We start from the raw sequence: 144,179 nt of genomic DNA on the forward strand, positions 1-144,179 counted from the left end.
CCTGATGGAATCGGAGGCCCCATGGAGCAGGGACCCTGGGCTGGATGAGCTGCGGACCTAGCATTTCACCATGCTCAAGGAGGCTGGTGGAGAATGTGCTGGGCCCTGCCTGGCCCTGCCCTCCCGAGGGGAGCGGGGACCCTGACGGGGAGCCCTCAGGCAGCCTGCGCCTGCCTGCCTTTTCTGTTCACCCCACCGTGGCCGTTGGTGGCTGAGGCTGTACTTCCTACCCTGGGAGGTCTCCCTGCTCTGGTGGGCATCATTTGCAGCGTTTGATGTCGACTTCTGCAAACCTGCCAGGCGTTCTGGCTGGATGCTGCAGCTCGCACTCTGAATATTTGTTTATCTACCACCCGCTGAACAAATTTACAAAGTAAACATTTTGGGACATCTCAGAGATTAAAAAGAAGAAGAAGAAGAATCACAACACAAAAGGAACACAACTGCGTGTCCCCTTCCGGACCCTTGTTTTGAGCTAGAAAGTCAGGGGATGGAATTAAGGAAGAGGCAAATCCTCCCTCGCACGGCACAGGGTCGGCTCTGAAAGGCCATCCCCACCCAGTTCCCACCTCCAGCCTTTCCCTCACTCTCTATGCTCTGAGAAATAAAAGCCCACGGAGCAGGACTGCTGGGTCAGTGAGACCCGGCTTCTGAGACCAGCTCTGTCTTTCACGAGCTGTGTGATGATGAGGTGGTTATTTAACCTCTCTGGACTTCAGGGGTCTTATAGGAAAGCTATGTCTTTGTAGCACTGAGCTGGGCTTTTCCATGACCAGTGGCTTTCACCCATTTAACCTGCACTGTGGAGTGATAGGCCCTGTGTGGGACAGGGTAGCCAGGTCCAAAGCAAAGGCCTGGAGCTCCTGTGACCAAGTCTCTGATTTTTCTGGGATCTTTCTGGGGGCTCCCTCGATGGTACCCCAATCAGAGGCAATTTTGCTGTCTCTTAGCAAAAGAATATGAAACAAAGCTGGGAAGACGCTTAAAGGTGCTTAAAGGTGCTTAAAGTTTGTTGAAGAAACGCAAGCCCAGTTGTTTCTGACCATTCCTGGTGATCTGAGAGACAGAGACAGACAGAGAGAGACAGAGATAGAGAGAGACAGAGACAGCATACGGGAGTGGATCAGGGATGCCCATACCTCTGTTTAGTAACTGTTGGTACCTCCAGGCCAACGCCCTGCCTCTAGGAGCTGCCTCCATGATCTTTGAATTCTGATCCCGGCAGATATGTGCAATCGTATCTCCCTGCTCCCTGCTCTTCCCCTACTCTGCAGGCCCCGTGCCAGGTTCCGCTCGTGCTTTGATTGCCTTCTCTTAGTCCTCTCCCTCCTCCTGGGACACAGGCCTCCCTACCCTTTCTCCTCGTTCTGAAGTTTGTTTGTTTACTTACATGGCAGATTTTGGTCAAGGACTGTGCCTACAGTGCCAGACAAATACTAGACAATCAACAAACCCTTGTGGCTGAATCATAGAAAGCGCTGCGCCCACCCTAGCTCTCTGGTTCCACTTCTCCCTATGGTGGGTTTGTAGTCTCTTCTTCTCACTCTCTCCTCCCGCCTCTTGTCCCACCACGGTCTCTTCTGTCCCCTAATTGAAGTTTTCTAGCCGCTAAAGATACCGTGCAAAGGGAACACACCATCCTCCTTCTATTTGGGGGAACGCCATTTATCTCTTCTTCCCACACGTCCCACCGTGCGAAGAGGACAATGCTGGTTCCTCTAATTGGGTGGAGTCCAGCACGGACCAAGCGGCCCATGCCTGTCCTCCTGCTCTTCTTACCTCGGCAGGCAGCTCTGGGCAAACAAGTCAGTCTTCATTAAGGCCGTGCACACCTGTTCCCTGGGTGAACTCTGCCCTTCTCCCCGGTGGCAATTAGCCGGGCTCTGGCTGGTGAAAAGGCACTTGCTCCTTCCCATCTCTCTGTGAGCTTTTCTCAGTGTACAGGGCTATCAGAAGCGTGGGCCCAGGGGTCCTGCTGTCTGCTAGCACATCGCGGGCCCTGCCATCCTGCCTTTCCAGCATCCCTGGGAGAGAGAGGAATTTTAATGTGGGCCGAAGAAGACAGAGGCGGGAGCGGGAGGGGGCGAGGGGCCCGAAGCCCGGGTTTCTGGGCAGGTGGAGAGTGCCACTCTTTATTCGAAGAGCCGGTCTCGGGAACCCTGCACTTGCTTACGCCGTGTTTCCAGACAATGGGTGGATGGAGGGACGATGCCCTGTCACTGAGAGCCGGTCCCGCGTGGGTGGCACAGAGCTGCCCACGTGGTGGGGACCGGTGGGAGGCGGGGGGGGGGTGGGGAAGTGCCATGTGGGACACTGTGAGATCATGGGGTCCATCCTCCTGTCTCCCTAGCCCTCCTTTCCCCCACCAAAATCTCCCCCGCCCCCGCCCCATTTAGGAACCATACATACGGGGCCTCACTTAAACCCTCTCCACCAGCCCTAATTCCATTCCTGATGAAGGGAGCACCTTGGCTGCAAATAGTCCCAAGCCTCTGCAAGCCAGTGACACGGCCACGGCCCTCGCTTTCAGTGGGAAACAGGGTTCTGAGGTCACTCTGCATGCCCTGCACAGGGGCAAAGGAGCCTGGGGACGGACAAAAGGCACCCACTGCCCACGAGACCTCTCCCCCCAAGGCCACAGGGCTAGCCTGCTTGCCTGTCTGCTTTGGCCCATCGACAGCTCCTAGAGCTGCAGTTCCTGTGCTCATGAGCAGCTCCCTGGTGTTAATCAGACGCCATGGGGAGCTCCCCACCCCCGCCCCACCCTCCCCGCCCCATGGCACTGGGCTTTCCAGGCTGCCCTTCCCAGCCCAGCTCACGTCTGCTTCCTGTTTTCTTCCCATGCAAGTCCAGACCCAGCTTCCCATTCATGGCTGTCCTTGGTCCTGACTTCTGGATCCCTCTGCCTTCTAGAATGATCCTCCTGGCTCTCAGCCTGCAGGATGACTCTAGCTGTCTTAAGTAAGCTCCGTGGGAGCCAAGTGTTCCGGTTGGAGACACAGTTGGGCTGTGCTAGCAAAACAGGAGGCAGTGGGTTAAGCTGCAGACAGCTGCCCCTCGGGGGCCTGCAGGCGGAGAGGCCCAGGTTGAGGTGCCAGCAGATGTGCTGATGGCCCCAAGACCCGATCCTTGGTGTCGTCAAATAGTGAGGAAGGAGAACACTCTCTGGGAGCCTCCTTCCTCCTTTCATCTCTCCTTCCCTCTCTCCCTCCCTCCTCATCTCTCTCTTTCTTCTTTCTTTCTTTCCTTCTTCCCTCCCTCCTTTCCTTTCTCTCTCCCTCCTACCTTCCTTTCCTTCCTTCCTTCCCTCCCTCCCTCCCTCCTGCTGCAGCCAGGCCATGGGCCTGAGATCCTAGCTCCTGGTCTTCCTCCTCTGCAGGAACAATGAGGGGATGCTGCCCTTTACACATCTCTGTTGGCTGCCTTCTGGTGCCTTTGGTGGCTTTGCTCAGGTTTACTCGTGCCAGGCCTCAGAGACCCTGATTCCAGTTCCTTTCCTTCTTTGCCAGCCTTCATGGAGATCATGGGGCTGCAGCCTCGGGGAGCCATGGGGAGAGCTCGCGTGCCCATCTGAAGGTCCTCCTGGGGTGACAGTAGCAGGGGATGGAAAGGGGGAGCAGAGGCAGCAGGAAAAGAAAGAGAGGAGGAAGAGCCAGGAGATTACAAGGGATTAAGGAGAGGTGTTTAAGCCGCGGTGCCAGGGCTACAGGCTGCTTGGCAGCTGATTTTGAGACGAAACTGTGCTCTGGGAGCCAAAGAGGACAGTTTGTCTTCCAGCAGGAGCCTTGACCACCTCCGGCAACCGTCCATTCTCGAGGGCTGCAGCTGGGGCGGCTGTGAGCCTGAGCCCGGCCCTAGGGGGGACAGGTGTTTATCTGAACGCAACTCTGCATGGGGGCGGATATTAGGCAATGACGCGTGTGCGTGTCCGTGTGCGCGTGCATGCGCGTGCTCACCTCTGGCCTGCAAGCATTCCTCCCTGTGTATTTCTGAATGCATGAGGCTACAAGCTGGACTAACAGGCATGGGGCAGTGTGAAAAGCACATCAGCCACCAGCTCGCGGTGTGTCAGCTGACGTGACCTCTCTCTCAGGGTGGAACTTGCAGGCGGCACACCGGCTCCTCGTGCGAGGCCACCCCCTTGTTCTCTGCAGGGCTGCGTTGCTGATGATGTGTGGCTGGGACCTGGGGGTCCTCACATAGCACGTGTGTGGGGTGCAGGGCAGTTCCTTCCACACACAGAGAGGCTCAGGAGCCCGGGCTGGGGGCTCAGCCGCTCTGCCTTGGGAAGCTGGAGCCAGCACCGTTTCGGCTGTCTGAAGATGTCCTCCAGTGCCATCTCCTCGATTTCCGGACTATCTCCTTTGACACCTCTTCCCTTTCAAGTCCTGTGCATCAGAAGTTGATGGAGTGGGTGTGATTGAGGGCCTGGCTTTCCCCCTCCACAGCTCTGTGGCTGGATTATGTGGCCGGGGTCTAGGGGTGTCACACGTCCAGTGCTTAGCTCTTGAGTAAGATGATCTCCTAAGGCCTTGGGCCCCTAAGCTCCCATCCCCCTAATTTCTATCCTGAGAGAGATTTTAAGATGAGAAGTAGGACACAGGAGGATCATGTTATCAGAACCTGGAATCTACTGAAATGATGCTCGACTATAATCCTAGCTACTCAGGAGGCTGAGATCGGAGGACCAAAGTTCAAAATCAGCCCAGGCAAGAAAGTCTGCGAGACTCTTATCTCCAAGGAACCACCAGAAAAACGTGAGTGGTGCTGTGGCTCAAAGCAGTAGAGCACTAGCCTTCAGCAGGAAAAGCTCAGGGTCAGCACCCAGGCCCTGAGTTCAAGCCCCACAACCTAGACACACACACACACACACACACACACACACAAGCCAGGGCTGTGTATCTCAGTTTCCCCAAGTTGGCTCTGGGCCCAAGCCAAAGACGGAAGTGTTTCCCACGAGACTGGAGAATGGAGGGAGGCATTGGGTAGCCCCAGGAAGTTACCGGGACCCCACATTCCCGCAGAGGAGCCCACAGAACAGGCTGGGGATGCTCTCCTGCTCTCCTTGGTTGCCCTGCTGGCGTCCCACTGCCTGGAATCTTCCTTCAAGGATGAGCTCTGCAAAGGCTTTAGCTGGGTTTCCTTCTATTCATTGTGTAGATTTCATCATGGAGACAGAAGATAATACACAGGACCAGAGTGTAACAAGGAAGGCCTCAGTTAAGAGAGAGTAAGGGGACATGACAGCAGGAAAGGGAAAGGAGTGAAGAATGAGGAAAGGAAGGAAAATAGAAGAGGGAGAGGGGAGAGGAGGAGAGAGCAGGCAAATGAAGGAGACATGGATGATGGATGCCACGGAGGGCGGAGCTTAAAGGCAGCGGTGAGCTGGGGCGCAGCTCAGGTCTTGGCTGAGTCCCGGAGCCAGGCCGGCTGGTGGCCTCAGGCCCCGGAGCTGCCTGCCTGGCTCGTGCCAGCACTGGCCTTGCACACACGGCTCTCGCCGGCAGCTCAACACCCTGAGCTCCTTAAATAGCTTTGAACCGCACTGAGTGGTGGATAAACATTTGTTTCACAGCTCACAAAGCAGAGCTGCTGGCTACCGGCAGGTTTGATGTAATGAGTTCCATTCTGGACCCCAGGGAGCGTTTAGAATGGGCTCTTCTTTGCCCAGGCTGCCAGTCAAGCTGGTACCAGAGGGAAAGGAAAAAAAAACACCCACAAAAGTGTACTAATCCTTCCCCTCCCCCCACCCAGTCCCTGACGGGATCTGAAATCCCTGGAAGCTGCATTTTCCCAGGGTGGGCATGGGCGGCGTGTGCTCCATGAATCTGGGGTGCGGGTGCCAAGAAGGGTGGCGGTGGGGTCACCTCCTTTCTCTGATTCTCCCGGGAAGCCCAGATCCCGCCCTCTTCTCAGGAGCTGGAAGCGGCGCGCACCCTCTCTGTGCCCTTCCACTCTGCCCGCGTCCCAGGGCCTCTGCGGCACTGGGCTGACTCTTAGGGGGGAGGCGGCCATGGGCCAGCCTGGCGCGGGCTGACCTCAGCTACACTATGCAGACCAAGCCTGCCAGCGCCCGGCTCACTGCTGTGCTCAGACAGCCATGGAGTCCTTTGTGCCAGGCTGTACCGTGTCATAGAATCTCACCTGGGTGCCCAGCCCAGCAGAAGAAGGGAGGAGGGAGGGAAGGAAGGAAGGGAGGGAGGGAGGGAGGGAAGGAGGGAGGGAGGGAGTAGGAAGGACGGAGGAAGGAACTAAGGAAGGAAGGAACGAAGGAAGGAAGGAAAGAAGGAAGGAAGGAAGGAAGGAAGGAAGGAAGGAAGGAAGGAAGGAGGAAGGAAGGAAGGAAAGAAGGAACGAAGGAAGGAAGGAAGGAACGAAGGAACGAAGGAACGAAGGAAGGAACGAAGGAACAAAAGAACTAAGGGAGGAAGGAAGGGAGGGAGGGAGGGAGGGAGGGAGGGAGGGAAAGAGGGAGGGAGGGAGGAAGGAAGGAAGGGAGGAAAGAGTTGCAGATTTTCTTCCTTCTTTCCCTTCTCCTCTCCAGTTCTCCCCCATCCAGGACAATCGGACATGCTGTCAGAAGTTGATGAATAGATGGTAATTACGTTGTTGGCCTTCCAGCCCTTCCTCTGTGGATATTAATGGCCATTGATGCCCCCACTGTTTGGCACTGCACCATAGACTGCCAGACAGAACCCCAGGTGGGTGGCTGACTCACCCCTGCTCAGCTCACCTCCCCACCCCCACCCTCCTCAGGACATTGCCCCATTTGCTTTAGAATTCCCGGGGGTACATGGACCAAATGACGGTGGAGAGAGAATTCGTCCAAGGAGGAAGTGATTTAGATGTTTCAGTCAGATTGGTTGTTGAATGGGCATCTTAGACTGTTATGATCAGCTCTCCTAGGGGCCATCTCCGCCCTCCCTCAGCCTCCGGGCAGAAGCCCTGGCGAAAGCATCAAGTCAGGGAGGATGGGAGAAATTGGTAAATAAGTTAGTTCAGAGACAGGCTTGACTTTTCCCACCAAAGCAGGCTGGAAGGCCAGAGCAAATGAGACTCGGGATTTAAATGGCAGTACTTCTAGACCAAAGGCGCACATCCCTGAGTGTTGACTGCCTTCACAGAAGCAGCCTGGTGTCCTGAAAAATCACGAGCCTTGGCATCAGACAGAACCCGAGGGCACCAAGCTGGCTCTATTACTTCTGGCTCTCTATGTCTTGGACTACAGGAGATCATGAAAGGGTGCAACCTTTGGTGAAAAGTGGGTCCAGCTTAAAGTGGTGTGGTCTTGGACACGTGACGTAGCTTCCCCGAGCCTCCATTTCCCCATTCGAAAACGGTTCCTACAAGGACACAATATGTACTGCATGGCATATCCTGGTTATCCTTTAGTCATGTGTCAAAACCTGTTTCAACCAGCTCATGAGAGCAGATGGGGTGGGTCCCTAGCCTCTCCCCCAACAAAATCGTGTTTAGGGACATTGCAAGAGTAGTGGGGAATTGTCATGCTGGAAGTATTTACACCAGAGAAATCGGCAATGCTACAAACAAGGATTTTGTTGTTGTTGTTGTTGTTTTCCTCCTCGGGAGAGAGGGTTGTTCATTTCCGCTGCTGGGAGCAGGAGAGTCTCTGAGTGAGTCCTCAGGCTCCCGCACGCCTCGAGCCGGCCCTTCGGATGATCTATTTGCCTCCCATCCTCCACAACAAACTGCTCACTTCTAACAGGGATTGTCAAAATCTCCTCAAGGCCCTATTAGAAAGCGGCAGCTCCTTGATCTATTTAGCACCAAGAGGCAATTGTGGAGGAAGTTGATTGTAGTCCAAATCCAGGTATCAATTCAAAATGGTTTTCTCCCTCAGACAACCACGTACGATCAATCAGTAATGTAATCCTCTGCTAGTAGAACACAAAAACAAAGCCCCACCTTGCCTCTTAAACACAGCATCATTAGTCTTAGGATAAACTATAAATTGATGCATATAGCAAAAGAGCCAGCGCTGCGTCCCAGGGAATGGGAGCAGATGAAATAGCAGCGCTTTATGGTGAATGACAAATCATTGCTTGTTCCGTCCCCTATCAAGTGGAGTGCCATCCATTACGTGGTGGTGGACTTGTTGGGTTCCAAGACAGATAGGACACCACAAACAGAAATGCCGTATCTGGAACTGCTGGCCTGAGCAAAACTGTGTGATTTTTTTGTTTTTTTCTGGGAGACAGAGACGAGCCTGCGGGGCCACTTATCCAATCAACCATCATGTCCTTGATGATGCCAATCTTTTTTTTTTTTAATTTGTCGGTTGTGGGGCCTGAACTCAAGACCTGGGCACTGTCCCTGAGCTCTTCAGCTCCAGGCTAGTGCTCTATCACTTGAGCCACAACTCCACTTCCGGTTTTCTGGTGGTTAGTTGGAGGTAAGAGTCACAGACTTTCCTGCCTGGGTTGAGTTGGAATTCTGATCCTCAGAGATCAGCTAGGATTACAGGCATGAGCCACAGGCGATCTGGTTGCAAATGGCACTCTTTGTCTTTTCCCTGTTACCCCAAGTCCTGTCTGGATGATAAGATAAGAGCTAGGCTTCCCACCAAGAGAGAAGACATATTACTTCCTTCTGTTATTTCAGGGAGTCATTGGAGACCTTTCCTGTCCCCACCTGGTGACTCACTCTGTGGGCCTGCTCTGACACCTATAATCACCACCCTTTAGGGTGTCCCTCTCTGTGGGAGTCTGATGTCCTGAAGGATCTGTCCCTGCACAGTGAGGCACGAGCCGGGAACACAATACTGCTTACGTATCTGTTTTTCTGAATGGAGAAGTGAAAGATCAGCATGCAGGAGCAGAGTCCTGAGGTCTGGGTGAAGGAGAGGAACGGGGAAGGGATATGAAAGGAACACATGCAAGCAGATGACCTTGTTTTCAGGGACAGGAGACTGGGACGTGTGATTCCTCATGAAGGACTATGGTATGGGAGGGAGAGAAGGGTAAGAAGTCATGGAGATCATCCTATCCCTTTCTAGTTGTTTTCACAGCCATCCAGCGCCTTCGCTGGTGGATAAGCAAAGCATGTGGAGAGCCATGGAAACCAAAGCCTGTCTCCATCTTCATGGGAGCACGAGGCAAGAGGCTCCCATTAGGAGGCTGTAATCGGCCACGGCTCAAGAGGAATCCCACAGGCCCTGCTTCTGGCTCTCTGCCATTCGTGGGGACAAGGCACCAAGGAGTGATGGACTCTTTTCTAACTGCAGGTTTAATTAAATGTGGCGGAGTCTGTGACAGAGACCAACTCGGCATGGCGCCAAAGTAGCAGGTGAGCCAGTCATGTTGGTGATAGGTGAATCAGTCCCGTTTCAGCTAATCACCCATCACTTGGGATAAGTGAAGAGGTGGGGATAGCTATCGATCCCACTAGGGTGTTGATGATTTGGTTAAAGCCCACCAATATGGTGAAGACTAGGCCAGTTATTTTGCACGATCAGATGGGGATAGCTATAACTTCAGTGATACCAAATATTTGACATTGCTCTGTCAATCAATGTTTGATCGCATCGCCCCCTCCCCCTCCCCCCACTGGGTTGTTCCAGTCATTATGCTGGCACAGCTTAGGGGTGGTTTGGGAGCCGTTAGCACACACGTACATTTCCTTTCTGTATCTCCTCGCCTTTGCCGTCGGCAACTAGGAAAGGGATCATCTTCCTGCTGGTTTTCCCTGGCTGAAGTCTACACAACCTTTACCCAGACATCAAGAACAGCTGTCTCAGGCAGAAGGAGGTTGACTCCAGGTGGGCACCCAGCAATAAGGGCAGCTGAGGTAATGGAGCAACAAGGAAGCCCACAACAAGGAACGGGGAGTCTGCTGGAGGGGGTGAGGGGGTGAGCAGATGCCAGGCCTGACGAGGCTCTTCGCACCCGTCCTTCTGTGCAGCTTGTTTCTCAGTGTGGGATCGGATGTGCTCTTCCTCCTCTTCCCACTTCCCTGCTTTCTTTCCTCCTCCCATCAGCTGTGTACAGCATTGCGCTCGATGCCATCAACATGGTGGAGGTGCAGCTCCTCCCCTCGAGGGAGTGGTCACACTCTCCTTACTGGGACAGCAGATAGAAAGCAACCATACTGCAATAATAATAATAATAATAATAATAATAATAATAATCATGAGGAGGAGGAGGAGGTGGAGGAGGAGGAGAAGGAGGAGGAAGAGCTGAAGAAGAAGGAGGAGAAGAAGGAGAAGGAGGAGAAGAAGAAGAAGAAGAAGAAGAAGAAGAAGAAGAAGAAGAAGAAGAAGAAGAAGAAGAAGAAGAAGAAGAAGCAGCTGACATAAGCCAGAAGGGAGTCAGGGGTTTGGACTTCAAGACAGAGGAAGAGGCATTCGCGTTGACTTTGTAGAAGGGTTAAGTAACACATGCATGGGAACCTGGACAGCAGGTGAGAGTAGAATGGTTAAAATGCCCAGGGCAGTGGGGGCCATCTTGAAAATTACAAATGTAAGGAAAAGAGAGGAAAAAAATATATAAATGCAGAAAATAGGGTAAATGGCCAAAGGTCATTCTGCCAAAAAAAAAAAGGAGGGGCTAGGGATATGGCCTAGTGGCAAGAGTGCGTGCCTCCTATACATGAGGCCCTGGGTTCAATTCCCCAGCACCACATATACAGAAAATGGCCAGAAGGGACGCTGAGGCTCAAGTGGCAGAGTGTTAGCCTTGAGCAAAAAGAAGCCAGGGACAGTGCTCAGGCCCTGAGTCCAAGGCCCAGGACTGGCCAAAAAAAAAAAAAAAACAAAACAACCAAGCTAATGGTAGAAGAGTGATATGAATACTACTTGGGCTCAGATGAAATGAGATCAGAGCACCTAAGGCCACAGGTGCTGTTTGGAGACACTAACCTGGTGTTTAACCATTGGAAAGCACTGAAGCTGCCTTAGCAGGTTCATGTTATAAAACTAATCCTTAGGAAGGAGGATCTGGTATCATATGTAAGGGAGCTAGAAAGAGGGAAAGAGTCAAAAGTCTGTAACTCTGGGTGTTCTTGGTTTCTCTGATTTGGGAGAAAGGATGCTGCAGGTGTCTGGCTGTTTTTGAAATGTCTCTGTACCAAGAGCACAGCAGAGAGTTCCGTGGTCTCAAACTCACCCAGCTCATCCTTCTGTGCCCCCCTCCCCTCTCCTCCCCTCCTCTCTCTCCTCCTTCCTTCCCCTCTGCTCTGCTCTCCTCCCCTCCAGGGCTCCCCGTACTTATTCCTTCACTGTGCCTTGTGTAAGTTCTTCTCCGAAACCTAGGCAATTGCTTGGTTCATCTACAAGAGCTGCCAGAATGTCAAGAGGAACTGCCTGGAAACCTTGCATCTGGTGCGGAATGGGATGAACGGGAATGTGCCTTCAGATCTTCAGAAAGCACCCGGAAACCCCTCAGGTCTCAAAAGGCTCCAGTGCCCACAGCCCGGCCTGGATGGGTCGCTTACACCAATGCATTCTGGTTCTTTTCCCTCTGCCCCCTTCTCTCCCTCCTTCCGGGCTCGCCTCCCAGCTACCTGCTCCTGTTCTTTGTCGCAAACGTTTGCTGTTGGAAGGGTCTGAGACGGACACAGAAGGAGCACTCTTTCCTAAGGCAGATGTGAGGCCAAGGGCTTGAGATACGGATTTAGGAATTGTCAGCTTGGCTAAGGTGATAGAAAGCACTTTATCTTAGAGAAGAGAGAGAATGTGGCAAGATGAGGAGGAAACCAGAACGTGTGTGTGTGTGTGTGTGTGTGTGTGTGTGTGTGTGTGTGTGTGTGTGTAAAAATCTCCATTTGCACTGAATGGGAGGAGAATAAGCAGCAGCCAGCGGGGGAGAGAGCAAAAGAATAAGAAGAGGACCAAGGTGAAGATTGTGCCGAATCTGAAGGAATCATGACAGTGGCTACTGGAGAGGATGCCCAGGGAGGCTGTGACATTTCAAAAGACCTTAATGACCTTGGGACCTTGGGACCTTGGTAGAGGCAGTGACAGCGGCTTGCCAGGGCTAAGAAGACGAGGATGTAGGGACCCAGAGAGTCCCTAAACCTGTTTCTTAGGGTGATTGCTAAAAATATCAGTAGTTCACCTAGACAAACTAAATTGGAGCTAATGTCTCCTGTGGGGGGAGGGGTCTTCTACTCTAAATAAATAGAAGGGAGAGGGAGGGAAAGTAAAGGCCTGATATTGAGGGGGGGGAAGAATGCTTCGGGGAGTAGGAAGTCGGTGGGAAGAAGATATTAAAGATGCAAGATAAGGGAATACAATATAGAAAAGGGCTCTGTGGAGGGGAAGGGAGTGAGAACGTATGGAGGGAGGAGGGGTAGGAGTGTGTGTGTGTGTGTGTGTGTGTGTGTGTGTGTATGTGTGTGTGTGTGTCTGTACTGGGCCTGGGTGCTGTCCCTGAGCATTTTTTTTGTTGGAAGCCAGCACCTGACCTCTTGAGCCACAGCTCCACTTCTGGCTTTTTCATTAAAAATATTTTTTTTTGTAGTTCGTTGAAGATAAAAGTCTCACTGACTTTCCTTCCAAGGGCTGGCTTTGAACCTCAATCCTCAGATCTCAGCCTCCTGAGTAGCTAGGATGACAGGAATGAGCTGCTGGCTGGCTCGGCAGGCATTTTTGTTTTAATAAAGAAGATTCCTTCATTCCTTTACTCAACAGGACTAAGCTCCTTTCTGCCGGGGAGCTTGACATAAAAAGAAAGGCAAGGTACTATTATTGCTCCCTTCCTGGAGGTAAGTAGGGAGGGAAATAAAAACTCAACACGGCCTCCAGTTGCGATTCTTCCTTATATCCTGCTGCAGATGCGTTCCTTACAGTTCCTCCATTTCCTGGAAGCCAGGCTCAGCTTAGACATCAAAACACACTGGATTGTCTTCTTGTCTTGAGGTCTATCACGAGGAATTTGGCACTACTAATAAAGCATGAACCAGGGAGGTTCGATTTATAAAATAGAGAATGTTTAAAGGAGTGTCATCATAAACTCTCTCCTCCTTCAGCTGAAATTTTGATTTCCTCCTTGAGTAGGAGAGCAAGAGACAGAACCACAACTGGGTCACCAGGGGCTGTATGTAAGTTGTGCAGCAGGTGTGTTCTGCATTTGTAAGTTTTAGCTAAGCATCCTGACTCAGAGGCAAGAGACAGCTATTACTCGCTCTTGGAGCATTCAGTCCTCGGTATGGAATAGTTGTACGGATTTCTAGATTTCTCCTTGCCAAGCTCATCTTCACAGATCTGCCTAGTGACTGGATGTTCAGCTGGCTCCGATTTTAATTGGTGTGTGGGTCTCTGAGGACCTGCCCCCCATTAGCATCAGAGTGATTCCTGAGTGTTGCTCAACCACAGCAAATGTGGCGGTGTCTTCTCTCTACAGTGCTGAGGACCCCTCAGTCAAGTCTCTGCTTCTGTGTCTCAGTCTCTTTTTTGTCTCTCTCTGTGTCTGTCTGTCTGTCTGTCTCTCAGCCAACGTGGTGATTTTCAAAGCCATCACTAACAAGGTGGCGTTGGGTGCCCAGGGTCACTACGCAATATACATTGTTCCTGTCAATGAACTTCCCTGAATTTTGTGATTCTTAAACTGCAGCGTCGGCAGCTGCTAACACCAGGCAGAGCCAGGCCTTCTGTGATCACAACTGGCCAGCCGGTACTGGCTGGGCAAACCTGACTGTGGGCAGATGGATAGGGCCTGGGGGCAAGTGTGTGTGTGGGGGGGTGGAGGTGGTCTTCAAGGGAGGGGCATCAGCAGAGAAGCCTAGCAGCCCTTGAAAGTCTTAGTGATGGCGTTAGCATGAGAATTGGAAGGGGCAGGCAGGTGGGTGGGTGGGAGTGGGCTTGGAATTAAGGTGCGGGCAGTCATTGGCAGGGATTAGCCAGGGTGTGGCAGGTGTGGGGGTGTAGGATGGTGATTCATATGGGTGATTCTGGGGTGCCTGGCATCAGGGGGTGGCTTCCGAGGCCAGGTATGAGGGGCCTGTTGGCCTTCCTCAGTTCCACATGGACTCTATGCCTTCTCTTGACCTACCAAACGCAAGCCTTCACCTTCTTTTTTTTCTGGATTTCCACCCTCCCTCCCCCATATTTCCTACCTTCCCCTCAAGAGGGTTGGCAGGGGGTGTACAGATTACCCTAGCTCCTGGCGTCAGTCAACTAATTTCTGAGATGGTCACAGAGAATCTATCTACGCAGACACTGGGGGAGACAAAACCAGCACAATGCTAACCCTACAGCTGTGTCCTCATGAGCAACGCAGCTGCTGGCACAGGACTCTGATACCAAAGCTGCCCCGCTCATGGCCTACCCAGCCTGTGGAGAGATACTGTCATTTAGTATTTAGCAGTATGGCCCGAATGACAGAAAGCCTGCCTACTAAGTGCAAAGTCCTGAGTTCAGACTCCAGGATGCCTGTGTATGTGAAGACACAGCAGTGCAACACCCACCCAGATTAGCAAGTGACAGATTCCCAACGCTCTAGTAGTTTCTCTTAGCGATACCCTTCGCCCTTCCTCTCCAAAGCGACCCTGTGACTTGAAATCACCAGAGACGGGTCAGCAACTGGTATTGAAGTGTTTTTTCATTGTTGTGTACTATACTACGTGGAGTGGATCATTCTCTGACTCATAGACAATTGAATCGTGTCTAGCTTTGGGTCATTATTAACCCTGCTTTAATCACTTTGACAGGTCTTTTAGCACATCTACACAGGCGCGTTCTATACTGTGGAGGGGAATTGCTCGACTCACAGAGACTATGTTCAGCCTTAGTAGAAAGTTTAGTTGGGGGGGGGGGACATTGCAATGTAATCGTGCCATGCCTCAGTTCTGATCTTGTGGGACTAGCCCAGCATGCCACTGTGGCCCAGAAGTGCACAGAAAACAAGCACCATCCGTGGTGGCCTGTCTTGCTCATGCCCTGGAAGCAGGGCCCAGCTCCTCGGTTGCAACACCTGGCTCCCTGTGTTTCCTGTTCTCTCTTCTCCCGGTGCTGATGGGTGCTGAGCCCTGGTGACCACCGCAGATCCGCCTTGCGGAGATGACCCGTTGGCTAGGCATCTGTGACAGGATCACCAGTTCTTCTGCCCATTTAAATTCATGAGCACACCCCCACCTCAGCCACAGAGTCATGTGGGAAGTGTCCTGGCTCGGGCTCCATGTTCTCATTCTGGTCACCTCTGCTTCTGGCCTCTCTGTTAGAAAGAGGACAGGACCAGAGGTAGAGCTTGACTTCCTGAGAAGAGAAGCAAGTGAACTGCAAGACAGGAAAATCAATGAAATTGGCATTTTTCTTTATTAATGGGCCCAATTTGTCCTGGGTTACTGGCTACTGATAGAGTTTCAAGGTGTCTGTGAGTTTCTCTGAGTCCCGACTACACTGTTGTGACATTGTGTGTGTGCGTGCGTGTGTGTGCGTGTGTGGTGTGTGTGTGTAGCAAGGAGTGCAGGTGCGTGTGTGCACCTGTGATGGCCCCCAGGCTCTGTTTATTTCTGTGTCTGCAGCACCCAGGGGAGGTGTGACAAAGCACGGCCCAGGGCTGGTGGCTTGCGATGACTCACGACTCACTCGACGTCTCCACTCCCACCTCGCCGAGGGTACAGGGACCAGAAACCGGAGCACTCAGAGACTGGAGCTGTGTCTGCGTGATTGGAAGCAATTTGCAGAGTGAGTCACATCAGTTGAGAAAACAATTAAGTCAGTGGGAAAAGAAAAATCAGTACACTGTTGATTTGGCAGGATGGAGAGGAGGCCGCTCCTTGTTTGGTTACATTTTTCACTTCCCAGCTGGTTACTGCGGCGGCGGCTGGGGCTGGGCTTCCCTGCGTAAACGCTTCCTTAACAGTTTTGACCCGGACTGTGTCTACATGGCTCCAAAACCCATCTGGTCAGTTACTCGGCATGCCATCAAGTGTCTGCCTCTGTGGTAAGTCTGTGGTTGTCGTGATGTTTTATGGGGACCCCTCCCTGCCTCTGTCAAAAACTGCTATTATCATTTCTCAAGAGAATCAAGACTTTGAGAGTATCATTCCATTTCCATTGTGTTTGGGCTGGGAGCTCAACAGCTTCAGGTTCTTCTAAATAATACTGCCACGAGTGTGAGGGGCAGAGACAGGGGTGAGGCTAGTGCAAAACTGTGGAATACAGTGCAAGTTCCCCCAAGGGATGCTGACGAAACGCCTTGCTCATCTTTGAGTGTTGAGCAAATGACCTCAAAGGAAGGAACTTCTAGCCAGGTGCTGGTGGCTCACATCTGTAATCCTAGCTACCCAGGAGGTTGAGATCTGAGCACGGTGGTTCAAAGCCAGCCCAGTCAGCAAAGTCCACGAGACTCTTATCGCCAATTAACCACCAGAAAATCACAAGTAGAGCTCAGTGGCTCATAGTGGTAGAGCTCTGGCTTTTGAGCAAAAGAGACTCAAGAGACAGCCCCCAGGCCCTGATTTCAAGCCCCATGACCAACCAAAAAAGATAAACAAGGAAAGAACTTCTAAATCTAGACTTTAGAAAGCCATTCACCTAACACTCAGATTTTTGCACATGAGGAGGAGGTAGCTCTAGGTGGTAGGAGATACACACAGGATCATGTGGGTAAGAAGTGGATGTTTCCTTTGGCCACATTCAGTGGACTGACTGCTATGATGGTATTCATGGACCAACAGACCCAGCTACAATTTTAACACTTGGGATAGAGATAATTGAGAAGAACCAGACACAACGTGGAATTATCTCCTAACAACTGAGGGCTTCTCCTCACATGTTTCAAAGCATATTCTCCCTCTATCCTGGCTGCTCATTCCCTAGCCCCTGGAGCTCCCATCAACCCCCGAAGGGCAGCCATGTGCAAAGGTAAGGGAACAGGTGTGGTGTGACATTGGCCATGGTGTATGGATGACCTTAAGTGTGCTTTCATTGTGCAGCTCGTCCCATAAATGTTATTTTATTAAGTTAAGCCACCGTAAATCTGTCATTTCCATAAGTAACACCACGGTGAGTCTAAGGGTAGTCTAGGAACGCTGCCACAAGCCACGCTAGGCAATTAGCTTCAGCCCGATGTTGTTATTCTGTGCAGTTACAGCATCTTAGGGGCACAATTTAGGCTCTGGGCTTGCAAGATTTGATTCACTATAGATGCCCTTCGCTCTCAGAAACACCTCACGTGCTTGTCAAAGATGAAGGCAGAAAGACCAGACAAACCTACAGGTTTGTTCCTCTAGTGCATTTGGAAATGTACCGGGCCCAGGTTGAAGACTGTCCATCCAATAGAAAATCACTCAAGGATTCAGGCCTCCCTCCTGCTGCCTCGTGGCATGTAAGGGTGAGGGTGATAGCTCATGCCTGCAGTCGTAGCTGTGTGGGAGGCCTAAGTAGACAGATACCAAGTCCCAAGTTGTCCTGGGCAAAGGAAAATGAGATCATCGGAACAAATAGTAGCAATAATATAAAGTGTAAAGGGTTGGGGGTGTGGCTCGAGTAGCACTTGCCTACCAGGCAATGACTTCAAATCCCATGCCACCAAACCCGGTAACAATAAAAAGTCCTATATACCGAGCTCCACCCTGTTGTAAGCAAAAGTTGTAGATGATAATGCTAGGTGTTGCCACATGGTCTGAGGTCCTCAGACCATTCCAGAAGCGGTAACAAGATGGCCCTTACCTCCTTTTGGAGAGAACCAGGAAAGGAGCTGAGCGCATGTGTCTACCCAAACGAAGTTTACAACAAGTGGATATCCAAACCCATTGTCAGCGAACCAGGATGACTAATTATGTACTCTATGAAAACCAGACTACTGGGAATGCCTTGGCATTCCTCTGTGTGTTAGGAATGCACCAACATGAGATGCAAACGTTTCCCGACGGATTCGGACCCAGGTCCCCTCAGCACTCTCAGAAACAGATCCTGGGCTCTCAATCCCGGAGCAAGGCTGGAACTATTTGGAGAAATAGAACCAAATTACAAAACCCGATTCCCTACCCAGTGAATGTGCAGTCTTTTCAGTGATTCTTTGTGACACACCCTCCCTTTATCAGAATCAACAAGAGAAGAAGAAAAAAAAAACACAAAAACTGAACTGGATTTGGAAAGGGATGTGAAAGTTGACAGACCCAGGGAAAATATTCTTGGAGAATAAGGTCACAAATTAAGGTCAGTAGACATTAAATCACGGACAAGTCCACGATGTGTCCAGATTGGTTAGAGCATGTTTCTTTGTGGCCATAAAAAAACAACAACAAAAAAAAAAAACAAGAGACATTCACAGGCAATGAATGATGTGAGATGGAGTGAACTCACATCCTAACAAGGAAAGGGAAATATTAAGAAGCTTAACCTCCCGTTGCCCAGACTGTTGAGTGAAAATATAAAGCTGGATTTTTCCCTCCACCCTTGCCACCAGTAGGATAGAGGAGTACTAGTGGGCTAGAAGCCGATGTCTGTCATATGCCCTCAGCTGGCCATCCTTTTAGGACCCTCTTGATGGCTTTGGGTGACTAAGTGGCCAGCTGAGTCCAGTCCATTTAGACTGTGAATCTTGCCTCCCTTGGCGGCTCCCCACGCCTCCCTGATGGAGACGACACCATATATCACTGCCTCTCAGCAGGCTCGCCACCCAGATAGCATCCAAAAGATTGTAAACAGGATGATTCACAAACTCCTAGCAGCAGCTAAAAGCAGCGCAGTTCGTGACCCGAAGCCCAGCGCCAAGATTCTAAATGGGATGTTGCAGCAACAAAGCCGCCTGGAGAGTCTAAAACACAATGGTGTCAACGGGACATTCAAGGGGGGAGGGGGGGCTGAAACCTGCAACCCACAAGGCACGGGCCCTTGTCATTTCTCCCGGCACAGCATCCTGGAGCTGTTGCATTGCTGTGCTTTTTATGTATTTGCATCCACAAACAGGAGAGCATGTTATTCGGCAGAAAACAGCCCCAGAAAGGTATCTGATTCCCATAGGCCCTTGCAGCCAGCTAGAACGCCAATGATTTCCAATATTCAGTTACAGAGAATTCGGTCTGTGATATGCAGACCATGGAAGATCTTAATGACAATAATAACATCTCACATTTGGATAGCGTTTAACAGTTTACAAAGTGCTTTCACATACATTATCACTTTTAATCTGAGGGAGGTCGATAGTCCCTTCTCTATTTTATTGGAAGCTTAGGGGAGTGGAAAGAGCTTGGAGTCAGACAGACTTAAGTCCCAATTCTGCCTCCAGCTCTCTGCTGACTATCCAGCCACAGACATCTTGCCTCATTCTTCTGACTCCTTTTTCTTACCTAGAAGATGGGGAATCATTTCTATTTCTGAGCTTTGTGGTAAAAAAAAAAAAATTTAAATAGTATCTGTGAAGAGCATTGGTCCCTTTGCATAGCATTGCTTGGGTAATCGTTGGTTTCCATTGGCTCACAAAGGAAGGAAACAGAGCTTAAGAGGTTAAGGGATTTGCTCAAAGTAACAGCTCTACTAAACGACAGAACTGAGCCTTCATTTATTTTACAAACATTATTGAACACTTACTATACCCCAGTGCCCAGACCGTAAGAAAGTAGATAAAACATAATTCTAACTCTCAAGATGTTCACGATAGAGTGCAGGGTTCTGAAAGGCAAATAATCAATTACAATCTCCTTGTGAACTTGAAGGCAAAAAGTCTTTCGACATTGTCCTCGTGCCATGGGCGCACTGGGGAGAAGGCATGGGACTGGAGTATCATGAAGAGAAATCCTCAAAGGGGGCAGTGGTAGAGTTCTGCCAGAAATAGAATTTAGGTGGAAAAGTGAGGCAGGGGGATTCTCCCAGAGGGCCAGAGGAGCGCCAAGGGAACTTCAGATGGCAGGTGAGGGCCAGGTGGGGAAAGGAAGGGAGGCGGGAGTAATGGAGTGTATTGTGGGTACTGAGGAGCATACCTGTTACCTGGGCCACTCCTAGGATGATCGACATAAAGAACCAACCTGGTTATAGTTGCAACTTTGACATTGCAATGTAGCTGATGGGTACAGGGAGGGAGGGAAGGAAAGAGGGAAGGACAGAGACGGGGTGGGGGGGGCGGGAGGGAGAGGACAAAGGCAGAAGCCCAGGGAGAGATAAGGAGCCAGGAACTAAGAGCAACAGACAATTTTGACAGGTATAGTGGAGGAAGACTTGACAGGAAGTGACAATAGATTAGATATGAGGGCCAGAGGCACTCCAGAGAGTTGGGGGGGGGGTGTCTAGAAGGACTCCCAGGTTATTTGTATAAATGGCAGGGTGGATGGAAGTACCTCTCCCTGACACAAGAAGAGCAAGGGATTTGAAGGGACAATAATGGATTCTGTTGGACTTGTTGGGCATCTAGGAGGAGATTGAAAAGAAATAATAAAGATACGAGTCTGGGTTTTAGAAGACTGGGGGTGATTGGACTCGACCTAGGCATCATTGGCTTGTACACGATGGTGGAAGCAAGGGGATAGAGAAAGGAAGCAAAGGAACCTAGACTATTCTAGGGAATATACACATTCAGGTGCTAGAATAAAAGCTGTTAGGGAGGTAGCCATACTACAACAAAAGGGGCCTCAGAGGGCAAAGGAGACCAGCATTGTGACGACTGGAAATAGAGGAAGGCAGCTCTGATGAGTTTGCATGTCTGCAGACTAGACAACAATGAAGTGACTTTGGTAACTTCCATTTTAAACAAGGTGGTTTCTTTCCTTACCTTTCCCCTAGGACCTACAGAAAGAAAGGAAATATATTACATTGTGACCTGGGACAAATGTTGCACGAAATAATACTTATTCTCTGGCATTTCACGTTTAACCTGTCCTGTCCTGTCTTGTTCTATGTAGAATGCTTCTTGAGGCTCACTGAATTTGTTTTCTGACTAGCTAGGAGGTTTCAAACTCTAGCTTGAAAAAGCACTGGTTTGAAATGAAGATCATCTTGCCACAGGAAAGACTCTGTAGAGAGAACTGAGGGTGGGAAAGAGGAAAGAGCACTGGATGTTGAGCGAAGACCTCTGATTTAGAGCATGACGCAGTTGCCGATTGTGTGTCCTTAGATGTGCCCATTAACCTCTGTGCATCTCCTTCATTATCTGTAAAATCTGGAGACTGTGTCAGCTGCCAAGGGATTTTCTGGGGGATCAAATGAGATAAAATGCGTGAACGTGAAGAACATATGTCTGGAATTGTCCTGGTCAAACTACAATTATCCTACTCCAAAAAAAAAAAAATTCCTCAGCTCCATGGTATGGGGTGTAATGGGTATCCCAGATAGTTCCAATTCTCTTCTCTGAATCCTCGAGCCATGGCTCCCCAGAACTGTAAACAGGACCAAAAATAACCAGGCGAAAACTCCAGGTATCTCTGTTATGCCCATCACCTTTGCCAAATCACTGCCAGAAGCCTTTGTGAAGCCACCCAAGAAGTATTGGGCTCTTCTTCTCATACAAGTGCAGCCATCTTGGCCATCTGGTTTTCTCCACTTAAGAAAGACTCTGGATGTAATGGTATAATACAACTGATTTTTAGGATTCGTTCAACACATGATTGCATTTGACTACCCAATGTGTGTTCTGCCCTAATGCAAGGAAGATAAAAAAGACTGAGGTTTGGTTCCTAACCTTCAAAATGGTACGTGTAGATGGGTGTAGTGGTATGTATAGATGGACAAATCTCTTCCATATCATAGCTATGCAGCCGAACATGGTAAGACATGACTATACAACTGCAGGAACAAAGCAGATAGGTCAAAGTGGAGAAATTGAGGAGTGCTTCTTGAAAATCATCTTGCTTGAGGTAAATCTTCATAGCCCGGGTTAACAAAGAAAGAAGGGGAAAAGGGCGGGTGCTGGTGGTTCACACCTGTAATCCTAGCTACTCAGGAGGCAGAGATCTGAGGATCAGGCTTCAAAGCTAGCCTGGGCAGGAAAATCCATGAGACTTTTATGTCCGATTAAACCAGAAAATTGGAAGCAGAGCTGTTAGGGCCCAGGCCCTGAGTTCAAGCCCCATGACAAAAAAAAAAAAAAAAAAAAAGGTGGGAAAGAAATTTCAGGAAGATTCTGTGCTTCTCTGTCTTTCTGTATTTCTGTAAGAGGTGGGTATAGTCCCTATCTCTGAGAATCGTCTATACAAGGTTGAGGTGTTTAGAGTTTGGCCAGTGGAAGACATGGATCGGGGCTGGTTGCTCTGGATGCTTTACGAGGGAGGAAGTTAAGAGTGAGTCGGGTATACACATAAAGGAACCATTGCTGCGGTCCAGGAGAGACATACTGCAGACCTGAACAACAGCGGTGGTCGTGGGGATGGGGGAGAGGAACTGGATTTGGAAGCATGTGTGGTGTTGCGTCCAGGACAGGTGGAAGTGTGGTGATGGATGTTCTCTTGCGCAGGTGAAATCCCTCGCATTGCCTTATAAGAGGGATCTCCGAGAGTCAAAGACCTAGAGAAATCAAGGCATGTCTGCAAGTGAATATTCATCTATCTATGCTATCAGTTACCAAGTGTTCCTTTAGCTCTTGTGAAGGTGTGGTTGGTCCAATCAATGTCTCTGAGAGGGGACCGTGCACTGAGAAGTCCTAATTGGCTATAATGGAAGGAGGGAGGGAAGGAAAAGAGACTGGAGCTGAAATAAAGATGGACATAGAATGGTGACGGGAAAAGGGGTAAGAGAAGGAAGAAGAAAAGAATGAGAAAGTCATGAGAGAGATTTTTTTTCCCCCTTAATAAAAAGTGGGCGAGGATGTCAACCTCATCAGAGGCAACGAATGGGGAAATGCTTATACCATTCGTAGGACTAGAGTTTACGTAGATCAGAAAGCTGTCAAGAGAAAGTCAATTGATATTCAAAGGAATCTATTTGTGAAGGCAGAGGATTTGGGGATGAAATGTGGAGAATTCAACTTCAACTTAATTCTTTAAAAAAAAAAAAAAAAGGATAAGGCAAAGAGTATATGTAGATCCATTCTGGACATCGAACTTAATTCCTGCTTCTCAAAATTGTGAGTTTGGGCTGGATTTAGTGACTGGCTTCCGAAGATATAATATGGAAAGGGGGAAAAAAAGAAGCAAAAAAAGAAAAACGAGTGAGTGTACAGAAGAGAAGCTTGCTACACACCACCTGCCTTCAGCAAGTGATGAAGGTCACCCTGGCCAGCGGTAAGTCACATGGATGTAATGCACCCCCTGATAGGGAGTGATGAGAAGGGCAATTCCGCTCTGTGGTAGTCTTTCCCAAAGCCCACAACCCCCGTCTCGATAGGAGAAAAACATCAGAAAATCTCAAACTGAGGACATTCTACAAAACACCTGACCAGTACCCTTTAAAACTGTCAAGGTCGTGGAAAGAAGAAACAACAAACGAACAGGGAAAGACAGAGCAACTGTCTCAGACAGCCACAAGGAGATACGGCGACTAAATGCTATGGCATTCTGGGTGGAATTCTGAAGCAAGCAAGCAAGCAAGCAAGCAAACAAAAGAAAACCCGACTGGAGAAACTGGCGAGCTCTGAATAAAACCTGGAGTGTCGTTCGTAGTATTAGATCAATGGTAATTTGACAAATCGGGTAAACTAGATGAAGGATGCACTCTCTGCTCTATCTTTGTAACTTGTATGTAAATCTAAAATGATTCCAGTGTTGTTGTTTTTTTAAAGCTTATCTTAAACAAGTAGAAGTCAAGGGCAGATCCAGGAGATAGTGCCTTTGAGGAAATAGCAAGTTTAGAATAGAGAGTTCTGATTTCCCCACTTTCCTAGCTTTTCCTTCCTCTCTGCCCCCCTCCACCCAAGAAAAATTTTCCATTAATCCATTATTATAGTACAATAGAACGTTCAATTTCACACTGTGTGTGACATTCTATGCCAACTAGAATAGTTAATGCAACTTTACATTTATGACTCTGCTTGGGTGTGAATTATTGTGTTTATGAAAATCTCCATATTAATGTCTGATTGTAAATCATTCTGCCGGCTCCCTTTATTAATAGCTCAATTCCCCTACTCACTGCTTCAAGCCATTCAAATTACTGCAACTGTACAAGAGAGAGGCTGATTTCTATTTGTTTTCCATCTATATCCAACCATCTTGGGCTTTGCGCTAAAGCCTCCATTCTCCCAACTGCTCAAGTGAGTTCAAGCCAGTTATTTTCCACTGGGTTTCCTTATGGTTGAGCCTGGGCAGTTCTTGCTCTCTCTTCCTGTTCCCTAACCTTAAAGAACAGCCAGGGGGACGTGATTTGCACATATTTCTGGAGCCAGAGAGATCTGGGTTCAAATTTGTGGTCTTTGTGGTTGAATCTCTCTGACCCCCATCTTTTCTTCTTCATCTTCATCTTCTTTACATAGTTGTTCAAAGAGGTTCCAGTTCAACCTATCTATGAGTACAGGGCATCTTAATTAGTGTCACTCCTTCCATCTCCCTCCCTCCATCTCTCCTAAGCTTACCCATCCCCTCAAGGAACCTGGTTCCATTTTCACACATATGCATTGGATCCTATGACTGCATTCATTCATCCTTTCTCCATTTGACCCTCAGCTTCTTTGCCTGCTATGGGAATCATAACGTGCTTTGTAGAGTGGTTATGAAAATTAAATGCACTGGTGTATGTAACATTTTAGGACAGTTCCCGGCTCTTAGGCATCTCTCATTGGTCTTTGTGTTATAGTAGTTGTACTAACAACAACAGTAATAATGTTGATGGCGGAAAGAAGGCATTGGAAACTGGTAGGTCTAGGCTGGTACTCTTGTTTGTCACAAATGATGATCTCTGGCCTCTTGTGTTTCCCATCTGCTTCTTGGCCAGATAAGACCATTACTCTGTGTGTCCAAGTTGTCTCACCCAGAGGTGAGAATTTTATTCCTTTTCCCATCCCAGCCCTTCCCGGGGGTGGGGGTGGGGGGCAGGCGTCAAACTGGAACTCTTCTGGAACTCCCAGAAGAATCTTCTAGAAGGTGCCAGCCTTAGTGTTCTCATGCCTCCTCATGCAATGCCTCAGATCTCCCTCCCCCTCCGTCTCACTGGCAGAAGGGGAAATATGAAATCTCAGCAAGTCAGGGTTTTCTTTATGCTTCTGTAAATCATTAAAGTGGCCAATATTTTCCTTTGCTACACTTTTCTCACCTCACAATATTTTTTTCCCCCTGCAGTGAAATCCATTCCCCCAGCTTAGAAATGTGGGCACTTTATAGAAAATCTTTAGCTTGTACCAGCACAAATGGATGGGCCTGATTTCCTGTCTGCAGCTCATGGTGTTGCAAAGGCATTGCCAAAAACTATCGACCCGGACATGAAAGCAAAAAAAAAAAAAAAGAAGAAGAAGAAAGGAGGGATGGAAGGAATGTAGGTACATTCCTATGTTTGCTTACAAACACTCCCGTGTCCGTGTACCCAGTGGCCTAATCCAGCCCAAACTCACAACCCAGTAGGCATGGGTGGAGGGAAGACAACCAGGCCATTCAATGGAGGGCGAGAGACCAGGGATGGCCGGAGGTGCCCAGTACATCCCCTCCAACCTCGGGCCCTAATGCCGGAAATATCCTCCATTATGTAATTCAAAGGCATTAAAAACATACAGTGGGGTCGACTTTGGGGTCCGTAAGTACCGTCATCTATTGCCGCCTTCTGGGTGAAGCTGAGTGGGAGCTAACTATTATTCCTTCCTGACTTGCCCAGTGCCTCCGCCTCTTGTTTCCCACCTCTCCCTCTGCAACCCATCCCATCCTGGTGCCCCAGGCTGGGAGGCTCGTGGCCACTGCTTCCCCACCAGGCCTGCAGGCTATGCCCACGTTCCCTCCGCCGTAGTCCACCCCCCTGCCTACGGAAGGCCCAGCCCTGACCTCTGACTCCAGCAGAATTAACCGTTCCCCACGGATCCGCTACCTCCTGCCTCCTTCCCGCTTCCCAGTCCAGGCTCTAGCGGAGGATGCCCCCGCTGCCCCCACCAGGACGGGCACCATGACAGAGCCCTACCAGAGGCAAAGCCAGAGCCAGATCACCTAGGCCCAGCCAGGTTCTCTCTGTGGGAGGAAGGAAGGGACAGTGCCATGTGGGGCACAGTGACATCCTTCTCAGTCCTGGATGCCGCTTACCCGGCCATCATGCTCTCCCTCCCCACCTGGTGCCAGCCTGGCCCCTGTCCTGTCACACACCTCCCTGAGGTGAGGGCACGGGAGCTGCTTTCTCTTCCTTCCTCCTCAGACGTTCTGTTTGTTGAGAATTGTTTGCTCCCTGGCTCTGAGCGAGGCGGGCTGACTCTGCTCACCCGCGCTAATTAGCTAAGCCAGCTGGTGCGATGGTGAGGCGGTTGGGTTTTTTTTTCTTCTTCTTCTTCCTTTCTTCTTCTGTGCTCCTTGGTGAGTTTCCTTTTTTAAACATGATCAATACCCTCTTGGGCTGAGCTCCTCACACTTTCCCCATTGTTCTCCTGTTTGCATTGTGCGGGAGTCCTGGTCGAGGACTGGGAGCCTCAGAAGACACTGTTCCCCAGGCTGGCGCTGAGCCTGCGGCCGAGGAGGTGCGCAGCAGATGGAGCCCGACCTCAGTCCCCCCCTCCCTCCCCCCCCCCCGTGCTGGCAGCTTACAGGGACTCAGGGGTGGCTGTGGACAATGCTCTGGGAACCCCCCCCCCCAGGGCACCGACGGTTGAGTAAAGCCCAGAAGGAGCTCTGTGAATCACTTTCCCTTACTGGGCCTCTGCCTCCTTGTTTGTCAAAAGAAAGATGTCCATTTCCACATGTGGTGTGAGTTAGTTAGTGAGGTACCCCACTCCCTGGTTCTCAGAGGTATCCAAGGGACAGGCTGAGATGGGGACCCTTTAGGTCCTAAAGACAGATAGACATGCCTGCCTTGGCGGGGCGGGGGTGGGAGGGGGAGGCTTGGGAGACGCTATCACTGAATGGGGCCAGAGAATGTTATCGTCCTCATGTCCAGTGGGGTCTCTGCTCAGGTTCTAAGGAGACACAGAGTCTCAGTTATGCTCACTCACCCCGCAGATACCCAGCTAAAGTGACCGGGCACTCAAGGGGCAGGGTGCAGAGAAAATGTTTTTACCAGTTCAAATATGGTTTTATTGACAATTCATCCTGAAACTTCATTGTTTTGTTTTTTTCTTTTCCTTTCCCTACTGCTTTCTTGGGATGAACAATGTCTTCTGACGATTTCTGATAGACCAGGTACTGGAGAGCCTTTCTTGTGCCCAGCTAGTAATTAGTGTGTCTGTACTCGGAGGGTGTACAGCCGGGCGTGGTAGGGTAGCTCTCTCATCTTAGAGGCAGGAGGACGGAGCATTGGAGGTCGGCCACAGGAAAACCTTGTCTCAAAACAGAACAGAAACCCTGCCCTCAAAAGCCAGAGAGAAAAGGCAGTCACAACAGCATCTCATTTTTATTAAAAATGCATCCGCTAATTGTGCCCAGCACATTATAGACGGTGTTTTATTAATCCTTGTGATGTACGACATTATCCCCATTTTTCAAAGCCCCAGAGAGGTTAGAGGACTAGTTCTAGGTTGCACGGTTGGAGGGAAAGAAGCCTGTAATGAAGCCGTTGGCCTCCTGGCCTCAGATCCTTTCATCTCCTGACTTTCTCCTGGCTTCCCAGTTAGCGTGTGTATAAACCTGAGTGCTAAGATATTTACCCCGGATGGCAATGCAGAAGAGACAGGATGACACCAGTCTCACAGCCAAGTCCACGTTTCCATCCCTGACTTCACACACACACACACACACACACACACACACACACACACACACACACACACACACCACACTCCTGGTTTCTTGTACCCTAGGTCACAAAGTGGCTGTGAAAATTAAAGGGAATGACCGTCATGCAAATGCTTCGCAAACCATGCAACTCTCTAGGAAGATCCGTGCAGAGCTTTGCTCAGACCCTGGACGAGAGAGAGAATTCAGAGCTTCCCTTTTGCATGGAGAACTAGCCTCGGCCTCCTCCCGCAATGCCTGCCTTTCCCCCTGTGGGCTCTGCCGCTTGGCAGGGCTCTCTGCAGCCTTCGCCAGCTGCTGGGCCCCGGAGGCTCCCTCTGGACACAGCCGGGCTGGAATGGCTGAGTCAGCTGCTTTGCCCCCATCTCAGGGCTCCCTTAAACCTGTTACTGAAATTGGCTCTGTGGTACCCGCAGGTTTGCTTGCCATCCGGAGTCCCCTGGGGTGGCCCCGTGAATCGCATTTGCTCGCTCTTCCTTCTCCGATTGGCTCCGAGGACAGCAGGCAGGTGTGTGGAGCCTCTACGTGTATGGGAGGGAGGGGGCGGGGGGGGGTGAGTGTGTCTGTCCCCTGGGAGCAGCTGGGGACTAAGTTCCCTGGCAATAAAGTGAGTTCCTTTGTTTCTTTCCTGATAACCGTAATCCATCCCACTTCTTCCAAAGCGATGACAGGGCCCCGGGGTGACGCATCTTCATGGCTGGGAGAAATCTGCTATTTTAGGCCTTTCTCTCACTCAGAGCAAGGGCTCAGAGCTGTCCTACAGGCAGGCTTCTCTGCTTGTAAAAACACCCCCTTCTAGATGGTTCCCTGGTTCCTACCCAATCTAGGCAGACTTCAGAGTCAGAAACGCGTTGCCTGGCCCTTCAGCAGGGCCAGCTGGGGGGAAGGGACCCAGCAAAGCCTTTCCAGTGCCTCCCTCCCACCCCCCAGAGGAGCCGCTCGGGGGGGGGGGGGCCGGGGGCACCGCCTGAAGCGGCCCACTGCCGCGCAGCATGCCTTTCAAGCCTCACGTTTTATCTCGGGAATGTGCATTTCTGCGTCCCATTCACAACGTGTGTCTGTTTGTTTTAAAATAAGCATTTTTAACCCCAAATCTTCAAGTAAAACGGATGCCCTAGGAAGATACAGCTTGTTTATTCTATGCCTTTATACAGCCCAGCTTGTCATGACATCCCCCCAGGGGTACAAGTGCACTAGTTAGAGACGCATGTGCAATGAGAACAACCACAGAAAAAGTCTGAGCTTCCCATGTGTGCCCTCTCCAGCTTTATGTGAGTGTGTGTGTGTGTGTGTGTGTGTGTGTGTGTACACCCATGCGCTGTGCCCTTGCATTCGAGCTTGGCCTTTTCACTCAAGCCTGGTGCTCTACCACGTGAGCCACGGTTCCACTTCTGGATTTTTGCTGGTTAAGTGCAGATAAGAATCTTTCAGATTTGTCTGCCCAGGCTGGCTGCAAACTGTGGAGCTCATATCTCAGCCGCCTAAGTAGCTAGAATTACAGCTATGAGACACTCTCCACCAACAACTGCTTGTACACATGTCCCCTGTTGGACAGAAGAGAGCTGGAAGCTCTAAAATGTTTGCAAAATGAAGCCTTTCCCTTTCTGCCTTCGCTCAGCATTAGTACCCAGAATCAAATCCTAAGCGGACACAGAAAGCCTTTTTCTGTGGTCCCTAACCTTCTCCAATATGCTACGATGGTAATGGCCCCATCCCCACTGCTGTCTATCTGTCACGATATTGACCTAAAGGATACTATACCAGTGACACATTCACATATCACTCTGGAAGGGTGAAGGGAAGCTGCCTTCTGAGGAAGAAAGGTCTGCATGGACAGGACCCTAAGAAATTCAGGGTGAGAAGAACCACAGTACTGCCTCCAATCCTAGATGTCCCCAGGGAACGGCCAGTTAAGGAGCAAACAACACCATTATTGAGTAGACCAAAGGAAAGAAGACCAGGGACTTTAGAAAGCAGAAGTGGGGAGAACAGATCTGGCTGAGAGGAAGACTTTGGGATGACCAAGGCGATTCCATCTTGGTTATGCAAGTAGAGAAAAATCCCCAAAGGGGAGGCAGCTCTTCTTAGAACAATCTGGAAGCATCTCCTCTGCTGGAATGCAGAGGTCTGGACCAGATGATGCGTGCAACCTCCTCCTGGATCACCTCTTTCCTTCCCCCACCCCCCACCCCACCATGGTCCCTACCAGGTGTAGCCAGTGGTGCGATAAATTATGGGAGTCAAAGGCATAAAACCTGATGCTAATACTTGCAGAAGTTCTTACATGGAAGAAGCATCCAGCCCTGTGATTTCTGCCTGAGACAACAAAGCTGAACCCTTATCATGCAAGCATGGTGGGAAGCCACGTGTAAACACCTCGCAGCTCTGCAGACAGCCCCGTATGGAGACACATTTCAGATGGGGGTGGCGGGGGCGGGGGCGGGGGGGGGGGGCTGAGAGAGGAGGGGATGCCTGCCAAGTCACAGCGCCCTGATTTGCAGGGAGCAGAGCGTGGATATTTCAAATCATTTCCTTTTCGTTAGTACCTAATCTCCCAGCTGTTCTCCGAGCATTGGCTCAAATACTGGGTAACAGTCGGCCTCAAATGTAAAAGCCACGGGGCTCCTCGAAATTATGTTGTCTTGTTACATCGGCGTGTCATGTCAACCCAAACTCCTCTAAGGATTCCGGGATAACAGAATTTTGTCTGGTGATGAATTTAAAGAAAAATGAGTCTCTTTTTTTTAAAAAAAAAATCATGGTCTCTTAAAATTAAAGCTAGGTCAGGTTCTGGTTTCATTTGAAAGGAGCTACTGTGTCCAAGCCCACCTCCACCTCTCGAGGCAGTGGGTCTGAAGCGGAAGAGTCAGTGAGCATCGGGGAAGAGTAGCGGATGTCCAGCACAGAGTCCCAGGTGCCAGCCACAGTCAGTGAATCCATGGCTCCGAGTTGCTGCCTTTGCCTGTTCGTATCTGCAAGCCTCTGTGTGTTCCCCAGTGAGGAAACTGAGGCTCACAGGAGTGTAGAAGCTTTCTCAAGGAGCCATGAAGCGAGGCACTAACTAAGGTTTTCTAACGTCAAGCCCCGGGCTGTGGCTACAGGACCACGTTGGCATGCGTTCATCTTGTTCCGTCACCCATCCACGTAGATGGGACACGTACCGCGTGCCAGGTTCTGCGGACATGAGGGTGACTTGACCCCGCGGTTCCTGCACTCACTCTGAGATGGCAGAATCTAGTGGAACTCGGAGTCGAGCCTTGAAATATTTATTCAACAAATATTTAACATTTCGTAGAACAAACAGCTGGCCTGATGGAGCTCAATTCTCCAGCCGCTGTTTTCTTGTCCCGGAGTTGTGATTGCGGTTGTTTGATGAAGGGGTGTCACCCCCATTATCCATGCTCAACACACAGGGCAAAGCCAGTGCACGCGGGGAGGCCTCGTCTCTGACTCGTTAGGTCTGGAACTTGAGGCCCAGGTGCTGTGTTTTCTTCGAAGCTCTACAGGTGAAACCATCTGAACGCCAGCCGCTGCAACGCAAAGCCCCGAGGGGACTCATTCCTTGAGGGATGCAAGGATGCTTTTGCTTTGACTGGAGACCTAGAAAAAATGGATGCAGAAGGTTCTTTTCCCCTGGCTTAGGTCTTCTTGATTATTATATTAAACAGACCTTCAGTCTTAGGCTAGACATTAGCTGGTAAACGTTGCAAATTTGCCACCTGTGGAAAACTGCTATTATGTTTGGAACTACCGCTGCTGAGCAGGCTAGAGATTTAGCTAAGCCCCTCTCCCATCCCTGACCTTTTGAGAATATGGCCTAGTGGTAGAAGGCTTACCTCGTATACATGAAGCCCTGGGTTCGGTTCTTCAGCACCAAATATATAGAAAAAGCCAGAAGTGGGGCTGTGGCTCAAGTTGGTAGAGTGCTAGCCTTGAGCAAAAAGAAGCCAGGGACAGGGCTCAGGCCCCGGGACTGGCAAAAACACGTACATTCATACATCAATGGCTTTATTCTCCATCTCCTATTGCTTCTGAAGATCTCGTGGGTGCCCTTCCCAGATTCCTCCTCCTACCTTGCCTTCCCGGTTCTGTCAGGCCTCTGCCTCACCTCTGATGCTGGCTCTCCATTCCCTTGCTTAGTTTTTCTCCAGTAACTAATTTGTTAGCTCCTCACCTGTGGGACTCAGGAGGCGCCTTAGTTACCTTTACTGTGCCTTCGTTCCTGGAACCCCAGTTCCATCCTAACTGGGAAGCAGGGGCAACAAGGAGCCAGAGAACGGTCTAAGACAGGAATAATAAAGAAAAAGAGTAAAATGATGCTCCTTCTTTCTGTGCCCACACATGCATTGAGGGGCTTAGGGCTACTAATTCACTCTGAGACCTTTCAGCTTTCTTCTCTCCCTCCTCTTAAAAACAGTTCGACCACCAAACGCTGATGGCCCAAGCCTGTACTCAGGAGGCTGAGATCTGAGAATCATAGTTCAAAGCCAACCCAAGTAGGAAAGTCCTTGCGACCCTTATCTCTAAATAACCACCCCAAAATCCAGAAGCGGAGCCGTAGCTCAGGTGGTAGAGCACCAGCTTTGAGGCCCCGAGTTCAAGCCCCAGTGTCCACACAAAAAGAAAACAAAACAAAAGAAATTCTACGTATCATTTAATACAAAACAGAACAATCTCGGGTCTTGGGGGGTGGAGTGGGGGAATCTACGTTTTATTACTTGTGCAGCCATTTTGTGGACCATCAAAGCAAAGTCTACAAAGGCGAAATGATTGCCCTCCCCCCCCCCCAAGATATACTCAGCCTCCAGTGGAATCCCACTGAGTGCCACAGTCCTCTTTCCAAGTAGAAAATGAGTGCTCCCCCCTTCCCCCTCCCCACCCCACCTCCCTCCTGAACCGACAGCGCGGGAAGGAAGGCCGACGGCGGCGGCGGCTCCCGCTCCCTCTTCTCTCCCCTCAGCCGAGGAGCAGGACAACTTCTGCGGTCCAGTCAAGCCGCAGACAATTTCCAGGGTGGGTCAGGCCTGCGGTGCAGCCAGGCGGCCGACAGGATGTCAGCCGGCCAGCCAGGGGGTCATTAACATTCAGGCAATATGACAAGTCCTGGCTCCCTGTCTTCTGCCATGTACCACACATCATGTTTCCGGACAGGAGTAGCCCTGGCTGCAGAAGGAAGTCAACGACACAGCCATGCCTGAAGCTGCAGGTTAATCGTGGATGAATTACACACTTGGAAAACAGTTTTCCCCTCCTGACGCATTATCCGGACCATTTCAAAGCCCTTTGTCTGGGGCTAAGCCGGCGGTGGGTGGTGCTGCCTGGCTGGGGACTTGCAGAAGAGATGTATTTTCTGACAGGGAGAAGGTCACCCCGGCGGAGGCCGACACAATGCGCGGCGGTGGGGTCGGAATTTCCCGGATCCCCGATCGATGCGGTCTCAGGGCACTACTCGAGCATTGGGATTAGAGCACTGGCCAAGAAAATGCTCTTCAAATTGGCCGGCAAGTCACCCACCATGGCAAAGTCACTCCTTCGCTTACCTTCTGGTCCTTCGGTGCTTCAAGCTGGCCTCCCAGGGGTCAGGAGAATATTGAATTGGGAGCTCCACCGGTGGAAAAGATGAGGGAGTCCCCCCACACACCCGCCCCCATACTCTCCAATAAGCGGTGAATAGGTAGGTCACTCATCAGGCTACTAATAGGTATTTTGGTTCATGCCACATGGCTTTGGACCTTGCAAGTGGTGTCATCTTTAGGACATACCTTTGTCAAGTCTCTTAGAGGTGTGCGGGTATAAGCAGAGCAGCCGGCGGCTGGGAGCCCCCCCCCCCCCCACTTCCTCCAGCAGTCTCACGAAACGGAGTATCAGGACAACCGATCGAAGCTAAGATCAGCGGCTAGTCCCCAGCACTGGGCCAGCCTTGATGGACAGGGTCCACCTTCTCCCTCCCACCTGCTCTGATCTTCAAGCATCTCCTGAAACCTAGCTCTGAGCTTGCATGGCAGTGGACCTGGGCTAAGTGGCGGGTAAGACTTCTTGGTTTCAAATTCTACAGACCCGTGCTTTGGATCGCATGGGTGAACGGCTTGCCCCGTACTGAGAGGCCTGGGATTGCGTCACTCTTCAAATACACCTGGAAACCGAGCATGCCGGGCTCCACCCAGGATTCCTGTCACCAGTGAGCAGTGGGCCATAGGTAAAAAGGTGTTTGGTTTTAGTTTAATATCTATTTGTGCTTTTCATGAAAAAATATTATCTTTAGTTGTACAAAGGAGTTGCCATTGAGCAAAGCAGTTTATGAATACAGCATATCTCGATCGATGTCACCCCTTTCAACATTCTCACCCATCCCTCCCCTCCGCACCTCTTCCCTCGCTCTTCTTAATTTTGTAAGATGAAACATTGGATTCTTGAGTGCATTCCACCCTGCCCCCATTCTCCTCCTCCTTTGTCCACTGGCTCTCAGTTTCTAAGCAAGAACCATGGATTCCACTTGCCCAGTAAGGGAAGCCCACAGTCTTGATGGGTGCAGCCAGCTGCTCTGACACTCCTTACCTTCACCTTCCAGCCCTCCCCGCCCCCATTTTGACACCCCCCGCCCCCCCGCTATCTAGTTCCCATCCAGCCTTTTCTTTCCTGTTAGCCTCTCCAGCTTCAGCTGCTCCTACTTTCCTCCAAGACTTCTGTCTTGAATTCATCCCCGCATTCTTCCTCTGGCAATGAGAGCACAGACTCCATTTCCCACCTCAGCCATGTATCCGCGCAGCCTTCCATTCTGCTTCTGTGTGTCCACACCAGGAGGGAGGACTGTGCTTTTGGCTTTGGAATGTCGCCATGCCAGGGTGGTATGGGATGTCCTACCTGGCAGAGCCTTTAGACCCATCCTCTGATGGCAAGATCTTTTCTTTTAATGAACCAGCATGCAAAACTACAAGCAGTAAATTACTTTTTTTTTTAATCATGTGGAAGTTGGTCGAGGTAGAAGAAGGCTCTTGAGCTCTGTCCACTTCCTCAGTAGCCCCTGAAAGGAAGGATAAGGATATGACACTTCCATTGAGTCCAGTTGGAAATGGATAATAACTCTAAGTCCAAACTTCTGGAGGCACAGAGGAGTCAAGCAATGGTTTTATCACAGAGCTTGTATCGCTCACCTGCCAACTTAGCACATCTCCCTGGCCGCTTCCTTTACCATCACCATCATCATCATCTCCACTCTTCCTTATTTTACAGCCTTTCAGAAACATGTTTATCCAGCTTCTCTTGGTGGCTATTGGTAGAGCCTATGGAGGCGTCTCTTCTGGTAATTCAAGAGGTCAGGATTGAGAGGCAGATCTGAGCCGGCTCCCAGAACTGCTCCTGTTTAATAAATGCATGTTCCAAGCAAGGTCTCTTGCTTTCCCCCATTTTCTGCATCTCTCATTTTCCCCCGTTTGCAAAGTGGGGGTGGGGGGGGAGCTCCATTCACTACAGGGATTTCTACTGAGAGTCACCCAGGTAGGACACCCTAGGACACACTCGGTGGTGGGGCCCATGCATAGTGAGGGGGGAGCGGGAGACACGGAAATGCACCCCGCCGGAAGGAGAGGCCCGGCTGAGGAGTGTCTGCTTTACCAGAGCAAAGCGAGTATTCCACCACAATGAAGTCTTGTGTGTTTTTTTTTCCCTTTCTTCCTTTTCCCTCTGCATTAATGCCATCGTCTTTGGCTGCTTCTGTGGCCTTCGCGGAGAAATAAATAAATAAACACGAGATGGGGTGAGAGGTTGGAGAAGGGATGCAGCAAAAGACAAAGAAAGAAAGAGAAGGAGATTGATTTCCGGGCAGAATTTATATCTTTTTGGCTCTTTCAAAGGTAAATGAATAGATTGTTGTTGTTGTTTTTTTAGTCTGCCGCTGAGAGTGTGCTTCTGCCTCTGTTATGTATAGACCCTTTTAAAGCCTTCTGGAAGCAATCCCTAACATTTTCTATAGGTGCAGACAGATAATTGAATGCTTTCAAAGACCACTGTGCGGCAGGGAAAGTTCAATTTTGCTGTGTGCTGGTGCGGGCATTGACTGTGCATGCTACGTATGTTTTCCCGAGGAACTTGAATTCCTTTTTTTTTTTTTTTTTTTGCTTTTCTTTCCACTCCTGCCCATTCACCCCTTTGCCCCCCCCCGCCCCCGCATCTCTGATGAAGCACTTAGGCACAGGACAAGAAACAATATAGAATCGCCCCCAAAGTCACACCAAATAAACACAGCAAAAGATCCCAGTCACTTCTCTTGGCTGTGAATAAAGAGCAATGCCTCGTCACTCTGGGGCCTGATAGATAGGGGGGCTTTTTTTCTTCTTCTTTTTTTTTTTTTTTTTTTGCTGGGCTATTATTAGAGCTGGCATGGCAGAAGCCAAGGCAGCTCTGGGCAATGGGGGGTTCTTGTTTTAATTTGCTGCCTGTGCAGGCAGAACAAAGTGACCTGGGGAGAGAGGACAGGGCATTTCTTCCTGCTGCTATTTCTCCATATGACAGCCAACTCGATTGTGCATGAGTGAATGCATGTGTGTTGGCATGCACACGTGTGTGTGTGTGTGTGTGTGCATGCAGAGCCAGGACCTGAGAAGAACAACAATGAGCTAAATCTGTAATAGATCAGTAATAGATTCATACCAGGGGCCATGTCTGGAGGGTTGGGGTAAGAAAGTGAAGAACCCCCCTCCCCTCCAGAGTCACCGCAAACTCAGCTGACATTGGCCATCGTTCCATACCAATGACCCCTACTAGAGTCCTTCCATTTTCCTTTCACATATTTCCTGTCTCATTTGATAGAAAAAGAAACCAAGGCTCTGAGATACTGAGCGAGCTACCCTAAGTCTACTTCCACTGGCTCTTATTTCAGCACAATTTCTGCTCCGTTGGGCATGGCTCACTAGGTTATAACATAGAAGAGAGAGAGAGAGAGTCCCTTCTGATTTCAGATACCAGGCACCAGAAACACACAGAGGTGGATGGCAGGCACCGTGCCTTTCCTGGAGGGCTGGGGAAAGAGATTTCCCAGTCATGTCCATTTCTCCACCATGACTCTCACGACTCTCTAGTCCAAGGACTAAACTAAGAGCTCTAGACCCAACGCCTCCTGCCTTGATGCTCTGCATTTGAGAAACGGATTTTGCCTGTTTTGTGGTTGATAGAGACAGCCAGTGTTTTGAATTTGAGCCCTGTAAGAATAAGGTTGCCACAAATACTTTTGCATACACCTTCGGCCACACTTGTTTCCACTGCATCTATGCCTTGCACACATGCAAGTTCAACTTTAGTAGACATTGTCCAAATATTTCCCAAAGGGCACGCATCCTCCGCTCCACGTGGCCCAAGTTTAGTTTCTCAGTCTCTGGACACCTACGGAGGTACTGAGGAGGTGTTGGGAACCCTGGGCGGGGCCTGCACATCTGTAGCCTGCCTTGTTAATAGGATAAATCGCATATACCTGGTAACTGTGTAGTAGCACGAGACCCTGTGGCAGCTGCAGGCTTGGCTTCCCCAAGGCCAGTCCAAGTAAGGAGGGGTCAGGTCTACAGGGGAAAAGTTGCAGAAGCTTCGGGGTGGGGGGGGGGGCCTGTCAAGGTGGAGCCTATGGGTTCTTCCCTGGTCAGACGCCTCTCATAGGGAGCAGCCAGACCCAGGCAGGGCTTATAGGAGAAAATCAGTCAGTGGGCAATGACCGAAAGAAGGTTGAGAAGGTTGAGACGCCATCTTGAATGCGATTCACCAGGGTGGCTTGTCAAAGGGAAAGGATAAATCCCTACACCACCGGGCGCTGGGAGGAGGAACCAGATAGAAGGGTAGCTCACAGGACTACCTCTGTCTGGCTTCAGCAGCATTATGGGGAGTTTCTAGGGAGGAAATCTAGAGGTGTTTTATAGTTAAGGACCCTTCTCTTATGAGATAGGCAACCCCAAATCCACCCCATCTAATCACTCCTTCCCATTTTGGACCCCCACTTCTCTTGCAGGTGTTAGAATCTTTCCAGTCAAAGTGGCTTCTTGACACCAGCCTGGCTGTTTTACGGGTAGCCACCATCTTACAAGACACTACTTTAGCTAAACCACATCTTGCTTCTGTAAGAATTGCTTTCCTAGGAGCTGGAGGCATGGCTCACATGGTAAAGCCCAGCTGAGTAATATATGTGTGTGTGTGTGTGTATGTGTGTGTGTGTGTGTGTGTGTGTGTGTGTGTGTATTAAATTTTCTTTGACAAGCTCCTGCTTGGGCCAGGTGTTCTGGTTTGGGTTATCTGCCTGGATAACCTTTTAACCTCTTTCAAACCAGCCAATGGCACAAGATGGCGAGCCTGAATTCTGACCAATCAGAAAAAAAGGGCGGTAATGCATTAGGAATAAACCTGGCTGGACTGCCCACCCAGCACTTGCTGACTTGGCTACCCTTCGGTAGCACATCCTTCTGCGGAAGTAAGTTATGCCAAGTCCTTCAGGAACCTGGGGACACTGTAATATCTGGCGATGTTTCCAAAGCTCTCGTAGGCACGGAGGGGACTCCACTTTGCCCTTTTCTTCCCCAGCCTGAATCTTGCCACTCCTGAAGCTTGTTGGGTTTTTGTAGGGTTGGTTTTTGGTTTTTTTTTCTGACTCAAATGATTTTCTTTCTGATTGAAGATTTCCGGGTGGGTTTGGAACGCACATCCTCTCCCCCACCACTGAACTTTGCGTGGGACCACCCACGCCCAGAATCCTGAGGCCCAGAGGGGCGGGACTCTGGGAAGTCAATGGGAACAGAATGCAGGAGTGGGAACAGCAGAGCACGTGAGTGAATGAGGGATTTATTTTTTTTTTATGAGTGAAATTTTGCTCACAAGCTTTTTAAAATAATGTTATTCATCTTTCTGTCAAAGTCGTCACATTAATGTAGCAGGGAGGGGATTTAGAGGAGATGAATTAAGACTTAAACACACAAAATGACTTGGGGAATATTTAAATACAATGCATTCTTATTTCTGTGCCGCATCCTTTGTCACCGGTGTTGCTGGTGACGCTTGCCAGGCTCCTACAACCTGGGAATCAGCACACCGCGCCCCTCTGCCCGCTCTCCTCCCCGGCCCTTCCTGTACCCAGCACTGGCGATGCATCTAGTCTGCATAGGTTCGTGCCATCTCAACAGAGCACTTCAACCGTAGCCCAGGGGTCAGGGGACCAGGTGTCCGCTGTGACTTAAACTAGACATGTTTCCTTGAGGAACCTCCGTGTGCCCATGGGAAAACAAAGGTGAGCTTCCCTCTGGCTTTTAATAGAACACAGAGATGTCCTCCTCAGGGGCCGTAGCAGAGGCACAGAGGGTGCTTAGGATGCCGAGTTCCAGGTGCTCTCTCATCCTCCCCCATAGCCGTGGCTGTCTACCTGCACGAGTTGGCAGTCACATACTATTTTGTTTGAAGAAGGGCACTTTGACTTTTAAAAAAAAGAGATGCCCTCTTCCCCCACCCCCACCCCCAAGCCCCGGTTCTCTCTCTCTCTTCTTTACTCCTTTCCTTCCTTCCATGAATGCTTGTTGAGACTCTTCTCTATCAAGTGTATTAAATATCCAGAATGTGCCAGAGGGCAGATCTCCATCCATCTCTCGCAGTGCCTGCTGGGAGAACTCCTCCAGCTAGGATGAAGCTAGAGAGAACTTCCTAGAAGAGCTGGCTCTCCAAGGCCATCTTCCTCTTGTGTTGGCTGTACTCACAGAGCCGATGATTCCCACAGAGGTAGGGAAACTGCTTTGACGACAGGGAGGGGCAAGGGAGGGTATCAGAGTAGAAGACAAAATCAGACGCAAGGAGGAAAGCCCCGACCTCGGCATCTGCTTGGTTCATCTCCCCACTGTCTGCCAGAGCTTAAGCCTGGAGCTGGAGACCTGGGAAGCTCCAGTCTTAGTCTTTTATTCCATCTCCCACCTCCTACTCCATTGCTTTTCATCACTCCCTCTATGAGCTGAGGCTTAGTGTGTGGAGAAGAGAAAAAGTGATCCAATGCCTGCCTAGCAAGGTTAAGGCCCCAAGTTCAAGCCCTAGGACTGCCAAGGCGGGGGGGGGGGGGCGGGCGGTGAGAATATGGATGGCAAGAACACACCCATCAACCTTTGACGTTACCTCAGTATCACCTGTCTCCTGGCTTCTGCCTGTCCACACTCCGACAGCAGGTGAGCCCGACATCATCGCTTGTCACGTGACTGGACCCCAGACAGATGGCAGCCAACTGCCTGGTGACAGGGTAAATTCAAGTGGCTCTTGGAGGCCATCTCAAGCTGCGGGCAGACAATCTATGTGAAAGAATTTTGTAAAATATTTGTTGACACTGAAGCTATTACGGTATTGTTGGTGGTGGTAATAGGATGATGACCTGGCTGCTCTCAGAAAATTGACAGTAGGCATGATCTTCAAAGATTACAGCTCCCTTGAAGCTTAGCCTCCCCCCCCCCCACTTCTAGAAGCATCTACACCAAATTCCAGAAGCACTTCCCTTCAGGGAAGCCCACCCAAATAGGGAGAGTATACCTGAAGGCTGGAAGCTCAATGGTTGTTGTGCGCTTCATCCTAGTGAGGTGCCAGACTTTGAAGTCAGGCCCCACCACGTGAACCCCATTTTAGAATCGAACCCTGAGCCAATCAGATTTGTACCTGTGTTCTAATCTTGCTTGCACAGCTGATTGTTGTAACCTTGTTCTTTGCCTTTATAAGCCCTGTGTAATCACAACTCGGGGCTTCCTCCTAACCTCCGCTGTGTCGGTGGGTAGGACGAGGCCCGAGTTGGCAGCTCGTTAAATAAACCCTTGCCTTGCTTTTGCATTTCGGAGTGTCTGAATCTCGGTGGTCTTCTTGGGGGTGGTCTTGCAACTTGGCACAACATTTGGGGGCTCGTCCGGGATAGCCCCAGAGACCCTGAGATCCCAGACTCCGAAGGTAAGAAAACAGAGCTGTTCATTTGTCCTGTCCTGTAATTTGTCTGTCTGTTTTGCTTTTGCTTATACTTGTAGGGCGCGAGTCAGTTTGGTTTTTGGCCAGAACTGACCAGGAGGGCCTCCTAAACGAGACTCAACCCGCCCACCTTGTACTTGGGTCTGCTCCTTCTGCTTATCTGGCAGGAGGTTGTGGGCCAACTTGGGTCCACTCCTCCCGTACCCTGGCAGGAGGTTGTGGGCCAACTTGGGAGATCTCCAACTCATAACTCGGGTCCACTCCTTCTGCACCCTTGCAGGAGGTTGTGGGCCAACTCGGGTCCACTCCTTCTGCACCCTTGCAGGAGGTTGTGGGCCAACTCGGGTCCACTCCTTCTTACAGGAGGTTGTGGGCCAACTCGGGTCCATTCCTTCTGCACCCTTGTAGGAGGTTGTGGCCCAGCTTGGGAGATCTCCAACTCGTAGCTTTTCTTAGGCCTGTGTGTTTTCCTCCTTTTGTATTAATTGTTTGTTTTTTGTAGCCTTTTGGACTGAACATCTGATCAGAGCTATGGATAACGTTCTATCTCGAGGACTTCCATCTAGCCCCCTAGACTTGATCCTAGCTCACTGGAGGGAGGTTAAGGAGATAGCTCATTTTTGTGAGTTTCTTTCTTGCACTGTGCCTGACTGACCAACGGATGATGGGGAACGTTCCTTCCACTCCCCTGGACTTGAAAATGTACGGCCAATGCTTATTCAGCGCGCTTTAAGATCTTTTGAAAATGTATGTGTGTGTGCATGTGTGAGTGTGAACATGTTCAGGACTGCAGTATGATGCAAAACTAAGTTTAAATTCAAAGGTCTTCATGCCATGCAGTAACTGGGACTGAAAAAAAGAAAGAGGCTCTTTTGAAACAAGCAGCCCGTAAGCAAAGGGCGGCACCTGGTTTCAGATTGCCTGTGAGCTTCAGTTTTTCCGATGCAGATAAAAGCTAAAGTGTTGTGTTAGTGTTAGAAAGGCTTTGGAAATCAAGAATACATTTCTAGATAAGAAATTTGGAAGTAAAATTGTCCTAAATAATTATTGCAAAGTGAGAAAAGGAGAATTATGGCTACCAAAATGTTTAATTGCCATTCCAGCTTCTTTGTAGGTTTTTTGTAACAGTTTCCAGCAGGCCCACAGAGAAGCACAGGTGATTCCTACAAGTTTGTCAAGATCTAATACTGACCCTTAATAAGTTCCAGGTAAGAGAGCATGCTTAAAAACTACTTCTGTGTGGACCACCTTGTACCTCTGTGTGGACCACCTTGTTGCTTATAATTGGAGTAAAGTGGCCCCTTATAAGACTCATTGATCTGAATCTGCAGTTCGAAGCCAGCCCGGGCAAAGAAAGGTCCCTGTGAGAGACTTGTCTCTAATCAGCCAGCAGAGTGCTGGGAACGGAGTAGTGTGGAGCTCAAAAGTGGTACGGTGCTAGTCTTGAGCTGGAGAGCTGAGGGACAGCACTCAGGCCCTGAGTCCAAGTCGAAAGTCACTCCTCCTGGGACAAAAGTGATGGAGCATCCAGAGGCAGTAAGCCACTGCTTGGATGGCAGAGATGGTGTCAGATCCTAGAGTCACTACTGTTGGCCTTTCAAAAGTTAAAGCCGGGAAGTCCTAGAAGAATAGTTCATGAGCATGCCTTTCCAGTGCCCATGTCTGTCTACTTGGCAGGAATTTGCCAGTCATATGTGATAGTGGTTGGTAAGGGTAAGTTTGTTAAATGAGAGGATAGATTAAAATCTCACCCCCCGCATTTACTCAAAGCCCTGACTGGCAGTAAGAATTTTAAGCTGATACATCTGTTTAGGAAAGAAAGCTTGTAGACCTGAGATTGTGTTGTGTCCTTATTGAGATCTGTTAAAGGCCTGTCAGCTTGCCAATGCCCCCAATCAACAGATTAACCACGGTGGAAGGGACCCTAGACGGCATCGCCACTTGGGTTCATTGCTTCCACGCCAGGCCAGCTGACCCCTTTGCCCTGGATGACAACTACTGTGGTGGAACATGGGAGGTCTCCAAGCACCCAACTCAGCCGCTTCGCCTTCGCCTCAAGAAAAAGTTAGACTGAATATTGTTATAATTTTCTTTTTGCCTTCTTTCCTTACTACCCTGGCTAGTGTTAATGTTATTTTGGCAGCTCACTCCAAAGTGAGGTGAATCCTGCAGTCCCTTGGTAAAGTAGACTAAGGTTATAGGTTCCTGGCTAGGTAAGGTCTACGCCCCTGAGTCAGCCTGAAGAAGTTACAGAAGATGGATGATCTTCACCCATCAGCCCCCCTTTAAAATCAAGGGACCAGAGTTGTTTTTGGGAAGATGAGGCAGGATAAACTAGAGACATGCAGAACAGAGGTACAGAGAATATTCTTGTAAGAAATGGTGACAGGCCCTTTGGTTACTACATTGGGTCCTACTGGCCCATGCCTTACCTCTATATCATCCCCTAGACATGCAAGCCATTGAAATGGACAGAATGGAGCCATGATTGGCTCCCAAGGTACCAAAAAGAAAAAGGGGGAAATGAGGTGCCAGACTTTGAAGTCAGGCCCCACCACGTGAACCCCATTTTAGAATCGAACCCTGAGCCAATCAGATTTGTACCTGTGTTCTAATCTTGCTTGCACAGCTGATTGTTGTAACCTTGTTCTTTGCCTTTATAAGCCCTGTGTAATCACAACTCGGGGCTTCCTCCTAACCTCCGCTGTGTCGGTGGGTAGGACGAGGCCCGAGTTGGCAGCTCGTTAAATAAACCCTTGCCTTGCTTTTGCATTTCGGAGTGTCTGAATCTCGGTGGTCTTCTTGGGGGTGGTCTTGCAACTTGGCACAACACTAGTAATGCAACGCAGGTGGATTTATGTCTGGGAATCATTGTAATACACAAGCACACCTTTCTACCCCTAGTTCATGGGCTCATAGTCCAGGTCCTTTAGCAGATTGGATCCTAGATGGTACCCAGACACAAAGAAAGCTCAAGCCACATAGGTTAGTGCAGTGCTGAAAGCCCTAGGTGAGACTCAAAGCCATGGAAGGTGAAACATTGACCTGTCCCTACATTGATTTTGTGTCCTCGGCAAACCCTATGGATCTTTTCAGTGTCTTCAAATTATATCATGATGGCCATGGTCTGACTGTTCAGGTCCCTCCAAAATTCGCCTGTTGAGATCCTAACCTGCAAAGTGGCCATGTTAGCAGGCGTAGGTTTTGCAGACAGTTGATGAGGCGGAGTCCTGCTGACGGGCATTGTAAAAGAGGCCCCAGGCAGCTGCCCCCTTCCGCCATGGGAGAAGATGGCACCGTCTCTGAACCAGGAAATGGCCAGACACCGAACACGCCACTGGCTCCACACCCCCTGGCCCCCAGAATGGCGAGGAATGCATTGCTCTTGCTTATAAGCCATGCAACCCTAGGATATTTTGTTACGGCCGCCCAAAAGGACCAGGTAAACAATAGTACTCATTAGACTGTCAGGAGAAACAAAGACTGTAATGAGTGGATCTTCACTCCCAGGGTCTAGGAATGGGGAGGACTACGTCCAAATACTTGGGATTGAGAGTTGAAGGGGAGAGGCCGTGGGGCTGATGGCTCGCCAGGAGGATGGACAACTCTGCACCTTGCCTAGACCTGCTCAGTCACTAATGAGAGAAAACCCAGCAAGAATCCCAGCCACCACCACCGGTCAAATCCTAACAGGTGGATCCTGGGTTTTTGTTTTTGTTTTTGTTTTTTAAATCAGTCACATTCTTCCACAGACTCATTAAAGTAAACAACCCCTCTTATTTATCAATGCTATTCACCCCAAGTGAAGATGACAACAATCAATTAAATAAACAAATCAAGTTTAAAAAAGCTTAACTCAAGGCAGGCGTGATTAATTTCCTCATCATTGATTGACGCGAACTATATGAGCCAGCTTTGCTATGGTAACAAACACCACCCCCTCCTAAAAATCTTCATGGCTTTATAATCAGAAATGTTTACTTCCCCCTCACAGTGCTCGCCGGCAGCCGTGGATCGGCTCAGGAAGTCTTCTCATGTGGGCACGAAAACCCAAAGAGCAGCCCCTAATTTGAGACCTGACAATAGAATGAACCAAGCAAGAGAAGGGGCCAAGTACGCCATATTCCTTACAGCTACTGAACTGGCTCCCATTCCATTGGTCCAAGCAAGTCCCATGGTCCAAGTGTCAAAGGGAGGATGACACCCAGGGGTGTGGGGTGGGGGTGTAGAAAGTACTCTCTTGTCTAAACGCCATTGAAAATCACAGGGAAACAGCATGAGTTCCCAATGGGGGTGAAGGAAGTGTATGCAATGAGAATACACCCACTCAATCGCTTGGGCACACACCTGTGTGGATTTATGTCGTACCCAGGACTTCCCTGGTAGCACTGGACTCCCTGAAGTGACCTTACCCATGACTTAGGGATTCATTGACCTCATCATTGACTGATGTCAATGAGCTAAAGCTGGGCCCTCCTCTGGGGCAAAGGCCGCTGGCTCCTGGCCAGTCCTCCCTCCAGATTGGTGCCCACAAAACAGCATTTCTGCTTCAGGTAATGCAGCTGCTACTCTCTGAATAATGCATGCGGTACATCACACTGGACCAAGGACAAGTGGTTTGGAAATTGGGGAGCTTTCATTTGATTTCATTATTTTGCTTTTAGACCCAACCATTTGCTCTTGTCAGGCATTTCAAAGAGGACCACACAACAGCGAGGTGTTCTGAGACAAGCAAGGAAGGTCAGGCTTCCTGGATGGCTGATGGGACTGCAACAGAGGAGGCCAAGCAGGGGCCAGTCCTCTCCCTGGGGGCAAGGGGCAAAAGAAGCAAAGGGGCACCCCAGCCTTGTGTGCTCTAGGGGTGTCTATGTAAACAAACCACAAGTCCTGAATAAACAGACTTGGGGGGGCATAGTTCTGCGGAGGATAGAGACTCACACATGGCTTAGATGTGAGAACAGGTGTGAGAACAGGAGCTCTGGACATGAGGCGGGCTCTGAGACTGTAATCAGAAATCGCAACCAGAGCCCAAAGCAAGGGACCGTCCAGGAGAGCAACGTGGCCTTCCATGTGGGAAACGTGACTCCAACAAGGACATACTAGCAAGCCAAGGAATTAGCCCAACGAGGACCGACAGTCCCTACTTAGTGTTCTGCTCCTTCCTGATTCAGGCTCTCTGTAGGATCTCCCTTTGTAGCAGGGTTAATCCCATCCCAAAGATGACAAACTTAACCATATCCAACCCCCTCTCTCACTGCCCACACATGCTAGGCCCTCTCCCGGGTCCTCCTCTCTCACGCCTGTGAAGGTCACACGTGCTCTTCTTCAGCTCGGCCTTTGTTCCTGTTCACGGCTCCCCACCCAGAATCCTCCACTGTCCCTCTCTGCCATTGGAGAGAAACATCAGCATGTGTTCTCCGGCCATTAAGAACACTTAGGCCCACATTGATCTCGCCTCCTCTTGATTCCTACAATTACCTCCACTAGCGGCCTGTTGGTATTATTATTAATAAAAATAATAACACACAATTTCAAAGCACTTTCTCCTTGGTCATTATACTACTCGACATGACAAGGGTACTCATGAGTAGCCCCAGAAACCAGTCTGGAGAAAGGGGAGGCTGAAGATAGGTTGGCCTTGGATTCTGATTGCAACCCTTTGGCTCTGATCTGTTATCTTAGAGTTCTTCTTGTTTTGTTTTTCTGTTTAAAAAGATTGCTGCATAGCAATCACTAGAAGTCAGTGCATTAAAAAAAAAACAACTTTCATCCTCCTGAGAATCTTGTGGGCCTGTAAGAGTACAAATAGTCACCCATATTTTGTAGCGGGTAGCCTCAAGGCTCAGAAGGAGCAGTCACCAAGGGAGAATGGGGGAACCCTACTTTGCTTCCTGGGTCAGAATCCAATGTACTTAAAATTCACCCTCAGGTATGGCTTCTTTCCAATTTCATTGCTCCTGTCTCATAGAAGCAGAGCTGCTTTTGTAACATTCCTTTAACCTGCTTATCTCCTACTCGGGGAACATTTGTGGACACGCAGTAACCTCGCACCTAGCCCTGGTAGAAGGTTTGCCTTTGGCTTTGCTGGGGATCCCGGGCCTGCCCTCACCTGAGCCTTTTGTAGGCTGTGCATGCTCAGGAGCTGGGTGACATAGGAGCCTGTGCTAAGTATCTGGATGTTTTGTTTTTTTTATAATCAAAGGGATATTTCCTGCATCCCTTTCTCGTGCCGTTGACATGGTTTTGAAATCTTATTTTTTGTCCCAAGGATGAGGGTAACAGGACACAATATTCACATTGTCACAGCAGTTAGATCATGAAGAATACTCTGTGTGTTGTGGTGATGCTGTCGATCTTCAGCCTCTGTTCTTTGCTTCCGTGACCATCCTTCCTCTGTTTCAGGAAGATGGAAAGACTGGGTGTCCTTGACCATCTTGGCCCCTCTATGGGGACACATCACCATTTTTGTCCTGGTGACGCCCCAAAGAGGCAAGCAAGGGGCTGCCTTTAGGTAGGAGAAGGAACGGAAGCCATGGGCTGACTTCCAAAGGAGGAAGGGGGGGGGGAAAAAAGGAAAGAGGAAAATCAAGGTAAAATTGTTTCCAAATTGAATGTTTTTCACTATTTTCAGTGTGGTGTCTGCAATGCTCCGAGACGATTCTCTCTTGGGGGTTTCAGAAAAGCTGTAAATAGAATGAATTGCTTTTAGGTACAGACTCTGGTAGTTCGTCTCTCAAGAAAATATATGCTAATGCATGTAGACTATCATTATTGGGGGGACCTATGTACCGACTCTTTTATGTCTATGAAGAGCAGATTTCCTGATTGCTAGCATTTTGCCAAAGTCTTTGTCATGCGTGGGCTGAATATCTAGCAGAAAGGGGTGGATTCAGCCACAAGGACATGCTGTGTCTCTCCTAGGCCAGAGTTAGAGGGTGATCTCGAGGTGCCCAAAAAGTTCCTTATGAAACGAGAAGCAGAAAAAAAGCATATCTTTGTCTGAGAACCCAAATAACAGCTGAACTAATCCAGACTCACCTGCCATTCTAGTTCTGGTTAGAGGCCAGGAGACTCTCTCTCTGCATCCCACCTGGAATGCTTATTTGGTCCAGCAGGGTGTGGTACCACGCCTGACCAGAGGGGGCAGCACGTCCCATAGGCGTCACTCCTGACACTTCCGGAGTGGGTTTGGTGGAATGTCTACTGTGTCTGGGATCTCTACTGCATTTTCTGTTATGGAATAAACAACAACAACAACAACAAGAGGAAGGGGTGTTAAACCGGGCTTGACTTTGTGACAAACGCAGCCAACAAATGAGATATCAAATGCAGCTCCTCCTGTAAGAGATCAGACTCCAGCATGCAGCCCCTCGGCCTTGCAGGCAGCTCCATCTAGGACTTGTAAATACTTGTATGCACTCCGCACACACAGCCAGAATGGAACAGCATTCCACTGGGTTTCATCTGCTTTCAAATGCAACAAAGGGGTGTGTGTGTGTGGATATTGTGGAGAAGGAAGAGGCTCTGAAGAAAACCTGAGGCTCCCAGCGGCTGGTGTTTGGTAGATCATGACTTGAAGAAGGCTTCTCTATCCTCCCAGAACCCCAGAGAAACCGGATCCTGGCTCAGACTCCTGGGGCTGGTGGTGGATACCCTCTTGGTCAATGCATATTCAAAATGATCGATGGGGTCCCTGTTGACATGGGTGTCATCCTTGATATTGACTCGTATCCAAGCTTCAGGGACTCTAGGATCTTTTGAGTTCCAACTTGAGCCTTTGGGAACCAAACTGTGGAGCTAAAGCATAGGTGATAGAAATACCACAGCTCCACCTGAAGAAGTAACAGTTTCTCACCTCCAGCTGGTTATTACCAAGTAGGACCAGTGGTCAAATCTCCTATTATGGTAAAAAGAAAGAAAGAGAAATCTACGTGTATCGATTTATATTTATTATTATCATTATTATTATTAATTATTATTTTGTCAGTCACGGGCTTGACAGCCTGGGCAATGTCCCTGAGCTTTTACCCTCAAGGCTAGTACTCTACCACTTTGAGCCACAGCATCATTTCCAGATTTCTGGTGGTTATTTGGAGATAAAATTCTCACAGATTTTCCTGCCCAGGCTGGCTTTGAACTGTGAGTCTCAGATCTCAGCCTCCTCGCTTGCTAGGATTACAGACCTGAGCCACCCTGGCACACAGCTGTTTGTTTGTTTGTTTTTTGCCAGTCCTGGGGCTTGAACTCAGGGCCTGAGCACTGTCCCTGGATTCTTTTTGCTCAAGGCTAGCACTCTACCATTTGTGCCACAGCGCCACTTCTGGCTTTTTCTGTATATGTGATGCTGCGGAATCAAACCCAGGGTTTCATGTATGCTAGGCAAGCACTCCACCACTAAGCCACATTCCCAGCCCCACCAGCTGTGTTTTTATTTTTATGTATATAGTCTCCTGATTTTCATGCTAATAAAAAAAAATAATCTCTGAGTATTGGTGGCTCACACTTGTAATCCTAGCTGCCCAGGAGGCTGAGATCTGAGGACGTCTCAAAGTGGTAGAATGCTAGCCTTGAGTGACAAAGCTCAGAGACAGTGTCCAGGTCATGAGTTCAAGCACCACAATGGACAAAGATGAACAACTGAATACTCTGTAGGTCAAACAAAACAATTCCAGGAGATTTTGTATACCTTGTATTATTTCATCTTTCTTAGAATCAGCGACCCTTCTCTGCTGATTTGAAACTCATGATCTGGGTCCCATGGCTTGCCAAGTTCAATTTTTCTGCCTGTTTCTTCTTCTCTAGCTTTGTGTTATTTGGGAAGATTATATGCTTTCCCTGGGCAAGCACATGTTGGTCTTTCCCCCCTCCCCCCGTAGCTCCCAGCTAACATTAGATACACTGCAATTTTCAGTGCATTACAACCTAACCTACCCCATTCCACAAAGGACTTGAGGAATTGTCCACAAATGCATGCTTCAGGAGAACACAATGTGTAGCTGAGCACATCAGTGTAAATACTTGAACTTGACCTTTCAACTGGGAGCCTCTAAGGCCAGGTGCTTGTGTGAGGCTCCTCAGTTTAACATCCAAATGTCTGCCTCAGTTTCTGTGCAGAGTCCTGAAGCTTGAAAGGGTGTCTGGTACAGGCAAGAAACAAACTTCCCAAATTGATTGTGGCATGAATGAAGTACAGGCAAGTAAAATCGCCCTGGAGAAGGAGGCCCTGAGGACACTAAGGCCACGAGATCAGAATAGGAAATCCAAGCTCAAACTGCAACTGGGAAACACAGTAACGAGTGGCAATTGCAGTATCGAAGATCCTTTGGTTGTAAAGGACAGAAATAGGACTACAACTGGCTTAGACAAAAATAAAAAAAAGTGGAATATACTGGTAGAATATTAAAATAGTATTCTCCAAGCCACAGAAAAAGAAAGGATTCATTTGGCCCCACAGGAAAAGCTGAGCCAGGTTATATTGTCAAAACTCCCTGTATTTCCTATCTGTCTCTATTTTGAGTGTGGTTTTATTTTTCTCTCTCAGGAGACAAGCTTCCTCCATGCATTGGAAAGTAGCCACCCACAACCTTCACCCCTCATATCTGGTAGATTCCATCCCAAAGAGGATGGCCTCTCACTCTTTCTCGGGGCGAGATTAAAGCCCTCCTGGAAGGGCTGAGAACACCTCCTTGGAGTTTAGACCTCACCTGAGAGTCATCCCAATGACAGCCAGGAGAGGAAGGGCTGACACAAGACAGGTCCTGCTTCGGACCACACGGGGTGAGGATAGAGCAACCATTACTCAACCCAATGTCTCTTTGGGGGCGGTGGGGGGTGGGGTGGGTGGAAGAAACCTTTCAAAGAAAAAGGAGACACTTCCTAGAAGAAGGAAAGGCATTTGGGCAGATCGAACGCTCTCTGGAGCTCGTATAGCACCTGGCCACAATTGACTTCAATGTTATCTTCACATTTTATTCGTCCCTCAAGAAACTCTGCAAAGAGTGTAAGCTGTTTATAATTGTTCCCATTTTACTGGTGGGGAAAAGAACATGAATCTCAGAGAAATGAAGCAACTCAAGTCCCATAGCATTTAACAGTCACAAGCCCAGTGCACATTCCATTAGGTAGAACTGAGAAATAAGGTGTTGACTTGCCCCGGGAAGAATCTCTTATTGCAAGACCGTACGTTTTCTGGATGATTGCTGGGAGATCCTCACTTAGCTGTTGCTTCTCAGCCACTGTGCAAGGATTTTTTTTTTGGGGGGGGGTTGTGTGGGGGTGGTGAGGAGGAAGGAGAGTCCTGAGATTCCTTAGGGATTTTATTATCTACCAAGATCTATATCCCGAGACTTTGGATCTACCCCCTACCTTATTGGTGATTGTCTAGCTGAGCAGAATTAGAGTCTCATTTGCCTTGTGAAATGGCTTTGAATCTCCTGCCCAGGAGCATTATTGTCATTGACAAAGAGGAGCAGGAACAAGGCAGCACAATCCAGGGGAGCACGTGGGCTATGGGAGATGAAGACGGCCGCTTCCACCTCTCCAGTGAAGAGCGGGCTCCCCTCGCCTTCGGCAGCACCGCCCTCTAGCAAGCGTGAAGGCCTGGGCAGAAGACATTGGCTTCTTCCTCCCAAGGACTGCCGTGAATCATGGGAACACTCCCATCCACTCCCCAAGCCTCACGACTTCCCCAGCTCCGGAGACGAATCATAAATATGCATCCGTCTTCCATCAGGCACGCCAATGCCCGGAGAGGTCCCGAGTCGCATTGACTGGAGTTGGATAGGCCTGGATCTGTGTCCAAGCTGCCTTGCTGGAGTGCAGGAAGTGCAGCATACTAAAAAGAAAGAATTACTCTTGACACCAGGATGATATCGCTTCCAAGGCATGGATAATCGATTAAAGATGGGGGAGTAATAGAACCTGCGGTCTCAATTGAAGGAGCCCATCGCAAGGAGAAGGCAAGGCAGGTTTCGATTTCCTTTTTCTTTTGAAGAACCCTCCCCTCTACTTCCACTTTGATTTGCCATACCCTAGGTTTGGCCTCATTCATAATTCAGTGGTCCACATGTAGGCAAAACATTTAGAAAACTTCTGCTTTCTTCAGGAGGCTGGGACAAAGATGGCGTACAGCTATTCATCCATGCAAGGAAAGCTATCTCGGTTGTAGCCCGCCGGAAGAGACAGAGGCCATGGCCTCTCTCATTCCCATTTGGTGACTTGCTTAAGGGTGACATAATGAATTGCTCTGTCCTAGCCAGAGAAGAAAAGTACAGGTTGGATGAGAAAAGTGGATGCTACGCCAGTCTTTCCAGCAGCCCTAGCACTGATGAACTTCTGCACGAGAAGTTCATGTCTCTGATGGAAACATCTGTACATACGTGTTGCTGATATGGGTAAAGGAATTGGGTGGTCCTTGGTTTTTCCCTCTTACTCATTCTAAGAATTTAATGAACAGTTACTATGTTCCAAGCATTCAGAATGTGAGAAGGAAAGATTCAAGGGATGTTAGAAAAACAGAAACAAAGTTAACAATGCATTATACTTTGCATTTCTGATATCTGAGCTCTTGGAGTCTTTTTTTTTTTAAATAAAATTCATCCTCCAGGCAAAGATTTATGAAGCACCAATTATGTGCCTAGGCCTGAATTAGATCCTGGCAATACAGCAATGAATGAGACAAGATACTGTTTCTAGGGAGGATGATGAACTGTAAACCAGTACATGAAACCCATGCAAAAGGTTAACACAGACGGAAATAAAGGGAAGAGTGGGTGGGAGAGAAAGTGACTGGGGGGAGGAGTGGGAATCTCGGATGCAAATGTCTCTCAGAAGGCATATCTGAGCTGAAATTTATGGGCTAGAAGGAGCCAGTCATGCAAAAAAAAGATAAAGAGGAACGCTTGGCAGTAGTGATGTGCTGGTGAATGTTTTATAGCCGCTTCCCTGGGAGGAGAGAAAGCCCTGGTTTGCGGGGCTTGCCAGTGTCCGTGGTGTAAACACTCCCACATGGGCAGTGTGCAGCCGCCGGCCTGATGTGGTTGTGTAATGGACTTGGAAAGAGATGGCCAGACCATGGGTTCTCAGGAGCCTCTGCCAGCTGCCTCCACCAGGCCACGGGTGGCAGTTACCAGGCCATACCCAAGGTCAAGGAGGACAAGGGTTCTGGTTAAGGCGAAGTCAGGGGTCAAGACAACCAGATTGAATGGACAAGAGGAGTTGCTTGAGGGGAAGAGTGGAGGGTCAGAGCTCCACATCCACAGCCTGCCATGGCATACTGTGTGGGAAATACAGCTCATCGTTCAATTCAAATGATCCTACTTACACACACACACACACACACACACACACATACACACACTCACACACACACAGAGACACACACTTATTCATTTGCTGCTGGGTCCCTGGGCTGATTCCATAACTTGTATGCCGCATTTGACTTCTTTGCTTGTATGTCTAGCCAGGAGTGGTATAACAAGATCACATGATAATTCCATGCTGGTCTTAATTTTTTGCCAGGGTAGGGAACCTCCATACAGATTTCCATAGTGGTTGAACTAATTTATATTCCCACCAACGGTGTATCACAGTTTCTTGATCCCCACATCCCTGCCAGCATTTGCTATGGTTGCCTGGGAGAGATAGGATCCCAATGTCACTGATGGGATCCCAATGCTGAGCACAGAGACAACTGTGGAAGACCACAGGGCAAATGCTTCAAGACACAGGCAGAGGCAGTGACTTTCTGAGAAGAACTCCAGTAGCTCAGAAAATAAGTGCAAACATTGACTAAGGAATTCAACAACAATGACGACAAAAGTTTCTGCACAGCCAAGGAAACACCACCGGTATGAAGAGACAGCCTACAGAATGCTAAGAATCTTTGTCAACCACTCATCTGACATGAGACGGACACTCAGAATATATGAAGAAATCAAAAGAAATAAAAAAAACACTGAAAGAACAAATAATCTAATCAGCAAATGAAAGCAGATAATTCTCCAAAGAAGCACAAAGGCCTCTGTTTGATGGCCACATGGTTAACCCATCAAGGAGATTATAGCAGGGGCCCAGAGGGTTTGGTTGTAGACTTCAGCCATCAGTACCTTCAAAAGCCAAGAATTTAGAACCCCAAGACATGGGTACCATGAGGGGTTGTGAAACTATAAAATGCTTTAATGAGACAGAGGCCTGTGGAGTTGGGCCTTACTGCCTTCTACTTGGCATGCAGATACTCTAATTTCCAACATGAAGTTCACATAAAAGGAATTGTTCTCTCTGATGGGCATTTGGGAGATGGTCCCTGGTGATAAGTGCTCTCCTTTGCAGGCTGGCCAATAATCGTCCTGTGTCTGGCCTTTTCAAGCCACGCTGTCAAAGGCTCTACAAAGATGTATTGATTTACCTTTTCACAATTAGGAGTCCTGGCAAGGAAAACGAGTGGAGGAATCCGGCAGGGTTCAGGCTGGGACCCACATTTAGGAGACGTGTTTGTGCTGGCTGTATAACCAGAAGAGATGGATGGATCCCTGGGAAAGAGCATTCCTTCAGTTCTGAAAGGGGACTTCCTGGAGTATTGATTGACATGGGGCAGAAAGAGGAGTTAGAGAGACAACTGGATGAGACACCTATTTCCTAGAAACAAACCAAGAGACAAACATGGAACAAAGACTCGGGAAATTGGGTATTCGCAGTGGATTCAAGTCATAACACTGAGAATGAAGGAAAGGCCACTGGGAAAGGTAACGATGTCACTTAACATTGTATTGGTAGTAGCAGTTTTAATTTAAAAAAACATCTACATGATGCTTTCCCATTTGGGAGATAAACATGTCTGACTTTTGTCAGACATGGTGATTGAACTCAGGTTCTCATGCTTGCTAGGCAAGTGCTTTACCTCTCTTGTGCAGTGCTTTGCTTTCAAGGATTTCACTAACTTTGCCTGGGCAGGCTTCCAACAGTGTCCCTGCTCCGCCTTCTCAGTAGCTGGGAACATAAGCATATCATACAGGCCTACTACTTCTCTCTTATCTATTGGTTCACTTGTTCATTCATAACAAACATTGATTTTAAAAAAAATGCTTAGATGGTATACAACTGATCCTGAACTTGAACTCAAGTCTTTGGAATCCAAGTCTCATACTCTTGAAACAAAACTTGCATTCAGAAGACATGGGTTCAAGTCATGCTATAAAGTCTATCAGGAGAGTCCTTGGGAGCCAAAATAGAGCATGTGGTCAAGGTGAAGGGTAGCAAGAATCAAGCACTTGCTTTGAAAATTGATGTGGTAAACAAGTAGGTCAAGTAGAACAAGGTCTCTGGTTAATGCTAAGTCAGGGTTCAAGACAACCAGAGTTCAAGGGTTCAACCAGGGTTCAAGACAAGAAGAGTTCTTTGAGGCGAAGAGTGAGGGAAAGATGGCAATAACTGTAAATTCTTGAGGCTGGTAAAAAATAAAAGATTCGAAGTTGGGGGCTGGTGGCTCATGCCTGTCATCCTAGCCATTTGGGAGGCTGAGATCTGAGGAAAAGGATTCAGAGCCAGCCCAGGCAGGAAAATGTGGAAGCCTTTTATCTCCAATTAATTACCAGAAAACCAGAAGTGGCACTGTGACGCAAAGTGGTAGATCTCTAGCCTTGAGCCAAAGAGCCCAGGGACAGAGCCCAGGCCCTGAGTTCAAGTCCCAAGACTGACAAAACATTAAAATAAAAAAAAACAACCAACAACTAAGAGTATGGGCCTCAAGGTGCCCGGTACAGCAAGGTTTCAGAAGGGGAAGTAGGATATGAGTTCAAGAACCCACTCACAGGGTGAATGGTACCCAAAGCAAGCCTAGGAGGCTGCGAGGTAGAAGCTATTGTTAGAGATAAAACCCTATTGTCCCATCTTTTTCCATGAGATTACCTTCTGATACTGAGAGAGGTCCTTGGAGAGCTGAGAAACTGGGAAGGAAAGGGGACAAGAAGACACTGTGGGCTATTTCTCCATGACCCCTTGGTACTTTCTCCTTTTCTGTTCGTGTCTTCTGGTGGTTAGGAAGGGCTCTGAAACTTCTGGATCCAGAGAAGGTACTATCTATCAGGTGGCTGTGCTGCTTTAAGGCCGTTGAGCTCTGAGCTTGGGTGCCCAAGACCACAGGGTCTTAGGCAGCCCCCAGAATTCTTTTCAGCTTTGTGTCTGGGTGGATATTGTACCTACCGGTTTTACCTGTTATCTGAAACTTGTAGGGACTAAAACCATTATAAAATAATAGAGTCTCAAGTGTTGGAAAGATTGTCTGGTGTGACTCTTGAATTCCTTTTATAAGAACTACAGCAAAGTGCCCTGCTTATCATTTTCTGTGACAAGGCGCCCACCATTCCTTTAGGCTGCTTGTTCCATTTTTAGGCATGTCTAATGGATATAAAATTCTCCCTTATATTTGTCTTAGATCTGACCTCTAGGCAATTGGGAATACAGAAATAAATTGGCTAATTCCCATTTCCCTTGGGAGTGATCGTCAAATATTTGAAGAGAGCTATCATCGCCTGTCCCTGAGTTTTCTAGGCTCCAGGGCGAGCAAACCTGATTCTTCATATTATTTCTGGGTTTCTCAGTATCGAATCCATTTCCCCCTGACCAGACACCAGAATGCCAGTATTGTTAGGTGTGCCTCAGCTGAGCTCACCTTCTAGAAGCCTCTGCTCCTTTACAGGTCATCCTGATTCTGTGGACCACAGTCTCTCCCCTATCTAATTCCTTTTTGCTCAGGCCCATCCTGAACAGAGTACTGTCAGGTTTGCCATCACAAACATGGCTTTTGGAGGTCACGTCCCTTGTAAGAAGATGTTTCAGTGGCTTTTCATTTATTATGAGATGAAATCCAGCTTTGCTATTAAATATCCTTCAAACTGAAGCATGTCACCATTGCTCCAAGCTCTCTTCTGTTCTGACCATTCCCCTCCATCCGGCTTTCCTCGGACACACTCTTCTGTATTAATCTGTTGGTTCCTTAAAGAAGCACAGTCTTGTGTCGGAAGCTTGCAAGGGTCAAAGGTGGAGCTTTGGGGAAGGGGTGGCTCATGAGGAAGCACCAATGGGACAAACCCATTTTGCCTTCTGAAACACAAGGGAAAGTTGTGTGTGTATTATGGTGGCGGTGGGGATGGGATTGGAGAAGTGATCAAAAGTACGTACGTTCGTTCTCAGCCCTAGTCATGTACCATGTGTTAGATCAGCCGTGGGTTTAAAAGAACAGTGCTGAGACTTAGCCCTGATTAAACCTGACTGGGCTGGGCCCATGTTTCTGTAAAGTCTTCTACATTTTGAATGCATCTAAGATGATATTAATTTACAGCACTGGGGTTGCAAAGCACTGCATTCAAAAACAACTGTCCTGAATTATGTTTTCTCTTTATTCAATTTCATGGTTTGCCTTGGGAACACCTCCAGCTCCACCTCCCAAGCTTTTACTTGTTTCAATCCCTTTGAGCCAACAATCCTTCTTTCCAGACTCCGGTCTTCTGTTTCACTCTCCTGAAATATTTTATGTTTTCTTTTCCTTCCCACCCTGACCTCCCTCCGCACCCAACACCTCGGAGCCTTAGCTGCCTTACCTCGCTGCTAGAAAATGCTTTGACCATTCTCATACCAAGACCTGGACACCCCAACGCCATTGCAAGATCTCAATCCTTTTTGGAAGAAGAGAAGGGACAACAGGCCCAGGTAGGGAAGATGGATTTCCATCTAAAGCGGTAGCTATGAGTATGATAAGGAATAATGCAGAGATGATGAGCCACCGACGTTCACTGCAGGTGCTCTCTGGTTCTCCTCTTCCTTATCCTCCTCCCTCGCCCTGGAAACCACTAATCTGCCTCCTAGCCCCATGACTGTATTAAGCATGGGCATTTTATACAGGTTGTGTTTTGTGTCTGACTTCTTTAAAAGAAGTCGTGAAATAACTAACTGTACCTGTATGTGTCTATGTATGTTTGCCCGTTCCTCTGTATGTATGCTGGGATCATTTCCAATCTGATGTGCATGGAGCTGCTATCAAGTCACAAGCTCGTGTTTGAGTGCTTGTTTTCAATTGTTTGGAACGTATATCTGAGACTAGAAATGCTGAGTTACCTGGTAACCCCATGTTTAACTTTCTGAGGCATTGCCAGACTGGTTTCCATCGCAACAGTACAGTTCTGCATCTCGGCTGCAAGGGTTCCAATCTCCTCAAGTCCGTCCCCAATACTTGCAACTTTGCATCTTATTTTTTTATATTATTATTATAGACATCCTAGTGGGTATGAAGTTGTACCTCGCTGTGGATGTCATTTCCCTTTTTCTTGTGGCTGATGGCATTGAGCATCTTTTCCTTCTCCTTTTAAATTATTCTTTTCCTTAAAATTTTTGACTTCACTGAGGTATAATTAGCAAGAAAAATTGCATACATTTAAAGTGTGCAGTGTATGATTTGATATATTTATACACCCTGAAATGTGAACAACAACCAAACCAATACATCCATCACTTGGTATTTTGTTAGTTAAATTACACAGTGCATTACTACTAACTATAACCACCGTGCTGCTTATGAGGTCCTGCGAACAACATGTTCATGGTATCGCTAAGAGTTTGCACACCTCACCAGTATCTCATCCTCCAGTCCTTGGAGGTTACCATTCTACTCTCAACTTCTGTGAGTCCCCCCACCCTTTTCTTTGTATGGTTTACTTAACCGAGTATATTACTCCCTTAGGATAATGCTCAGGTTCATTTTTGTCTTCTCAAATGATGGGACTTTCTTCTTCTTTTTTTATAGATACATTGTGTGTGTGTGTGTGTGCGCGCGTGTGCATGCGTGCATGTGTGTATGTGGTGTGTGTGACATTTTCTTCATTCACTCTTCCATTGGTGAACACCATTTAAGCTATTTCCATGTGTTGGCTATTGTTAAAAGATTGTTGCTATGAATAAGTACTGTGGAAATGGCTTAAGTGGTAGAGCACTAACCTTGAGCTGAAGAGCTCAGGGACAGCACCCAGGCCCAGAGTTCAAGCCCCACAACCGACAAAAAAACACAACGGAACAAACAACAACAAAACAAGTACTGAGGTCTCTCTAAGGTACTGATGTTTTTCCCCCTTTTGGATATACATTCCGGAGTGGGACTGCTGCGTCACATCGCTGTTACTTGTCTGATTTCTGGAGCGTTCATACAGCATTTCATTGTGGTTGCAGCAATTTAAAATCCCTCCCACAGTATCTAAGATTATTGTGCTTTTATGTCCCAAGCACTATTTTTGGCCTGGTGTCTCTGAGTAGCCACCCTCACGAGGAAGAGGCGCTATTTCATTGTGGTTTTGAAGTGGTTGATCGTTTTTGAACATTTTTTTCACGTCCTTGCTGGTCATCTGTATCCTTCTTTAAACGAATTTTACTGGGGTGTAATTAACATAAACGTTGTTTGTTTAGAGTACATAATCCAATAAATTGTGACACACGTATATCTCCGTAACGCCACAGGCAAATCCCAATGCTGAACATGTCCAGTGTGCCTGCCCAGCGGTTTGCTGCTATCTATTTGCACTCCTCACCCCTGAGTCCATAGTCAGGTACTCATCAGTTCTGGTCACAGAACTCCAGTTTGCACTTTCTGGAGTTCTGTATCACTGAAGTTCGTCGCGTGGGCTCCTTTAGTCGGTCTCCGGTCACTCAACACAATGTCTTCATTCTCAAGCTTTGACTCTGCTTTTATTAACGTGTAAATAGTTAGGGGATGGAATGTGATATTTCCATATGCACATCTACCATACACGGATCAATTCTAGCCACCTTTCTTTTACCATTGCTCCTTGTCCCAGTGATTCTGAAGTCTGTCCATGTTGTTGAAAAGATCACTCCTTTTTCATAGTAAGTAAGAAATATTAAAGTGACAAATGGGATATTACCTGTTCAAGATGTACAATGTGGTTGTCCATATATAAGGATATTGTATTATATATATTAAATGATATATATGCATATGTATACATATACTCATATGTCTTTCTCAAAGAAGCAGCTCTTTCATTGATCTTTTCTATTATCTTTCCATTCTCTATTGCACTGATTTCTGATAAAATCTCTATTGTTTTTTCTGACTTCAGACTTATCTTTACATATACACATACATGCACATAATTTTTGCTACTGATGTTATACTTCATACATTTTTATATCATGTATCAATTCATGTTATTGTATTATGGTTATTTTTAATATTTTTGTCTTAATTTCTTTTGGTGGTCTTAGTTCCTGGGGCTTGAACTTAGGGCCTGAGTGCTGTCCTTGAGCTGTTTTTATTTTTCTTCTTCTTTTTCTTTTCTTTCTTTTTTTGCACAAGACTAGTGCTACAGCTCTACTTCTGGAATTTTGGGTCCTTAACTGGCGATAAGAGTTCACAGACTTTCCTGCCCAGCTGGCTTCAAACTGTGATCCTCAGATCTCAACCTCCTGAAGACTACATATATGTGAGCACCGGCACCTGGCTATCTCTTAATTTTTGCATTACTTTTTAGGCACCACCAGAAGTATTATGAGTATTCTGAAGTTGAGTATATATTTATCTTTTTAACGAATTTCATATTTTCATATGTTTTATGTGGTTCCTTAGCATCCATTTATTTTAAGATCTTCCTTTAACACCTTCTGTAAAGCAGATTTAATGGTGAAGAAATATCTTGCCATTTAAAATATTAATTTATTGTGCGTTTTGGAGGTTTACAAAATGATGTTAAATATATAGGCAGTAAAAACTACTAAAGCAAATTAATACCTGTCCTCATATCTTTATTTTGTAATAATTTTCAAGTCATTTATTGCTAAGATATAGATTACAACTTAAAAAAAACCTGTTAAGGTCACTCTTTAATTCTAACAGCCATTTTTAATGTTCTTTAGAATGGTCTATATAAAACAATAATGTGTTATTGCAAGAGTTTTACCTCATTCATTCTAATATGTATACTTTTTTCTTGTCTTATTGCATTGTTGAAGACATCCGACACAATATTTAAAAGAAGATACTTGCATATGGTATTTGTTTCTTTGTTTTCTTAGACACATGGTAAGATTCAATGGCAATATCAACTGGGCATAGAGTTCCCTTTGTTGAGAGTTTCATAAGTATTGTCATTGTGTGACCATCACCTAAATTCACTTACACAAAAGAGGAGAATTGTGACATCAGTAGGTGATAGAATCTTACATCATCACCACCACATAGGAAGTTTGTCGCTGACCAGAGCGGTATGTGGCTTGTGAGTGTACATACTACTTCCTTCATAAATATACAGGTGTTCAGATTATCTGAGCTATGTGGGTAGCATATTTCTTTAGGCTGGTATCTGTCATAAAATACGTTACCTTTGCCTAAACTTTCCCATTTGTGTACATTTCCTTTCAATATCTGTGCTATCGGTATGCTGTTTCCTTTTAATTTGTGATATTATTCACTTTTGTCTTTCTTTTGGTCTTGATCAGGTCTGGCTACAGATTTGCCAATTTTGTTGATCTTTTCAAAATACTTGATTATGTGGTTGTAAATTCTTAAAATTTACTCATATTTTTGTAACCATAATTCCTTTTCTACTGTCTGTGTGTGTGCTCCTTTTTTTCTTATAAAGAAAACTCTTAGGTAATGTTTGAAACATCTTTTATTATATAATACAAATACTTAATGTGACACATTTATGTTTGAGAATTTAGCTTTATCTGTATTCTACAAGTTATGTTTTCATTTTTGTTAAGTCAAATTTAGTTACTGATTTTCCTTACATTTTCATTTGCACTCCATTAGTTATTTAGAAACATCTTGTTTAGTTTCTACATTTATGAAGATTTCTTTCTCAGATGTTTTTCTGTTATAGATGTCTATTTTAGTTCCATTATGGCCAGAGAATATACTTTGTATAAAATTAATTATCTTACATTTTTAACTCTTCTTGTGACCTAGAGTATAATATATTTTGATAAACATTTCCTACACATTTGAAACCTGTATTCTCTTGTTGCTGGATGGGGTGCTGTATAAATGTCAAATGGGTTCTATTGTTAATAATGATTAGGGCATCTCTCTCTACTGATTTTCTGTCTACTTGTTCTATTAACTAATGAGAAGGCAGCTGAAGTCTACTATAATAATGGATTTCTCTCTCTTGTATGTTCTATCAGCTTTTGCTTCACATATCTTAAAATATATTGGATGCACAAACACATAGAATTGTTATATCTTCTTGATAAATTGATCTCTTCATCATTATGAAGTGTCTTTATTTCTCTTTCTGAGGTCTACTTTATCTAATATTAATAGAGCAACTCCAGCTTCTTAAGATAATCATTTTCATTCTTCTATTATTTGATTTTTTTTTTGCTTATCTGTGTTTATATGGTTTAATTGGGCTTCTTATAAATAGCACATAATTTGGTCATACATTTTATATACTTTCATATTCCATACCTTTTAATTAGAGTGTATAAGCCATTTAAAACCCATTTTTATGTATTAGCTGATGAATTTTAAAACTAAATGGTGACTATTTGGTTTTCATTTCTTTTTTTTTTGTTGTTGTTGTTGTTGTTCTGGCTCTTTTTCCTTTCTTCTACTTTTGGATTTTTAACTTCTTGATTAAGACCTTTATGTGATTCTAGCTTACCAACTGCTGAGGAATGTATATTTCTTTGTTTTAGGTAGTAAATCCATGGCTGCTATAGGGATCTTTAACTTACCACAATCCATCTTCAATGATAATGTACTAACTACTTCACATATAACAACCTAATACCTCCATTTCTCACATACCATTCTTTCTGACTTGTACATAGTCTACATTTTCTTTTTGTAAATAATAATATTTTAAATGAATAAAATATATGTTACATTTACTTCCCATACTTGCTATTTCTGACATTCCTCCGTGTGAATCTGCGATCTTTTACATAAATCTAAGATTTTTCTCTTTTCGTCTGCTATCATTCTCTTCTCTGGTGTCTTTCTCTTGATTCATTTTTCTCCTGCCATAGACAGGTCACACTTTCCTGTTTATTCCTATTGACTAATTTTTAATTCAGTGCCAGAAAGTATGATGTTTGTGTTATTAGGTGCTAGACTTGGTGGTACTCATTTGAAAAAAATAAAACCCTCTATATTAGTCTTTAATTTTGTCAGGATATTAAACTTGTGGATCAGTTGTGATGATTCAAGGCTTGTTGTCAAGTATTTTTATAAGCTAGGTCTTGAGAAAACTCCTAGGGTCAGCTCATCACCTCAATCAACAAAGACTCTCCATTCTTGTTAGTGGGGACTTAAATTATTCCTGCCTTCATGTGAAGGTCATAATTTGTCCTAGACGTCATGACAGTTTATGGTTCTTTTGCCCGGGAACTGTTATCTGTCCAGTCTTGTGGCATTTGCGCGTGGAGTGTCGATTTTTATCCAAAGATCCCAGGGAATTCTTAGGTTGTTTTCTAACAGCCTTTTTGGCATCGCTCCTCATCTCCAGGCCTGTGCCTCCCAAGCTCTAACCACTCCAGCTTCTCTGAGCTCCAACACCTGACTTGTTAACTCAATAGGACTGAAGGGCCATTGGGCTCTTCACACAGGTCAGAAATTGTATAGATCCACTGGATTTGTTTTCCTCCTCTCAGGGGATTACAGTCCTGACCACCTCATATTCAAGGCCTGAAAAATGTCTTGGTTTTTCCTTTACATATGTTGTCGAGTTTTCTAGTTGTCAATACTATGGGAAGATCCTTTCTAGACTCATGACTTCATAGCTAGAGTGGATATTGCTGTATTAAATACTCACCGTCTATTTTTTCCCGGTGTTTTTTCAATTGCTTGTTACCTGCGTGCTTCGGGAAGCAAATTAAATAGATGTTAAGTAACATCTAATTCTTTAAATTTGTATTTCTTGGTTATTAGTAACTAGATATAATGGCTCATATTGTAATCCCATTTACTCAAGAAGTAAAGATAGGAGGTTCACTGTCTGAGGCTAGCCCTGGGGGAAAAAATGATATTCTCCATATAAAAGAATGACGAAGCAAAACTTGGCTGGGGGTATTGCTTCGGTGGTAGAGCATTTCTTATTAAGCACAAGGTTCTAAGTTCAAACGCCCAACACCACCAAATTAGAAGGAATGAATGCTGTCCTTTTCTTATGCTCTTTATAATTTTGCTTTTCCTTCTTTAATAATGGTGCCTAACCTTTGTTTATTGAAGACAATTCAGTGTACATTTAGGGTGCATAACAGCATCAGTGATTGTGCATTTTTTGTGTTGACTGCAATTTGAGTTTGTTGTACTTCCCAATGCTTTGTTAGTCCCCAGACTTTCCTGTATTCTATTTCATTGATTACATTTCTTTTTTAAATTTCCTTCCTTTATGCATTATATTCCTAGCTCTTTTTTAATGTGTGTGTGGTTAGCTTTAAATTTTTAACATGACTGCTGACTTGAAAAATCTAAAGTTAATCAATATTCCTACTCTGAACAAAAACACAGGGACGTTGGACCATCGAACTCCCAACTATTGTACCTCAACGCTTTTACTCAGTATTGTCATCTGCTATTTTTCTTTGCACCTTGTGTTAGTAAACCCCAAGTTAAGTCCTGTCAGGGCGATTGTCTTGGTAGTCAATTGTTGCTTATGTGACCATCTCCATTATGTCTTCCCTTTCAATCCTTCCTTCAAGATCCAGGTCCTTTCATTTTTCTCTCTGTGGGCTTCTGAGTTGTAATGTCTTTTAATCTTTACCTGTCTGAATAAGATTCACATTTTGAATCATAGCTTAGGGTTGGCAATTATTTTGTGGTTGGAAAAAAATAATTTGGGGTTGGCAAGTGTTTCTCCTTGGCATTTTAAAGAGACATTGAATTTTCTTCTGGCCACAAAGCCACTGCTGCAAACTGTGGTCCAAATAACTATTGTTCCTCTGCAGTAAGCGTTCTCCTCCATTTCCTTTCAATGTTTACTCTTTGTCTTTGATATTTGGAAGTCTCACCATTATGTGTCTTATTAGGTTTATTTTTATTTATCTTGAACAGACTATTGTGCTTCTTAAATGTGATTAATCAAAGTTGTCTCCAATTTTGGACAATTCTTTGCCGTCATTCTTTCCTTCTGAAACTCCTCTCAGGCACCTAAGTTGAAGGTTTGTAGTTGTATTTTCTATTTTTCATATCTTCTGTCTTGTCACTTATCATTGTTTTGGCCTAAAGTCTCTTGACCTTTCTCGTTCATTTATTCTTTTTCTCTCATTTCTAACATGCTCTCACTGAGCTTTTAGTTTCAAAGTCTTCAATTTTTCAATTCTCTTTGGTTCACTTAAAACCTCACTTATTCTGTTTCATCATATTTTATTTATGCCACAGAACTCATATTACTTTAAAGAGATTTTTATTGATTTTAAATACACTTATTCTACATGATTTTTCAGATGGGTCCTCCATTGTGTTACTGATTTCGATGTCTAAAGCTTCCTCTTTGCTGTAGATGCTGGTTATCACTTGTGGTAGAACTTTCTCGTGTGTATTTCACCATTTTCCATCATCAGTTCCCCTTGACTGGGCTATTTCTTTCTTCTAGTGAAAATCCATTGCAGACTGCACTGTGGATGCATGCCCCCAAACAAGATGAACATTTATATCCATCGACAATTCCCAGGGTTTTATTAAGCAGGAAACTAGTTTTATATTAATTAACTAGCTTGGATTTCCAAACAACAGGGTCACTGTAAGTTTCAACCTCAAACTCATGCAACATGCAACCCCAGGGTTTCTATTTCACAGAAGATATTTTCTCTTCCTGAGAGCACAGGCAGAGACAAACAACACTCTCTCTCTCTCTCTCTCTCTCTCTCTCTCTCTCTCTCTCTCTCTCTCTCTCTCTCTCTCTCTCTCTCTCTCTCTCTCTCTCTCTCTCTGTCTTGGGACTTGAACTCAGAGCCTAGGTGCTGTCCCTGATCTCTTTTGCTCAAGGCTAGTGCTCTACTACTTTGAGCCACAGCCTCTGTTTTTGTTTTGTTTTATGTTGTTTTGGGGTGCTTAGTTGGAGATAAAGAGTCTCACAGACTTTCCTGCCCAGGCTGGCTGTGGTCTGTGATCCTCAGATCTCAGCCTTCTGAGTAGCAAGCATTACAGGGCTGTGCTACAGGCACCTGGCAAAACAAGTTACTTTGTTGTTGCCCTGTTCTTATAGGTTTCTTCTTTCTCATTATTTCCTGTGTTCACTGAGTATGCATTTTGAGCTGGTCTTGGCTTTCTGCATAGATCTTAGTCCCAATATTCTGTCTCGTGTGGCTACAATGTGACTAAGACAAAAGTCGTTCCCACTCTACCCCATCTAAGACATTTACAGCACCAAATTAGCCTTTGGGTTTCTTCTTTCATACTAAAACATCAAACTATTCTTGTTTAAATAGTAAAACTTTCTAGATGATTCTAGTTGAAGGGTTTCAGGTTCCTTAAGCTACGCATCTCATCACTGTCTTTCCCATCATATGGTTTATCAGATGAGAGTAGAGAATTCCCTCCTTTTATAACTGGGTCGATTCTATCTTTGTACACTTCAAATCCTGGTGACCAGTGTTTTCATCGACTCTGATTCTATTTCACATCCAACCAAAGTAGTTGTGGGTAGCAATAACAAACAACATTTGAAGCAAAAAATATACAACCCCAAGGGAAATATTATTCCAAAGACACATGGGGGAGTTTAAAGGACAGAGCAGACAGGAAGCTGGGCCCCACCATGCACTGGGAAGCTGGCCAGTGCCAAGCAGAGTTGCCTCATGATATCTGACCTCAACTCACTCCACACCCCTGCTCTTCTCTGCCTTTCTTCAGACCATCTTTCCTTATTGTACATGCACATGACTAAAAATGGTGACTGCATAGATCACCAGTGTACTGTCCCTCCATTCCAGTGAGCACATCAGCTGCCACAAATGTCCTTTCTCAGCTCCTAGAGAGGGTCAGATTGCACCTCCCCTCCCCATCGTAAGTCTACCATAAGTCTACACTGTCTCTCCCACCTATGGATTAGGGAGCAGGACCACATAATAGAAACAGGAAGTGGTCAAAGAACAGGCAAGTTGAGGGCTGGGAAGATAACTTTCCAAGCAGCTCCTTCATGCCTACGCAGAAGTTCTATGCCGGGAATCGAATCTCACAGGTCAATGGGGAGTCTGGTAGTTAACAATAATGAAGAGACATGAAGGGGTTTTCACAGGTGCTGTGACTTTCTCATTTTGAGGAGGTGTGTTGCCATGAGAGGAAGTATAACAATCCAACAGAAATGGGGTAGGGGTGTCAAGTTGACCCTCAAGCTCCTCCCTCATGTAGATGACCCTGGGCAGCAGAGAGAAGAGCTCCTTACTGAGAGGACCTCAGAGAAAACCGTAGCCCAGGGGACGAGGGCAAAACTGGCTTTCATTAAAGACAAGGGGGTAGGGAATTAAGCTGAGCAGACTGGTTGTTTTTGTTTTGTTTTGTTTTTTAATAATCCAGTCAGTCTGGATGGGGGCAGGCACACAGTAGGCTATGGGCTGGTGGGCGGGGCTGGGAGGTGGAAAGCAGTGTAAGGAGAGTTCACACATGGGCGTGAGGGGATACTGCTTGGTGAGGAAGGGGTGACCATACCCACCTCACTACCATGTTCAGCGGTCCACGGCGATTCATTTCCTGTGAATATACTTAGTTTTATACCCCTTCTCTTCCTATTACTCTCTTTCAGCTCTCGCCAACCTATCTCTCAAGATCCAGATCCAATTCTATGTCCCTGGTAAGGCCTTCCTCAACTGCTCTCCTATCCAATGATGTCCTCTCCCACTGTGGTCTTTTGGTCAATACTATTCATGAGACGGTTGACCACAGCCCACCTTGCAATATGGTCCCAAGCTGTTGCCTGCCTTAAATCATTCTTGAACCAGCCATGGTTTCGATCATGTTTTACCAATAAGACCAGATGCCCCGGAGGGAGGAACATGTCTTGTACCTCTTTGTATCTGCAGGAGCCTAGCAGAGAGAACTCCACACACAGTAGGTGTTGAGCGTGTGTGTGTGTGTGTGTGTGTGTGTGTGTGTGTGCGCGCGCGTGCTGGCTGACTGGGTTCTTGTTGCTGACTTGTTGTTGTTGTAGTGATATTTGTGATATTCCCCCTTTCTGTAAATGTAAACAACATCGACTCTCCATTCACTGACTCTGCCTTTTAATACATATTTCTTGAGCCCTGGCTGTGCATTAAGAGAGAGTTTGTGGAACAAAAGCTTATTAACAAGATCGCTAAAAGCATCAAATAAGATAATAGACATGAAAAATGCCATGAAGGCAGGAAGCACTTGGAAAGGAAAAGGCGTTATTTAAACATTCATATGTAGACTTAGGAACATTAACTAAATTATTTCATAAGCTCCCTCCTGAGTTCCTAGAGCACTCTGAGCATACAGTACCTTTATTATAGCACTTACCACGTTCTATTATAGTTATTTGTGTGTGTTTCCATCTTCGCCCCACACTGTGGGCTTCAACACCGAATCCCTAGCACTTAGCCAGTGCCTACCACATAATGGGCCTCAGTAAATATTTTAAATAAATGAATGAATGAAATAAAGTCCACATCCAAGGGCTCATCGTCTACCAAAAAATGTACTCAGATAATAAGCGTGCTGATGAAAAGTCTGTCCTAAGAATCATGTGAAGTGGGTTATAAATGAAGTGGGGGGAGGTATAGATTATGCCTCGAAGGAGCTTGTAAATGGAATGAAGACGCGAGTGCTTGCATATGAACATGCGTGCGGATGACTCGTCAGATAACCTAACAGCAAACTTTGACACTGACACTGATGGATTTCAGAACACAGGGAAGGGATGGGGTCATCAGCAGGGAGCTTCTAAGGGAAATGGAATTATATGGGAGTCAGCAGAAGATAAGCAAAGCTCCCGGAGCCCGCCTTCCGAGGATGGAGGTGGGAAGTGAGCCACTGGCTTTTTGCAAAGGAGTCTGGGAGAGTCCACTTGCCAGGAGATGATCTGACCCTGTGTTACAGAACGAAGTCCAATGTGCACACGCCGGCCCATGACGTGCACACACATCTCAGTGACTAGAATCTGCGTGATGGGCCTGAAGTGCTTCTTCTCTCTGGGGAGAGAAATCCTCTCTCCTCAAGTGCTGCTTGGTTTGCTTTCACGTGGACCCTTTGAAGGTAGCAGCTCTGCCATTCTCAAGAGCTCTCTCCCAGGATGGGGCCTGCTCTTGCCAGTGCCCCCCATTTCCGCGATGTAACAGAATCCACTCAATTAGAAGCCTTTGTTCCAGTCCTTTGATCATCTTAGAAACTGGTCACTGGAATAGGTCAGCAGACAGTAGAGCCAGGGTGCCAGCTGCTCATTCATCTCCAGGTTGGAGGTGGAAGTTGCACGCACCATTTTGGGGTGATTCGCTCAACAGCGTGATGAGACTCTCCACCTAACCCACAATCTATCTTCCTTCCCCAAAACTCATGCAGAGAGACAGCCTCAAGCTCGCCCTACAATTAGGAATGCTGTGTTCATCGACTCAACCAGTATTTATTGTTCAACTGTGATAGTTTGGTAGCTTTCCCAGGTGCGAGATCTATAGCTACAAACAAGAGAAACAATTTGATTAGCTTCGTGGAGATTACATTCAAGCAAGAGTTAAAAGAATGCCAATGAGTTTATTTTACTCAAGATAATGTATGGATGCCTTAAGAAAAATAACCCGGGGTATAACGGAGATGACTAAGGAAGATCTTCCTAAAGAAATAATTTGAGCTAAGATGTGAAGAGGTAAGGAAGGATCGGGCATCACAAGCACTTGGGAAAGGATATTCCAGGTAGAAAGTACTGTAAGTACAGCACAAAGGTGCTGGGGCAGGGACAGAGCTGGAGATGCTATGATGAGTATATACGCATGCTCTCATTATCCTGAGGACAGTAGGATGCCATTGGACCATTCGAAGCAGAAGGCCACTGTCACACCTCATGTGCCCCCTCCAGGAACACCTTCATATGGAGACTGGTTTGTGGAGGTGGTGGCTTGCGTGCAACAGGAGCAGTGGAGCTCCTGTGTGACCCGGGACCTTTTTCCTCTCCAGAAACACGAATCTAGTCATGTGAGGACACTACCATCGTCCTTGGAGGCTGTCTGTGCTTAAGAGGTGTCCATCTGGAAATTCCGGAATGTGGGTGCTACTTCTTTCTGATGGGCAGACCTTAGATGCTCAGGATGATAAGCAAATGGATGACCCACAAAGATTGTTCCCAGTCACAGAGGCCACCTCAATGATTCCAGGCCACATCAGGGCTTCAGCTACGTGCACATCAGTCCTACCAAACATCTTGTTTGGTTGGTTCCCCTAACCCCACCCCTTGGGATTTTTCCATTTATCTGGTCCAACTCTTCATCTTATCCAACTTCTGCCTCCACAAACATGGAAAGGTAGATCTGGAAATGAGAGTATCTTACCCATCTCCTCAGTGGATGAGTACACTGGGATCCAGAGATGGGAAGGGACTCAATACACACACACACACACACACACACACACACACACACACACACAGCATGGGGCCCCTTTCTTATCTCTTTGCAGTGCATTTGGCTAGCTCAAGGACAAATCAAAGTACTTCCATTGGTGTTGAGATTCAGCAAAAGATCCCCTCATTTGATTGCCAATGAAACATTCCAAGCATGGAGAATCTAGAGAATGAACATGGAGGGAGGGTAAGTTTCTAGAACTTGCAAGCCCAGAATCTCCACAAACCTCTGACATGCCTGTGGTATGGGGAGTGGCCCAGTCACAGGGGTGGAAATCTCTCCCCTGATATTTCGGTATCTCCAAGAGGCGCCAGGTGAAATATTGGAGGAGAGGAGAGAAGTTGGCTAACAGCAACTTTTGATCTGTGGAAGTCATGTGACTCACCTTGGGCCCAGGAAGCCAGGGCCAGGGCCAGGCTGGCCCAGCCCTCTTAGGGGGTGAAGGGGATGGGCTCTGGCAATCCAATATCCTCTTGGCACCACTCAGCACTGCAGCCCAAATCCATCACTTCAAATGAACCAGGTGACAGGATTAAATATCCCCTAATTGCAGTCCCCCGGGAGGGGCTGTGCCAGCTGTCTCTTCCACATGCCTAGCCCAGCAGATGGGAGATCAGATATCAAAGGGTCACTTCAGATGTCCTCGCCACCTAGACCAAGTGGAAGGAGAAACTCAGGGGAGATGTAGGGTGCTTAAATGTCTCTGCAAACAGACCCCTGGGGTGCTGCCTGCTCCTCCTCCTGGTGTCTTTGTTGGAAGGGCTGCAATAATAAGTCCTGACTGCAACTTACTTGTCCTCTTCCTTGTTTGTGGGAATACATATCTGGGTCCCCTCACCTTTGCATCCTCTGAAACTTGTTACTAGAAATAGATCGGTGCCGCCTGAAAGTGGATATATTCGGAGATACCCAGGAGTGCATGGGCTTCAGCAGCCCCTCCTTCACAAGCCCACTCCTCCCCAAGCTTGAACAAGCAGGGCTGTCTCATCTTGCCTTCCAGCCTACTCACGACAGAAGCCACAGGTTTGCATGTATAGTCCAGCATCCTGGACTTCAAGAAAAGCCACTGGGGACTGTATGAGACAAAACGTGACTTACATTTCAGCTAAAGACATGGCCTTGAGTGCTAAGGAAGAGCTCTGGGTGGAGGGAGGCTGTGCAGGGGGTCCTCATGGGCTGGGCCTGGGGCTCCCACAGGTAGAGGAGAGCAAGGGAGTTCTGGTGGGCTCTCCGCCCTCTACATCTGCCGCTCTCCACGGGCAGAGCTGAACACTACGCTCATTCAAATCAGCTCCCTCCAAAGGGCTCTGGGCAGTTCTGAGGGAACAGGATGTATTGCCAATACTCTGAAATCATGATACTGCAAAATCAGCAGCAGCGGTTACAAGCCAAGAATAGCTTCCCACCCAGAGAAAGAGAAACCGCAGGCAAAATGAAGGTTTGCTTGCCAGCTTCATTGAGGCTCAGGCAATGGTTAAAAATGGCACAGAAAGAGCCATTCCAGATCCACAATGAGAGGATTACAGAAGGCTCCCGTGACCTTTGAAACGACACGATTTTTGGAAATGAGTAGATTTCAATGGGCTTGTTTTTATTTTTGTTTGGAGGTCTGGGGGTCTGGAGGGCTCAGTTCTATTCTGGACCCCTAACCCAGAAGAGTCTTACATTGCTAGCTCTAACGGATACGTTTTTATTTTTTTGTTTTATTTGCTCATACATTTATCCACTCAACAGGCAGAACGTTATCCAGATTTATTCTATTTCTAGAAATATGCCAAGGACCACAAACACATTCAAAACCAGTGCTGACTTCGCCTGCAGAGATGATGAGCCCGTTGGGTTTGGGGAGTCACTTCATTGCTCTGAACTTGAGCATCAGAGTGCAGCAGTTACACCACTTGCTCTAAGTCTCATGTTGGGTGGCTGAGTGCTGGTTCACAGGAGACGGCTGAGGAGAAACTCATGTGGGAGAGCTCCCTTGCTGGTCTGTAAAGGAGCTATACTGGGGAATCTTGTTTTAGCTTTGAGAACAATTTGGGTGAGTCTCCTGGGAGCAGACTTACACTCCCTTCCCTTCTGTACTTGGCTTCCTCCCTGCTCTAATCAGAGAACTAGTTCAAAGAGAACCACGGCATAGTTGACAATAAAGGGACAGTGGGATTTCTGGGTGGTTCTCTGGACCTGCAGTACAGTAGGCCAAACCAGGTGATTTGGGAGTAAAACAACGACATAACTATGAGCGAAGAACAAAGGCCTGTTTCAGTATCCTGGAGGTGGGCACATGCCAGTTAGACACATCCATTTCTCACGCATCCCCCACTCGAAGAAATCGGAAACCAGGAATCCCAATTGCCTGATGATTGCAGGCTCCTGGAGGAGGTGAGCTCCTGGCCCTGGTGATTTCTGGCTCATACTGTACTAGTTCATAGGCCAAGCGGCCCTGGTGTTAAAAGGACCTAGGGAAATTGGTCAAAATAGGGGCATTTCACTTCTACCACAAAAAAAGTCTGGTTTTGAAAGCTTGAGCTAGGGCCTGGAAAGTGATCCTTATTCTCAAGAATGCTTGAGAACCTTATTTCAGTAGACAGTACATGTTTTTGCTACCCATCCTGCTGGAACACAGGCAGTCAGTAAGTAATTCCGATTGGGTACATGAAGTCATTAAAATACATTCAGATATTTTCAATGAAACAAAGCATTGCATTGCAAAAGTCAAAATATTTTTAGGATTTAGAGATCTCCTAGGATCCTCTTGAGTTCCATTGTCTTTCTGACTTTCAATTTTTCACATCCAAACTAGATTCCAAGAGACCTAGATTTCAAGGCTTTGTGTTTCCTATTAGATTTATTCTGAATAAACATCACTTTACTCTGGTTGGCATAAAACTGATCTAAGAGTGGTTTGTCTTGTTTCTTCTCATTATATTTTGTTATTACTGTATTATTGCATTATCAGTAATAACAGCAATAGTAAATGCTCTTATTTGCATTATTTAATTTCCTCATTAGGGATCTCATGAAAGAGATAGGGAATTATTAGTACAAATGAGAAAACTAATGCATAAAGAGACCAGATATTTCATCCTTCCTGCAATTGTACAAATGGAAAATGGCAGAATGACACTGGACCCAGACTCCTGCATCATCATCTGCTGTTCTTAGTGCTGCACAAAACTTCCAGAGCTCACACATCCACATTCTGTAACCTCCCACACAACCCATTCAAATGTACAGAATGGAATAACTTAGAATCATTCACAGATCTTTACTAAAGGTATGTTTCTTTATCAAAGGCTCCCTTTTTACAGAAGCTCTTCATTTTTACAGAGGATCGATCATTAAGAGGCTGGGTAAAACAGATAATGTAAAGATCACTCACTGCCAATTGAAGTGTGTGCAACTCATCTCTGAATTTATAATACAATGAATGGGGGTGGGAAGGATGTGTCCTACAAAAATCTAGTCCAATTTAGGTGATTACCTTTGGCAGAAGGTGGACTCATATACCAGATTTCCAGAAGATACCCAGTTCTGAATTGAGAATAAACCAGCCAATACGCTTAGTGTCTCTTCTAGTGACCCAGAGCAAGATCCTCAGGCTATTAGAATCTTCTAGGAGATCTGGGCCTGTGGCTTAGTGATAGAGTGCTTGCCTAGCATGCATGAAGCCCTGGGTTCAATTCCTTAGTACCATATAAACAGAAAATGCTGCAAGTTTCTCTGTGGCTCAAGTGGTAGAGTGCTAGCCGAGAGCACAGAGAGACTCAGGGACAGTGCCCAGGCCCTGAGTCCAATCCCTAGGACTGAAAATTCACATCTTGAGTAGAATCTTCTAGATCCCAGCTTTTATACTCAGTCAAACCATGACCCTCCTTCATTTTCAACTAGCTACTTCGGATGCCAGAAGTTTTTAATGGAGTTCAACAAATCATTACAGCCTCAGGCTGGATCTCTGCAATGCCCAAAGAATAGAAAATTATGTCGATTTTCTTTACTAGTAGCAGTAGTACTGCTACTACTGCCAGTACTGTTATTAGGGTATACTAATTGTACAAAATAAGATGTTTTATCATGACATTTTTATACACCTATGTGTGGTACTTTGATTATATATACCCCCACTTTTCTAAATAGTCTAACCTCCTAGATTTTAAAAAAAAAAAAGCATTCACTTCAAGAATAGTAACACTTAGGCCAGTTCTTCACCTCAAATATTTTAAACAATGACTAAACCCCACAACTCTCTTTGAATTGCCTTCCCAATGAATTCATCTTAAAATCAGTTTGATCAAATGGCCCCATCCATTTGGTTTCACATCTTGTTCCAAGGAACTGAGCCACTAATTTGACTGTGGGTCTTTGAGCTGTAGAAATGTGGGGTTAGAAGTAGGAAGTCCCCAGCTTCCCTCACGCGGGAGTTCCTGGCCATAAAACGAGAGCTGAAGCACATAGGAGCAGAAGAGAGGTGGGTGTCCCTTGTTCTCTGTGGTCTGGATTGATGGGTGGAGGGCAGTCTGGGTCCTCACTGTGCCCATCCCCCAACCCTCAGGCCCCCACCCAGGTCCCTGTCGGCTCTCTGACGGGGTGGGATTGGTCAGGCCATTCATTGGTTCTGAAGTTTCTTCTACTTAAACCAATTTGTTAGGTGCTTCATGATTTACAGCCACAGTGGAAAATGGGTCTGGGTATTGATTCTTGGCCTTTTCTATTGCAAATGGGTGTAATGTTTTATAGTATGTCAGAATAATAGCAGTGGGCACTCTATCAATGTCAAATGTTAAAAATGATCAGCTATTGTGATGTAGGAGATTAAATATGAAAGCTTGATGGGTATATAAAAGCGAAATGGCAATAATAAAGGGATTTTTATGTTCGGCTCATTGCTCTCTGGAATCCACCTGGGGAGCTATTAGAGCCAATTGTGCTGATCAGTGACATATCACCATGGGTTAAAGGACAGGATTGGTGCACCCCTCCCCAGGTGTCATTTGCCGTGGAAAGGTCAGAGTTCAGGGCCATACCTTTGGGAGTTCGCATCCTGGTTGACCAGGAGAGGAAGCCACCCGAACCCTTCCCAGACGCCGATGAGCACAGCAGTCCGGCTCTGTACGTCCTGCTACGGTGGCATGACGGTGACCGCTGGACCAGATCCCAGATGTCATCGATAGAGCCAACCTCCTCCAGGAAGGGAGGCCCAGAGAAGTCAAGAAGTCGCATGCCTACAACCCACACGGACAATGACTGGCAGATCTGGACCAAACCCAGATCAAGACGGAAACTCCTCTGTCTGTCTGTCCTCAGCTGCTGTAGGCGTTCAAAGCTGTCACCATCCTCTGAGACAGTGCCGGTCACCAGAAAAACGAGAGTCACGTGTCATTTTAAAACCTTCTAAAGGCCTCATCAGAGGGGGGAAAAAATGTTCCAAGTAAAAGGAGCGGAGTCAAGCTATTTTAACGATACATTTTATTTAACCTCACCTAAACAACGCTGTCCACTCAACACATAATCAATACAGAATGTATTGAGACATTTCACATGTTCCATTCGGCATCCCCCGTCTCCGGATCTGGTTCGCACAGACCCGCACAGCTGACCGTGGGCCGGCTGCGTTGGACATGGTTGATGACCGCGTGCCCGGTGGCTATTCTCTTGTAAGTGCCGCTCGAAATTGAGACGTGTAGGGACAGGGGAATTAAGCATACCCCCGAGAGAGGTGTTCACAGCTTAGGGGAGGGTATGCGTGCTCTCAAAAAGCAAATAAGTACTACGGTGTGCTTACAAAACTGGTTTTCAAAACAAAACAACACAGAAAGCTTTGACGAAAATCTTCACAAGAACATACCGAAGATAGACTGTCATCCGCGAGGGCTTCTAAGAGAGGTGGGAGGCGAATTGGAATCTCGGGGAGTCTTAAGGGGCCTGGGGCTTTCTTATGTTTACTAAAAATGAGAGTCGATTTACAAAGAGAGAGGAATCTACTAGCCCTTTGGGGAAGAACGGCTCCTCAGATGCGGCTGCTGTCATCATAATATGAATTACCAAATTCGTGTACCCAGGGAAGACGGGGGCGGGGACGAAGGACCGGCCAATGAAGTCTCAGACTCGAGGAAGGGCCGTCGTTAACCCTCAGAGGCGTCTGATGTCTGAGCCAGGGCAGCGGGCCACCCTGTGGAGGGGGTGACATTGGCGGATGGCTCTGTGTCCTGCAACACTCGACAGGCAGCGCCCAGGGTCGGGGCCAAGAGACGCTATGGCTGCCAGCTTCAAGCTGGAAATCCTGCTTGTTGGGGGGGGGCGGGGCGTGGAGGGGGAGGTGGGAGGAGGTCACCCCAACAACCCTTACGGACAGTGAGATCTGGGAACAGTAGAGTCAGGGGCCCGGAGCAGCCATCTCAGCCCTCTGCCATTAGCAGGATCGAGCGGGCCACAGAATGCACACAACGCCCGCCTTGAGCACGCACGCACATCAGGCCTCTTTCCAGTGAGAGACAGGTTGTCACTCTGACAGCTCTCAAGCCAATCAGAAGGGTAAATTAAGGTGTCCTTCCTTTTTTTTTTTTATTGTTTCTTGAGGGGGCAGGAGGGTAGTTAAAATGCTGATCTTCCGGTGACAGGCTTCTGAGCGGGGAGCGAACTGTCACGGCTGCCACTGTGTCAGGGAAATCCTCTGCCTCCTCCTCGGCCTGCTGCTCCCCGAGGGCCTCCGGGTACGCTGAGTTGCACTGTCTGCTCTGCCCCTCTGGGACCCGAGAAGGCATGACTTCCAGTTTCCACGGCAGCTGGAGCCAGAGATCAACTTCCCACTTTTTTTTTGGGGGGGGGGGTGTGGGGGCGTGGGGAGGAGTACCTTGTTCTTGCCCTAATTGCACCATTAATAATTAAGTGGGTGCTCTAATTATCTGACATCTCATGACATTGGAAACACACGCACAGAGGCAGCCAGCTCCCTGCCTACGCGGATATTCTGGAAGCTACCCGTCAAAAATCATTCCCCCAAACCGTGTGAACGAAACATTTAAAATAAAGAAACAACAAGGAAGTACGTATGCTTAATTACATGAGGACTTTATTAGCTGGCGCTAATTAAAGCATGTTATGGAGTCTGATAAATGTCTGAAATTACTCACTTTGGTAAATAGTTTTGACGCGAGTAATTTGTTTAAAACTAGAACTTGGTGGAAAAGTTCAAGCAATTTTATTTTTGCCTGGGTAGCACATTATGCCATGTCTAGGGGGATAATTAACGATTAGTGGTTTAATGACAGAAGTACATTCATTATCCTGTTTCCCTACACCCTCCAAGCCTCTCAATGCTGAGTAGCCAAGGCTGGGACTTCTCCCTCTGGGAACCTGACCTCCCATTGGCCGCTGAACTCGTCTCTCAAGTGAGACGCACTAAGTTGAACGCCTGCTCTTTGGCCCATTCATAAGCGTGCTGGTGTTCATCTCCTTCACCAGCAGATTGAGATGTTTTTCATTTAAACCCATCCAGTATGGTCTGAAGGTTTTGGTCCCTCCAAAACCTTGCATGCTGCAATCTGACCCCTGGGGCTGCTGGCTGGTAGGAGCTGCAGCCTTTGAGAAGTGAATAGGTTATGGCAGTGGAACCCTTAAGATGGGGAGAGTCATGAAGAACCAGCTGATGCTTCCACAGCCCGAGGACACAGAAAAGTGCCATCTGTGAACCAAGCAGCAAGGCTTCAACAGATACCACACCTGCCAGTGAACGGCCCTTGGACTTCCAGCCTCCAGAACCGTGAGCAGTAGATGTGGGTTGTTTTCAAGCCGCAGACAGACAGAGCCACCCCCTCCCTTAGACGGGGGCCCCAGGCTGGTGCAACTTGCTACTTGGGCCTGTCTCCAGCAACTCCCTTCCAAAGCTCGGCAAGCTTGGCAGACCCTCTCATGAGTGTTCACCTATCGGCTTCCTCTTCTATCTTCCCCCACCCCCCACCCCACCCCGGCCCATGAAGAACAGAGCTATGCTGTTATCTGCACCCGCTGAGCTGTCCCAGCTCAGAAAGCCTCCCAGCCCTGCCCCAATGATCCTTCTGGACTGTATGACCAAGAATACATCCCCCCAATTAGCCCTTGTTTGACTCTGCTCAAGATACCATGGATTCAGGGGCTTAAAAACAGGAGACAGGAATCCTTACAATTTTAGAAACTGGAAAGTCCCAAGATCAAGGCCCCAGTGAGGCTGAGCCTGGCAAGGGCTGGAGAGAGGGATGGCCTCTCCATTGAGAATCCCTTAATGAATCTTCGTGTGTGTGTGTGTGTGTGTGTGTGTGTGTGTGTGTGTGTGTGTCCTCATGATCTCATTGATTAGGGTGCCAACATGAGTTTTAAGTGCAACACAGCCCCTTTTCCTGACACCAGCAAGTGAGGGGGTCCCCAGCCGGATGTTGAGCCTGGGGACACACAATTCAGATCAGAGAGCTTCCGTCTGTTCTTTTTCTCCATCCAGAATGGCTTCTGTCCCATTCTGCACCGTGCACACCTGGGGCCGGAGGAGGGAGATAATTGACCTCCTCCGGGGCTCCTTTCTAGTCTGTACATCTGAGACACTGAAAGGTCACTCTGCAGCCCACGGCCCTGCGTGTCTCCCGGACTCCGCTTCCTGGAGGCAAGAAGTGAGGCTCGGAGAAGGCTGAGGCACAGATGGCATGCTGGACTTCGTCACACACAGCCCCCGCAGAGGATTCCCCCTCCTTCTCCTTTATTTTATTTTATTTTTCCCTCCTCTTCCTTAGACCGAAGTTTGAAGCTCAATCCACTGTGGGCTGAGGGAGGCACTTTAAACTTGGCTTGCTTCGAAGTTTAAATGGGAAGACTTGACAGGTATGCTAATTCCCCTCTATTAAGTCTGCAGAAAATGACATTAAAGGTATTGGTTAAAGACACGGCTCAGTGTTTGAGCAATTTAATGAAGTGTTACACACAAGCTGACCTTGTAGAGGGAGAAGCTCGCGGCTCTCTCGGTGTTCCGGGAGGCCCTGGCCACTCTGTTTGACATCTGAGCTTAACACCAACCCCGGACTCATTACGGTCTACGAGGTTCTGGGCAGAGCCATGGGGGGAAGCCCACTGACAGCGGGGATTGGTGACACCGTGGTGCCCGATTCCCAGCCTTGCCAGCCCAGTGGTGGCTGGTTTGAGTGACATGTTCCGTTTTCATAAACACGGGCAGCGGTTCCCACAGGGGCACCTGGGCGGGAGGTAGGAGGCTCGGCAGAGTGGACAGACAGAGAGGACAGGAGCAGCAGCGTAGAAACGCCCAAGCCCCTGGCCGGCACCTCATCACCGCTGGAGCTCTGTGGTAGGTTTCAGCCAAGGGATTCGGCAAGTCCGTGGAGTTTAGGATGAGGCTGCATAGATGAGCACCCCAAGATATCATCAGAGGATCAGGATTCCTAGACCTGGACAGCAGCCCCACTTGCTCACCAATCCACCCATTCATGGACCAAGTGGTTCTGAGCATCTTCCGTCCACCACAACGCCCTTCACCACCCTACGCCCCCGTCTGTTCATAGCACACGCAAAGCTCCTTCCCTACCGCAGGATCTTTGCACGTACTTTCCCCTTTGCCTGGGGCGCTTTTCATAAAGGCCTCACCATGGTGGCTACTTTAAGCCTTTCTGTATTACCGTGCTTACACTGCGTGTGAACTGCTCAGATTAGAATAGAGGAGCCACGGGAGTTGCTGGCTACATTGGTTGCTTGGTGATTATGGTGCGTATAATCCCTTGCATTTGCTTTTGAGGGGCTCAGTACAGTCAGCCCTCTGCCGATCCAACCAAGCAGGGATTGGAAGGACTCAGAGAGAAGCCCACACACGGACAGACTCCCCTTTCTTGTCATCAATTTCTTAACAACGCAGTGTCACAACTCTTCACACGGAATGAGACATCCTATGTAATCTAGAGGTGATTTATTAAGGTATATGGAAGGAGGCGTGTAGGTTGGAGGCAAATCAGGTACTATTTTACATGAGACTTGAGCATCTGTAGGTTTTGGTATGGGGGGGGGAGATGTTTGTTAGCACCAATTCCCAAGAGATACAAAGGACAAATCTATACCTCTAAAGTTCTTCCTGTTATCCTCTTTGCAATTTCTAGCAAGTTCTGAAGGCGAACAATTTGCTACCCATTCTTGTGCAGAGTGACAAGTCACTTAGGGCGAATGGACTCTGGGAGTGTCCAGAATCACCGTTCTCTCGAGACCCAGACCCGGATTGGAGCCAGCGGAGTCCCTGGCGGGGCTAGTGGCGTTGCTGAAGATGATCTGTGCCCCTCCTCTGGGTTGATGAGGCAGATGATGAAGGTGGATGAAGGGTGAGACCAGGAACTCCGTTCCCAGAGCGCCCAGCCACGAAGAGAAGCGGGGGCAGGCACAGGAGACATGGCGGCCAGAAGAAAGCCTGCTTCCGTGTCTCCCGCTTTTTGTGCAGAGGAGGGCTGAGCTGAGGGGGTGGCTGTGTCCTCAGGAAGTGCTGGTTCCCAGTCTGACCCCAGGCAATGCCACCTTCCACTCCCACCCACCACATCCTTTCCTGCCTCCTTACACCAGTTTTGATCGCCACCACATTGCTCTTTCTGCTCCCGGCAGGGTGGCTTGTTCAGGCAGAAGCGTTTGGAGACAGAGCCACGAGTCCACGCCTTGTAAGTAAGCAACTCGCTGGCTGGCTGTTGAAAACCTCCCCCATGCCTGTCTCTCTCTCTGTTCAGGCTCAAACAGAAACTTGACCTATTGAGCTCTTGCCATGGCGGTCTCTTGCTCATAGCTACTTCTGTGTGCTGTTGTCTCCACTCACCGACAGCAAAATCCTGTGACACGGAAGCAGCTCCATCTAAAGAGCTGGCATTAGAGGAGAGGTGGTCACCCAGGAACAAGGTGTGTGGACCTAACGCTGAGTCTGTTTTGCTGCTGGTCAGCGGGAGTCCAGCTGGAGAGAAGCCCACGGGCACTGGAGGTGGTGAGTATGGCGCCCCCTGCAGGTTCGCAAGGGGCAAGACAGGCGGCTGCACGCAACCGGACTGGTGGATGCTGGAGAAAGTTTTACCACCTTCCTCACGAATCATCTTCTACTCGGATGCTGAGCATGATACAAATATCGACTTGATTGTTCAGTCTGGCCCTTATGTATAAAGGACAGTATTTCATGTCATGTTTTTTTTTTTTTTTTTTTTTTTTTTTTTTTTTTTTTTTTTTTTTATTATCAATTGAACATAAATTTTTTTTTTTTTTTTACAAGGTGCTGTGCAAAGAGGGTGCAGTTACATAGTAGGGCATTGTGTACATTTCTTGTGATATCTTACAACCTGTTTTCCCATCCCTTGTCTAGGTCAGGTAGACCCATATGCAGTATACAATGTATCAAGCACATATACAGTGTTCACAGACTTGGTCTCTACTGTCTCTCCATCTCCCTTTGTTAACAGTCATATATCAGGGAGATCATGCCCCTTTGTTTTCTGTGTTCTAGGCTTGTCTCACTCAACATTATTTGTTCGAGTTCTGACCATTTCCCTGCAAATAACAATATTTCACCATTCCTAATCGCTATGTAGTATTCCATTGTGTATAAGTACCATATTTTTTGGATCCATTCATCTGTGGAGGGGCATCTGGGTTGTTTCCAAATTTTGGCTATTGTGAATTGTGCTGCGATAAACATGGAAGTACAAATGTCCTTTTGATATCTTGGGTTTTGCTGTTTAGGATAGATGCCTAGGAGTGGTATGGCTGGGTCATAGGGTAGGTCTATATTGAGCTTTTTGAGAAACCTCCATACTGTTCTCCAAAGTGGCTGTACTAATTTGCACTCCCACCAACAATGGAGAAGGGTTCCTCTTTCCCCACAGCCCCTCCAGCATTTGTTGTTTCCTGAGTTCAGAGTATAGGCCATTCTAACTGGGGTGAGGTGGTATCTCAGGGTTGTTTTTATTTGCATTTCCTTTACTAGCAGGGATGTTGAGCATTTCCTCATGTGTTTCTTTGCCATTTTTTATATCTTCTCTTGTGAAGTCTCTCTTTAGCTCTTTTGCCCATTTCCTAATAGGTTTATTGGGCTTGGAGGGGCTTAGTTTTTTGAGTTCTCTGTAGATGACAGATATCAGGCCTTTGTCTGTTGCTGTGCTGGTAAATATCCTTTCCCATATCGTTGGCTGTCTTTCTATTTTGGTGGCTATGACCTTAGCTGTGCAGAAACTTTTTAATTTGTAGTAGTCCCATTTGTTGAGTCTTTCCCCTATTTGTTGTGCGCCTGGGACTCTATTCAGGAAGTTCCTTCCTGTGCCTATAAGTTCTAGTGTCTTTCCTACTCTGTCCTTCAGTAGTTTCAAGGATTCAGGTCTGATGTTGAGGTCCTTGATCCATTTTGAGTTGATCTTGGTGCATGGTGATAGGCTTGGGTCTACTTTGAGTTTTCTGCATATGGCTGCCCAGTTCTCCCAGCACCAGTAGTTGAAGAGGCTATGTTTATTCCATTGTATGTCTTTAGCTCCTTTGTCGAATATCAGTTGGCTGTAAGAGTGCGGTTTTATTTCTGGGTCTTCAATTCTAATCCACTGGTCTTCCGATCTGTTTTTATACCAATACCATGCTGTTTTTGTTATGATGGCCTTGTAGTAGAGCTTGAAGTCTGGTATGGTGATACCTCCTGCACTATGTTTTTTGCCTAGAATTGCTTTGGCTATTCTAGGTTTTTTGCTGTTCCATATGAACTTATGGATTGGTTTCTCTATTTCAGTGAAGAATGTGGCTGGGATTTTGATAGGTATTGCATTGAATTTGTATAACAATTTGGGCAGTATGGCCATTTTCACTATATTGATTCTGCCTACCCATGAGCATGGGAGGTCTTTCCATCTCCTTGTGTCTTCTTTGATTTCCCTTATTAGATTTTTGTAGTTTTCATTGAATAGGTCCGTCACGTCCTTGGTTAAGTTGATCCCTAGGTACTTTATTCTTTTTTTGGCTACTGTAAATGGAATCGTTTCCATAATTTCCTTTTCTGTTTGTCTATTGCTGGTGTACAGAAAAGCTGCTGACTTTTGTGGATTGATTTTGTATCCTGCTACTTTGCCAAATTGGTTTATTAGATGTAGGAGTTTGGGTACTGAGTTTTTTGGGTCCTTGAGATATAAGATCATGTCGTCTGCGAATAGGGATAACTTGATTTCTTCCTTGCCGATGTGGATCCCTTTGATGTCCTCCTCTTGCCTTATTGCTATGGCTAGGGATTCCAGTACTATGTTGAACAGAAGTGGGGAGAGTGGGCATCCTTGTCTTGTTCCTGTGTTTAGGGGGAATGATTTAAGTTTCTCTCCATTTAATATGATATTAGCAGTTGGTCTGTTGTATATGGCTTTTATTGTTTTGAGGAATGTTCCATCTATTCCTGTTCTCTCCAAAGCTTTTAATAGGTATGGATGTTGTATTTTGTCAAAGGCTTTTTGGGCATCGACTGAGATAACAATGTGATTCTTGATTTTAGTTCTGTTTATGTGGTGAATTACATTGATTGATTTACGGATGTTGAACCATCCTTGTGACTGAGGGATGAAGCCTACTTGGTCATGATGTATGATATTCTTGATCACTTTCTGGATCCTGTTAGCTAATATTTTATTGAGGAGCTTTGCATCTGTGTTCATTAGTGATATTGGTCTGTAGTTCTCTTTTTTTGTTGGATCTTTGCCTGGTTTGGGGATGAGTATGATATTAGCTTCGTAGAATGAGTTCGGGATTTTTCCCTCCGTTTCTATTTCGCGGAAGAGTTTGAGGAGTATTGGAATTAGCTCCTCACTAAAGGTTTTGTAGAATTCATTGGTGAATCCATCTGGGCCTGGGCTTTTCTTAGTAGGGAGGTTCTTGATTACCTCCTGTATCTCACCGTAAGTTATTGGTTTATTTAGTTGATTTATTTCTTCTTGGTTCAGTTTGGGCAGTTTGTACTTCTCTAAGAATTGATCCATTTCTGTAAAATTATTGTTTTTTGTTGAGTAGAGGTTTTGGAAATAGCTCCTTATGATTGTTTGAATATCGTGTGTATTTGTTGTAATTTTTCCTGTGGAGTCCCTGATTTTACGTATATGAGTCTCTTCTCTTCTTTTTTTTGTGAGTCTTGCAAGGGGTCTGTCAATTTTGTTTATTTTCTCAAAGAACCAGCTTTTAGTCTTATTTATTTGTTGAATGGTCTTTCTATTTTCAATCAGATTTATCTCTTCTTTAATCTTTGTAATCTCTCCCCTCCTAGTCGTTTTAGATTCTGTCATTTCTTGTTTCTCCAGTTGTTTTAGTTTCATCGTGAGGGTATTCACCTGCTCTGCTTCCATTCTTTTAATGTGGGTACTGAGTGCAATGATCTTGCCCCTCAGTACTGCCTTAGCTGTGTCCCATAGGTTTCTTTGTGATGTGTTTTCTTTGTCATTGTGGCTTATGAATTCGTTGATTTCATCTTTAATTTGATCTGTGGCCCAAGTGTTGGATAGCAGCGTGGGGTTTAGCCTCCAAGAGTGTGTATAGGCTCTGTGGTATCCTTTGTTGTTGAGGGTTACCTTTAATCCACTGTGATCAGATATAATACATGGGATGATGTCAATTCTTTTGTATTTGCTGAGGTTCTTTGTGTGGGCTATGACGTGGTCTATTTTGGAATATGATCCATGGGCTGCTGAAAAGAAGGTGTATTGGGTCTCTGTAGGGTGGAAGGTTCTATATAGGTCTGTTAGATCCATTTGGGCAATGGTGTTATTTAGGTCCTCAGCTCCCTTACTAATCCTCTGGGTGTTGGATCTGTCTCTTGGAGAGAGAGGAGTATTAAAGTCACCCACTATGATTGTGTTTGCATCTATCTTGCTCTGTAATTCTGTGAGAATTTGCTTGACATATGTCGGGCCTCTTTTGTTCGGTGAGTATACATTTATCACCGTGATGTCTTGATTCTGGATTTTTCCTTGTATCAATATGTAGTGTCCTTCTTTGTCTTTTTGAGTGGACTTTAAAGAGAAATCCAGCTTGTCTGAGATCAGGATGGCTACACCTGCCGTTTTGGTGGGTGCATTTGCTTGGTAGATCTTGCTCCATCCTTTCATTCGAAGCCTGTTTTTGTCCCTTGCTGTAAGGTGGGTCTCTTGTAGACAACAGATGTCAACTTTTTGCTTGCGGATCCATTCTGCCATTCTGCTCCTCTTGATCGGGGAGTTTAAGCCATTTATATTTAAAGAGATCAAGGATAAGGGTGTTTTTTCTCCTTCCATTTTCTTGTTGGGCTGTTTTTTCCTGTTGTTTTTTTTTTTTTCTTCTTGTCTTTAGTGAGCTTGTGTTTCTGCTGGACTTTGGCTATTGAAGTTTCTTTCTGAATCTGTCTGTGTGTCTTTTACGATCTCTGTTGGGTGGGCTTCCCCTCTTAATATTCGCTGTAGGGCTGGTTTTTTATTCACATACTCCTTTAGCTCCTCTTTGGTGTGGAAAGATCTGGTTCTCCCTTCGAATGTGAACTCCAGTTTCGCTGGATATTTGATCCGAGGTTGTAAATTGTTATTCTGAAGTACTTGGATGGTGTTCTTCCACTCACTTCGAGCTTGGTAAGTTTGTGTGGATAAGTCGGATGTTATTCGAATCCTCTTCCCATTGAAAAAAGTTTCCTTCTTCGCTTTGGCTGAATTCAGAATTTGCTCTTTAATCTTGAGGTCTGTAGTCTTGAATATTATGTGCCTTGGGGTGGTTTTCCTGGGGTCTGGCCTGCCAGGTGTCCTATAGGCTTCGGTTACCTGGATGGGGTCCCCTGTGAGATTGGGGAAGTTTTCTGCAATAACTTTATTGAGAACATGATTAAGCCCTCTGCTCTGATATTCGGCTCCTTCTTCTATTCCAATTATACGCAGATTATATCTCTTGTCTTTGTCCATTAGTTCCTGGAGTAATCTTCCCTGAAGCTTCACCTTTTCTTGGAGTGTGGTCATTTTCTGGTTGTTGTCAGCTGCTTCATCGTCCAGGCGAGAGATTCTGGATTCCATATGGTCCACTCTTTGTGTTATGGTTTCAATTGCGGAGTTTATGGATGTCAGAGAGCTATTCATGGTTGTCATATCAGCTCTGATCGTGGAAATTTCTTCCTTTAAAGAGTTGTATTTTAAATCTATTTTTTCATGCATTTCAATTCTCAGGGTGTGGAGATTTTCTTTAAAGGCGGCTTGCATTATATCCATTTTTGCTTCCATTTCTTTAAACGAGGCTTGCATTGTATCCAGTTTTGCTTCCATTTCTTTCTTGGCTTCCTGGGTGTCCTTCCAGATTTCCGCTCTAAACTCCTGGAATTGTTTTCTGATTTCATTTCTGACGGTTTCGATCATTCCTGTTAACATGTCCTCATTTGCTTTTTTATTCTCCATCTCCTCTCCAGTCGTGCTGCTTTTTGGAGCTGGCGAGTTGGCTTGTCCTTTGATGAACTGAGTTATGTTTCTTTGTGATTTGCGCATCTGGAAGTCTGTGTAGTTCTTCCCTCCCTTCTGTGTAGGCGTGTCTGCGTCAGCAGGTGCTGTCGCTGTGGCCCCGCCCACCAGTGCAGGGCACGCCTATCAGAGCGGGCGCTTTCGCCGGGGCCCCGCCCTCCTGTGCACTGTGAGTCCCCTACAACAGGCACTTAAGTGGGGTCTGCCTCCCAGAGCGAGCCCTGGGTTGTTGGGTTGTGCTTGCGCCCTCCCGCGAGTCCGTTGGGGGGGGGGAAGCAGTATGTGTGGGGCCCAGTGGGATCGACTGTCCGGGTGTGGCTTGGCACCCTCAGACCTCGCCTCCGCTTCGAGGAGGGGGAACGAGATCAGGCTCAGGTGACCCTGCTGGGCTGGTATTGCCCACCAGCGCCTGTGATTTTAGTTGTAAGAGTCCGCAAGGTCTAGGCGCCTCGGGTGGGGCTTGCCCTGCCGGCCGTCCCTGGCCCCTGTTGGGAAGGGGACGGGGCCGGTTCTGCCAGTTCAGGAACCTTTGGGGGCTTGGGGCTGTTCCGCCCTTCCCCTGCTAGACTGGCTTCCCAGTGCCTGCTGGGAGCTTCCCGCCTGATTTGGGGAATCTTTGTTCCCACGGGAGTGGGGAGGGGGAGGGAGGGAGATATATCGTCTTTGTCGGGCTTGGGTCTCCCGTTGGGGGAAGGGATTATGGGAGACTCACTTTTGCTGCTTTGTGTGCGTGTCCCGCACCGCCGTTGGCCCTTCAGGGGTTGGCGAAGTGTCGTGGTGGCTCCCCCGTTCCCTCTTTCTGCCGCGCTGGGTTCCCTTGTCCGAATCCGGTGTGGACCTGAACTTCTCGTCGCTGCTGGGTGTGTCTTGGTCCGCACCCTGCTTTGTGTCCGTGGGGTCTCCCGCTATATGGATTCTGCGCTCCTGGCAACCTGTCTGCCGATCGCCGGGTTTCCCTTTCCCAGCCTGACCCTGTTTGGGCCAGGGCCGGCTGGTGGGGGGAGGGTGCCCCGATTAATCTCCGGCTCCGTGTAGGTTTTCGGTTCTTCTTTTTTGCTCCTTTTTGTTTTCCTGCGTTTCTCCACTGCTTCTGGATGCTGGTTTTGCTGGGTTCTTGGTGGAGTGTTGGGTGTTGGAGTTCCCAGCTCGCTATTCAGTTGGTGCGAGTCGGGGTGCCTCCCTATTGTCTCGGCGCCATCTTTGCAAGTCTCATGTCATGTTTGAACAGGTAAGATCCAGCCCCAGGCACCTGAGTGCCAGCCCCAGCTCCACTAGCTCCCAACGGGGCGGCTCTCACCTAAGTGCCCAAGCACTGGACTCGAGACGCCTCGTCCCTGAGCAACTTCTCCTCAGGATAACGTGGAGATGGGAACTGGGACGTGCGAAGAGCTTGGAGCCAATGCCTGCCCTCCCACGGGCCCAAGGTGTATCTCATAATAGTAATTTCCAGAGTCTTTCTACTGAATCTGTCCCAAATACCCTGGGAAATGAAAAGAGAGCCAGGCCTTGTGCTAGCCTTGGGTGTGCGCTCAAATAAGTCACAGCCCAGAACCGGGTGGGGGGGGGGAGGGAGCGAAGACTGCTTCTTCAGTCTGAGAAGATATTAGAGAAAGAAATGGGCCCTAGCCCAAAGTCCAATGCCGGTAGATGGGGAGAAATGGTGGGATTCTGACACAAGGGCATAGAGGCAGCGGATGCACCTTGTTCTCAACACCCCGTCTGTGCATTCTGCATCAAAGGCATTCCAGGTGACACCTGCATTTTCATAACCAAAAGCTCTCAGCCCATTTTACGTTCCATGTGTGATCACCCTGACCGTGTTCTGCCCAGGCCGTTCTGCAAAGGGAAGTGCTAAAGGAGCGCTGCTTGGGTTGTGACTATTGAAGGTTCTTGTGGCTTTCAGTCCACTGCTTGGGTAGGATTAGAAGTGAGTCAGAAGGGGAACGATTTCTTCAAGGACAGCATGGGCTAGAAGCCTGAGGTCCAACCCTTACTCACACTTCTTCTGCCTTTCTTCTCCAACTGTTCTCTTCTGCCTCCCTCCTCCTCTGTGTGAGTCACAAAATCACACCAGAAATCGACAAGTAGGAAAGGTCTACACCGACTCCTCCTGTCAGAGGCTTCAGTCCAGCGTTGCTTGGCCCTGTGGTATCGCAGTTCGTCGTGGTGGGAGTAGGGTGGAGGTGGTCTGTTCATAGCACAAGGCTCAGAAGCAAAGATAGAAAGAGAAAAGGAATTGGGTCCCAGCAGTTCTTCTAGGGAATTTGATTAAGAACCATTCTATATCCTACAACCTTGCAGACCAGCTGTGTGTGTGTGTGTGTGTGTGTGTGTGTGTGCGCATGTGTGTGTTTAAAGCAGAGTTTGGGGGGATGGGGGGAGGGAGGGTGAGTGGAAGGGGAACAACAATCACCTGCAACCTAGGAGTCAGGCTCACCTCCTCAGAAGGAAGCTTGGCAAGAATTTACTCAGAACGCGTTTGGTGGAGTATGGAAGAGTGGAGAGATTTCTGTTTTTCTTCTCCTCCTTCAGGGGAAAAAAAAAGGCTTTTACAATACCTAGCTGACAACGTCTCTCTTATTTGAGTAATTCTTTGCGGGTTATAAATGTGGTACTCTAGAATGCTTTATTTAGAAGGTTTTTGGTTTTGTTTTTTAAATATGTTCTCTGGGAGAGAGCTGAACATCCCCTTCCCCAAACCCTGAGATATTTATCATCCCTTCTTCTAGGATCGGACCATGTATATACCTACGTGTGTGTACATATATATACATATATATGTATGTATATATATATATGTATATGCTTCTCTCACAAGTCTGACTTTTTCCTTTATACCTAGTTTAACTTTTTTTTTTTTTTTTCCAATGACAGGCTGGGTTCACGCCCTGGGAGACTTCCTCTCCTCAAATGAGCTTTCATGTTTTATGTTGCAAAGTTTTTTTTTTTAGACACACCTGGTGACTTTTCAAGTCAAAATGTGCACATTGGAAGCACTTGGGGGGGGGGGGCCGAGGGATGCATGCATCTGGTCAGCACAGAAATCTAAGGTTACTCGTGAGCAAGTCCTCACGTCTGACAGCACCCTGAAAAATAACTTACAAAAAGCAAGTGACAGATGCTAACTTGTTTTTAGGTGGAAACCCCCACACCCTCAGTCATTGATTCCTAAGTAATTGATTCACACCTCAGTATTCCACCAACTCGCTCCCTGAGGACGTGAGACTGGCTTGCAGGGCTCTGGACAGCCTGTGGTAGGGTACTGGGTCCTTTCTCCCCTCGGTAGGAACCGCCCCTTCCTTTCTCCTCAGTAGGGACCGCCCCTTCCTTACTCCCCTGGCTCTCCTGCTGTAGCATCCCCACTGGCTGCACCTGCTGGGCCCTGCACTATAGCTCCTGGCTGGAGCATTCTCTGCCTTATTCTCTGTAAGCTCACACAATGTCCTCTAAAGATGCAGATCTTGGAACTGAGTTGGAGCCGGACTTGTGCATGCACGTGCGTGCGTGCATGCGTGTGTGTATGCAGTGTGTTCATGGGGCTTGAATTCGGGGCCTGAGCACTGTCCCCGAGCATATGTGATCAAGGTTAGTGCTCCACCACTTTGAGCCACAGCTCCATCTCTGTTTCTTTGGATAGTTAATTGGAGATTGAGGGGCTTATAGACTTTCTTGTCCTGGCTGTCTTTGAACCCCAACTCTCAGATCTCAGCCTCCTGAGTAGCTAGGATGACAGGTGTGAGGCACCAGCACCCAGCTTGGACTTGTTTTGCATAGGCTACATCACCTAAGGACACTTGTTTGACCCCCCTTTTTTTTTGTTTGACTTTTCTGTACTCCATCTTTGTCATATGTAGGCAGGAATTAGCAAAATCATCCTTGTTGCAGGTTCTGCTAAGTAAGATAATGTATATGAAGGTATTTAGTAGGGTTCATGCCTGAGATATGGGGTTTTTTGGGGGGTGGAATTTTTTGTGGGGGTGGTTGACTTGGTGGAGAAAATCACTAGGCATAGTGACACACACTTATAATCCCAGCACTGCAGACGTTGAGGCTGGGGAATCACAAGTTTGTGGCCAGAATGGGCTATGTAATAAATTTTAAGCCAGCCCAAACTACAAAGCTAAACTTTGTCTACATAGCAAAACCCAGGTGTGGTGGTACCTGCCTGTAATCCTAGCCGCTAAGGAGACTGGGAGTTATAAGTTCACCGTTTCAGTATAGGGGGGAAAAACTCACAAGACCCTTTTATTTTAACCTGTAGCAGGGTCTCAGCTAATGTGGGAAGCTAAGATCAGGAGGTTCTAGGCCAGCCTTGGCAGAAAGTCCACAGGACCTCAATGGAAGATATTGAAAGCATAACACCAGAGGGTCCTAGTTGATGAATAGGTCAAGCAAAAAGTGAGGCCTTATGTCAACTAGAATAAAAACGTCAGAGGCTCAGCAATAGAGCTGCCTGGCAAGTGTGAGACCCTGAGTTCAACCTTCAGTACTGCCAAGAAAATAGTAAACAAGTAACTAAGAAGTAATGGGAAACATAAATAGACTGTTTTTGAAATGCGTGGGGGAGAAAAGGATTTGGATAGGTTGATCATGAAGAAGTAGCTGAGGGGTTCCGTGTATGTATTTCATCACTGCTCAGTGTGCAAATGTACCAAAACACTGCGGACTGCCCCTACTGCTAAGTACAGTTTTTATATGCGTATGTATAATTAAAGGGAAATCCCAGGTCATACTCAAAATCAAAGGAAAGATAAACGCGGCTGGAAGCCAGATTGTCTCTCAGCTTGCGCCTTCAGCACGAAGCAGGAGAATGCAGGATTCAAACCCCGGTCCCTTGGAAGATCTGGAAGTCCCTTTGCTAAAGAGGCAGACAAGGGCAGAACGTGTACACTTCGCATGCCTGGCCCTCCCCCTGACCACCTGCTCTGGAGGGCAGGGGCCTGCGTGACCACGTGAGCATCTACGAAACCTCACCCTCCGCGTGCTACTAGGTTCTGGTGGGCTCTATCGGAACTCCTGGTTGCTCCTTGGACTGGCAGCATTGGCCTGGCTCCCGGAGCTTCTTAGAGATCCGGATTCCCCATCCCTCCCCTAAAGCTCCTGGACCGACTGACATTTGCATATTAACAAGATGGGGGCAATTTGTGTGCACTCAGAACTTAAGACCCTGAGCCCAGACCAAGTTCAAGTGCAGGACTTGGGCTGCAGTACAGGAGCTTCAAGCACTTAACCTATAGAGGGCTGCCAGGCAGTCAGCAGCTGCCTCTCTTTCTCTTTTTCCTCCCTCTAACACCTGTTACCACAAGACACTCCATTAAGGTAGAGTTGGATAGGCGAGTTCTAAGATTAAAGGTCAAATTCAGCTGAGCTCTGCATGGAGGGCTTGGGGGTACGATAGGCTGAGTATCCCTAATCCAAGGCCCCAAACCTAAAACTCCCCCAAATCCGATATAATGCCACAATGGAAAATTCCACCCCTGACCAGAAGGGACAGATCGCATGTCCAAATGCCAGCACCCGATGAATGCTATATAAAAGCTGGGCACCAGAGGCTCACAACTTGTCATTCTAGAAACTCAGGAGGCTGAGATCCGAAGATGACCACAATTTAAAGCCAACCCAGGCAGGAAAGTTCTCCAATCAACCACCAAAAAGTGGATCTGTGGCTCAAGTGGTAGAGTGCCAGTCTTGAACACTGGACAGTGCCCAGGCTCTGAGTTCAAGCCCTAGGACTGGCACCAAGAAAAAAAAACCAGAATGCGATATAAAATGACCTGCCGACTGTTGGGGTTTTTTGCCCCTCCCAGCTCGGACTCTTCCTTCTTTCTTTCCACCCTCCTTTCTCGCCCTCTCCCCTAATCACCTGACCTGCAGGTAAGTTAGAGTGGAACGGGGGTCAGCTCCGACCTGACGCGCACGGGATCAGCCGCAGATGTGTGCCCGCCTCCAATGTACACATGCAACGGGGTCAGCTTCTTAGAGCGAACTGACTTTATTAAGAGAAGGACAAGGGGAGATGATTCCGAGGGAGGGGTTTGGCCAGGATGTCGATAGGCTGAAAGGTATCACCTGACCCCCAAGGGCTAACGTCACTCGAGCGCGCCGAAACCAGGGCGGGTTGGTAGGCGCCGGGCTGGCTAGAAGGTTGGGGGCTGTTTGCCCAACCGGTTTCTCTGGATTCCAATCCAGAGGGGGGTAGAAGGGCTGCATTCCCCAGGGCTGGGGGAGGTGCATCAAGCCCCTTCCATCAAGGGGAAAGATGGATCCCAACAGCCGACTATGAGTGTGACATGTATATGAACCATAACCAAGATTTCTCACAACGTATAGGTGACAATTACAAAATAAGAAAAGTAAATAAACATTTAATTAATAAAAACAACTCAAAAGAAATGTCACATTTCTAGTCCCAAAGAATTTGGTCCTTCAACCCACACTATGATTTGCTTTCACCAGGACTATGGGTGAAAGGTTTCCGTGTATGTTGTGGACTGACCCTCAAAGTACATGAGCGGGGAAGAGACAGGTGGATATCCAGGTATGTGAAAGCACCCACTCAGTGCCACTCAAGAGCAGATGCTAGGCCAGGCATGGTGGCATACGCCTATCGTACCGACCATGCCCTACCTCCAGCTACTGGGGAGGCCCTAGGCTGGCACCAGGCAAAGTTAAACAGAACTCAAGCTGACAAACAAATTCAGTGCAAAGGGGCTGGGTAGCGTGGCTCAAGTGGCAGAGAGACGGTTGAGCAAGCCCAAGCCTATGAGTTCAATCCCCAGTGATTTTTCAGATGAAACCCAGATTGCGTTTCTTCACCTGAGGCAACTGTGGATTCTCGAGCTATTGGAAAGAAGCTTGTGATCCAGTCGATACCAAATTGATTATTTTAGGCTTCCAAATAGCCCTGGATACTTACCCAGGGATAGAGCCTGGTGAGAGTCAAAACGGCTGAGTGCACTGACCAATCAGCCTGCAGCATTGATGGCACACCCACTGGGGGGGGGGGGGGGCAGCCCCACGCCAGGCCCTGCGGGGCAGGGAGTGAAGAGCATAGCAAATCAACCCGGAGAGAGAGAATGCGGTCCAAAATGCTGCTCCGTGTTCCACAGAGAGAGTAACATCCATCAGATGCCTACTGGAGTTTTGCGGCAGCAACACTTAGGCTCAACAGTTGAGTTTGTGTGCTCCCTTTGATTTGAAAACAGAAACCTGCCTACTTCCATGGGCCTCTTGTCTTTGCCTCAGCTGCTGGAAAACTCAAGAGTCAGAGTCTGCCCAGATGGGGGAGGTCTGTTCACCTGAAAGGTCTGAGGACACCTACTCTCCCTGCACCCCGTCCACGGCCTCTCTTTGGTGTGTGTTTTGGTGGGAGAGTGGCCTTCAGTCCTCGGCTGCTGGTAGGTGGTAGGACACAAAGCACAACAGCTTTGAGCTGCCTTCCTTTTCATTTTGAGCGCGAGAACTTCCTGAGGTGCCAACCTACAAACCAAAGGTCTCGACATGCCGTGGGGAGCTCGGGAAGTTGCCTGGGTCACCTCACTCCTCTGAGCCTTGATTTTCTTAGCCACAAAGTGAGAGGGCTGGCCAGCTCCGAAATTCTGCCACATTCAAAAGAAAAAGAAAAGGACTTACAGAAGAAGAATAGCAGGTGCAATTTAACAGAAAGCAAGGAGCCGTGACAGACTGGGTCCTGGGTTCAGGACTCAAGGACTCTGAAGTTTTGACACAGTGTCTAAGTCGGCTCTGTGTGGTCTTGTCACCTGGGGGATGGGAAGGGACGAGGCCATTTACTTGGAAGCAATGACATTTTTTTTTTAATGGCCTTAATCGCTTCTCCAGACCTCTGATGCAGCTTTGGCATCCAGGAGTGCGTTTCTCCACCCTTGAGCCACGTTGGTCATGTGACTTTCTTTGCCCAATGGGACGCTAACAGACAGGATCCCGCTGACCTGTGATTTCCATGCTGTTCTCTTGCCTGGAGAGCATGTAGCCAGCCCCAATCCCCATCTCTTCCACCCTGTGAGTGAGGTCACTCAACAGCCCAACCCTGCCAATCCACCTGCAGCTCAGAGCCCTGGCTAAGATCAACCCAGCCCAGCCTAGCCTGGAATCTCCACCACCCCCCACCTCTCCAAGAACTAGGATGGAAATAATAGATGGTGAACCAGCCTGGGGGTGCATGCCTGCGATCTTAGCTACCCAGAAGGTGGAAGTTGGAGGGTAGAAGTCCAGGCAAAGTTAGAGGGGAGGGACTATCAGAAGAAAAAAAAAAAACTGAAAACAAATGAGCTGATGGGGCATTGGCTCAAGTGAGTGATTGCTGAACAAGCCCAAGGCTCTGGGTTCAATCCCCCATACCACCTAAAGAAACAATAAGGACAGGAAAGTGCTAATAGATGTTGGGCCAGGCATGAGGGCTTGCATGCCTGTAATCTTAACCATTCAGGACGTGGAAGCAAATCCTGTTTGCTTTGAGCCCTTTAGCGCTGGGGTGGTTTGTTAGATAACTGTGATGATTACTGCCAATTGGAAAAGCTATTTAAGACCTGGGAATCAAACCCAGTAACTTCCATCTGGGGAGCTTGCTGGGAATGGAAGGTGGCTATGACCTTTGGTCTTGTTTGTAGATTTGGGTGGCTTTACAGCTTCCCAATCCTTCTCCCAGTCTGTCTCCATTCTCTTGCTCCCTCTTCTTCTTTTCCCCCAAGTCTTAGAGCTTGAACTCAGAGCCTGGGCAGTGTCCTGACCTTTTTTATTTTCCTTTTTCCCCCCTCAAAGTTAACACTCTACCACTTGAGCCATAGCTTCACGTCCAGCTTCTTCATGTTTAATTGGAGAAAAGAGTCTCACATACGGTCCCGCTCAGGCTGGCTTTGAACTGTGATCCTCAGACCCTAGCCTTCTGAGTAGCTAGGATTAACAGGCATTAGCTACCAGCACCCAGCTTGTACCTTCTTTTTATCTGTCATACTTTCAGCAGCGGCAGGAAACAGACATTCCCTTCCTTGAGATGCTACACATCAAGCAGGGAGAGAGAGGAAGCTGTCTGTGGTGGGAAAGACAGAAGGACAGAAGGCCCAGTGATTAGCCCCATCCACCCGCGTGCCCAACTCTCCCAGATCAACCCAGCCTCCTTCCTTCCTTCTGTCCTTCTCTCAGTCAGCACCTGGCAGGGGCTGTTCAGTCACCTCGTTCTTCCCATCCCCCACCCGCATGTCCTCCCTCTCCTTTTCTCTCTTTCTCAAGTTGTGACTACACAAGCATCACGTAAGGAATCAAACAGGGACAGGTCCTATTGTTCAGCAAAGAGGCAGGAGGGGAAAAAATACATAATCAAAAACGCAGGAGACTTAAAAGAGAGAGAGAGAGGGAGAGAGACCCGAATTATTTCTCAAATAGAATGGGAAAATCTAACATGGCTTATCACCGCAGAGAACAAGAGCCGTGGAGAAGCCCAGGCCTCTGACTGGCATGCAGGTTGTTTTGAATAGACGCATGACATTGTCAAAGAACCTGCCATTGTGTCGCTGAAAGGCACTTGCAACATTGCATAAAAATCAGCCGTTTGTGTCACCCTCAGACGAGTCAAAGCTGCTGGGGTGTTTTTTTTTCTTTCTTTCTTTTTCTTTTTAAAAGAAGAAAAGAAGGGAAATAAGAAATGTCCCCAGAATAAGACCTTCAAAACCAGATAAATGTTATGTTTGAAAGACATCGGAAACTGGGCATCTTAGCAGAGACACCAAGGAACGCCGTATTCTCTTTGGAGGAGACTCTGCCCGGTGGGGCAGCAGGAGGTGCGAGGCTGGATTCCCCGCTCCTCTGCTAGATTGAGTTCCTCGGGATTGAATTGCTATCGCATCCTCCTTGGTCTCATCCTCCTTCCCAAGCTCTTCTGATCATCTTGGTGACTTTCTGTATGAGCCATTGTGTCATTTACATACGTTGCTTTTCCAAACCCCTGCAGGGTGGCTTTCTTGCCACACACACAACTCAGGAAGGATGAAACATTCAGATCCTTGCAATTCTGGAAGGATCTGAACTCAGCTCACATGATCCCCCCTCCCCCCTCCTCCTCCCCTCCATCTCAGGTAGTCTTTTGTTGGTGGTGGTGGTGGGGGGGTCATTGGGCTTGAACTCAGGGCCCGGATGCTGTTCCGGAGCTTTTTCCCGGTCAAGGCTAGCAATCTACCACTTTAAGCCACAGCGCCACTTCTGGTTTTCTGGTGGTCCATTGGAGATAAGAGCCTCTTGGACTTTCCTGCCCCGGCTGTCTTTGAACCGCGATCCTCAGATCTCAGCCTCCTGGGTAGCTGGGACGACAGGTGTAAGCCACTGCACCTGGCTCGGCTGGTTTTACACTCAGGCTTCCCAGGAGTTTGTCTTCCCCTCCACCCCACATTGCAAACAGCAAACAGCCTGTGGCTTTCACCCCGCACCCAGGCCAATCGGAGGCCACTGTGGCTGAAGAGGTCGATCATGGCTAATGGCTCGTTTTACATATCTTTTCTTCTATCGACCAGAGAAGACTGAACCTGGGGGTGCGGTGGAGATCATTGGAGAGGGGTGAAGCGTGTTGTCTGGTCATCACCCAGAGAGACGATTTTCCTGTCTCTTCGCGGAAGGAGGTAGAAGCCCGGAGTTCATAGAGAAGTTAGATTTGTCCGTGCACATAAAAACCCATATGGTTGCTCAAATCGATTACTGTCCCTTTACAGTTCTACAGATTCAACCTTTACCAAAAAAAAAAAAAAAAAGGGGGAGGTAGGGCGCATTTCACTGAGATATTGATTTGACTTCCTGGGTGCGCGTGGGGAGGAGGGTCATCTGGGAAAACAGTTCCGGGTGGGCGGTCTGGCAGATGCAGGCTCTCTAATTGCAAGCTTTGATTAGTTCAGCTGTTTCGAGATGCCTGGCTTTTCACAAATGGCCTTTAGCCTGTGCCTGCTGTTCTCAGAGAGAAGTTCCTTATCACCTAGGGACGCCGGGCCCCGTGGGCCGCCGCCTTCTCGAGTGACGGGCTGGGTGCAGCGTAAGGCATGTGGGCTGGAAGGGTGCCGAGGCCTCTCTCCCTCTCCTGAAACGCAGCTGGGGTTGGCCGCTGAACTGCTTCCAGTATCCGTTCCCTCATAGGTAAAAATTGACTTTGTTTTATTTATTTATTAATGTTGCACTTGTTGCAGAAGGGATTTGAGGTGGCTTAGCTGTAAAAATGAGGAGATTAGACTAGCTGATCCCTTCGAAGGTATCTCCCCAACATCAGGGCGCCAGGACTGTCTTCCTTCCCACTTGACTTTGCAAAGTCTGCAGTTCAATTCCGAGTTCCAGGGCCGCCAGCTGCCCCTTGAGGATGATTGATTCGCCAGTCACGGAGGGGCCGTGGGAGGGACCGGGGAGGTGTGTACTTTGTGCTCTGGTAATGTCTTGTATCTAGGGCTTCCCATCGGCAATCCAAGCTGCAGGTATTAACAAATGTCACACTCACGAATTTAGTAGCCAAGAGTTTACATGTTGGAGTCATTTCCAAGCAGCTCCCTACCGCCAAAGAATTCTCTTTTAAATACTCAGCCAAGCAATATATAGCGTCTTACCAATTCACAGTCTGGTGGAATCACTTCTAAGTCTACGGCAGCTCCAGAGCTGAAATCCATTTGGGGCTTGGCTCTCATCTCAGAAAGACAGACTGTAGCAGAGCTCATCTGTACAGGGATGTCTTGGGGCGTGATGGGCCCCTCAGAAAGCACTAGAAATACCCACCAGGGGCTGGGGGAGCACTGTGGGAATGCCAGGGAGAAAGGATCAGCTCATACAGTTCAATTTATCATTTTGTTGAGCATCTACTAGGATGCAGCTTTTACGATGAGTAGGTGCGTGGGAGGTGCAAAGGTGATCAACTCTATGATATCAATTAGAATCCATCCGGTTGTAAGCAACAGCTGGAGATGCCAGTAAAAGACGCAGACATTTATTATAAAGACACAGAGATGCCATATATATATGTATATATACACATGTGTATATATACATATATACATATATGTATATGTATATATATATACATATATACATGTATATATACATATGTGTATATATACATATATAGGTATATATATACATATATATACATATATATATATATCTACCAAGCTATTGTTGTCCTGCAGAATCAAACCCCATAGAACAGCAGGATTCATTTCTTTGCTCTCTTCTGCGAACCTTTTCATTCTTCCCTCTTTTTCTCTCTCAACCCAGTTTTCTCTGCTTCTCCTGCCCTTCTAGTCCCAAAACAAGGCAGAACTGTCTTCCTCTCTTCCTCATTTTCTAGGCATATATATTCATTGGTTTGTGGACCCTCAAAAAGCAGAGTCCCTGGAGGGCACTGATGTAACCTGGGACTTAAATCTAAGTTGGTATAATTGCCCCCCCAAAAAGGAGTAAAGACTGGAGTACAAAGCCAAGAATGTCCACAACAAAGGCACAGTTTCTAATCCTAAGCAATGTTGTGAAGTCAAGAAGCAGATCACAGAAACAGTGGCCTCTAGTGCTAGACCAACAGTAGAGCCTATTAGAACAGAATTGCGCGGTCCAGATGGCATGGGGGGTGGGGGTAGGATTTGTTTAGGTATTGTTGCTGTAAGTAGTAAGCTTTGAATTTCACAATAATTTAATATGTTCTTACAAATTAATCGGCAATCTTCTCCCCCACAATAGTATGCATTACATACACATACACATCATTATAAAACTTCCGTGACTCATCTAGTAATGATAATATTTTATGTCTATAAAATAAATGCAACGCATCTATATTTTTGTACAAATAAAATATCTACATAAATGTGAATTTATACCCTAAACCTCAGCACTTGCCAGATAAATATTTTTGGCTTTGCAAGTTATACACTCTGTGTCACTAGTCACTCAAGCACACAATGGTGGACCAAAAGCAACCACAGACAAGGTATAAGTCAATGGGTAAGATGCTGAGTCTTAATCAAGCTTTGTGGGGTTTTTCCCACAAAAAAATAGATTGGTTACACAGTCATATTTTACCCATTCCTGCTCTGTACTTTCATTCGTTGCTATCCTGAGACCCTAAGATAAATTTTGTCTCTTCTGAACATTAAAAATAATTTTATATTTAGGTTTATAAGCTCTTTTAATGGATTTTCTTGTGATGGATAGCAAGTAATCTATTTTTCCCTCATTCAATAATCAGCTGTCCAATTCTAATTACTTGAGTTGCTGATATAACATACCACCTTTATTTACCCCCAAAATAAATATTTTATTATGGGCTTGGTAAATACATGTGTTTATTGGTGGACTTGACATTCTTCTGTATGCTTCCCAAGTCATATCACAGAGTGTACTTGCTTATCATTCTAAATTTGTAGTATGTTTTGATATCTGAGAAGGTAAGTCCCCTTGTCTTTCTTTCCCTTATCTTGATTTTCTTGATATTTACTTTGCAGCGTAAATTTCAAAATCAACTTGTCGAGTTCTATGAACAACCTTGTTGGGATTTCGATTGGGAGTACATTTAATATTTATAGATTTATTCGCAGAGAACTGACAACTTTGCAATCCTAGATGTTTTATGTCTGGGCCATAGCACATATCTTGGTTTGGCCAGGAAGCCTTTCATGACTGTAACTTGTGTCAGGTTCATAGAAGGGAAGACTTTTGGCCCCCTCGGCCGCATCTGTTACCTTTGTGTCTGGGCAGTCTTGACAGACAGGTAAACTTGACAGTTTTCTCAAATTTGCCTTCCTATTTTCAGGACCTTGAGGAAATTCAGCAAGTTGGTAAAGTATGAAAAACAACTTGGTTAAGTTCTGGGATTGTTCTGTAGCTTTAAGAAACAGTTCCCATTTGGTACCTATACCTCTAGGAAAACTTAGGAGAATTCACCCTAAATACCCTTTTAGACTAAGAGTGTCAGAGGACCCTACGGAATATCTTATGAGGCTAACTATCAAGCTTGTGTCACTCAGCTAATTAGTGCTAGGAGGACTTACTGGTGCTAGAAGGACTTACAACATAAAATTAATGATTGCCAGAAGTTATGTTAGGTGCTGAGATACAGTGTCTGTGTAATGAATTGAGGGTCAGGGCGAGGGGGCTCAGAAACAGCAACAGGTGGCCAATGTGTAAGGTCTGTGCTCAGGGGACTATGGAACCCCAGAATAAAAGAAGAACCAACGTAAGGCTTGCAAAGGATTTCCGCAGAAGAGGATGACCCAATGAGGACATGAGAGAAAGCCACAGCAAAGTAGGAATGGAACTCCAGGGAGGAGAAGCAAACACAGAAACAGTGGCATGTGAAACCTGTGGATCGGGAAGGGAATCATAAGCAGTTTGGCAAACCTGTAGAGAAGAATGCAAGACGAACAAGACAGACAACGAGCCTCCAGGAGCAAGACGAGATCATGCAGCGAGTGCCTTGTGCTATGATCATTGCAGCCTGGACTTCCCTTTGCCACAAGGAGGGGAAATGTTGTGTTTTTTCTTGGAACCTCAGTATGGCTTTGCCAGAGAATGTATATTGAGTAACTCGCTAGCTGAGTATATGTGATAGATTTACTGGGCATAAGACCAAAATCAAGGAGTCACTTAAAGAAGAAATTCAATAGTCCAGTTCAAAAGAGAGGCTGAATGAACACAGGATGTAACGATGTGCTATTTCCCTAAGCAGCTGGAAGGGACAGTCGTTATGATCCAGATGCTGTAGTTGATCAGCCTAGGTTTTCTTCTGCATTGGGAGAAGGGCCTTGAAGAAACATGGCGGTTGCTGTATGTCCCAGTTTCCCATCTCTAAAAGACCAATGAGAGTCCCCATTTCATTCATGTCTGTGAGGGTCAAATGAGAGACCCAGTAACATGGGGCAGGCGGGAGGCTAGTCAAGGTCAAGCCCAGCAGTGCTTACTGCAGACCTAAGGAATTTGTGCTGGATTTTATTTTAAGGGAGGAGCAAGGGAGGTGAAACTCCTTATTGGGAGGACTGAGTTTTTCTTCAAACCCTAGTCTGGTTGTGTTAGGGATGTGTATCAAAGAATTACTAGTTGAGTCTGGAGGTAGGGCTTACTAGACACAGGACCAAAGTCAAAGGAATGAAAAGGGACCTCCTTGAAGCATGGGGACAAGGAGAGCTGGGTAGTTGAGGCTGGCAGGAAATGTGGATCAGGATGGGCTGAAGGACCCATGAGATCTGGCGACAACAACCTGGATTTAAGGCCAGACTAAAGCCACCAGCACAGCCATATTCATTGTAGCATTGTTTACCACAGCCAAGGTATGGAATCAACCCAGATGCCTCTCACTAGATGGGTGAATCAAGAAAAGGTGTGTGCTATCTATCTATCTATCTATCTATCTATCTATCTATCTCCAGATCCAAAGAAACATAGGTTGCATGGTTTCTCTCATTTGTAATAATTAGAATGTGCCTATAAATCTACAGGTAAACCCAATGGATAGTCAAAGACAAAAATAAATAGGACTCTACACAGGGGGATATTCTTAGAAGAGGATCACAAGGGCTCAATAGCTATGTGCAAATGATCATATAAAATGAGGCTTATCAAAATGAATGCCAAGAAATGGAAACCGGAGGTTTTATTCTTTTTCCACAGGTTTGGTGTTGTTGTTGTTTTTTTTCTGTTTTCCCTCTTTTGTCACTGTTTTTTTTTTTTTTTTTAAATTTCTGTACCTTTGTCTTGTAGGTAAGCTTATCTGATCTGGGGAAGGGAAGGGGAAGCACAGAAATGGTGAGACAAAGAGAGAACTAATGCAGCTGTGATACTCACTGGACACTATGTTGAAAATCAACTGTACAACTCATAGGGAAGGGGGTGAGGAGGGAAAAAAAAAACTAGGAGAAAACAAAGGAAGAGGTGGCACTGTTCAAAAAGAAATGTACTCAACACCTGACTTTTGTAACTATAACCCTGCTGTATATTGCCTTTAAAACAACAATAAAGTAATTTCAAAAGGAATGCTTAAATTATTTCTAGGATGGCTTGTACGTGTTCAATTGAAATAAAAGAGAATACAAGTAAAAAATGAAAAGAAAACAGGGATTTACACTGTGAAACAATGATATGTTGTCTCACCATGAATACACTTGTAATTCTTCTCTGTTTTGGTTTCTCCATTTGTGAAGTACTGCTCATGGAGTTTGGTGTTCCCAAAGCATTGGCTCCAGGGCTCCCTACGTTTACCCAGAGAGGCTCAAGTTTCTTTACCTTAAACAGTGCAGTATTTATGCATAAACACTATCCATGCTTTCACATGCTGTCAATCATCTCTAGATTTCCTGCAATACCTAATCAATGTACCTTCCATGCCAATAGCCAGTGCCCTCTATGATTTTAGGGAAGGAAAATTCTGCATATGTTCAGCACAGATGAATTTTTTTTCCTTCCCAAATATCTTTCATCCATGGTTAGTTGAATCGTGGACACAGAACTCAGAGATGTGGAAGGCCGGGTATGTATCTTACTTCACAGAGCTGTGAAATTCAAGGGAGATGGGGGAAGTCAGAGCACCATTAGCTGTAAAATGATGTGTAAATGTTGGTTATGGCTTTGCTAGGTGAAGGTGGGGCCCGGGGGCAAGGTTCCATCTCTGGAAACTGCTCCCCACCAGAGCTCAGCACGCTTCAAGTCCAGGAAAGAATTCAATTATTGCAGCGTGTAATTTTCTGTTTGCAAAGCTCATATTGTGTATGTAATTGAATCAGAATAAAGAGAACCAAAGGCTGTGGGCTTGGGATAAGGCTTTGGAGCTGGACTCCAGTGAAGCCCGGCTAGAGTCTGGAGGCTGTGGAGGGAGGGGACAGATACCTAAGGAGACAGGTGCCCCTGAAGGGAGGGTGTGCTCTTCTCTCACATTCCCATGGTTCCCTTAAGCATCCATTGTTTCCTCTTGGGGCAGAGCTGCACAGTTAAGAGCGTGTCTGTAGTCTGGGCATGTCCTTTGTGCTCTTCTCACCTCCCTCCTTCCTGGGCATCAGTTCATGGTCTCCTTCCTGTTCAAACAGTGTGAAATTAAAGCCTCAAAGACACCTTGTGAGAAGAGGTGTCAGGACCCAGGGGCGGGTCCCTGCCCAGGACTTGAAGGAGGGTGATGAAAGCCCTGGGCTCCTCCAAATGGTTGCTCCCCCTGATTGGGGAAGAGGTCAGGCTTCCAACCCCAAACCTAAGGATGCAGGCAGGAAGCGTGGGATGCCAAATGGCCCCCTCCGGGATTCAGACACGGGACCTTCTCCCCGAGGTCAGGGGCTGCAGCATCCTGTCCACATGCAAGACGGTGGAATTCCTATCCTCTAGTGGGTTCCCTGATGGAAAGATCCAGAAGGGGAAGGAAGATGGCAGGCCGAGAAAGGAGCATTGGGAAAATCTAGCTCCTGGTTCTCTCTGGGCTTGTCGATCCCCAAGCCCTCGTCCCTTGCTTATAGCATCTCCAGGCTATCTTCTCCAAAGTTGCTATTGTAAAGGTGATGTGCAGAGGGTTTACAGTTATATAAGTCAGGTAAGGAGTGCAGTTCTTTTTGAAGGGCCTCACGTGCTGCCTTTCCTGGCAGCCTTTCCTCTCCTCCCAGCCTCACACCAGCTTTGTTCCTCCGCCAGCCCTGATCTCCCTTCCGCTCCTGTCCAGCCCTGGAGAAGCGCCTGGGACAGAGTTGACTCGGGCAGGTCGGTTCCTAGCTTCCTAGGGCCATTTCCTGGGCGCTCACCAATGCAGTTCCAAGGCAAACAGCCCACAGTGCCTGGAGAGAAAGAAGCCGGCAGCTAGCAGAGGGGGGCAGGCAGGGAGGAGAAGAGAAAGCGAGGGCCAAGAGAAAGACAAAGTGAGAAAAAAATATAGCACACCCCAACCCAGTGGCCCAGAATCTCTCCCACATCTGCAGAATCAGAAACACTTATTAATAGCCAGCAAAAGGCAAAGAGGAAGTGTCTCATTGTCTGCTGCTGTCATTCCTCACTCTGACGAGCACTTAAAATGTCAAGACCCCTTTCAGCAGCTATGCACAAGCAATCAGGCCTTCTCATCGGTCACTGCGATTCCGTAGCTGCGGCGTCTCGGTCCTCACGGCTCCGGTGTCTGGAGACGAGGCGCTGTGCGGGCACAGGAGCGCATGCCATCTCTCAGGATGGGGTTATGAGTCATGAGAGTAGGGGGAGGCATGGCTGAGCGCTAGGAGGGGGGGGGGTGGTGGAGAAGGAGGCCTCATCATGTCCAGCACGGGGACATCACCAGAAAGGTCATTTACCCAGGGATGTCTGGAGGACTGAGCATCTGGGCGTGGGGCGGGGCTGAGAATGGAAGATTTACCTGGAGCAGGAGGGCGGGAGCTGTCAACTCTCTGCACAGGGAATTTTTAGACAATAAAGGATTGCTCTCCGGAGGTGGACGCTCCAGCTGATCATCGCTTGTGAGGGCAAAATAAAACCGAACGGGCTGGGCTTCCAGCCGGTGATATTTAGGCGGGATGAAGGAAGGACCTCCTGATGGGTGGAAGCAACTGACAGCATGGATCTCTTTGAGGACATTTACCGGGTATTGCCATGCCTGTCTCTAGGTGACATCCGGGGTGGGAGGGCTGAAAGTCAAAGCTTTCTCCGACACGAGGGTCTCTCTACTGCACGCATTTGCTGCAGCTGTGGCAATAGAATACCACAGAGTGGGAGGCTGAAACAACCCAAATGGATCCTCTTGTGGCTCTTGGGGGCTGGGGTGTCGGCAGGGTGGCTCTCTCCTGCAGCCTCTGAGAAGCATAAGCTCCTGTCTCCACAGAGGCGCTTGGCTGGCCATCTTGGCATTCTGCGGCTCATCAAAGCAGCAGCGTTCTGACCCCGCCTCCATTTGCTCCGGACCACGTTGTGCACGCACAGCTCTGCGTTCAAGTTTCTCCCGTGAACAGAGTGCATGTGAGACAGCGTGACTTCTGAACAGACCCTGTTTCCAAATGAGTCCGCATCTGCGACCTTGAGGATCAGGATGCCAACGTACGACACAATTCGATCCCATAATCTGAATCGATCAGAAAGAAATACAGACCATCCAGAGGGTGCCCAGTAAACTGGGAGTTAGAGACGCTTCCAGGGCCCAAAGCCCCTGCCCTCCATGGAGTCACACCCATCCTTATTTCTGTTGCAGGTGTCAGGGCCTCTTCTCAAGTCAGATCTTTCCTACAAGCCCTGTCTTCAGTTCCTAGACAGAGGGAACAGGCAACAAGAGTGATTGCCCTCACTGCTGTATCGAGCAGGAGCTCATGGCCATCTTGGCTTAAAGGACCAGCTAGCAAGGAGGGCATTTGGCCTCCAGAAACTTCTAGACTAATGGAATGCTACCTGCAGGTTCTCCATGCGGGCTTCTGGAAAGGACCTGGTGGATGAATCTCCTCATCCATTCAAGGAGAGAGGGGGGCGGTCACTTCCTACTTGGCTTTCTGTTGACCTGACTATGACACAGCCAGAGATCTGATCAATGCTCCAAGAAACATTAGCTTGTTGTCCAACATTCTGCATAATGGCCATCCAATTCAATTAGCTCACAGAATCATAAAATGTCAGAGGAGGATGTGTGCAGATAATTTGATCTAGAGCCCCTCAGTTCCTAGACGAAGAGAGCCAGGCTGAGAGGAGCACAGAGTCCACGCACAAGGACTCAGCCCTGTGACCTCCGGCGCCGGGGTTCTTCATTCGTGCCACACCTGCTGTCACCGGGGTTCTGTGCAGGAGGAAGCCAGGCTGGCAACGGTCGGAAAGGACACAGGCCCTGCTACGAAGACCTAACTCCTTGAGATGGACGCGAGAAGCCAGCCATCAAATGGCGAGAAGCCCTGGCTGCAAAGGGGACTTGTCACTTGGGCTTCAATTTATCCTGATTTTATTTGGGGAGGTGGGATGGGGTGGGGGAATAGTCCTAGAGCTTGAAATCAGAGCCTTGCGTGTGTTTGGCAAGGGCGGTACCACCTTCAGCCATGTTTGCTTCTGGTTATTTTTGTGGGGAGGGGGGTAGGGTCTTTCAATTTTTTTTGCCCAGACTAGCCTCAGGCCCCCATCTTCCCGATCTCTGCCTCCTCTGTCGTTGGGATTGTGCGTACTGATCAGACACCCAGCCCGTTCTTGGAGATAGACTCTTCCTAACTGTTTTGCTCCTGTTGGCCTTGAGCTGTGATTCGCCTGTCTTTGCCTCTTAGGAAACCGGGACTACAGGCATGAGCCACCCTATGTAACGTGCCCAAGCTTTTTAACAAGCAGAATCGCTGGGAGCAGGACGGACATCTCAGAGCCAGCCCTGCCCGGCCTTCTTCCTGTTTAATGGCGACTCCCACTTCCTCCAGACTCTCCTCACAGCCAAAAACAAGGCAGAAGGCCCATGGCGGGGGGGGGGGGCGAGAGGGGGGCTTGAATGATTGGGGTTCATGGGAAGCCCAGACGCCACTCTCCTTCAACAGCAAGCAGGACACTAAGCATTGCTTCCTGCGCGCTCTGGTCCTAAGCAACCCTAAGATGTACCTGGACTGGGGGAGGGCAGGGGTCTAGAGTGACAGGTGGGTTGTCCACTTGGGTTACCCCTCACCCCCAAAAGGCTAAGCGAGAGTTGAGTGCTCAGCTTCTGACGGGGGAGGGAAGGAAGGGCTGAGGGAACGGGGTTGTAGCTTCAGAAGGGGAGTGGCAGGAATGGGGATTTAAAAATACACACGGGAGCCAGCCATAGTCATGGTAACAGACATAGCCAGCAAGGAGACTGCTCCCAGAGCTCCAGCGACACCGGCGGGGTCGCACCGGCTTCCATTTGGCTGCGTCGTTGTCACCAGGGTGGTTCTAACCGGGGTTTTTGTTTCCTGCAAGGGCACCCCAACTCCCCCCTCCCATGTTCTGTCTAAACAGTGTGTGCCTAGGACCTGCGTGCGTGCGCACACACACACACACACACACACACACGAATGTGCAGCCACACCAACGCCATGAGCAACCTAGGGTTACACAAACAGACACCTAAGTCTTTGTTCATGCTCGCAAATCCCAAATAATACCTATCACCCAAAGTGGAGTGGGGGGGGGGGCCACAAAAGACTCAAGGCTCTGTGCATGTGTTCCAGGGTGCTCACACTTGTAGATTCACCTGCCATTGTCTCTCGCGTTTGTTCACGGGACACCTCTGCACGTGTCTCATGGAGGTCTTCACACCTGGCGCCACACGCTGGTGAGGGAACACACTTGTAGATCCAAGCCGGTGTGACTGACCCGTGGCTCCGAACTCCACCTGCTTGAGCACGCAGGTCGCAGGTCGTTCATCTCAGCATGGATTCTTTCCAATGTAGGCGCTTGGCCAGTGGCAGACTTAGCCTCCACCTCCCTGACCACTTGAGGTGCTCCCAGAGCCAGAAGGTCAGAGCACCGCGTTCAGGCTCTGGCCCTGACCAGTGAACACACGTCTTACAGGGAGGTACTAGTCACACCTGTTTTCTCTCTCTCATGCGCTCCCTCCTACTTCCTCCCTCTCCTTTTCCCTCTCCCTCTCCCTCCCCCCACCCACCCCCAGCTCTTACTCTCAACAAAGAGCACTCCCAGAACGAAGGCCTTTCATAACGTCCACACCAGATGGGGAGAGGGGACAGACATTCATAATCTCCTCGTTGGGCCTTTGGGTTCCTCAGCAGGCAAAATTGGGCAGAAATGTACTACCAGAGCGAGCGTGTTTATGAAAAAAAAAAAAAAACTGCCCAAGTCTCCCAAAGAGGCAGAAAAATCAAAGCCTCGTCATTTAAAATCCCCACACAACAGACCGAAGAATCAACAAGAGCTCTCTGAAAAGGCTGAGGTGCCTCCACGCTCCCGCCCTCCCCAGAAGAAAAGACAAACAGAAAACAAATCAAAAAACAAATCTGGACTGAAAGGAGCAATTGTCGGCTGAATAGCTCCGAGCTTTCCTCTCACCCTGGGACACAAGCTCCCTGACCGCAGGACAAGAATGAGAAGAGATTTCTGCAGGCAGTAGGCACAGGGCAGCCTGCATCGGGCTGACTCAAGTGATGAGGATAGGTGGTGGGAAAACAAAAAAAAATCCACAGGCTTCCTGTGTACCAGGAAGATGGTCTTGAGGCCAGGGTCATCCATTCGGTAGGTGTGTGCCCTTGTCCCAAGTCATTGGCTCCCAAGCCTCAGTTTGCTCATCTGTAGAAAAGGATAAATGCAAAGACGACACCCACATCTGGCCGTGATGGCTCCATGCACCGCTGTAATACAGTGTGTTGCTTCTCAGACATGTGTAGCAAATGACCCAGGAAAGACCTCTGGGCCCTGAAATGCAGGGAGAGGTCCAGACTCCAAATTGTGTTTATTGCCTTACCCCAATCATGGAGAGGAGAGGTACTGAAGGAGAAGCGGACACCACAGCTCCTTTGTCTACTTCCCTGATGGTTGCTGATCTTTCTCTACAGAAGATCCCAGTTCCTCCCTCTTGGTGTTGAAGGCCTCCCCTCTTCTGCTTCTCCCTCTACAAATCATAAGATATTGTATTGTCTACTTCACTTGTGGTCCCATACTGAGCCCCTGCTCTTAACTGCTATATTTGGTGAAGGATGTCAGATTCGCCCCTGAGAAACACGAAAGCATCCTTGTCTTACTCTTCTCAAAGTGTCAGAACAGAATACTTCAGGCTGAACCAGGCACTGTAGTACATTCCTGTAATCCCAGCTACTCAGGAGGCAGGAGTAAGAGAATTATGAGTTCCACACCAGCCCCAGCAAAGTTAGCAAGATCCTATCTCAAAATAAAAACAACAGGGACATATAGCCCACTGTCTGCCTAGCCAGCATGAAGCCCAGGGATTCCATCACGGGGCGTGGGGGGAGGGGGGGAGGTGAATGAATACTTCGAGATAGAAACAAACTTTTTTTCCGGAAATCAGAAATCAAAGATCAAGGTGCTGGTGAATTCCAGATCTGATACAGGTTCTCTTTCTGCTTTATTTTCTCCCTATGTTGTTTACCTCTGCGTACACACAGGAAGAAATCTTAGCATCTCCTCCACTTCTTATTAGGCCACGAATCCTATTGGATATGGCCCCACCTGTATGAGCTCAGGTGACCGCTTTCAATGCTTCCTCACGGGGCCACTTCTGAATGTCCCCATGTTGTGGCTTCAGGAAGGACAGTGGAAGATCACTACTCAGTCCCCAGCAGTCCCTGCCCTGGGGAAGGTGTTTGGTTTGAATAAGCATGGTAGTAGAAAACACCAGATATGCACAGACTACAGACAAGGCTTCGTTGGCCCGGAATAGAAGATGCCTAAACTAAATAGAACCCCAATTTTTACCACGGTGCGCTGAAAACACTAGCAGAGTGAAGAATATCTGATGCGTTGTGGTTCGTGGGGTCACCTTGGGAAAAGCCAGAGCCCTTGAGGACAATCTGCAGACGTCTGAGGACGTTGGTGGAAAAGGACAATATATTCCACAGACTCCCCCTCTCAGAAACAAACAACAAAGCCCGGGATTGCATGGCTCATGAGCTCAATCAGTTTCCTTTCTCCACATAAATATTATCATAATAGCATTAAAAGGAATTTCGGAGAAGGAACATAAATCACTTCAGTTGAATAAACTCAGTCTAACAAACTAATTTTCTTTTGGCACATACTCGTTGAGTCCTCGCTTTTAATTTTACAATCAGAGGGAACATGTAACTTGTATACCTTAAAAAATAAAAACAAAAACCCTAGAGAGTGGAATAAACATTTTCTGCATTCTTACATCATCTCAGTAGCGACTCTATTTAATGGCAATAGAATAGTCACGAAGCAATTCCCTCTCTGTTGCTGCGATGAGAACCCAAGTGCACGTGTCTTTTTTCCTTCTTCTGTAATATTCCATAAGGAAACATTCCTAGAATCTTAATTCCAAGGTCAAGATGCCAAATAATTTTTGATAATTCACCGTACGCTCTTACCAAATTTTTATTCAACATCTACTCGGCGCTAGACACCACAGGGCTCTAAGGATTATGCATGGGTGAAAGCGACAGTTTCTACCAGTTTCTACCATCATAGGGATAAGGACAGACAAATGATATGCGTAGCAAATGACCCCACGGTTTTACAGATGGTTTTGGAGGCTTTGGAGCCTAAAGGAAACAAGCCAAGGATGCATGGTCAAGCCAGCCTTTCCAGGTTAGAGCTAACTTATCCTAGGGACTAAGACTATGTCACCTTGGTGGACAAAGTGGGGAAGGAAATTGCGCCAGAGAAAAGAGCAATTCCCAAGGCACGGCATCTGGGAAAACATGGTGGAACCTAGAAACACTGGAGCCTCCATGTGGGGGCCCACAGGGCTTTGGGAAGGTGGTGATGAGAGGAAATGCGATTGGCAGATCGGTGGGACAGCCTGCCTGGGCCACTCAACTTCTAAGGTGGGGGCCTCAGCCACCAGCAATCCCCCTTGTTTGTTTCCTTCGTTTCCACATACCACCCCCCCCCCAAACACACTATACCTCCAAACACACCATACCCATGGGTGTGCTCTTCCTTTCAGGAGAGCCTCCTCTGTCCCACTCCCTAATTCTCCTTTCCTTGGAGTCTCCCGGACAGCGTTCTCAGGGAAGCAAGACTGGCCCTCCAGGCAGAGCTGGGCCACCAAAGGACGTGGCAGGCACTGGGTTTTTTGTTTTTGTCAACTAAGTTGAATCATTGTGTATGTGTGTGTCTCACTTCATGTGGGTGATCCTCTTGAGGGCCAGGGTCATGGATTATTTGCCTCTGATCCCTGGTTCCTACCTACCCCGAGCCTGGTATTTTAAGGGTGAATTTATTTAAAGACCATTTGTTCTTGGAATGGAAACTATGTTAAAGGAAAAGAAACAGAGGAAAGCCGAGCACTGGGGTACAAAGGGCCCCATGCTTTGTGCCATTTCCGTGGCATGCTCAGGGCACTCAGCGCCGCAGGAAATGCAGAAGGGAGGAAGCATCTCCGTGTCCCTTTCTCTTGCATACCGCTGCTTCCCTCTGCGGCCCTAGGCCTCCAAAGGCACCCAGCCCAGGTGCCTGCGGGCTCTCCTTCCCTCTTCCTCTCGGAATTGGGGAGGAGGGTGAGGATGGACCAGAATGAGGCCTTTCCCTGCCCACCTCCAGCTCCTGTCCTTTTATTAAATTCAGGGCTGATTTGGACTGTGTGAGTTGCTCCAACCACCTGCTGTTTAGCCAATTCCTTTCCTTTTTTTTCCCCCTCTAGTGACTAATAGCTGCTCTTTCCTGGGGAACCTGAGCCTCCCTCCTCCTCCTGCCTCCACATCCAAAGGCAGCTCAGGGTCCAGAGGCCTTCCGTTCCCCCCTAGGCTCCCTGGGGGAGGTGGGGGGTGGGTCCAAGCCCTCCCTCCAGGCCAGCTTCCCCAGGCAGGATCTGGGCACCTCTCTCCCTGGAGGTGTAGCTGTAGAGATGAGGTTGACCCGAGGGATGGAGAAGGAGGGGAGAATAGGACAGAAGGGCAGAAGGGAGGCAGGCTGGGGAAGGAGGGGGTGCAGGCCAGATCCGCGGGCACAGAACTGAACGGTGGGGAAAGCAGACACAGCGGGAAAGCCATGCAAAATGACCGCAAAAAAAAGCTTTCCAAACTTGAGAGATTTGCAAGATCTTGTATCCGTGTATCCTTGTATCCTTGTGACAACTGTGCTGGGGACACCAGAAGACAGTCCAGGGAGCGTGGCTGTGCACGACAGGAGTCCATAACCAAAGCTTCCACTACAGACCCGCACGTCGGGCCAGCCCAAGGCCGCTGGGCATGCGCACAGGCATGCGCTCAGGGTACATTTGCATACACGCGCACAGGGCATGCGCGCATGGGGTATATTTGCATACACACACAGGGCATGCGTGCACGGGTATATTTGCATACGCATGCATAGGGCATGCGCCCAGGGGCACATTGACATACACCTGCACAAGGCATGCACGCACGGGCACATTGGCATACACGCGCACAGGGCATGCGCGCACGGGCACATTGGCATACACGCGCACAGGGCATGCGCGCACGGGGCACATTGGCATACACGCGCACAGGGCATGCGCGCACGGGCACATTGGCATACACGCGCACAGGGCATGCGCGCACGGGCACATTGGCATACACGCGCACAGGGCATGCGCCCACGGGCACCTTAGGAAGGCTGGCCCTCACCTTCCCGGTCAGGGGCTGGCCGCAGCCGCCAGAGCGGCCCGCAGGGGACCCCAGGGCCCTGGCTGCTGCCACCTGCACAGCTCTGTCCCGGCACCTCTGCTGAGTTAGGATCTAGCGGACCGACGTCCCTCCGTTCCTGGTGCGCACTTGTTCTCTCTGTGTGTCTCTGTTTCTCTCTGTCTCTCTCTGTCTCCCTTGCCTTTGCACAGGCTTCCCTCGGCCTAGTGTGCTTTCCCACCCTCTTTTTGCCCGGCTGGCTTCTGCTCTGCCCTCTGTGCTCAGCTTCGGTGCCTCTTCTTCCAGGGAGTCTTCCTGAAGCCGCCTTGTAATCCTTCAATGGAAGCCTGCCTACGGGGGAGGGACTGTCTGTGTGCACTAGGGATGGGGATGGGGGTGAGTCCTTCACACTCACACACCACCACCCTGCGTATGGCGGATGCCAGAGCCCCAAGGCCGCCACGGAGTGCTCTGCCGCCACCTGCCCTCCCTTCCACTGCCTCCCCTTCCAACCCTTTAGATGGGTCTAGGGGACACTGTAGAGCCAGCCCTCACTTCATTCCTCCCTCCCCGTGGCCCCCATGGACAGCGAGGCCCTTAATCATCCAGCCCTGGGCGGGTCCCTTGCTTCATTTGGGCCTCAAAGGATTCTCTGACCACTGCAATTGCTACTATGGCAATGGTGCCACGCCCTCTTGGTTTAGAGACCTCCTTTCTGCTTCTACCCACTAGAAAGACAGCCGGAGGAAGCCAGTGACTGTGTGGGCTGTGCTTCCATGGGGATGGCTATTTTCTCCCTGCTCTCTGCCTGTTCTAGCCTGTTCCCATCTTCTCTACCCTGCTCCAGCCGCAAGAGGCTGGCCACTGGCTCTCACATCCGTCAGCCTCTCTTGATGATGGCTTAGTTGAGTGTGGCCAATGTAGACATGGGGAAGAGATGGGGGGACAATGGAAAGAGAAACGGGGTTTCTTGCCATTCTGCCTCCTCTCCTCCACCATTCTGGTGTCCATGAGCTGCCTCTCTGTCTCTTCTGGCTGTCTCCTTCTCTGATCCTCCTCCAGGCCTGGCGGGAAGTTCCCTGTTCACACCTCTGTAACTGGTCCCTTCCTTGGAGCCCTTCATCCACACTCTCTGAAGCAGCAAGGGCCTCCTGCTGAGTCTCAGCTACAGCTATGGTCTGGTTTGCACAACAAGTGTGAAGGAATGAATCACAGGATGTCAGGTCCCCGGCTGACTCCTCTTGCATGCCCAGGCTTGGCTGCCAAAGGATGAGAAGGAAGGCAGAGGAAAGTTTGAGGGAGACATGAGCATGTCTGAATGAGACATACCCCAGCCTTCTCCCAGCCCCAGAACAACAGCATGTCTGTGTGCGTATGCACATGCGTGCACACACAGGTGCATATGGGCCAGTCCTGGGACTTGAACTCTTCATGCTGTGCTTAAGTTTTGGGGTTTAAGACTAGTGCTCTACCACTTGAGCCACAGCTCCACTTCTGCCTTTTTTGATAGTTAATTAGAGATAAGAGTCTTACTGACTTTCCCGCCTGGGCTGGCTTTGAACCACAATGGTTAGATCTCAGCCTCCTGGGTAGCTAGGGTTGTAGGCCTGAGCCACCAGTGGCCAGCTTAGCGTGTGCATTTTTAAAGGTTATGAATAAGAAAAATTCCAGAGTCTCATGATTCATTTACAACTCTCCCTGGCAGAAACATCACCAAATCTTTTTTTTTTAATTATTATTATTACAGTTGGAAACTCCTTCCTCTGGGTCTAAAGATAAAGGTTGCCTCTCTGTTATTTTTCCGGGAAATTGTCATACGACATTAGCACATAGTATCAGACTCATAAATGGCGATTGCAAAGAACTGTGGGTTTCCATCCAGCAAAGCTCATCTGCGCTCTGCCATGCCACGCCACGCGGTTTTAGGCAGCCCCCTCAACCTCCTATGTCACTTTGTGTCACCTGGAGCCTGGAGCAGCCTGCCTCCTGCTCTGTGTTTGTAGACACGATGAAAAGATTATTTTGAAAAAAGCGACATTGATCAAGCTATATTGTATACATAAAATGCTTTGTCAAGTGGTAACAACTCATTTGTATAACTACTTAAAGATAATAATAAGAAGAAGAAGAAGAAGTTATGGTAGCCATGGATGCTCCCCTTCTCTTCCTCATAGTTCCTCTCAGGACCTAAGAGTCTCTCAAAGGTGTCCTTTCCAACTCTTCAACTTCTCCAAAGAGATCTTGCTGGGATTGCTCATCCCTTGGGCATGGCCATGGGGGGGGGGGGAGGGGTGTCTCTGCCTCCCTCCTGTGGTCTCTATGATGGATGTGGTCTCTATGAGGGTGGCCCATCTGAGCCAGCGTGGTAGGTAATGACAGAACACTCCTGCAAGAGCCCGAGTCAGGCTGCTTGATCTCATGAGAGGTTGGTGGGTTGGGAGGGATGGGGGGGGGCGGGGGGCTACCCCCATGCTGACAACCCAGGATGCCACTTCCCCATACCCTCACTAGGGAACAGAAACTCAGATTGTCTGCGGCTGGCTGTCATGAAAGGCTCAAGTGCAAGAAATAATATTCACGGGGGATTATGAAGGACACGAGGCCCATCTACTCCTGCAGGGGTGTTAGATTTTATCCCTGGATCAAGCCAGACAATCAGAACTGTGCATCTGGACCAAATGTGTTCCACTCCTCATAGAAGCAGATTTACTGACTTGTGTTTAGGCATACTGTTTTAAGTTTGCACTGAAGTGATGCTTTAAGGAAAATCTACTTAAGTCTCGCTATTGCATTTAATGCTGAAAGATACTTTTTTAAATTGCCTGTTTGATCTCTCTGTCCCATTTTGAGGTCCCACGTGGGAAATTTCCCTTCGCTTCAGCTTCTCCCAGGAAACAGGTTATCATTTCGCTGATGGGCAATGGATTTCTTTTTCTTTTTTCTTTTTTTTTTTTTTTTTACTGCTGGCTTCCCCTGTGTCTTTGGTTGCTAGGAAGCTCAGACTTTATGGCAAGGAATTTCTACATTCTAGTTCTCCTATTTCTGTTTTCTCTACTACTTTACTTCAACCTAACCCTTTGTCCATATCTTCTAGTTGGTCCTGTGCTGTTATTTCATGCTCTCTGGATTTCTGGAAAAGTGTGGGGGGGGGGGGTGATTCAGAATATTGGAAGAGTTGGCAAAGTGTCTGGGCAGGGCAGACCAAAAACAAAATTAATGCATGCATCTATTAAAAGACTCCCCCCCCCCAAAAAAAACAATCCTTCATCAATCCATTAGACATTGGTTGACATGTACTGAAATATTGAGTGTAACACTAAGCTTTAAGGATACAGAAGCAAATACAGTATTCATTCATCCAACCAGTACTGATTGGGTCTTTGCCAGATGACAGAAACAGAGACGCGTGTAACCATTACTCCCCCAAGATCTCACAGAATGCTGGAGAACTTGGCTTAATGAAAAGCTACCCTGAAATTTGAGGAACAAGTTCACAGAGGAAACATGGGGTGGACAGGAGTGCCTGGAATACACAGGTTGGTTATGTCTAGACGCTGAGCCGTTCTTCAGGGAAGGCACGTTAAATTGGGAACTGAATGAAGACAAGGGGTGTGCTGGAAGAGGAGGAGGTAGGACTGTTCCCACGAGGAGGAATAACATTCTGGAGACAGAAGAGAAGAAGCAAGGACTGTTGTGTTTTGTTGCATATCCTATTTCTGTGATAGAATATTACTCAGCCACGAGGAAGAGAAAAATGCTGATAGATATATGCCACAACTTGGATGGGTTTCAAAAGCAACAAACTCCACCATTCGATTTGTATCACCTCTTTAAAAGAAAATGGTAGCAGTGAGGAGATCTATGCATGCCAGGGGCTGGGTAGGAAGGAGGGTGACTACAAAGGGAGACACAGAAGGGCTACAGAGGAGTGATGGAGTCATTGGGTGTCCTGATTATGATCATGTTGTAGGCATCCATACAAGACACTCATAGAACTGTGGCCCAATATAGAAGTCAGTTTTACTGCTTACTAATCTAAAGAGGGAAAAAAAAATGTAAAGTTACCAAAGGAAAGTTTTCCGCCACTAACAACCTCAAAGAAGCAAGAAATATGGGGGTGGTGGAGAATGGCGTGTGGTAGATCTCGCCAGTATAGGCAATGTTTTGTTTCTTCGAAGATCTGAAGGAAAATAAACCACAGCGATGTGAAGGCCATGTTTACACGGATCTTAATGGCAGCTGGCAGCCATCGAAGGGTTTTAAGCAAGCAAATTACATCACTGGATTTCCGGAGGGGATGTGCATGTGGAAACAAGCTCACAGACTGCAGTGTAGACAGTGGATCATAGAGAGGCCCACAGGATCCAGCCGGGCCGGGGTCCCTGGATGGTTGAGGAAATTTGAGTAGGTGGAAAAGAGGCTTTGAATTGGGCAACGAGAGGGACCACTTTATACTCGGCAACAGCTTCAGGTCAAATCCAGAGGCAATGGAAGAGAAGAGGGAAGAGATGCGGGAGGGCCTGGCGGAGTCTGGAGGAGGCCCGGGGAGGGAGGCCCTGGGAGCTGAGCTCTGGACACCTACCTGTCCAGAAAGGGGCGGGGGGTGGTCTCTTTCTTCATCTGCCTACTCGGCTTCGACGTTTCTGTCCCCTGGTCATCTCACTCGGTGATTTCCAGCTGAGATCCAGCAACCCTGGGTTTCAGAGAAGACTTTTCTCTCCAATCCCACTCTCTTTCTCTCTGGGGTCAATTTAGCATTTGCAGGAGGCAGGGATTGGAAGTCCACGGACAGAGGAAAGCTGGAGAGTTGAGTTGGATGACCGTCCCCCAAGTACTGCCAGAAAAAAAAAATGGCTTCCTAGTACTTTATCTGCCCTGGATATCGGCTGCTAGGATCTTATCAAACTGTAATTACCCAGCCTGGGCCTGTGCTAATTGGTTCTCTAGGGGAAAGTTACCTCCAATCTGTGTGTTACGGGGTGCACAGCAGGAAGCGATTTGAGCCAAGAAGGCTGTCTGTGATGATAGGTCAGAGATTGCTGTGGAGGCTATGAGAACGGAAGCCGGGGCCTGGCCGAAGGAGGGGAGGGCTCCTTAGGCTCAGACTCGAACATAAAATGGTCAGCTGGCCTCGTGGCGTGCAGCTCTCGGGGCCTGATTAGAGAACACAGGTGGAACATCACTGTCTTCCTTTCTAGAGAAAGGAAAGGAAGAGAGGAATGAAGGGAAGGAGGGAAGGAGACGAGGAAGGGAAGAACAGAGAGAGAAGAAGGAGGAAAAGGGGGAAGGGAAGAAAGGAAGGAAAGAGGGAAATGGAGGGAGGGAGGGAAGAAGGAAGGAGAGAAGGAAAGTGGGAAGGAAGGATGAAGGGAAAAAGGAGGGAAACAAAGAGGGAAGGGGGAAAGAAGGTAGGAGGGAGGGAAGGAAGGAAGGAAAGAAGGAAGGAAGGAGGGGAAGGAAGGAAGGAAGGAAGGAAGGAAGGAAGGAAGGAAGGAAGGAAGGAAGGAAGGAAGGACATTCAGATTTGGGGTATGGCCTTTTTGCCACGTGATCTTGGTACCTCCTCCTCCACCACCAACATAAGACCAGAGCACATTGGACCAGGTAATACTTAAGCACAGACCACCTAAGACCTAAGTTGTCTCTTGTTAGCATGCAGCAGATGTGAACACCGAGTCAGCCAGATTCTCTCCTTTACATATATGAAGAGCCAGATACTGAGCAACTGAGTCCTTTAGCCATGGGTGGGCTGGAGGGTCAGGGTTCACCTGGAGCGGCTGGCATTCCTGAAGGAGTTGAAGATGGAAGAGATCAGAGAAAGGCAGCAGGGGAGACGAGAGAGGATGATGGGTCTGAGGAAGCAGAGAACGAGATGTGGCCCCAGGAAGAAAGCTCCGGAGCTATAAGGAGCTCGGTGGGTTTCCCTGGCTTTCTCACCCAGCACGCCCTGCATCCTTCCAATCGCTTTCCATCACTGTCTGCCACCACACTCCAAGACTCACTGTCAAACAGCATGGCCAGGTGCCGCTTCTTCCTTCTCAGCCTGTCCTTCATCCCCCTTGCCACCAGCACGGTCCTGAAACCTGGAACCCCAGTTCTCCTGGCCAGCCCCCCCCTGTCCTGCGCACCCCCCTCCCCCCGCAAAGCTTTTTGTTTGTTTTTGTTTTGTCTGGTATGGGGCCTGAACTCAGGACCTGGGCACTGTCCTTGAGCAATTTGAACCACAGCTCCACTTCTGGCTTTTTGCTGGTTACATGGAGGTAAGAGTCTCGTGGACTTTGCTGCCTGGGCCTGGCTTCTGACCTTGATCCTCAGATCTCAGCCTCCTGAGGAGCTAGGATTACAGGCGGGAGGCACGGGGGCCTGGCTTTCCAGGGGCGTGTAACTCCAGCTGGGCCCCCAGGATCTCTTGTCTTGTGATTTCCTTATCTCAAGCCTTCTGGTGGCTTCCCGGTAGTTATTAGACAACGTTCAAAATAAAGAGGTTCAAGACATGAAAGCTTTCTTCTTTGGTTCTTGAAGCCATAGTTTTCACTCGCACCAAGAAGAGTTCACACAGGCTCGCCAGGGCTGTTGTGAGCACAGGCCATGAGGTCAAGACAACTTCCGGTTTCCCCTTCACTTCCTCAACTTACCTCCTCCTCCTCCCTCAAGTTGCACAAAAAGGTTCCAATTCAACCTGCTTGCTTATGAGCACAATGCATCTTGACCCACGTCTCTCTCCCTGTGTCATTTCCTTCCACTGGCTCTTCTCTGTCTCCCTCTTCTTTTCTCTACTGAGTGCTATCTTTCCTCCCGAGTCTGTGACCCCAAGGCATCCCTAAGCAGCATCAGGTTGACGGTTTGAAACCAACCTCGACGGTAGCACTTACATCAGGGGGAACGGCGAAAGCTACCAATCAGGGCTTTACCCCCTGGTAGACCTGGCTGGATGTGTACCAGCGGCACCCAAGACCCCCGATGATTTGCCTGAGGTGGTACAGCCATGTGTCGGCGGTCCTGGCATCCGTTGGGTTCTCTGACATCCGTGCTTTGTTCCTAGGGGAAGCTGCACTCCCGGCTAGGACGTGAAGGGCGCTTCGAAATAGATAAGAATGGATAAAAACCAATGGCACAGATTATTATACAAAAGAAACAGATGCCATGGTCTTCACGTTAATGGTTTGCCAGGGCTAAAAGCGGAACATGGAAGCTCCTCTCCACAGATGGCTCTGGGGTCCCTTCCCCCACCACGCTCCCACTCCCTGCGTGTTCCTGGGGACCGAGGAGCGGGGGAGGAGACTTCAGTGTCTTCTGTCTTTGCACCAGAGGGAGTGACAGAGGTGTCCCCTGCCAGTTACCTTGATGTTTTGGACTCCATTTTGTTCTGTAATTAGTGTCTATTTGTCTCTTTAACTTTTTTTTTTTTTTTTTGCAATTTAAAGCTAGTAGGGAGCCCATGTTTTTTCAGTGAAGTGATATAAAAAAAAATGGATATGTAATTGAAAATCCCATTCTACTCCTCTGGGAACCGGGCTGTTGCTTCCCTCCGCTGCATGATAAAGATTCAGGGCCCTGATCACCAGGAGATGAGTTAGCCGGGTTGATTAAGATGGATCCCACAGGAAGTCCTGAATCTACTCATCTGCTTGTTAACTATCTGTCTTTTTCCAGATATTTGGTTTGCATAAGATGAGATTGTAATAATGCACAAGCTCTTTAGAGGTGAACGTGAACCCAAACTGAAGACCAAAATAGACCTTGCCCTCCACGCCGAAGCAGGAGCACCAACCGCCGCCACAGGTTTCATCAAGCACCTGTTGTCTGCATGGCACAAGGCTCGGGTTAGAAGTCGTCCATGCCCAGTTGGTGACCTTAAGAAGCTGGCTCACTCAATATGAAACTAACAGAGATGGTGAGAAAGAGAATCCTCTCGTATTAGATGTGTATGATCAGCCCCAAAATGAGTCATTGTATTAGGGAGTTGGGGTCTTGGCAAAACAGAGCACGCGACTCTGCAGGTCCTCAGAGGCCTTCCGCCACAAGGCAGTTCTCCCTTGTAATGAACACGGAAGAGTCCGCTCCAACATCAGCCTCTCGGTTCCCCACATGCATCACCACAAAGACAAACCTGCCCAGAATCCACCTGGCCCTTCTCTGCCTTCTGAAATGAGACCTAGGGAAGTGGACTCAAGGAGATGGTTTTTCTTGTATGCGTTAACAGCTTGCTACGTTTTGACAAGTTTCCTAAGAATGGCCCTGACTTCCTGAGCCACTGTCTAAAGCTAGACTCCGGGCTGGCTGCCTCACGTTCGTGGTGCTAGCCCCACTCCTCCCATGTGCTCATGAGCCATCTCCAAAGGCTCAGAGAGATGGCGGCAGCCATGCAGCTTTCATTCTGCTCCACAGTGTGCACGCTTGCCCCACAGATCCTGTAGGGGATAATTCAGAAAGTTCCCAGACTACAGTAGTCCCTAATCACACACACACACACACATACCACACACCACACACACACACACCCAGAGCCAGGCACCTGGGCCTTTCCCCCAGAGAATCTGACCCTCAGGATCTGTGACAGGGGGCCAAGTGTGAGACTTCTGGATTGTTCACTAACTTCCAAGGTAACACTGGGTACCCAGGCTTGAGAACAGGAGTCCTGTGGCTTCCTGTTCCTTCCTTCCCTGAGCCTGAGGGGACTTCATGACAGGCACTGTGTCTCCTTCACCTCTGTGCTCCCCGTAGCCAATGCAATGCTGGCCCTGTCCCGGTACTCAGTGAAACATTTGCTAGAGATGCTAAACAGCATCGCATGGGCTTGCTCTCTTCCCTGGCATCCTGCAGGTAGATGCTCAGATAACACAGCTCTGTCACTCCTCTGATCCTCCCCCCACTTCACACTTCAGGGCACGAACTTGCAATACATACAACGTGCCCACCAGTGCCCAGCACTTCCAATGACACACTCGGCGTGACTTCACCATCTCCTGGGCTCCTGCCATCTACACTTGCCCCAGGGATGAATGTCACCTCGGATGGTGGAACACAATCAGGAAGAGAGAGATCCAGACTCAAGAGAAATAGTCCAAATTTCACAGCCCTGCCCACTGACAATTCTCAGGGTAATACTGAATCTCGGCACACACACACACACACACACACACACACACACACGCTCACATACCTTCTTCCTGTCTGTGTGAAGCTGCCACTACTTGAGTTTTACAGAAGTCCAAAGTGTTTCACAGTCAATGATCCAAGACATCACTTACTCGTCTACACCGGAAGGCAGTTCCTTTGAGCCTCCACACCCAGGGAGGTTAATAAGGGGCTCTGAAAAATGTGAGCCAGCCCAGGCTCAACAAAGATAGTCTCCCTATTCTTAGATTTTTTTTTAGAAGTGTCACATGCACATCCACATCTAGATGTGTTACACAGCATTCCTCTGCACACACACAATTTCTCTCTCTCTCTCTCTCTCTTTCTTTCTCTCTCTCTCTCTCTCTCTCTCTCTCTCTCTTCTTCCTGGAACTTGGTTCTTCTTACGATGTCTTGCTGATGTTGTTCTAAGGTATGTGCTTTGTAAGTCTTGATCTGGCACGATTCTTTGTTCCCATGCCAGTTGCCCACTTCACAGATGAAGAAACTGGTTGTGGAGAAAAGGACCAAGCATTTGCCTACCCCCCTCACCATTGCTGGATGGAGGCCCGGAGCTCAGCGAGGCCAAGAGCATTGCTTTAGCTCCCAGAATCTCACCTGAAATCGCCTGAGTCATATTGCCAAATGCCAGCATAAAGGTCTCTCTGGCCAAGACCAATGCTGGCAGCTTTAGCTTTTTCAGCTGCAAGAGAACATGGTCTCTTCTCCAGTGTCCAGCCTTCCCTTCCCTCCAAAGGGAGGACGCAGGCATCCAGGGAATGTTCCAGTCCTTGACTCTCTATAGCCTGCCCAGCCCTTTCCCTTGTTTCAGCTCCCCGAGTCTCAGAACAGCATGGAAAGGAATAACATACAGGAGTCCTGGGCTACAGGAAGTAAAGCAATTTGTCTGAGTCACTCAACCAGTAAAAGGATAGAACCATGTTGGACCTGGACCTAAATCTAAGGTCTATTCAGACTTATTCTGCAACAACCAACCCTTTGGCCACAGCCCTCCAAGACAGAAAGCTCTCCTCTCCAGTCACTCCATGATCCGTGGGTGTTGTGTTTGTCCGGGACCAGTGAGTAGGCAGAGAAGCTCTTAGTTCCCCCAGCTCAGTCTCCAGGGACGGAGGATGACAGTGAGAGACTCATCCCCCCCCCCAACCCCCACCCCCACCCCCGGGGTCCGACTACGTGTCTAATTCCTTCTCAGGGCCTTCTTAAGCCCTTGGCCTCAATTATGTTCCATGACCAGCAAGTGACACAAATTAATTATCTGCTGGGAAAAGAAGGGCTTTCTTTTATCTCTTTGAAAGTAGTCACCTTCTCATTTCAAGGATTGGCCTCGTAAATTCCAAAGGACAAAGAAGATGGCCGCCAAGAGGAGGGAGGGAGAAGAAAAGAAGAAAGGCAAAAAAAAAAAAAAAAAAAAAAAAAGGAGAGGGAGAAGGGCAGGGGAGACGAGGGCGCAGAGTGCATAAGAGTTCATATGATGTTAAAGACACAGGAGAACTTGGACACTGACAAGCCTACAGGAAAGGATGGGGTGCTCCCTTCTAAGACAGGATGGGTGTCCAGAAAGCTGTGGTGTGTAAACAGAACGTTAAGGGGTTCCGAAGACAGAAACTCCACGAGGAAAGGCCTCATCTCTGTTCAGTTTGCCATCGTGCCCCCCGGGCACGTCACAGAGCTTTGCGTACAGTAGATGCTCAGTAAGTGTCAATCTTTTGCATGGATGGATTAATTTGTAGAGATTGGCCAAGGGAGTGGGGCAAGGAAAATCATTCAGGGTAGAGATGGCAGGGTGAATGCGGATAGTTGGGGTGACCAGCCATGCTCATGGCTGTTAAGGAGTAAAGGAATCATTCTAAATCCCTTTGTCGTCGTCCGTGAAAGGGATAGGAGAGAAGAGTGGTACGCCATCGCTCTAGCCTAATGGGAAAGAGGGAGGCACTTTAGAGAAACTCACCAACCCCGCTTTCTGAGATGGGATCCACGAGTCATGAAAGGTGCAGTTGCTGCTCTCCAGAGGCCCCAGCCCGTGGGAAGCGGGAAGGAGGCCGAGCGAGGCCGGGAGACTGGATGACGCGGGGAGGAAATGGTCTCCGCTTCTTGCTGTGACAGCGAGACTGGGGCCAGGAAGCCAGACCCGAGTTTAAATCCTGGATCTGCCGTGGGTTTGCTAAATGAACTCAGGTGGCATAATCAAAGCCCATGCCTGCGCGGTTGGCGTACATCATCTCCAAGCACAGTGCGCTCCTCAGAGGGGGCGCGGCAAGTCCTTCTTACGGACCCCATCTTTTAGATGAGGACACCGAAGGTCAGAGAATGACCTGGCCGATGTCACCCTGAAAGCCACGGACGTGAGATTGCTGCGCTCCGCGCGCCATGACCTCTCTCCAGCGGAGCTGCACGGGGAAAGCTGGGCTCCCTGAGCTCTCTTGGTGGGGTGCCTGGGCCTTAGCAAGAGCCAGGCATCCAAACGCCGCGTGTGGAGTTTAGATCCTCGTGGTCTTGTGTTAATGGGCCTTGGGAGAAGAACCGCCGTGCCTCATTAACATAGAGGTAGGGACCCCAAGACTTCTGGGCTGCCTTCCCAGCTTCCTGGGTGCCTTGCCCACTGCCCTTCTCTCCCAGGTTGCTGCCTAATTATGGAGCTGTAGATGCAAATTATTCTAATAACTGGTGCTAATTTATACACATTTACATATAATTTGCAATTCACTTGCTGTCCATATTTAGTTAAACTTCACTAATTCAGACCAAACTGGGGAAGTCTGACTTGAAATGATGAAGACTCTAGGTTATAGACTACTTCCATAGTTTATCACCGTTCAATTGAGTATTCAAATCAAGCATGCAAGGGTGAAGACAGTATATAGGTATCGTAAAGCAGTCTTTGAGCTGGGTGCAAGTGGACCATGGGAGGCTGAGATTCCAAAGACTGCTGTTCCAGGCCAGCCCAGCAAAGTCTGACAGACCCCCATCTCCACAGAGGACTTGCTGGCACACACCTGTGATTCCAGCAACCATGGGAAGCCCAGCCTAGAGGGATCCGCTCAAACAAGCACCTGGGCAGGAAATGAGTCCCTATCCTAAAATTACTCATCAAGAAACAGAGCCAGAGATGTGGTTCAGTAGTAGAGCACCTTCTACCAAGCACGAGGCCCTTAAGTTCAAACTCCATTACTGTAGTAGCAGCAGCCGCAGCAGCAATACTAATAAAGAAGTTGTCCTTGGAAATCCTCCTGAAAGGCTCCAAAAGCTGGACTCTTGGAAACTCAAAGGCCGAAATTTAATTTCTTTCAAGTTTTCTTGATTTTTGAGCCGTGGAACACAGGATAATATGTAAATAGAAACCTCTCTCCCTCTCCCTCTTCCCCCACCCCCGCCTCTGTGATTTTCTATGTTGAAATCAGGGAGTTGAAGTATAATTATGTGATATGACCTCTACCAATCCAATCTGACCGAGACAAATTTTCCTAGTACACAAATCCTCTATCTTCAAAACACGTAGGTTAGAATTCCTTCATGGAGATAGGAGAAGCCCAAAGGCAGCTTGGGATTTGATCATTTACAGAGTCGTGCAGTCAATGGATGAGACTGAGGGAGTGCGGTATGACACCTGGGCTTGGGGCACAGGCACTGGGCTGTGGCCTTGCCGGGATGATAAACACATATAGGAATGTGTATATTATCCAGAAGCAGACCCTGAGCAGGGATTCGTGCTCAGATGATTTATGGAGGGTGCATGCCCTTAGCAATGAAGGATGTAGGAGAGGGCAGGAGAGCTGGTGAGCGATGTAGAAATACATCTCAGCTGGAAAGTAGTTTCGCATGGATGCGCGGCAAGTGTTAATGGAAATCATTAAGTCCACCACACAGGCAGTTATAGTCCCACCTTCAGGACCTGTGTCCACCCCCTTCCCGTGCAGAACGTTCACTGAGTTCGGCTCTCAGAGCCCCGAGACCAGAGCCTCTTGTCACGTGGCCAAAACTCACATGGATCGAGGGTGTGTCTCTGAATCAGATGCCACCAGCATCGGCTTCGATCGCCTTTTACACAGCTCTGAGCCACTTCTCCCAGCCTCGCTTCATCCAGGTACAGCGTCTCCAGAATTCAGATAGGTCATGATCTCCTGGGGAAGCATTGTTAAAAATGAATGTGCAATAGTCTGGTTTTCATTGCCATCATGAGGTACTCGAAAGCCAACTTTGTAAAGAAAAGAGGTTTGCTTAGCTCAGAGTTCTAGAAGTTCAGGAGCATGTCCGAGGGTTGGCAAAGCTCGGGAGGAGATTTCATGGTGGATGAGGGAGAGCCTGTGGAAGGGAGAGATCATACCTTAAAGCTGGGTGGGACCAAGCTCAGTTGTTCCTAACACCCCTCTTGTGAGAACTAGCCAAGGCAGGATACCATGAGCAAGACATTAATCCCTTCTCTTTGTCCAATTAACAGGATAGCACTGAGACAGTGGACCATTGTCATGCTTTGTAGGATGTCCAAAGAGCCTAAGACACACTGTGTTGTGAACGGAGACCATGATACCGGGAATGCGTTGTTGTCTATTTTATATTAATGCTCTGTTTGATCTTTCTTGCTGGTGGGTTTTAAAATATGCATTCACCAAATCAATAGCAGCCTCCCACTTACCCAAAGCCATGTTAACCTGCTCTAGTAAATTTATGATTGACTGGCATAACATTTGCAATCGGGAGCATTATTTAATCAGCTTTGCAGTAGCCCTGTGGTCCATCTTCCGTTACCCACAGTGCACCTGGTAAGAAATGCAAGTCAGGAATCACGTGTCTTCTATTACAACAGACACTTCAGTATCTTCTTGGGTGTCACTGCTTCTTGCATTCTCCCTGGAATATGATATTGTTTTCTCATTTACTATCCTGGTAGAGGCAAGTAACAACCAAGGGCATTCCATCAGCCTTTCTTTATTCACTAGTCTTTATTCTACAGGTCAAAGTATTAAGGTGAAGGTTATATCTACTGCTCAATATGTCCACACCAATTATAATTCAGTAACCAGGGAAGAAACCAGGAGAATTAAGTGAGCCATTTTGACACATACTAGTGCTGCAACACTGTCTATTAGCTGGGCCCCTCTGACCTGGCTAACAGGTGTCATAAATGTGCTTTGTGTCTCCTATGTCCTCTCAGACTTTGCCTCTGACAGACCTCAAAAGACGGTGGCCTCTGTTTGTCCAATGCCCGTGCAAGTAAATCAGTGTAGGTCCATTGGGAAAGTCCCAGGGGAGTTATTACTGGGACAAGAGCACTGTGGTGTTCACAGGTCCCTTGTCATGAATCTGGCCTCATCTTCAGACAATAAGTTCTGGATATAAGAATCAGGTCAGGTCTGGAAAGCACACATGTGATCTTAACTTGCTATTGGAAAAGCTAAGCTGGCCTTACCCTCCGATGTTTTAGATCTCATTTACATACATACACGTAAAGGAGAACCTTTGCTGGCTGTCCATCTTTGCTACCTCTGAGAATATCCTAATTTACGCTCCAACTTCTGAAATCCCTATAGGCCTTGGTTTCTACTACTCCGGCTTTGCTGGTTTATCATAGTAATTATGCCCAACTTGCTTCTGACAATTAGTTGCAACCAGCTGGTCTCTGCCATTCTGGGATTTTTATCATCCTGTTCCCACCAGGGAAACAGGTTAAATAACAGGAGCTCTATATGCTGTTGGTGGACTACTCACTAAAGCCTATGCCCCCAGTAAATGAAGTGTTCTCCTGGGCTTGCTGAGGCACACGGTTAGCAGGTAGACTTTCTGCGGCTACACAACAGACCCACTCTAGCATGCTCTCTGCGCTGAGCCCTCCAATCTCTGCATGCCCACTTTACCATGCCAAGGCTGTCAGCTCTGTTTTGCTTCACATGGGCTATTGTTTCATCCAACCTTGCAAGAAGCAGCTCAGCAGGGTCTTAAAGCTATAACTTGGGGTCCTTGCCAGAGGGTTGTATTTTGTGTAGGAGAATCCCCTGTGTTGAAAAGCTCTCCCAATCCAGGTCCTTCTGGACTCACTCCTCATTCCTACTATATTATCTCCATGTCTTACAGCTTTGGATGCTCGTCTCTAATCCTTTAGAAGACCCAGGAACTCCATGGTCTGGCTCTGCTGAGATCTGGCTCCAGTTTAAGATCTGGTGGCCAAGAGAGGGTGTAGACCAGATCCTGAGGAGAGCAAGCACAGGACTGCTAGACATCCTCATTTGAAGTCTCTGTGTCGTCTCCAGAAAGCAGGGAGCTCTGTCTTGTATCCAGAGGCAGTAGGCAATTGAGGAAACCACAGAATAGGGAACTCTAGAAGTTCAAGTCTGCAGTACTGTCGTGCAGATATTTCCACCTAACTGTGGGGGGGGGGGGGTCCCAGATCTCTCCTTTCAGCAACCTGTTTTCAGTACAGGTATCTCACCCTGGCTGAGAGGCCAGGTTCTGCCACTCTGGGTAATTTAGTCCTGTACCTGGCTTTTAGGCTGTCTTCTCTGGTTGAGGGCATGGAGGATCACTCTAAATGCTGACAGCTTGCTCTAAATGGTTAATTACAAATTTGGGCCTTCCGTTTTCTCTCCTTAGCAAATCAATGATGCTCAGCAAAAGCTATCTGATTCTCATAATCCGCCCCCACCCCACAATACACTTTCCTGTTATGGGCAGAATTGATTGTGTCCCTACTAAAGCGGCTAGAATATGGGTGCATCAGTCAGTGAATGGGATCCAGGTGGGTTTACAAACAGCATCTACTACATGGAAAAGTAGGTGGATAGATAGATGGGTGGATACCTGTTAGACAGACAGATAGATTGACAGGGATACTCGAGGATGATTAGAGGTAGATGATAGATAGATAGATAGATAGATAGATAGATAGATAGATAGATAGATAGATAGATATGTAAGTAGACAGTAGGCAGATAGTGAGTTGTAAAACTTATACATGAGTAGTTTTCCAAGATTAACCAATGTCCCTCTGCCAAATGGAAAATGATAGCTTTATTGCAGTAGGCTCTGCCTGCCGTGTCTCACTGGTGATGAGAGCCAGGCAGGACGCTGCAATATCCGCAAGGCGGATGGCTGGTGCAGAGATGGCCTGGGTCAGAAGGCAGGAGGAAAGGCAGAGTGGGCAGAAGGAAACGTGGGCTGCAGTGCAGTCTCTCATTCATGGCCTCAGCTGACGCCAAAGGAAGCAGAAGCCACAGGGCATTCAGAAAAGAGGTGCCCAGCCCTTCACTCCTCTGCAGGGGCCAGCCCGCCATGTCCCCCGTGATCATCTGACCTCAGGTCTTCCACCATGAGATGGTTGGTGAGCTGCATCTTGAGGGACGAGTGGACTCGAGTAGCTGAACCTGCACATCCCTGCTGTATTAGCAAGTGGTCAACGAGACTTCTTCACTCTGAAGAGTTTTGAGGGCAAGAAACAATTAAGAACAATTAACACGGATACCTGTTCTCTCTCTTTTGTTTTCCCTTTTAAGAACAAGTGGGAAAATCTGCCTTAATTAAGCTGCTTTTTCACTTGGAAGATGGTAACAGTTTCTGATCCCCTCAGCCTGCTTGGAGCTGAAATGAGAAAGAGTTTGTCAACCATCCGCCTACAAGGGCAGCGAAGGGAAGTCCTGAAGGCGAAGGCTGGCTGGGACGATTGCTCATATTTGAGAACCTATCTGCAGGGCACTCACTGAGCCGCCCAAGTGTGCTGGAGTAGAGAGGAGAAAGGCACTAAGAGGTCGGTGGTGAGGCTGAGAGACTGGAGCAGCCAAGTCCTGCCACCAAGCAGGCCCTGGGATGAAGTGGTTTCAGAGGCTGGTAGCCACCGGACATCCTATTCCAGGCTCTGAACGAAGCCGTTCTCTAAAATCTACTTGCCACCTTTGCGATCAAAGTAAGACCATAGGGCTGGGCATATGGCCTAGTGGTAAAGTGCTCGCCTCAAAGTAAGACCATAGGGCTGGTGTTCACCGGAGCCATCTAGACATGCAACCTGACCTCTCTGAGTCTGTGACCTGACTGGACACTTGGGAAATAATGGCCCTCCCCAGCCCTGGTGCCTGGAAAGTGGCCTCACAAGAATGGTGGTGTTTCGTGATTATTCAGAGGACAGAAATAACCAGCACCATGGCAGAGTCTCAGAGGCCTTGCCACCACCCTTGGCCCCAATCCAGTTGGAGACCCCGTTCCTCCTTGGAAAGGAGGCTGCCGATACCAGCACTCCCTCTGGAATGTAGACGTCTCTTCCTCCGCTCCTCTCTTCCTTTGGAGACAGACAGCAAACCCCTCCAGCGCCCCCACCCCTCAGATCAACCCCATCAAGAAGCGAGACGTCCCTTTGTAGCACAACAAACACACATCTCTCTTCACGATCCCCCAGGACCCTCGGTGGCACCACGCACAGCTTTGAAGTTGGGAGTGTGTTTAATGCGCAGGGGGGCCCCTGTCTTGGTTCAAGGACAGTATTTTAAGTCTCTGCGAAGATCAGAACAAAGTTTTGATGGCAGGAAGAAACAGAGTCTTAACAGTCTTGAATGATAAAAAAAAAAAATAAAAACACCCTCACAATCTCATCCAATGGTGGCAGCCAGGCCTGAAGAGAAAGCAAGAAAGAGATAATTGATGGGGAAGCCTGACTCCTATCCCAGCCAAAGTCAGATCCTGAAGGCAGTGGGTACCATCGCCTTCGCTTATGACAGGTGCAGGCCACTGTGAACGATGGGTGGAGAAACAAACCCAACCAATGAAGGGAGAGCTCTAGGACAAAGGTGGTTGGTGGGCATTGACCACTCTGGCAAGATTACTACCTGGCGGAGTCACCTGACCACACCCCAGCAGCCTTTGAGGGACCAGATCCACCGCCTTATCTAGGCTCAGTGCTGAGGGCACAGGTAGCTACTTTGCTATCTTTTGCAATGAACTCCACCCGTGGAGAAACAGACCATAAAATCCATTACGGTTCTGCTGCAGGCCAGGCTTCAGGGAAGAAACACCAGAGTTGGTCTTCCAGATGCTTCTGGAAAATAGAAAGTTGAGGCAGATGGCTCCTGAGCTCAGGGTCCCTCCAGGGGTTCCAGAAGGGCTGACCTGGCTCAGAACACGGGTGGAGAACAAGAGGAAGCTCAATGAAACAGCTTCACCAACGGTGCAGCGGGCGAAATGAGCTTGAAGATGCCCAGCCTAGGGCAGGGAACGCCCAGGGCAAGTTTGGGGAGGGCCTTTCACTGTGAAGACAGAGCTATGACTGACAGGCCGGCTTCCGGAGGGAGGAGCAGAGGGGAAGGGTCTTAATTAAGACATCCGGAAGTTTTGGACCCCGGTCCTCCCACCATGAAAAGGAAAATATAATCTCTAATTGGAAGAGGCGACTGAGACTAAGGGATGCTTGCCATGGAGCTAAGAGCATCTTATTTGTCTTGTGTCTTCTGGAAACAAGCACCATGCAGGGCATGTACCAGGCCAGCGAATTGAACCGCAAATACTCATTCTAACAACCTAGAATGTTCGGTGCCCGGTTGCCATTTCCAGAGCCGCTGCATTCACTTGGCTTTCTGACAGGCTCAAACAGGAGTGTTTCGTATGACTGCCCAGGGGACCAAAGTGACATCAAGGCCGTGAACCATCATTCCAAGTCATCAATGAATGGCAGCCGAATGACTGAAAGCTTTGATGAATGGAAGAATGGAAGTGGTGCCAGCATGCTGGGGTGTGTGTGTGTGTGTGTGTGTGTGTGTGTGTGTGTGTGTGTGTTCTTCATGTTGTTGTTTTTGGTTGTGGGGCTTGAACTCAAGGCCTAGGCAGTCTCTGAGCTTCTTTCTGCTCCAGGCTAGCCCTCTACCACCCGATCCACGGCGCCACTTCCAGTTTTTGAGTGGTGAAATGGAGATAAGAGTCTCATGGGGACTTTTCTGCCCTGGCTGGTTTCAAACAACAACCCTCAGAACGTCAGCCTCCTGGGTAGCTAAGATGATAGGCGTGAGCCCCCGGCGCCCTGCTCCAGCATGCTGGTCACAGGGGCAGCATCCTCTGTGTGCCCCCTGGCACTGGACATTGGCACGGGTAGGTGAACTATTCTGCAACGGGAGGCCAAATTCTCCACCAGGAAGCTCTCCAGTGAATCCATCAGCAGCAAAGAGAAGTTGGGATTGGCCGAGAGAATCTTCACCACAAACCACCAGAGCTGGCTGCGTCAACTTCTCAGCCTTGCTAAGTTCTGGTGCGAGTCCTTGTAGGTATAAATCTCCCATTTCCTGCTCAGAAAATCAGAGTTAGAAGCAGCATAGATGTGTTTGCCTGTGTTGAGTGCATGACCAAAAGGACCCACTCCCCCTGCCAAGATGAGGTGGTTGTTAAACTGCTGGATTCCCTTAGGTAGAACCAAACGCTGTGTGTGATCAGGTCAGTCTGGGAACGGAGTGTAGGAGTACGCGTTCTTTTACTGCAACAACATACAGGAAGCTGGGTCCTTGGCAAAGAAACGTGTTTTATTTAGCATACAACTTGGGCAGTGTGTTCAAGATCGTTGATTTGGCTGAGTCCCGTCGTGTTGGATGGTGTGAGGTGAGAAGGCTTCATGAGAAAGATAGTCCCTGGGTAAGAAGGGAAGGCACTGGACAAGGCAGGACCATGCCTGATCGTTTACTACCATCTCTCCTGTGGGAACTAACTGAAGGCCCACAGGCACTGGGATGTTCAGTCCTCTCCAAATCAGTGCCCCCATGATACCACGACTCCCTACCTCGCCCTGCCTCTTAAAGGTTTCTGGGCTAACATCCCCGCCCTGCACACTGAGAGCACGCTCAAACCATGCTCACTGAACGTTAGCCCGGAAAACTAAGCAATTCTTCCTCTGTATGAACGCAACTCACCCCACCCCGCTCTCTCCCTCACAGACACAGTACCAGGGACAACAGGATCAAGCTACCAATTAGGCAGATAGGAAGCTTAAGAGGGTCCTATTTCCTCCACTCTGAACCTAGGCGAAATGATAAGAAAACTCGGGAGCCCGAGGATTGAAATACGAATCTAATAAACATGGCTGCTGTTGTTTAGAGTCTGCTCTCTGCCAGGGACCAATGACTTCTTGAACTAAGATGAGTGGCTACAGACGTCTTCTGAGAGCCTCGCGAGAGATGATACTCAATACAGGCTCTGCACAGGCTCAGTGGATGGTACCCTGGTTTGTTGCTCCTCTCTCTCTCTCTCTCTCTCTCTCTCTCTCTCTCTCTCTCTCATGTGTATCCCCTCACAATGCTATAATGTCTATGTAAATTGGGTCTTTAATACCCCTTCAGATAAATGGCTTCAGAAAGCACATGGACACAATAGTCTGTCTCTGAGTTAACATGATAGGCTCTGCCTTCCAAATTGGCTCAGAGAAATTAGCAGGAAGGAAGGAAGGATCAGACGAAATAATAAACCTGCTTACCTGCTCATTAATTTAATCTCCTCCCCCCCCCGAAAACCCCACCACCACCCCTCTCTCCATCGTATGGTTTCACTACCCATAAAATAACTAGATAACTTTCGAAGTCCTAGATGAAAGGGAAACTGGGTCTGGAAGCGTGAAGATTAAAGGAGAATGTTTAGGATTAGTCTTTGATTTTCTCCTTTCTTCTTTCTCGTTCTCTCTCTCTCTCCCTCTCCCTCTCATTTTCTTTTCTGTTTTATTTCAGAGGTGAATGAGGTGGCTCCCTTCTGTTCTCCTTTTCACAGAGCAGATCAGCCTCCTCTGGGGTACCCGGGCAGAGCTCACAGACAGTCCGGGACCCGGGGCAGAAGGAGCAGGTTGGAACTTGCGAGGAACTCGCAAGGAAATTATCACTGGGGATGTGACTCAAGTGGTACAGTGCCTGCCCAGAAGGCACAAGGCCCCTCATGCAAAACCTCCCTGCCACAGAATAAAAGGAGACTGGCACCTGACGCTCATGGGGGCAGCTGTTGTTGAGTGAAGGCACAGTTCAGGGGATCTCTCCTTCCTATCATGGGATGAGCCATCTTTGTGTCGTTGTTGTTTTATAGCACCTTTCTGGGTAGCATCTGAACAGGGGTAGGGAAGACCTTGGTCTAGCCAGTGTGCAGGATTTGGGGAGATTTCAATGATGTCATCCAGGCTGCCCCATCGCAGGAACAGGACTGTGGGCATCTGTGACATCTCTGAACAGAGCATGTTGCCAAAAAGCGTCGCCTAAGTGTGAAGAGTCCCTACCCCGGAACACCTGCCACTTCTGTGTGTGTGTGTGTGTGTGTGTGTGTGTGTGTGTGTGTGTGTGTGTTTGTGCGCCAGTCCTGGGGCTTGAATTCTGGGCCTGAGCGCCGTCCCTGGCTTCTTGTCGCTCAGGGCTAGCTCTCCACCACGTGAGCCACCGCTTCTTATTGTGGTGGTGAGCACAAGACCTGCCCGTCCCCGTGCCTCATCTCCAAGCCACTGTTTCTTCTGACTTTCCCACACTGTTTCCAATGGCATCTCTGGATACGGAACGTCTGCTTGAAAGAGCTGAGCAATCGGCCGGATCTGCCTTCATGGCGCCCAAGTCTAGCCAGATGAAAGCAGAAAGTACAGGGGCACCACCAATTCTGGGGGTGAAGAGAGCCAGGGAGCACAGAGCAGCAGCAGAAGGCTCTGTCCAGCAGAAAGGGGAAGTCCAAAGCAGGGGAAGGAAGGATCTTAAATCCAGCCACAGTAACAGAACCAACACGGCAGGAAGGTAAGTGTAATAGAAATAAACCAGGAGTCCGCACCTAGAGGCGTCCCAATGCCAACTCTCGCTGACTGTTCAACCCCCCTGACCCAAAGGTGTCCTCCTGCTAACGCCCCCAAGGCCCTGCCTGCTGCTCACCTTCTGGCTCCAGGATCTCACATTCGAACAGCTAACAACACATCCCCAAATGTGTGGTTTTAACGCACGTGATTTAAAATTATCAAGCTTGTGTGTGTGTGTGTGTGTGTGTGTGTGTGTGTGTGTGTGTGTGTGAGAGAGAGAGAGAGAGAGAGAGGAGGAGATTCCTGGGGGCTTTTAGTCAGGGCCTGGGCACCATTTGAGCCACAGTTCCACTTCCCACTCTTTTTTGTTTTTTTGAGCTTAATTGGAAATAAGAGTCTCATCGACTTTTCTGCCCAGTCTGGCTTGAATTCTCAGATCTCAGCCTCCTGAGTAGGTAGGATTACAGGCGTCAGCCACCCGTGCCCTGCGAAAGCTCATGTTTATGTAGATGATAACCATCCCTATTTACTGTGCCAGGAATTAAAACTGAGAGAATTTAAAATATTTCTTTTAACCATAACAAATGTATTATATGTTAACATGAGAAATACGGATTAAAATATTCCAAAATGAAATAAAACTAGAATGGTGGCCTTGCTTTACATTTTTCTGACTCTCCCCCACCCCTCTCTCTGTACGGTAGGATTTGAACTCAGGGCCTCATGCTTGCTATACAGATGGCTCTACCATTTTAAACCACTTCCCCAGAACTATTTTTCGGTGTGTCCGAGCAGCAATCCTCATCCTTTAGGCCTCCAGTCATTTCCAGAATCATGGGTATACCACAGCACATCTGGCCATACGGAGAACTCGTGGACTGTTTTGCCCAGTCCAGCCTAGAACTTCAATCCTCCTACTTGCAGCTTCCCACAAAGCCTGGGGTGGCACTAGGTGTGTGCTACTGTGTGCTGAGCAATGAGAAGAGATGGGGTCTGAGGAACGTCCCTGCTGAGCAGACCCCAAACCATCATCCTCCAGATCACAGTCCCCAAGTGGCTAGGATTACAGGTATGAGGCACTGGTATCAGGCTCACAAACCTCTTTAATATCTGCCTTAATTGAAAACAGCTGGATTCTCATAGCTGTTTCTCGTTATAGTCTGTTATGATATGTTGTTTTGTTGGAGTGTATGAATAAAATATGACCTCACACAGATAGGTGCTTGGAAAGGGGAGGAACGTTTTAATAGCCTTCTGATAATTGTAGATGTTCATGGAAATTACAGCGAGACTCAACAAATGGTAGTTTCTTAAAGGTTAGCTGCGGCTTGGAATCAGAAGCCTTTTCATATGCTATTACATTAAAACCCATTGATCCACCCGGTTCTTCAAATGGAATTTTACATTGTGAATTGATCGCTTGACGATACTGGCTCGCTGAATTATGCAGATATCGCAAATGCGGTTATATTCCATGATAGGATATTGGAAAAAATCACATCTGCTTAATATCACCTCCGATGTCCTCAGCCAAGCCCTGGCACGGGACAGAGTTCACCGCGTAAGTGCCCCTGGCACTCAGACGTGTGGAGGAGGAGTAAGGGTGGCTGACTCGATGTCAGAGAAACCTGAGCAGCCCTGGACCCAGCTGGTTCCGTCAGTAGCCCGAGTCCCATTCGCCAGGGAACAAGAGACAAGAAAACCCTTCAGGGGTTCTGAGGATAGCTTGGTTTGAGACGTCATCTAGTGTGAGCGTGACCAAGTTGTGGGAGATGTTAACGCAGCCAGCGATGGGCAGAGTCAGCCTCGAGTCTGTGTATTTCCCCCTTGTCCGTGTGCTAGCTCAGCCGCACCGGGCAGAAATGGAGCTGTCTCCGTGCTGCCTAGAAGTTCCTGTGCAGAAGCAGCGACCACAAGATTGCTGCCCAAGTCCAGCCTCCTCTCAGCCTGTGACCCCGGGTCCTCTCCTCCTCATCAGGAGGGAGCTCTGCCTGTGGGCAGCACCGGCAGCTGGCAAGTGCTGATGGTTGATTCTATTGATCTTCTCTGCAGTGCTGGTCAAGTGCCTGGCAGCCAGCAGCCCGGAGGACATGGAGTGACACAGTCTTACAGTCTCACGTCTCCCCATTAGCTCGCTTCCTGGGCATCCGCAAAAGGGCATCCCCAGGCGTTCCCATGGCAATGCCTCCCTGGGGACAGCATTCCCCCCCTCCTCCCCCCACAGAACTATGAAGAGGAATTTCTTAGAGATGTTTGTGGCTGCCACATCTGGCCTTCTAGAATGGTCAGCAGCTCCTGGCAGCTGTGTTACTACTGGGCGACAGTCAGTCCCCTGACCGCCAGCCAGCCTTGGTTCACTAACTATGGGATCAGCCAGAGTAACTTCTCCATCGTAAAGCAGGGTGCAGCCGAATCTGTCCCTGATGAACTCTGAGTCCCAGCTTTAAGGAAAGGGGTGGGGGGCGGTCCCCTGCCCAAGTTCCTCCTTTCCTTGGGGGGGGGGGGTCTCCCTTAATCTTAGGCTATTCTTTATTGTCTTCTGTGCTGACAAATAGTTCTTTTTTTTTTTAAAAATAGTAAACTATTCCTATTGCAGTTTCTGGGTGGTTTCTCTCTCCTAACTAGACCATGACTGATGCTGAATGAATACAAATTTTCCCCACTCCTGAGTAGGCTTGAAACCGTGAATCTTCACGATGGTGGCGGGGGCTGTCAGTTGCCTTGCTGGAAGCGCAGTGGTCCTCTGTTCATCTGCTCGAAAACGCTTTCTCCACAAACCCAAGTCTGGACAGTCATAATTTGTCTGTCAGCCCTTCTCTCCAGTGAAAGGGTGTTGTGTGCAGCACGCTGCCGGTTCCGCTTACAACTAAAACGCTTACCGGTGTGCTTTTCCTCAAGACAGACATAGATAGCACACGTTATTCCGCATACTTCTCCGTTGTGTTGCACAGAATATTTAAGGGGCATGGGCTGAGGAGTCTAGCTTTAATCGAATGAATACTATTTACTGCCTTGCTAAGATATTCAGAAGGAAATCTGGGTTGATCTCTGCAAGTGCACCTTACTGAGGAATCTATTTAACTGTACAATCTGTTGGCTAAGCTTCCAACAGTTATCATTGTTGCTTTTGCATTGTCCCGGCAAGCACCAATGGAATGAGAAAGGTTGCCAATGCCATAAAAATGGTTTTGAGTTCATAGAACTCTAAGAAGAATTTAGGACAGCCTAGGCATCCAGGAACCACACTTTGAGGCCAGGAGGAAAAGACCAGTGTGTAGCTACATGATCTTAGACAAATTATTTGACTCTTCTGTACATTGCTTATCTCCTAGCTTAAGGGGAATGGATAATTTAATTCTATTCTCCACAGAGGTATGTAAGAATTAAAGGAAGCACACTAATGTACAGTATGCAGCAGATATAGTGAGTTATAAGATGTAGTAAGTTCTCAATAAAGGGAGATGCGGTGGAGCAAAAAGAAAAGAAGTAGCTGGGAAAGGAGAAAAATAAGAGTCCTGACCACCTCCCAGTGAAGGCACAAGGATGGTATTATAACCATGAGTGAGAGACTCGGGACTCCAGGAGAAGAATCTGTCATGTGGGTGGCATGGTTTAATCACCCACCCACTTCCTCCCCCTCCTTTCTTTTTTCCCAGCATGAGGGCTTGAACTTGGGGGCTCACAGCTTGCTTGCACGTATGCTTAGCTGGTACTCTACCACTTGAACCACCCTGCCATTCCCTTTTTTTTTTTTTGCTGATTATCTTGGAGATGGAGTCTTGTGGGCTTTTCTGCCCAGACTAGCTTAGAACCATAATCCTCCAGATCTCAGCCTCCTGCGTAGCTGGTGTTACAGATGTGAGCCACCAGCTCCCAGCTGGACATGGTCCTCTCAAGTGCTCACAGACAGAGCTGGGTCGGCCGCACCCTGCCTTGCTTGGGAGGTGAGCGGCAGCCAGGAAGTCTTGGACTACACGCCGCGCACACAGCTAGCGCAGCTGCTTTTCCCGGCCCAGCTCTGGCTTTCCAGAAGCTGTTGGGGAAGGTGCCCCCTTCCTCCCTGCCAACTTCCCTTCCCCACCTCGCACCCGAGGGCCTAGCCTCCAAGTCACAATGATGAAAGCTGTGCAAGGATGCTAATTGCCGCATCTGACCTCCCTTCAGACAACAAGGGAATCGCTCTCCCTAATTAGCCCTACCTCCGGTAGACCCGCAAAGCCAAATGTTTATTACGGGATGAATACACTTACTGTAAATTTTGACATATGCCATAGGAAGATGTTGGATAAATAAGACTTTCAGAGGCATGGGTTGTTTAAATAATGAATACCCACTGCAATGGGTGATAGGAAGGTGGGGGGAGGGGGGAGGGAAAGGAAAGCGAGAGGCAAAGGATCGAGGAACAGTGCTCAGAGCCAAAGAACAGTCGGGATTGTGAACGGAAGTGACTTGGGGGTGTGGGGCAGGAAGGCGAGCAAGGAGGGGAGCAAGAGACCAACACATCTCCACAGCCCTCGGGCTTCAAATGTTCCTGGTTGTGTGCCCCGGGAAGCCATCACCAACTGTAAAACAAAGTCAAAAGAACAGGGCGATGGCGCCGGCTCCCATAGGCCCTAGAGCTGGTGCCTGTCTGGAGAGATTCCCAAGTTCATTGCTGCCGTCTTGTGTCGTCCCAGGGAAGGGAAGTGGGGCTGAGGGCGGGGGGTGGGGGGGGGGAGTAGACGGGATCTTGAGTTTATGTCTCCACTTAGGACCTAAAATAGAGAAGTTATGGTTGCATATCGCCAATGATCCCCTAGGCTTTGGGGCTCTGGGGCGTTGGAGACGAGAGGCTGATGGCTTTGCAGTTCCATGGACCAGGCTCCAACCAGTGAAACAGGCCACACAGCGTGACGGAAAGACCCCCACATCCTCTCCCAGGGGCTCACGCACGGACAGGGCAACCGGAGGCCCTTCCCAGCGAGGGCACGGACGGCCAGGCCCTGCAGGGGACACCAGGCTCACTGCAGACACACAGTCCCGCCGTGGACCTGTGCTTGTCCTGTCTACACCTCCTCCACCGATCCTCAGCCCCCGGGGGCTTCTCTTCAGACCCAACTAGGTTCTTCTCCAGCACTGAGCACCGCCAGGGCTCAGTAGGTTTCAAGCCACAAACGTGAATGTGCACTCGTGATGCACACCCCACAAGGTCTCTCTCTCCTCGGTTTCTCCGGGCCTAGGATGGTGGAATTCGTGTAGAAATGACACCTGGGCTGTTCACAGCTCCTGGACCAGACCTAGGCGGAGATTCATGGAGGAGCAGGAGCAGGTCACTGGGGAGTAGATCCGGTAGGAGGGAAACGGAGGAAATGTGTACAAACCCCACCTCCTTCCCTTCCACGCACCTGCCCCCCACAAACATCTACACAGCCCCTCCAAGTTACACGTGGACAAACTTTGGCCTCAGCGTCGATGCCCGGCTTGGCAGCACAGAAAGCCGTTGCCAAGGCCCCTAGCCACAGACAGCCTGTCCTGCACAGCGCTGGCTCACCGGGCTGCTCGCCTGCGTTTCTCCTGGTGTGTTCTCCCACTCCGGGTCCCTCGTCGTTTCCCTCATTATTCCCCTCCTCTCGTTCTGAGGAACATCCAAATGTCACTCTTTCTTTCGTTTTCTTCGCCTCCTTTCTTTGTGTCCCTCCCTCAGGCTGTGCACAGCTTTCTTTTTCCCCTACCCCTATGGTGAGCACTGACCTTTCCTGCTTCTCCAGAGGACAAAGCCAGGCCTGGCGTGCTCCTAACTGGAATTGGCTCCACAAGTTCTGGTAATTGTGCTTGCTGTCTGTGAGGCCAGGCTGGGCCAGGCCCCTCCCCACCGCCTGCAGAGGGGCGGCTAACGAGGTGACCAATTAGCCAGGGCTAAATAACCCCCAAAAGGGTATTTTCCTCCCTGGCCTGGTTTCCAGATCCCTTTTGTGCCTCTCTGGGGATCCGTCCTTTCTGACAGGGCCACAATGGGGACTGTTCCCCAACCTGACCCTGGGAGAAGGGACACACTCAGACCTCCTCAGGCCATGGTCACAAGATCGCAGTTCCCAACGCCTGTGCCTCCTCGGCGGGGCCTGAGAGCACACGGAGTCCCTGCCTCTCAGGCAGAGGAGGACAAGGAGTTCCCACAGTGCCCCGGGCTCCCCAGGAGGAGGAGGCCTGCCCTCCACCCACTCCTGCCAACCCCAGCTGAGTCTGCTGAGGGGCTGAGGGGCTGAGCCCCAGGGGTGCGTCTCCTCTTGGCCAGTTTGCAACCCCACTCCCCATCCCTGCTGTCTGGCACCTGCCAGAGGCAGCACTGCCAGCCAGGTGGAGAATCCTGAGCCCCATTGCTGTTCTTCCACTTGTCATTCACACACACACACACACACACACACACACACACACACACACTTCATAGGCTGCCAGGGGTCCAGTAGAAGGCGCTGAGACTCCACCGTAAGAGCCTGACCTACAGTGTGAAAGAGGGCTGCCATCAGCTCCCCCTCACAAATGAGGAAACTGAGGCACAGAGGATTGCCCAGGAGGCCTTCCCAATACCCAGCTGCTAGCAGAGCCAGAGCAGACTGAGATGGGGGAATGCAAGGCCTCCCCCAGCCACTGGGCTGAAGGAGGGAGGGTACCCCAGAAGCTGAGGGGGGTGGGGCACCAGGACAATTCTAATGCAAGTGAAGGAAATATAGCCCACCTGAAAAGGTTGTGGGGGGGGAGAGGGGGAGGCTAGGAGGAAAGGGATTCAATTGTTTCCTACACAGCACAGGAGTGTTTATCCTCACGTATGGCTAAATCTACGGGATCAGATGATAGTCTCAAGAATCAGTCTTTATTCTCTCTTTGCTCTATCCTCAGCAACGTGTTTTACACCCAAATACAATCTAGTGTATAGATTCCAAGTGAATGCTCTAGTGAAATTTTTGCCATAAAAAAATCGCCACCCAGGTCAAGGTATACAATTCTAACATCCCAAAAGGCTTTTGTTGGTCCCCCTGTAGAAATCAAGCCCTAAGGTGTATTCATTGTGTTGACTTCATCGCCCTAGATCAGTCTCTCCTGTCCTGTTTATTTATATTTCATATAAATAAAAGCATATAGTGGTACTCTCCTTTGGCTGACTTTACTCAGTTAAGATTCTGACTATGAACTGCAAGCTCCCTGTATGTAACAGGCTTTGGTTCTTTACATCGTTGTATAGTATTCCATTATGGGTCACAGCACAAGCTGTTGTTGTATTTGTGCTACATATCCAATTCAGCTAAGAAGAGCAAAGTGCCTATGAACATCTTGAAGCGTATGTTGAGTGAACAAAGCTACTTCTTTCTGTTAAACATATAAACCCAAGAACAGCAATGCCAGGGGACAGAATATCTGTACATTTGGTCTTTGTTGCATATCCAAAAGGATTTCCAAAGCAATTAGTTATCCCTAACTGGCATAAAATATTCTGAATATTATAGTTCTTTTTCTGATAGATGCATTTCAATGACCTGTACTCAATCTGTAACTCTTCCTTTCCTTTCCTTCCTTCCTTCCTTCTTTCCTTCCTTCCTTCCTTCCTTCCTTCCTTCCTTCCTTCCTTCCTTCCTTCCTTCCTTCCTTCCTTCCCTTCCTTTATCTTGTCAGTCACAGGGCTTAAACTCAGGGCCTAGCTCTATCCCTGAGCTTTTCTGCTCAAGACTAGCACTCTACCACTTGGAGCCATGGCTCCACTATCCAGTTTTCCAGTGGTTGGCTGGAGATAAGGATCTCACAGACTTTCCTATCCAGGCTGGCTTTGAATCATGATCCTCAGATCTCAGCCTCCTGAGTAGCTAGGATTACAGGCATGAGCCATAAGTGCCTGGCTACTGTTTCTTCTTTACCTTAACAGTGTCCTTTAGTAATAAAAGTTCATTTAATAAAATCCGACTGAACAGTGACTTCATGTTTAGCTTTGGATATATGTGCACATATGTGCTGCTGACGAAAACTCAGAGCATCCCACAAAACTCTTCTGGAAACTCCATTGCCTTACCTCTCAGGTTCAGCTCTGTGGTCCCTTGCGCATTCAGTTTTGTGAAAGGTGGGAGTTAGAGGCGAAGCTTCATTTTTTCCTCACACATGGTTTTTAATTAAAAAACTAACCCAGCACCATCTATTAACAGATACATCACCCCCTTCCTGAAGTGTGCTGTATCACGTGCTACAAGCCCTGTGACTGTATCTAGGAGTCTCTGCTTTTCTGCCCTTCTTTATTCTCTCTTAGCCTCTGGCACATGGTAGCAGGTCTCAGCTGTACCCCCCTTCCCCCAATCATCCTAGCCAACCCAGGTGGAAAGGGAGCTGGCTACACACACACACACACACACACACACACACACACACAGCACCTCTCCTGGCTTCCCGCCCAAACCCTTGCAATCCATCATGATAGCCAAGTGCTCATTGGCCAATGTTCAGACACATGCCACCCCTGAATGTGAGGAGCCAGTGGGAAGAGGACGTGCCCCCCTAATCTCTGCATGGGGTAGGGTAGGGAAGGCAAAGCTCTTCAAAGGAAACTTGACATGCCATTAACCAAGAGAAGGGATAGAGTGGAGACAAACAGTGATTGCTGATCATCAGATGACTGCTCTGTCTTTATCCTTCTCTGATGATCAGGTGAGCGTTGGTGGCCTCCAGCCTCCTGGGTGCTTTTCGGCGGCATGGAAGCCCTCGCTGGAAGCCGGGTGCTCAGGCAGGCACAGCAGGGGTCCAGAGAGCTGCTTTCTAACCACCTGCACCCCCACAGACACCATTAGGACTTAAGCCTGGAGAACAACCCAGTACTACCAGATCTCTTAGGCACCCAAGAGATCCCAACTTGGTGTTGGCATCTTGGAGTTGCCAGGGTCAGGCCGCCCAGGGAGATAGCCTGCACACTGACATTACATGCCTCACTCCACCGGGGCCTGATGACCCAGAGAGCGGAGCAGGGAGGCTGTGATTTCCAATAGGCACCAGCTACTTATTTACTACCAGGAAATGGATTTTTGGCTGCATAATCAAAGTCAAACTCCTGACTCCCCTTGCCATCAAACGCCCCCCTCAGCAGCCCCCATCAAACCCAGTGTGCCCTTGTGGCACCCGCTTGCAGCTTCCTGGGCAAAGCAAGTCCAAACCCATTCCCTTCCCTTCCACACCCTCCCGTCCTAGGAAGGATAGGACAGGGAAGGAAGAGGGACGGAGGTCACAGGAGAGAGGCCTCACCTGGCAGCCAGCCCGGGAGAAATAGAGCAATAATGTCAGAGGTTTAATCAACCTTTGAAGACTGCACAGTGTTTGGACAGAAGTGTGTGAATAATATTCATTTGGATTGGCACCTGTGCACGCCACTGAAAGGAAAATAGCATTTTGTCGCCGTCATGATGAGGGGCAAACAGTGTGGAGAGACAGGTTGCACAACTGGAAGCTGTGAAGTGGGCTCGTTCGGTTTTCTCTCCCCACCCCTTTGGGTTCCCCCCACCC

This window comes from Perognathus longimembris, chromosome 3 (genome assembly GCF_023159225.1).
Source record: "Perognathus longimembris pacificus isolate PPM17 chromosome 3, ASM2315922v1, whole genome shotgun sequence".
Lineage (NCBI taxonomy): Eukaryota > Metazoa > Chordata > Mammalia > Rodentia > Heteromyidae > Perognathus > Perognathus longimembris.